Source organism: Miniopterus schreibersii, assembly GCF_964146895.1.
Source record: "Miniopterus schreibersii genome assembly, chromosome: 9".
Classification (NCBI taxonomy): Eukaryota; Metazoa; Chordata; class Mammalia; order Chiroptera; family Miniopteridae; genus Miniopterus; species Miniopterus schreibersii.
In genome coordinates this window covers 72,501,638-72,627,631 of record NC_138118.1, presented here as the reverse complement: position 1 = coordinate 72,627,631, position 125,994 = coordinate 72,501,638, and the positions used below count along the sequence as shown (strand labels likewise).

Sequence of the window (125,994 nt, the reverse complement as noted above, 5' to 3'; positions counted from 1 at the left end):
TAGAGACTCAGGTGGCCAGAGAGTGGATATGATATCAACTGGCCTTTCTTTGTTTTGTTTTTAGCATAGACCAAGACTCACATGCTATCCGCCCAAAACTGCTTCCTCAAACCACCAGAGCAAAGAGGGTAAAACTGCTTTCTGTTACTCCTCACACCCCTTGCAGGCCATGTACAGCTCATTCATGACTGGCAGTCACTTTTCTGGTCTCTTGGGATATTCCCTGAAACCCAATTTTGAGGCAGAGGGACAGCAGGGAGAAGGGAACAGGGTATGGTTTGCTTCAGTTTACTACCCATTAGAAAAAGTCCACCCGTAGACCTATTCATATCAATACTTGGAGGAGAGCAACCTCCTAAAAATCCACGGTTGCTGGTGTTTCATGGCATGGTCATGGGTGAGCAGAACTGGATCCAGGAGCTTCCTGGGTGGAGCTGCTTGTTGTGTGATTCAGCAGACTGCTCTGGGGCTCTTCCTTTCACATTTGAAATAAGCCTTTTTCTGGCAGCCGCTAAGCGAGACAACCAAGTTCTCTAGTGCCTGAATGGGAGGTTTTCAAACGGTGCTCTGGGAAGCCCTGGAGTTTCAATGACAAACGAGTAGGGGATAGGAGAGCAGAAGGGACTTTAGGCACTCCCCTTCCATTCTGTAGGTTCTGCTTCGTCCAGGTTCATTTGTTGAGTCTGGAAGAAATATCATTTGGCAAAAGAACAGGGCTTTGCTGCTAAATACACATACACACACACATACACACATCCTGGCTGGCAAACTTGTCTTGGATATTCTGCTCAAGGGGAAATTAAAGAGGGGTAATGGAGAGAAGGGGCAGGCAGGGAGCAAGCAGCGAGCCTCTTGAACTTGCTATACTATGAGACTTTGTTAGGTGTTCCCAGTGAAGTTAAGAAAACATATGTGTTCATGTTCATATGTGGTTGGTAGAACCTTTCGGATGAGTGGCTCTCAGCCGCGCTTGTGCATTATGATCACCTGGGGAGCTTTAAAAAAATATTTGTGTCTGGGTTTGGCCGCATAGAGTTTCAAGATCCTTGGTGACTAACCCAGCTCTGGTGGCTAGTAATTAAAAACATTTATCTGTATTGTAACATCAGAACAATTACGTATTATATAAATATACATATATAAAATAAATGTATATTATAAATAAAAATTTCATAGGGAAACTTGGCACAGTTATAGAGTTGAATGATTAAGAATGACTATCAATAATGACATTTTGGGATATTTCCCAATTTTCTATTCTCCTCTGCTGATGAAGACACAAGCTATATGGCCATAGGCTTTCTTGGCATTGCGTTAGAACAAAAGAAGCTTTTATCATTTTGTGTTTTTTATATTAACCAGAGAGTTAAGAACATGCATTCATCTTTATGATCTATTACTGCTTCCTGGTTACAATAAAGAACATTTTAGAGAGTTAGTTTCTGAATGGCTAATGTCAAGTACTTGCTCCACAATATGACTATAAGGGGTATTGGTCATGGCCTTGGAAAGCGCAAGGCTATAAATGTTCACTCTGCTTGAATAATGTTGTAAGAAAGCATAAGAGTCAAATAACTTCAGAAGCCATTTATTGTAAATTTACTTTAAAAGTCTGTTATTCTTCAAGATGACAAAATTAAACAACTCACAACCAACTATAACATTAGAATTTAAAGCAAACATGAGAGCTTCTTTTCAAGCATTTGAAAGAGCTGTGGTTCCTAAATCGGTTATTTTTTACTTTTAAAAATGACGTGCTGATAGAGCCATAAAACAATTTGTGCTAAACAATCCTTTAAACCCCATGGAAGTGAGTCATGAAATGTTCACAGCCCACACTCTGATTTCGGAGGGTACAATTCTTCCCTTGTTGATGTAGCGGCTTTAAAGGGAAGATTCTTTTCCTAGGGAGACATGGCCTTTGTTGTCATGAGACAAACAACTTTCCCAAAACTCCTGCCTGTGGGTGCTGTTACCTAACCCTCTGCTGCCGTGGAGCCTGCAAAAGGAAGGAGGGGAATCCTCGCCCCACAGCGACTGTTCTGTTTTGAGATTAACACAGGTTAAGAGGAATACTTCTGAAATTTGGAAATGGCCTTCCAGATTCAAATGCAGACCTGCAAAACCTACTTGAAAAGACTCTGGGAAGAAATAGGAGAGCACGCAAGGGGCAGAGAGGGGGAGGACTGCTGGAAGTCCTGGGGTTGTTCTTGTCCCCGAGGAGCTTCTCTATCTGGGCTCTTATGTCAAGAAAAGTTTTAGCCAAGAAGTCACAGGCAGAATCTTTCCATTCCTTGTGCTACTCAATAAGGTCACTAATGAAGGGAAATATTTGGGGAAATAAATAAATAAATATAAATAAATAAATAAATAAATAAATAAATAAATAAATAAATAAATATTCTACAATGCCTGCCATCCCCCCCCCCACCTCCCCTTATTCAGCAAATGACATTTCCCAACAGGCAATAGGCAGGGAGGAAATGAGCGTTTATTGAATGCCAACTACAGTTCAGGTGCCGTGCTAAGCACTTTTATATGTGTCATCTCCTTTAATCCTTACAAATACCATGCAAAATTGTTATTTTACAGGTTGATGATTTAAGTTGCAGAGAAGCTAAATAATTTTTTCTAAAGTCATAGGCCAGGAGAGTGGTCAAGCCAAGATTCATATTGTAGCCTGAATTCGATGTCCACATTCTTTTCATTATACCAAACTGTCTTTTTTAAAAAGTGTGATGAGCTAAACCACATGAAACCAAATACATTATAGAATCATGAAGAGTTAGTATGATGGGGGGTGAGGGGTGGATGAGAGTGGGCCAGTATAGAGCAGTGGTTTAGCACATGGACTGTAGGGTCGGCTAGACCTGAATACCAGATTCTTCACTCAGCAGCCTGGTAAGTTTTGGGAACTTACATACTTCATAGGGGCTGTTCTAAGTTTTGAGTGATAGTGCATTAACTAAAATCCTTGGCTGTGCCTGGCGCATAGTAAGTGCTCAATAAATGCCAGCTGTAGTTGTTTTTATCTTCAGGAACTTAAAGACTCTCTGTTCCCAACACCCTAACAGAAGTAAAAGCTAAGGTTCAGAGAGTCTAAGTGAATATCTCAAGGAAATTGAGTTAATCGGTGACAGAATTAGAATTGGAACTCAGCTCTTTCGAGTCCTGATATATTCTCAATGTCTTTCCAAGACAGTGCATTCACAAGAGGCCTTCAAGAGAGCTTTTGAGATAGCCCTCTTAATGATGACCATGTTTGTAAATCCCGTGGAATGGAATATTTGAAATCAGTACTGTTCTTGAAAAATCTGGGATGTGGACACTGCTAGTATCTCAAGAGGCATAACTTTCTCTCCCCCTTTCCTAACACAACCCCGATTTGGTCCAGGTATCGGCCCTTTCCCCTCTCCAGGGGTGGATTCTGTTTAGTTTAGGGCAGTGGTCCTCAAACAGCAGGATACATGGAAGACTTGTTAAAATCAGATCGCTGGACCTCACCCTCGGCATTTCTCATTCAGCAGGGCTGGAGCGAGGACTGAGAATTTGCGTTTCTAGCAGATTTCCAGGTTCTCAGAAGCGTAAGCTGCTGGTCTGGGGACTATACTTGGAGAATCACTGGTTTAGAACAATCAATGTCACCCCTCTGTTCGGGGCATGAGGAAAGTGGCCCAGTCTGACTAGAGGCAAAGATTCCTATTCCTTGGTTGGAGGGTTTACTCTTTCCTGATGAAGATGAATAATGAACGGCTATTGGTTGCTGGCAGCATCTTATTGCCACGAGGAGAGAGCCAGCCTCAGTAATAAGCCAATGCTGTAGGTGGCAGAGTACAGAGAGGAACAGAGCCCAGGCCTTTGATGACAGTATTGAGCTGCTGAACCAACAGGGCCAGAGGCTTAATCTTCCTCTGCACCTCCTGGTATGCAAATTGTGCACATTTCCTTGTTTAAGCTACTTTAAATCAGAGCTGCTTTTACTTTGGCCACATGGAACTACTTAATGTCAAATAAATTCCTAAAACTCAATAAAATGAAAATACATGTATTTTTTTTAACTGACAAGAGGATTGGGGGGGGTGGACATCGATTTTTGTTGTTCTTTCCTCCCATCCATTCACTCATTGGTTGATTCCTGACCAGGGATCGAACCCACAACCTTGGTGTTATCCAGATGATGCTCCAACCAACTGAGCCACCCAGCCAGGGCAAAATACATGTATTTAAAATGAGTGACATTTTAATTTAATGCCAGCTTTCCTTTCCCAAATAACTGGCAATGCTATCTTCCATTAATGAGATAATACACATATAGATAACCATCTATTTCTACGCTTTAAATCACAGAAAGTACGCAATAAAAGCACGACCCTATTCTTAATGCTTTCACAGTACACCTTGAGCAGGAAAAACAATTTTCTTTCAAAAGATTCGATGTCATTTGTTAGTGGTTGTCACTGAGAAACATACTCCAGTACTTTTCTAAATTAGGAAACACTTGAAATTCTTAGACAAGATAAATTCCTTCTAAAGAAGCGGATCCACATCATCTTAACAATTGCAGTTTGTTAGAGCCTGTTTCATAAGTCCAGGTAGGAGCATAAGTGAAAAAAAATTGCCTTACCTCCTTCATGTTTCATGTTGTTATTGTAAATAACTGCAACTATGAGGAGGATATTAAAAATAAAAAAGCAAAACTCTCAAACAGTGTATTAGCTCTTCCTTCTTGTATCACAAAACTGCAATATATATATATATACATATGTTTACCCAGTTCATTTCTTCCTTGTAGAAACATGCCATTCATGCTTCATGACTGTAAACAAGCAACGTATTTGTCCATGATTCTGGTACATTTCCATGTAAGACTTCTCTCCGCGAAAGGTCATATTATTGTGGCATGAGCATTAGGTTCTCTTTCAGAAAATGTACGTTACCTGAGGGCAGAACCTACCTAAGTCTTTCAGTTATTTTGAAAGGGGCCAATAACAAGTTTTGAGATTTTTTACCAAAAATCATGATGAGCAGTAATAACAGCATCTGTTAGTCCTCTGTGTCAGGCATTGTGCTAAGGGTTTGACAGGGATCACCTCATTTTATCTAATCATTAACTCATTCAACAACCATTTGTGGAACACACAGTGTTTGCCAGCCTGGTACTCCGGACCATTTTGAGAGAGAATGTTCATCAGGGTGGAGAAGAGCAGCAGTCTGACTTGGGATCCCAGGGCAAGAGCCACATGGAGAAGATAGAAATCACATCATCTCCTTTTTACTCCTGGAGTTTCTGCTCCCAGTATGATGGGCTGTGTTTCTCAAAGTTTATTTCTTGATATTTCTGCAAGAGAGTGATAATCGGTGCTATTTTAAAAGTTTCTCTGACTAAAAATTTTGAAGGGAAGCATGGGGAGTCAACCATTAAACAGAAATCTCTACTACAGGAGTTCTCAGTGCCTTGAATATGCTTTTGGGCTCTCTGAGAAGGTGCCACATCTTGCATTATGTATTTCCCAAACTTATTTGACCATAATCTCCGCGACCCCCACTTCTACCCTCACAGGAGGGTAGAGAAAAAAAAAAGCTATTTTTTTGCTTTTAAAAGCTTTTTTACTCCTCCTTCCATTTCAAAGCTTTCTAGTGCTCTAAGAGCTCCAGTTTTTATTTTCCGCAATTGCAAAGTCCCCACCTCCCTGCCAATCTTCTGCGTCTTCAACACATCTAGTTTTCAGACATCACAGACATTTCCAGTCAAATTTGCGATACCTATAATAGATATTGGGTTCTCAAACCCCTTTGTTCCTAGATGACATAGTAGCCTCAATCCACACTGGCTGGGGGAGGAGAGAAGAGGGCATAGGGAGAAAGGTTATGCTCAGAAAGGAAAAAAATGTAAATTTCAGTAAATAAATGACATTTGGTACAGCTCTCCCGTAAAACTGCCAACTCCTGACTACAACGAAAATGCATAAATATTAAAGTCATGGATTGTGATATCTCGGATGCAAAAATGAAAGGGAAATCTTGGAACCTGCCTGCTTAATCTGGTTATGTTTCAAAGTCAAGACCAATAATTCTTATCGGAGGAAGTGTGGAGAGGGAGGGAATGGTCTTTGGAACTTGGGCCCTGTAATTTGACATTTATGTTAGCCAAATAACTTAACCCTTTCCAAAGCTGGATTTACTCTGTGCTGTGTAGCTGTGTATGGTTATGAGTTGCTGTTCTGATAAAGTCCAGTTAGAAAACAATAGTGTAAGTAATGAAAAGAAAACTCGCCCTCTAATACATCTGTCAGGTCTCAACGTTCTCTGGAAATGAGAAAAAGAGAAATAGCTGGCGTCAAGTGAGGAGAGGGGGAACCTAGGGAGTTCTGTAATTCACAGCTTCCTTTTTGAAGGGGAAGTTTTCGTGTGAGCCAGAATCCTGATAGGAAACGGAATTCTCCACTCAATATCGTCCAACGGAAGAGGTGTTTATTAGTAAAGGGACTATTTACAGAGTTGAGGGCATGGCTAAAAGGGAGCCAGCAAGGATGTCGAGGTACTAGCAACAGTGGGAAGCTATTACCACTGTAGGTTTGGAGAGGCAAGGAGAGCAAGGGCCTTAGCAGCTGGAGAAAGTGTCACTCCCTAGAGGCTGGACTTGTAGATGCAGGACATCGAAGCTGGAAGGAAGCAGGAAAGAAATCTCTCTCTCTCTCTCTCTCTCTGCCCTCAACTCTCCTGCTGGTATCTCCCACTGGCTCAAACCAGACAGAACCAGAGATCAAAGCCCAGGGGATGCAATATGAACAGTGAGAGCCTTCCAGGGACCAGAACAAGCAACCTCTGGGGAGGAGATGGACAATAAATAGGCCTCTTTTGCTACACTTCTAACTTCTGGGTAAAAACTTTGAGCAAAACCCCAATATGTCAACTAAGGGAACATTTTACTTTCAGATCAGAGTCCAGTTCCCTCATTTTACAGATGACAAAACTGAGATCCACATAGCTTGGTCAGAATCACACATCTTACAAGGCCAATGTGAGGTTTCAGCTTACTCCTGACTTCTAGTTCCACAATTGGACCTTTCCACTCTCCCACTCTGCATCTTTTAGACCCTCTGGATCTGCTCATTACCTTATTTCTGCCTCAAAATTCAGTTTCTCAGACCTTCCATGTCTCCTAGAGAGGAAAAAGAGAGATTGAGATTTTTCTCTCCAGGGAGGTAGATGCCACCAGCACTAGGCTGTTTATCTGAACCAGGTGCAAATTGCACAGAAATGGAAATGTGATTAAAGCCCACCTACATTTCTTTGAGCAAACAGGATGACTAAGAAGAAATTGGCTCACCAGGAGAGGTCAACTTGATCCTTCCAAATGCACCACAGGTAATAAGTGACGAAGTGGTCAAAATGCTGAGTCTGTTATTAGGTTCAGTGGTGGCTTTGGCCATCTAGGGAATGCAGGATACTTTAGGTTTCAAAACTTTGATGCTGGCCTTAGGGAAAATTGGAAAATGGTTGACTTTTGCCTTAAATCATTTCATGCCCTCTCCTCCTTCCAAGATTCCTTCCTCTCCTTCATTCCTTGTTAACAGAAAGCTAGTTCTCGGCTTAGCCAGGAGCTGGTCTTCAGCCCCCCCCCCGCCCCCGCCCCTTGAATGTGGCTCCCTTGGACGTGGCTCAGTATTTCAGACTGTCCTTGGCCCTTTGCTCCGTGGAGGTCTACCTGTCTTTTAGGGTTTCCCTTTCAGTGAGATTTCAGCAGGAGATCTGCCAAACAAAAGTGTGTTTAACTGTTTAAGGTTGTTACTTAGCATGCACTGTATTACCCTTCCCAAGTACTCTCCTCATATTCTCATTCCTGGCCACTGTCTCCGCATTTACAGTATTTCAATCTGATAAATAGAGCCTATGATGGGATACTCACATACTCCAGTCAACCTGTGACAGAGGGGAAGGTCATCTAGCACCATTTCTTGGCTGGGATGCAGAAGAAGGTAATTTGAAGGCAGCTCTGGAAAACTCTGTCAGATGGGATTTGAGGCCAAGTTAAAGCTTCTTTGGCCTTTAGAGAACATCACGCTATCAAAGGTTTACCCACATTTTCAGAACCTGTTCTGTCTATGAGTCATTCAAAGAAAGATCTTTGTAGGAGATTTTTATTTCACAACACCATCAAACACCTGTCAATGTTCTCTTTCCCCCTTGTCTAGAAGGACTAGTGTTATCTGTATCAGTATTAATCAACATCCCATTTTATGGCTGATAGGTTAAATTACTTAGTTGTAGAAACTGTCATTAACTATTTTCAAGCTATAAAGTCTGAAAACTCAGCTAGTTTTTACTCTTTATACATAACCCCTTTCCCACTCCTCTGGCCTCACCCCTGTTGGCACATTTTTTCTCAGAAATGTTCTTTCTACAATGTCAGCAACAGTATACTGGAGCTAAACCAGCAGGACTGACCAGAAATCACCTAGACCAGAAAAATCTCTCACCACCAACTTCAGGCCACCATGTACGTGAAGGCAACTAACACATGCAGTCTCAGGCTCACCACAGGGACTTAATGATTGTTGATCTTGCAACTAGTAGAAAAACAGGCCTTGGAGATCTGATGTACAGTACAGTATAGTGATTATAGATAACAATATTATATTATTGTATTTTAATCATTGAACTTGCTAAAACTTTAGGTTTTAATTATTCCAACCACAAAAATGATGATAATTATGTGCCACGATAGAGGTGCTAACTATAGCTATAATGGTAATCATATTACAATATATAAATATATCAAGTCAAAATGCTGTCCCCCTTAAATTTATATGATATTATATGACAAATCTATTTTAATTAAAAATGATTATTGATTCTGAATTAAAATGTGGCTGAGCAGTGATATGCAGTGAAATGGACCCACAGAGATGGTTTAAAATTGCAGAGCATGAAAAGGTCTGCATTAGTCTTTGGGGAAATGCAAATGAAAACCGCAGTCAGATATATTACATACCCACCCGAATAGCTGAAATTTGAAATATTGACAAGGATGTTGAGCAGCTGGATCTCTCATATTCCACTGATGAGTGTGTAAGTGATATAATTATCTTGGGAAATGATTTGACAGAATCGTGTAAATGAGAGCATATGCTGACCCTAGACCCAGTAATTCCACTCCTAGATATGTACCACAAAAGTGCACATACATGTGCGTTTGAGAGTCATGTAATAGCCCTCCACTGAAAACAACCCAAACATCCATCGGCTGTAGAATTGTCAGATACATTGTGACATATTCATATAGCAGAACACCATTCAACAAGAAAAAAGAATAAACTATAATTACAAGAAACATGAATAGATTCCACAAACATAACATGGAGAGAGAAAGTCATACTCAAAAGTATATATTCTATATGATTCCACTTATATAAAATTTAATCACAGGTCTATTAAAGCAGTAGAAGTCAAAACAGGTTATTTTTGGAAGGAAGGAGGGAGTAATGCTTAGGAGCAGGTCCAATCAGACTCCTGGATTGCCGTCAAATTTTTTTTTCTTGGCCTGGGTCAGGGATTGTAGTGTTTATCTGTAACAATCTACTGAGGTAATTAAATTTTTGTTTTCTCTAATTTTTTTTATATGTACACTTCAACTAAAACAAATGAGAATTGCAGAGTGGCAGGAATGATCCAAGTCAACATAGCTTGCCCCTCCTTGACCCCTTTAGCATATATATCCTTCAACAGTCCCCCCGGTTTTTCTCAGCTCCTGTTAGTGTCTTACTTCCCATGGTCTCCAGAGTGAGAGATCTCCCTAGATATTGTCAGGCTCAGACATCTACATTCCTTCCATTTGCCCTCCCTATTTTCTTTCCTAAAGCTTTGCTCTGCCCTTTCTTAGGGACATAATCATTTTATATTTGCTAATTTTTGATGAATGATGTGACTTTTTCTCGGTGTAATTCAAATTTGGAAAAAAGATCCTCAAGAGTGACTTTAGGGATTAGTATCATGGTTCAGCCCATAGGATATTTTGGGGAGATGGCACCTTTTAAATGACACAAGATAGCTGGGCATGTATCCCGTGCTTGTGCTGAGGACCTGCCTCCGCTAAAGCAGAGAAACCTAGGGAAGGTGCTCCTTGGTTCTGCCAGCATACAGGTACTAAGAAAGAGCAGCTTGATGGTGTCCTTACTGAACATTGCTGATGATGTTGAATTAGCTCGCCGAAACTTTATATTGGCATAAATATCAGGGTGGGGTGATGATGACTAAGCATATGAGAACAAAATGTGAAAAATGGAAGTATTATTCATGCACTGGACTCTCCTAATCCAAGAATTACATACTAGAGTGAGAGGGCTGGCAAAACTCTTTGGGTGTGTGGCTCTTCCTGCCATTTCCCTTCACCCCTCTCCTTCCCAGACTCATCTACCCATCAACCATTACTTGTGCTTGCTGAATTATTTGGGGAGACTACTGGGCAAGGAAACCAAAGAAGTATGTGACCCCTTTGCCGCCTCTGCTCTCTGGGTGAGAAGTTAACACATAGGAAACAATTTTGGAAATATTCAAGGTGATGCACAATGAAGGGCTACATGGACTACAATGGAAAGACTTTGCTTCTGATGAATTCAATGAGTGGTCAGAAAGGGGAGAAACCATGTGTACACTTGGCCTATGGACTTGGGGTTGGGTGTGCAAACCTGAAAAAGATTCGTAAACCAAGCCAGGACAGTGAAGGACAACCACCGCCTTTTCATGTTCTTCATTAGCCTGTATTTAGGAAGTTCTTCTATGGGCCAACCTATTACTATGACGAAGCCCAGTTCTACTTTGAGGTGGTGGTGTCTCTGTTTAGTATAGTTACCTATCTGTTTTTTTTCTGTGTCTTCTGTTATCTGGGCCCCATTTGGAAGAGACAATCTACATACAAGTTTGTGCTTCTATACTAAGTACTCACTAGTGAGGTCTTTTGCTTCCCGCAGTAACAAGAGCTTCCCTGTGGGGTTTCTGAGAGTATTTTAAAGAACTATGAGTCATGAATTGGCTGAAAGGAAAAGGAAGAATGTCTGTCTGAGGTTCACTGGGCAGAATTAATAAGTGATGTGCAGTCTGTCATCTCTTTATTTTGAAAAATAATATATACCTCTTTTTTTGGTTATCAAACTAACTCCTGTTTACAGTAGAACATTTGGTAAATTAAAAACATCTGTGAAGAAGAAAAGCAAATTCACCCATGATTTCCTCATGCGTCCGTGTTCCTGATACAGAGTCCTGATGCAAACATTAGCAGAGCTGTGATCATGTCACGTGTGCCGTTTCATATGCATCTTCTTCACCCTTTTCCCAGGTCGTAATTATATTTCGACATGACTCACAAAAAGCTGCATAAGTAGGCTCACCCAGCAACAATTCTTCTAGAAGACATTGGTTAATAAAGTGCTTTAGAAGATATATGTGGATATTTTTCATTTCCAATCACTTGAGGGTAGCAGTTAGTCTTAGGTTTTCCAACCCTATATATATACCCTACATATATACACACACCTCTCTCTATATATATACCTATATAGAGAGGTATATATATATACCTCTCTATATATTTGCCATATATATACACATACATATATATATATATATTTGTTGTAAATATGAACAAGATTGGCTCCACAGGGGTGGGGGGGGGGTGGAGATTGGCTCCACTGTTAAAAGACAAGAGAAAGAAGACTTTTCCCTTAAAATATCTTTTATAAAGATATTAAAGTTAATTTTAATAGATGATTTTTTTGGAAAAATACGGAGAATGTTTTCTTTTTTCTAGATGTTATTCCTAGAAAAACCTGTAAGCAACATTGAAGAGTAAAGTTCTCTTTGCAAAATGCAATTGGTCCAGCTTCTTCCACTCGGTCCACAATTCTGGAAGTCTACTTATTGGCTTATACAAGGTGAAAGGTGTAACAATTCATTTAGCATATCTCAAGCGATACTGATGGGAATCTAATAAACTTATTTGCAAAGAGGTAAATACATTTCAGTCGTTAGTATAGAATTGTGCCTACGGCTATCAGAGGCTAGCAAACATGGGTCGGGAAGTTCTGGAATATGCTGACTTTCACAAAGTAGGTTAAAAGCATTTCCCTTCTAAAACAGAATGTTCCCAGGCATTTTCCTGGCGCTTTGCTGCTCATATATTAATAGTTACGTATAACAGTTAACTGCATACTGTCATTGTTGAAAATTTTTTTTATGTGCACGGATTGCGATGAAAAGGAGAGTGGATTACAAACATAAACTCGTGGTTCGGTTTTACTCTGGAGGAAAGACAATTTCAAGTGCCTTCTACACCATCCTACCACTGCAAAACGGGAAGTGAAGTCAGGCAGTCAACGGCTTCCTGTCTTCTTGCAGAAAGGAAACAGATATGTAAATATACTAGGCAGCCTGCAGCTCGCTCTCTACTCAATCCATCCTATGCACGGTCCCAATTCGGCATTAGTAAATGCTATGCTGTCATTTCTATGTTCTCAATCCTGGGTGTACATTAGAATCACCTGGGAGGCTTTCAAAATAAACCCTATATCCAATCCCTACCCCCCCACCCCAATTTTCTGATTTATTTGGTGTGGGTGTGGTTTGAGCACTTACATTTTTAGAAGGCATCCTAAGTAATTCTAAGAAGCAGGCAGGAAGCCACTAGGTAAAAGGACAGAGCCTGAACATCTGAAGTTGCACTGAAGGCACTCTACTTTCTGTCCCCAACCTAGCTTGCCAGGCTCTGGCCAGCCCACAGGGCCTCCCATGCCCTTTGTCTGTTGCTTGTGCTTTCCTCTTCCAGGCATTCCAAGAGGTTCTTCCTTACATATTTCTTTTTTTTTTTCTAATTCAAATTTCTGTCCATTTTTCAATACCCAGATCACTATTACCTCCTTTGTGAAGCTTTCCCTGACTGCCCTTGACTGCAGGGCTTACTCCCTCTTCTGAACGCACGTAACACTTATTGCCTAAGAAATCCTCTGAATAATTAGTCAGTCATGTACTGCGTTGTGTCATCTCTTTCATTGTTGTGGTGGATGACTAATCTTTGCTTAACTTTTCACCTGTTATCCAGCTACGTATACTGTAAGCTTCTCGAATCCCTTTGCATTCTTGTCAAGCTGAATGCCTTGCTCAGTGCAGAAAGTCAATAGATATTTGCCCCTCCCTTCCATCCCTACTTCCACAGGTGTGGTTCAGGCCTTCATCTCTCCTGCAGTTTTGCCCTGGTCCTAATGGGCCTTCCTGACACTGGACTCTCTGGTCCTTTAAATCAAGCCAACACATGGTGGCTCACATGGATAATGGCCAGCAGAACTGATTGTGTCAGTGCACTCCTCTGTTCACTCTTGCTCTCTCCCTGTCTTATGAGCTAGGGCGCCCTTTGGATTCCTTTTTCTTTATGGACCCTCACTTTCCTACTCCCTGTTCTGCTAGGACTTGATAGCAGAATGCCATTTCTCTGGTTTTGACTACTTGTGTTCTTTAAGATGTCAGGGTATAACATACTCTCTAGATCTTCTTATCCTTTGGGTAAACACTTGCCCTGGCCAGGCTCTGGCCCAGCTGACCTAAATTATCTTGCCAATATTCCACCAATAACCTGGTCTGAGCTGTCAAGATTCCCCTTAAAGAGAACAGATACTCTCTACACTGGCTTTAGGATTCTCAGCCTTTAAAAGAAAACGGATTGTGTTGTTGTTCACATGATCAAAATATTCTGTTGGTCCCTCATTGCCTGTAGAATAAAGTCTAAATCTGAGCTGTCCAATATGGGAGCTATTAAAATAAAAATTTAGTTCTTCAGCTATACATTTCAAGCACTCGATAGTCACATGTGGCTAGTCGCTATCATATTGGACAACACAAATGTAGAACATTTTCATCTTTGCAGAAGGCTCTGTTGGACGGTGCTCATCTAAATACCTTAGTGTAGCTCATGAGGCCTTTTCAATCATCTCAACCTTTTGCTTTAGCTTAATTTTTGGCTGCTACTCACTTTTCAGTCCTACCCATTTTTCCCAATGCTCCCTAACCACTCAGGGCCTTTTCACAACTCCATACCTTTGAACACGCTGTTTTCTCTTCCTGAAACGCCCTTTGACTTTATTCCCCGGTAAACTCCTATCTCTCTTTTAAGATCCCATTCAAACATCATCTTCCTTGTGAAGTTCCCTGACTTTCTTAAACACGATAATTTCTTCCTGTGTGTTCTCCTTGCTCTTTGAACTTAGCTCTGTTGCTCTTATCACTGCATTTTGTTATTATTTGCTAACAATACTGGCTGTGCTCTTGGAAGATAGATCCTGTCTGATGGTCCTATAGATCTGCTCTAACGATTGCTTGAGATTGTTTGCTTGAAGCCCTTTTGATATCAAGTAATATATTTTCTTATTTATGTGTGGCATGTTTGGAAAGGTCTCTTGCTGCTTTAGAAGTCTTTCCCCTTTCTAGTAAAAATCTAGAATGACTTCCTGTCTTCCAGGTTGAAGGTCCACTTTTCTTCTGATTAATTCTGTTTGGATTTGAAAGGATGTGGTAGGAGGAGTTGACAAGGTCAAAAGCAGAGGGACTCTATGTAGGAGCTGGCTCAGATGTGCTCAGGTTCCAGTCCTTACACAAAATAACGTGTGTTTTGGAGAAAAGAGTAGGGAGGCAAGATTGGGGGGCTGGGGAAAGCTATGGAAAGAAAATTGGGAAATTGTATTTGGCTTTTTCCAGGCTAAGGCCAAAAGCAACGATATAATAAATTAGGAAAAGTTTTTAATTACCATTTTGTGAAAACGTACATTTCTCCCCCTCCGCCCCCCCCCCCATTAGAATTTAATAAAATTTTGATAAATTCTTGTGTCTCGAATTACTGGGAAGTAAGTCCTTCTGACCAAGAAACTGACCTATCAATTAGCTTCCCTTCCGTGATTATGGTTAACATCACTCGAAAAGGTTTCTTTTCTGCTGAGAGGGGCACAAGAGGGTCTCAGAGTCGAAGAGACCTTTACTGATCGCTGCTGCAAATCTCGCAGTCAATCATCTCCCTTCGAGCGCTCCGCCACGCCCACTGCCGAGACCACGCCCACCTCCCGGATCCGCCCCAGGCCCAGCCGAGGAAGATTCTCATTGGTGGAGAAGTTGTTCTGGTCCCGCCTCGGGCGACGGTGATAGGCCGAACTAGCGTGGGGCGGTGGTGGTTGGTTGCCGGGGGACGGGTCTCTCGTCTTGCCTGTCAGAGTGGCTGGCGGCAGTGGCGGCTCTCGGAGCTGGGTTGTCAGTCAGTGAGCCGAGGGGGAAGATGGCTCGTCGGGAACCGTTTTGCTAGGAAGAAGGGGGGCAGGTGCCGCTGCTACTCGGGAAAAGGCACAGCAGACGCCTTCGCCGTCGCTGCGAGCCAGACACGTCGAGTTCTGGAGGTGGAGCTCCGGGAGCCGCTCTGGTGAGTCCGGTCGAGCGACCCACGGCGGGGCCCCAAGGCGGCCGCCGGCCGATAACTTTTTTGTCAAGGAGGAGCCGGGGCGCGGCCGCGGGGAGGGCACCGGGACTTTGTCCTCCGGGCGGCGGCTTCGTTGAGAGTAACGGCTCCCGCGCGAGGCGTCGCCGCTAGGCGCGGGACCGCGCTGGGCGCGGGGGGCGTCGCGGGCCGCGGGCTGCGGGGCCGGGTGAGGGGTCGGCGGTTGCTCGTCCCGAAGTTGGGCGCCCCCTCCTGCTGCTGCCTGGGCGGCGGCAGCTTTGTGCGCGCGGACTCGAGTCTGCCCTCCTCCCGGCGAGGAGCGGTCCAGACTCCGGGCGTGACCCGGGTGCCGCCGCCGCGGGGGACACCCGCCGCCCCTCTGCGGAGTCGACCTGGGGTGGGAGTCCCCCTCCTCCCAGCCCGCGGTTTATGCTCCGGCCTGACCTCCCCCATCCCTTCCTCCCAGTCCAGCGGGGGGCTACCGCTCTGGGTCCGGACCAGTGGCCAAAATGGTCACCGTCGACCCCCCCCCCTCGTTCTCTGAAAGCGCTCGCTTGGGTCTTCGGTCCCCCGCAGGTCCGAAAGCAGCTCCGACTCCTTCCTCGGTCATTACACTGGAGCGAGGTCTCCTCTTCAGCCTCCGCCTCCCCGTGTCTGTGAGTTACTCCTCTCCCGAGGCTGATTTTTTTTTTTTTTTTTAACATATTCGAGAGTCGTCTGGGTTTTGTCTGAAAATTGTTGCCTCTGAAACCCCAAGTTTGCACGCTTCGGCTCTGCTGGGTTGAGACGTTCCTGGGAGATTTTAATTCTGCCCTTAGCGGTGTGACTGCAGGGAATGGGCTCCCTGAGGAGCGGGCTCCGGCCGCTCGCCCGCGGCCGCTCCGCCCCTCAGGTGGGGGGTTTGTTCCCCTGGCCCGCCGGGCCGCTCGCCTCCGGGGCCGGGCTGCAGGCTGCGGGCTGCAGGCTGCAGGCTGCAGGGCCAATCAGTCCTTTTGCAAATCATTTGTCCTGTTGAGTTTTTGGAGCAGGTATGCCACCTCTCTGGCTCACGGCACGCTTTACAGTTTGAGGGTTTCAGCTTTTAAAGCCTTATCTGCATAAAGTCCTAAGGGTCGGGGTAACCTTGAGTCAATGTTACAGCCCTGGGAGGCTTGTTTTCCTCACATCCGAACTCTGCCCTCTCAATCCCCTCCCCCCAATTTCTAAGCTTTTTTTTTTTCTTCTTCTTTTTTCTTTAGGTTAATACATTTTAAGGTTTGCAAGATGAATATTAGTCCAAAGCACCATGTCTTTAAAGTTCAGGGAAAGGCAAGAAAGAAAGAAAGAAAAAAAAAAAATGCCTGTGGGATACTGCTTGGCTAATAGTAGCTTCACAGTCAGTTATTAAAATAATCCATTTAAACAAAGCGGCAGGGGGGGAAACACCGTCGCATGTTTAGAAAACACATTCTGGATTTGGCTGCTGCTTTTTTGGTTCACTGTGATTATCACCAGAGAGGGATTGTAAGCCCTCTTAGTTGTCAGCGTTAATGGTACCTGGATGTGGACCTGGCATCCACGTGAGGCACTGGCGAAGTCAGTGTGTTGTTCCTGCTTCCTTTCCCTGTTGTACTTCTCTTTTCTGAAATCTGCTCTTGGTCGCATCTTTTTAGAGTGGTGTCATTTTGACAGAGTTTAAAAATGTCTTATAGTCGAGATATTTGACTATTTAATTCGGGATCCTGTTGCCTGGTATTTATTTTATAATGCATATTAAGAAATCTTTAAAGAATGTTAGTATCAAGATCATTTTTAGGGTATCATTTTGCAAATAATTGAAATTATGCCAAACAAATTTATTTTGTACTGACCCAAGCTGATAGGTACTAGGGATACAGAAATGAGTGTCATAGCTCTGGTCATCAAGGAATTAACTGTCTAATTTACAAGGCAGGGAAGTAAAATAACAATTATACTACCATGTGACGAGTGTGATTAGAGATATGCCTGGTGTAGCAAGGGAGCAGAGCAGGAGCTGGCTAACAGCTTGGTGTAGGTAGAGTCAGGAGCACACAGTAGTTTTGAAGTATGATATAATTTTGCCAAGTGCAGGAGGTAAGTGAATCATTTTCCAAGAGGAGAATATAATAGGTGAGAGGGCAAGGAGGCATGAGAAACCATGACAGTTTAGAGAAGTCATTCTCAATGACAAGTCCAAAGTCAGTAACATTGACATTGACAGGGCTTGGATGCAGGGGTTGGGGAAGTGGAGGGAGTGAGAACCGAGAGGGTGGTAGAGGGCCAGACCAGGGCATTATTTCCTGGCTAAGGGGATTGGATTGAAGGTGATCAATAAGAAACTATTTAATGGATTTGTGTTTTAGGCCCTCACTCTGGCATAGTGAGGTAGAATCTGATTGGTCCTGTCACCTTTGGGAAGAAAGAAGGAGGAATCAGGACCCTGAGGATTTGACTTCCTTCCATTGATTGGAAATGAGGAAAACATAAAGGGAGGGAAGATGATAAATTCTGTTTTTCATTTTTTGAGTTTGAGCAAGCCATGGAGCATTCAGGTGAAGATGTAGGTTTTGGTCTATGGGTGTGGAATTTGTAAAGGAGATCAGGATTAGAGGGAAGATTGAGGGATAAATTGAAGCTGTATTGATTTGTTTATGTTGAAATGAGTCAGGGAAGCCTTTAGCATGATAAAAGCAGCAGCCAGAGAACAGACTCTGATAAAGAGCGGAAATAAGTAGAAGTATAGTGTGAAAGAGATAGAAGAGTACTGTAGTAGTTAGAGAAAGGTGGGAGAGCCATCAGGAGAGATGCTAAGAGTGAAGAGATGTACACATAGAGGGGGGTGGCTCAACGGTTTTGAATGCTGTAAAGAGGTGTCAAGTAAGGAGAGGACTCCACGGACCAGGAAATTTGTCAGCAGTCCATAGGTGACTTTAACAAGTACAGTTTTAGCTGAGTGGTGATTCAGAAACCAGTCTTCAGAAAATTGAGAAAGAATGGGTGGTGATAATGTAGACATGCTTGAATGAGGCATTTCAAGAAAACAAAGAATGGAGAGAGGAGATAACGATAGCTATAGAGCAGTGGTTCTCAATCTTAGCTGCACATTTACTATCATCTGGGCAGCTTTTAAGAATCCCAGTTTCCAGGGGGAACCCCCATGCCAATTTGTGGGGTGGGACCTAGACATCAGTATTTATTTCAACAGCTTGATTGAAGTGTAATTGGCATTTAGTAAACTACACATATTTAAAGTGTGCAGTTTGTTTGACACATGTTTACACTCGCAAAACCATCATCGCAATCAAAATAACGAACATATTCATCACCTCCAAAAGTAATCTTTTCCTTTCATCCCTGGAAACTACTGATCTACTTTCTGTTAGGATAGATTAGTTGCATAGGTATTTTAAAGTTCCCTGGGTAATTCCACTGTGCAGGCATGTTGAAAACCACTACAGAGGGATACAGGCTGAAGGAATGTTATGTTTGTTTCTTTATGTTCTTAAGGAAAGCAAGAATTAAGATATTCAGGAAAGATTAGATAGATATTTATTGGAACTAAGTCCCTGAGACAACAGAAGTGGTTGGAATTTAGAGCTTCGACCGATAAGAAAGGAAGACAATTCTGGAAGCAACATCTTTAACAAAGAATATGATGTTAAAGATGGTATATTTATTTGTTATCAGCATTGAAGTTGTCATTGTGTAGTATCAAGATTGGTTCTCTGGCTGAACCGGGTGTGGCTCAGCAGTTGAGCATTGACCTAGGATCCAGGAGATCGCGGTTCGATTCCCGGTCATTGCACATGCCCGGGTTGCAGGCTCGACCCCCAGTCGGGGGTGTGCAGGGGGCAGCCGATCAATGACGGCTCTCTCATGATTGATGTTTCTCTCTCTCTCTCTCTCTCTCTCCCCCCCTGAAATCAATAAAGATATATTAAAAAAAAAAGAAATAAGATTGGTTCTCTGAAGTACTAAAAAAAAAATTAGAGAGCATGTTAATTTTGTGAAAATGGATGCCTTCAGAAAACCCCTTAAATGGAGCCTGAGACCCCTGGCACCACCATGTTATGTTTTGTCATTTCTTGGAGGGGAGCAGATGGAATTAACAGTTGACTATTGCTTATTGTTGAGAGCCAAGTACTGCCAGAGTCTTTTTGGCCCTCTCCGAGTTAGGCTGCATATTTGCACTGAGGAAAGAGAACATTTAACGTTTGAAAATCTCCTGTTTACAACATCTTTGCTCAGAAGAAATCCTGCTTCCTTGCCCTTTGGATATATGCCTTTTAAATATATTGGGGGAGAAAAATCATTCTTCTGTCTCTCAAATGAGACTGAGAAGAGTTGTGATTAGAAGTGTCAAAGGCCCACACTTTCTATACTGAGAAAGATAATACCTATACCCCCCCCCCCCCATTCACTTTTTAGGAAAAAATTTCTGGCTCACAATTGGAATGTATGTAAAAGCTGAGCCCTACTGGTTCTGAGGTCCAGGGCTTGTTCCTTACTTTTGATTCTTACATTTGGCAGGGGGCTAAAAGCAGAATGGCTAATATCTAAATATTTTTTGATACTGTACTTGATCATAAATAAAGGTGGAGTGAAAACTTTTGTTTGACTGTTTTCTAGAGTTCTGAAAATTTCTTTCACTGTGATTAAAGTATCAAAGTATGACCTGACGTGGAGAGGGTAGGCATCCCTAATTTTGGTGCAGCCTAAACAGAGTGGGAATATCAATGTTGGCATGATTTTGGATACCATTGTTACTGTAGCCACAGTAATATTGTAAACATTCTGTATTTTCTTAATTACTAATGTACTACATAATAATTGTAGGAAAATTGTAAGATTCAGGAAAGCATAAATGATAAGTAACTTTATAATGCCTCCACCCAGAGATAATTATTATTAACACTTTGATGAATATTCTTACAGGTCTTTTTAATGGGTAGTTTCTTTTTTTTAACAAAAAGAAACCATATTTTATGTAGTGTTGTTGTTGTTTTTGTATGTGCTGTTTTGTCACGTATTTTCACTTAATAGAATGAATACTTATCTGAGTTAGTAAAATATTATTTGTTTACAACATATAACATCGTTTTAAATGTGTGGCTGTTATTCTGGCAAATGGGTTTATCATCATTTATTTAACTACCGTTCCAATTGCTGAAAACTTAAGCTTCTTTCAGTAATTGTGAGTGAATAGTGTAGCAGTTAGCATCTTGGCAGATTAATCATTGCCCATACCTTTATTTCCTTAGGATAAATTCTGAAGTCAAAAGTTATGTATATTTAGCCCTACCCAGTTTGGCCAGTGGTTGGAGCATTGTCCTGGGGACTGAAGGGTCCCGATTTGATTCCAGCCAAGGGCACGTACTGTGGTTCCAGGCATGTACCTTGGTTGTAGTCGCGATCCCAGTCGGGGTCGTGCGGGAGGCAACCAATCCTTGTGTGTCTCTCACATTGATGTTTCCCTCTTTCTCTCCCCTCCACTTCCACTCTCTCTGAAAAGCAATGGAAAAAATATCCTCAGGTGAGGATTAAAAAAAAAGATATGTATATTTAAATTATTTTAAATAGATATTGATAGATTGCCTTCCAGAATGGTTTAATTAAATTTGCATTTATTGTTTTGAGAAAGCAAGCAACCTTTCCATATTTGGCACTAGCAGTGAAAAACTGCCATTTTAATATGAAAAATTGTATCTTCTATTTTATTGTATCTTCTATTTTAAATTTTATTTCAATATTAGTGACACTAAATATTTGTATTTCTTTTGTGAATTGTCCATTAGTGTTCTTTTTTATTAAGATGTTGGAGATTTTAAAATTTGAGTTATGAGAGCTCTTTGTATGTAAAACTATTATACCTTTTTCAAATTACATTGCAAATAATTTCTCCAGTTGTCATCTGCATCCTAATTTTGTTTTTGGTATAGGTTTTTCTTTTTAACAGGTTTTTTTTAATCCTCACCTGAGGGTATGTTTTTATGGATTTTAGAGAGAGAGGAATGGATAGGAAGAGAGAGAAACATCAATGTGAGAGAGAAATATCAATCCGTTGCCTCCTGTATGCACCCCAACTGGGGATGGAACCTGCAATCTGGGTATGTGCCCTGACTGGGAATCAAACCCGAGACCTTTTGGTGTACGGGACCACAGTCCAACCAACTCAGCCACACCAGCCAGGGCTTTTTACACAGATATTAAAGCATTTTTAGTGTAGTTAAATCTATCAAATTTTTCTTTTATGGTATCTGTCTGTTAGGAAAGCCTTCTTGAATTCCCAGATTATATAACTATTCACTTCTATTTCCTTATATTACTTTCACAGTTTTAAAAACATTTACATCTTTAATCTATTTTGTATGTACTTTAATGTAAAGTGCTAAGTAAATTATTTTAATACTATTTATTGAACAATATCTTTCCTCAAAGGTTTTATTTTTTTTTATTTTAATTTTTCTTTAGCTTTACATTTGTTGTACTTCTTAAAGTCATTTTTTTTTCCTTTTTATTGAATTTATTGGGGTGACTCTGGTTAACAAAGTTACACAAGTTTCAGGTGCACAATTCTGCAACACATCATCTATACATTGTATTGTGTGTTCACCACTCTAAGTCAAGTCTCTTTCCATCACCATTTGTCCCCCTATACCCTCTTTCACCTCCCCCAACAATCACCACACTATTGTCCATGCCCATGAGTTTTTTGTTTTTCTTTCTGGCTCAATTCTCCCCTCCCGCTGCCAGTCCCCTACCCCTCCCCCCCAACAGCTGTCAGCCTGCTCTCTATCTATGAGTCTGTCACTATTTTGCTTGTTAGTTCATTTTTTTCATTAGATTTCACATATGAGTGAAATCATATGGTCCTTGTCTCTCTCTGACTGGCTTATTTCACTTAGTGTAATGCTCTCCAGGTCCATCCATGCTGTCACAAAGGGGAAGAGTTCTTTTTTATGGCCAAGTAGTATTCCATTGTGCAAATGTACCACAGCTTTTTTTTTGCTAATCCTCACCCAAGGATATTTTTTCCATTAATTTTTTTTAGAGAGATTGGAAGGGAGGAGCAGAGACAGAGAGAGAAACAGCGATTGCTTGCTTCCTACACGAGCCCTGACTGGGCCAGGGCTGGAGCCTGCAACTGAGGTGCATGCCCTTGACCAGAATCGAACCCGAGACTCTTCAGTCTGAGGGTCGATGCTCTAACCATGGAGCCAAACCCACTAGTGCTTGCAGCTTTTTTATCCACTCATCTGCTGATGGACACTTGGGTTGCTTCCAAATCTTGGCTATTGTAAATAACGCTGCAATGAACATAGGGGTGCATATATTCTTTCAAATTAGTGTTTCAGGTTTCTTCAGATAAATTCTCAGAAGTAGAATCGCTGGTTCATAAGGCAGTTTCATTTTTAATTTTTGGAGGAACTTCCATTTGTTTTCATAGTGGCTGCACCAATGTGCCTTCCCACCAACAGTGCACGAGGGTTCCCTTCTCCCTACATCTTTCCTCAGAGGTTTTAAATGTCATCTTTATTATATACCAAATTATGTTTATATATATCTATACGAATTTTTCTATACTTTTTGTTCTGTTTCATTGGGATCTTTATTATTTTGATCCAGTAATTTCAAACATTGTAATGATTATAACTTTTAATATATCTAAAAGAACCCCATTGGAATTTCTAAATTAATGTTTTTAGAGATAATGGTGATATTTTTACAATATATTTATCATTTCTCCAAGTCATCTTTAATCACTCAGTGTTTTATAGTTTTCTCCATGTGATTCTGCCTATATTTAAAGTTAATTTGATATTTTAAAACTTATTGCTGCTCTTGTGAATGTAATCATTTTTCATTGTATTTTAAAGAGGATTTCATCTTCTAGATGGAATATAGAGAAGTTGGTGATTTGTGTATACTGTTTTCTAACTGGTCATCTATGAATTCTTAATTGTAATAGCTTTTATTGTATTTTTGTAATAAGGCAGTTATAGCATTGGAAATGATCACTTTTTCTTCTTGTCAATCTTTAATCCTTATTATTATTTTTTTTAAAAAAATTACAATTATCAGAACAACTAGGATAATGTTAAATTATAGTAGTGAATAGTAAGCATCTTTGGCTTGTTTCCATTTAAATGAGAGTGCTTTTAGGGTTTCACAGTTGTGTGTTATTTTTGACAATTTTTTTTAGCATGTTAAGAAAAGTCTTCCATTTCCTAAAAAAAAATTTTTTTTAATTGAGGTTAAGTAGATCTGGAATGGGAATGGGATAATATTTGTAAAATGCATTTTATATAATTCACATTTTAATTTATTGGGTGTTCAAGAACAATTTGTATTCCTGAATCCTGCTTGTACCTTGTAAAGAATGTTATGTTAAGTGCAACACATATAAGAGATTAAGGGGTTTTGGAAACTGTGTTTTTCCACTGTAGTTTAAATATTTGCCATTGTTGAGGCTTGCATCAGGGTAGCCTTTTAGTAGTAAATGTTAAGTGATATTTGTTTGGTGTGTGTTTCTTGAACAAAGAGTCTTTTGATTAGCTGACGAACATTAGTTGCTTTCTCATATAAATGCATAAAGATTCATTCAGTTATTTGCACTAGACTTAATGAAAACATTGTATTTCAGTTCTTAAGCTGTACTATGAAAGTTATTTGAGGTTATAGAGTGACTTACAGGCTTGGAAATTTAAGAGAATGATGTAAGCCTTAAAAGTGCTAAAATTGGGCCAGCAATTATGAACTCTCTTATTTTTATCTTTTTGAGCTCTTCTATTTTTTTTGCCCCTTTCAATGTAAGTAACATATAATTAATTCAGTTAGGGTATTGGTTCTAATCAGTATACACATACTATACTCCCCTCTTCCGCCTACGTGGGGCATAAAAAGTTGCCAGTTTGGCCTCTTTAAACTTGCTAGGTACACATATGCCCCCCCCCCTTTTTCCCTAAATTTCAAGTTTCCTGCTGATTTGTTAACCCATAGATATTATGGTGGTAGATGGAGTGGCAACATAGCCCCCATAACACTATACACTTTAGTAGTTTAGAAGAAGGAGAGACTTTTCAGGAAATTATAAAACTTCAGGTGGGTCCTGATGAATAGAGAAGAAGGTGAAAGTATTTTAGAAATGGGTTGGGGGGAAAGCATCCACTAAGTAGAGAAGGTAGAACTGTGCCAACCAAATAGGCTGTTAGAGAGGAATAGAAAACCAGAAGGATGGTTACATGGGTGATAGACTCAGAATTCTGAGGTCAGTGACATCTTCTTAGTAGAGTTTCAGAAGGGAAGAACTTGTGGCAAGGTTAAAGAGAAAGAGTGAGTATTGAGAAAGAATGATAGATTTATTTATAAGACCACAGAGAGTATATGATGAGAACCAACATACACTGTAAAGGGGGTTAAGGAATAAACTGGTGGTGCAATAATTGAAGGCAGTGGCAGTAGATTAGGCTACTAAATCAGGAAGTTAATCAGTGAAGAATAGGTAAGGATGGAAGTAATGGGAGGGCATTAGAATCTAATTAAGCCCACCTCTCCGTCTCTCTCCATGCTCTGTTTCAGGAAGTGTAAGATCCTGAAATTCGTTCTCAACTGATAAATATTTTGTTAGTGATAATTAGAGCTATGCTTATGGATGTCTGTGGTGTGCCAGTGCTTTACTTGTGTGATTTTTAATCCGTAGGCATTCCTGTAATGTAGATGTTCTTACTCACTTTTCACAGTCAGAAGCACCCTTGTTAAGTCTGAGGTCACTATAGTAAATACCAGTGATACACTTTTTCATCTCTTTTCCTTCATTCCAGTCATTGAGAAAAATACTGAAACCAAGAATTTCCTGAAAGTTTATGCTAACAAGTGGCAGAGCTGGGTCTAACTGTGAATTAAAGGACTCCAGTGCCCTACCATGTTTTTTCTATGACCCTGTGGTTTTCAACTTGGCTGCCAAACAGAATAACCCATGTAATTTATCTTTGCCTACCAATTTATTTTGGAATGAAAATATTCTAGTTTTCAATTTGGAATGAAAATATCAAGGTGAAAAAAAAGAATAAAAGTAAATTATTCATAAGCAGAGTATTGGATTGTTGATAGTATGAATGGTGATTGAGAGTGGGGACTCTGGAGTTGGGCTGCTTGGGATCTAACCCTCACTCAATCACTTACTAGTATGTGACCTTGGGCAGGTTATTTCTTTAGGCTTCAACAGCAAGCAGCTGCTCCTTCCTTCTTCCCTCCCTCCCTCCCTCCTCCCCCTCCTCCTCCTTCTCTTTGTTCTCCTACAGCTTGTTTTGTGAAGTAGAGATTATATTAATTTACCATTTAGGAAGACTGTGAGGATTAAATGAAAATTCCCATAAAGCAGTTAGCATGGTGCCGGACACATAAGTGCTTGAAGAATGTTCGTCATTATCACAATATTATCCATGGACGTCCATCATTACTATGTATGACACATTTGACTCACACTGAGTGTTTTCCAGAGTTTATTCCCAATGATGCTAATTGTGTCAGAACAGTAAAGGATTCCATGGTCATATGCACTTGGGAAAATGCTATATTCTAAACACCTTTCTTGGAGGTTTATAACACAGATTTAGCATATTAAAGGCCCTGAGAAGTCCTTTGATTAAGCTAAAGAGAAAGAAAACTTTCTTGAGTGGTTAAATTTTCACAGGGAAAGCCTTTTTTTCTTTAGTGCCACTGTTAATATCTCCCTGACTAGTTTTCTTATAATAGCAGTTCAGGAAGCACTTCCTAAACTATTTAATGTACTTGTGTTTACCTCATTTAGTGAATTAATGCAGAGGGTAATCCTTTTCTTTTCCCTGATTCTACCCTTCAATGACAATATGATGTGTAATTGGAAGGATCCAGGAGTTGGGGATTCTGGTAATATTTCTGTAAGTAGGAGAGTGATCTTATATTGAACCTCTATGTGTGTTGATTTCCTAATGTGAGATAGATTGGCTAGATCTCCTAAGCTGTTCTACCTGTGAAATTCTGAATTTACAGATATTTCAAGAATTATATCTTTTTTAAAGTAACTAATGGGTGAATGACTGTAAATAGTTAGTTACATTGAAGAGATATGTCATTGAAACTTGCCTATCAGATTTGACTTTTTTTCCAGCTTTAGTGACAAATGTTATAGAACCAGCCTTGCAGGTACATTCTAGGAATAGGAGCTAAACCCTGATAAAGTCTCTGATATCAAATTAATTATAGAAATAGTTACAAAACTGCAATATGGTTAAGAAAAATTACTTGAGCACTTCAACTATCTTGAAGGTTTGAGAAATCTGGTTAAGAAAAATTGAGTCTAAATTCTCATAAGAAGTTGAGTTTAAAAAATTTTTTTACAAACTTAATTTAGATTACTTTATCACATTCTGATAAGTGTGAAGCCTAACAAATAAAAAAAGATAAAATCTATCCTCAGCTAGAGATTTTATGTTAAAGTATTTCCTCAAATCAGTACTAGTAATGATACCTTACATTCATTTATCATTCCACAGTTTAGAGTGGTTTTGTATTTTATTTTCTCCTTCTAACTATTAAGTGTGGTAGGTAGGACAGTTGTCATTTTTTTTTTGCACTTCAGTGTCACTCAACAGCCAGGTCACCAAAACTTTCTTAGCCTTGATTTCCAAATTTGCCATGTCACGTCGGAATAATTGGTGGAAACAGAACTCTGGCCCCAGTTGCTATTCTAGCTTTTTTCAGCATTCTTAGAATATCTTGTTCTGTTGGAGTCACTGATTTAACTTCCTTGTCCTACATATTTCCTATTAATGCAGCTCTATGTGGCATTAACTTTTTTTGGTGGTTATGTTACATTTTAAAATTCCTCTTAAGTACCTAAATTATTTTTTTTCTGTAAGTAGTCATGTTTCTCCACCCTTTTTTGTCCATTTTTCAGACTCAACTATATGATCTTCATTAATTTCCATTCAGCTTTACCTTTTAAGATTAAGTGCAGAATACCAGCCTGTCACAGAATGTGCTTTGTGTAGGTGTTAGCAGGACTGGAATGTTTGTGTCTGTCCGTGAGTGTGTGAGGGGTGAGGATGGGTTGGCTCAGGTTACTTGTCTGTGGTAGCAAGAAGTTTCTCTTAGTTATGAACTAAACAAGCAATTTTATTAGCTAACCAGGTTAATATATTTCCCTAATTGGATTATTTGTTTTTGAAAAGTTCAGGAGTCTTTTCACATAATAACATTTTATGAAGCTTTGTCATCTTAGCAGTAGTGCCAACATTTCTTCTTATCATGTCCATGGCAGCAAACTTTAAGACCTGTAAGTTTAAAATGTAAAATATGACATGACAATCAAATGGCAAAATTCTTATAGGTTAGATTTAATTGGAGATTAACATACTTAAGTACAATAAAAAAATTAACTGTCAGACGGGGCAGTTATTTATAATTAACATGATTGTCTATCTAGGACATTCAAGGTATTAGACTGAAGGATTGTTAGAAGTCTGAATAACTAATTCAGTAAAACTGATAGAAATAATCAGAATACATAGGGAAACGATGGCTTTTCTAAATACTTGTAATTAGGGATTATAATTACAAAGAACAAAACATAAAGTTTAAAAAGAGAAGAGCTCATTTATAATAGCAGCATAAACTAAGCCCTATTAGATAAAAGGCACTTGTAGCCCATACTGCTGATTTTTCACAAATATTTGTTTTTCACTTCTTTCTTAGGAGTAGAAACCAAATTTTTAGCTATGTGTCACCCTGCTAAAGATTATTTTGCTTAGCTTCTTCCCATAATGCTGTGTGTGGCCATTAATACGGAACTCGGGCCAGTGAACTATAAGTGTAAGTTTATAAAGAGCTCAGGGAGGGAAGTCTCTAGGGGGGAGGCATTCTCTCTCCTCCTCACCCTCTCTTCTGGGGTGTAGGCAGGATGGCTACGTATAGGAGAGAGTCAGAGACCCCACATACAGGAGAGGTTCAGGGGCAGAAAGTTAAAATGAGGTATGTATATAGGGCATTCTGAGCTAACAATGAGGTACCGTGTGTTGGGGCTTCAAAGGGTCATTACAGGACAATAAGAGGAGATATTGAGTAATTAGTAGTTTGCTCTGCCAGATAGGTAGGTTAAGAAAGGTAATTGCTAATGATCTCTTATTATGGGTAATGCCTTTAACTCAAATTCTTCTAGTTAAAGGGGTTGGGGGGACAGAAGTTTCTCTTGAGCCCACAGGGTCTCGGTTGTTTTTAGCTCAGAATAATCTGAATACCACAGAGATACATCTTGGGGTGACTTGTTCCGAACCCCTACAGTTCCTTCCTCTGAAACTTCCTGAGAAGTATCACATTCAAGAAGTTGGGTTGATAGAGATTGTTCCATATCTCATTAAACCAGTCTCAGGCTTGAGTATAGGTCAGATCAGTTAAACAGTTGTTACTCTGAAATGAACAGCTGTTATTCTGAAATGGAAGTAGCAATGCAGGTGGGCTCCCCAAATTAGTCCTATGGTGCAAGCACTCAGGTATTTAATAAGAGGTATCTCTACAGAAACAAAAGAAAAGTGAAGGTTAATGATTGGGGCAGACGATAATCCCAGTGTCTGAGTTCTGAAGGCAGGCAGTAGCAAAAATTTCTAGATGTCATCTATAGCTAGATTTTGAGCAAAGGTGCTTCTTTAGATGTTTGTACTTAAAAAAAACCCAGAACTTTCTTTTTCCCCTCTTTGGTCTTAGAAATTGAGGATGGTAAAGATAGGTGGGCTTTGAACAGCTTCTAGAGCTACATTTCTGGTTTCACAAAGATTTGTAAGATAAGGACAGGGGCGCTCAATTTCTCAAGTGATATCATAGGTTGACCTTCTTCCCCAGCTACTTCATCCCTAATTAGCTTTTTTTCTCCTCTGGGTTCATAGTTTTATTTTAGCGTAGGGGAGGATGTTTTATTTTTAACATTTTTTTTTATTGATTTCAGAGAGAGGAGGGAAAGGGAGAGAGAGAAACATCAATGAGGAGAGAAACATGGATTGGCCGCCTCCTACACTACCCCCACAGGGGACTGAGCCTGTAACCCTGGCATGTGCCCTGACCTGGAATTGAACTTTTGACCTCCTTGTGTGTGGGATGAAGCTCAACCAACTGAGCCACACCCACTAGGCGGGGAGGATGTTTTTAAAAAAAATCCTATCACACTCCTTAAGCTTCCAATTTTGCCAAATTCCTGATCAAAAAGTTACTAAATCTTTTCAAATAGCTTGTCAGGTTTCAGCTGGAACAAATGGTAAATATTGCTGGCAGTATTAAGCAATTGCATGGACTCAAGAGGCTGTGCAGGTCGTTACCTTCCAGATTATTCCCTCTGATAGCCAAAAGAAAGAACTGACAGCCTTCATGTCCCAGGCAGGCAGGGGAGTTTCCTGGTGAGACACAATGTCTGTGTCCACAGTGCAATCAGATAAAAGAGATGCAATTACTTCACATGAAGCCTGTTCAAAACTTTTACCTTAACTCCATCAACTCTGAAATCTTAAAACTCTTAAAACGATAGCCTCCATTAGAACTTTATTAACAGGTTTTGGTTTTACAAGACTGGGTGGAAGAATTGTTCCCTGCCAGGCATGATATCCTTTCCCATAAAACATTAAGATAAAGTCGACATAACTCTTTTTAACATAAAGCCTGTTTAAACATTCCAATTTTCATAATCTTATCAGTCCTTACATTTCTGTATTCTTTTAATCTAATTGTAGCCTGAGTCAGGGCTCTACCAATGGGTTTCGTACCCATAGTTCATGAAATTCTCATATCAAGGAGTCCTAGAAACTTCTCATTGTTTTACCCCTATCAGTATTAAAAGGTAGGTATCTCATTTTGTTTTTTTGATTTGGAAGCCCTTGCTTTTAAGTGCACTTTTAAATGATCTAATCTATTTGGAACATTACTCATAATAGCCATTGTAATTTTAGGTTATAATTTCCTTGAGGGCTGGCAGCAGTTTGGTAGGACTGTAGCGATAAATGGAGTTTAGCCCGCATTTCTGTCTGACCATACTTTGGAGCTTCCAACTTGACAATTACCAAGCTGAGTTCTTAGGACATAGAATGTATAGATTGTCTTTTAATAGGATTTTGCCTTTTGCTTTTTTCTGTTCTTAAGTGCAGGACAGTTATACTTCCAATATCCCTCCCTCCCTCCCTCCCTCCCTCCCATCTGCAAATGTCTGAAGACAAATAGGAAGGTTTCTGATTGTACTTTGATTTTTGTTCTAATTCCTGTCCCTCCATCTTATTAAGGGAATCTTAATGACTAGCCATTATAACAACATGAGAGCTCTCTAAAAAATTTTTTCTTTCTTTTTAATTTAGAATTTTTTCCAATTCAAAGAATTTGCCTATTTTCTGGCCTTGGGATCTTAATAGTGACTCAAACCAATATTCTGGATGTAAGAGACATCCCCAAAGGAGAGTGCAAAAAGATGCAACCCTCACAAGATAAAGTTGACTCCCAGAGTTAGAAACAGCCATTCCAAAATACAGGGAATCATGTTTCCCCCCTTCTGAATGGGGTGTTTAGATTTATCTAAGCTCAAATCCACAGCCCACTTGGCTGCCTGCCAGATGCATATAAATTCTCCAACTAGTGGAAAACAAGAATGAGGGGCCCTGTTTTTACCATCTCTGGGAGGCAGTGGATAGACATAGAAAACTCCCTTGAGAGTTTAGCCTGGCCAGATAGAGAGCAAGGTGCACACAAGCAAGTGCAACCTCTAGATAGTGGAAGCCAGAGAGAAACTTCTTATTGGTCATAAGACCAAGCTCTCAGTGCACATGACAAGACAGAAAGAGAGACACCAGACACAGAGAGAAAAACTGAATTAACAAAACCCATAAGTACTCATACCAAATAACCAAACATGGATAAGCCCAAGAAATTAGTTTTACGAATATTTTCTCCTGCTAATCTAAATTTAGAAAAGGAAAATAGAAAGAACTCTCACCACTCTACTCCCACTGGACTGTGCTGGTAGAAAACTGGGGAGTCTGATCTGGTAAGTGTTCTTACTTTTCTGGGCTTGCTAGCTGTATGAGGATCTTTCTGTTGTAGCAGCTTCAGGGTGAGCAGTGCCCAGCCAGTGAGTTATCCTGTTCGCAGTGCCAACTGTGGGGTAGTGGTGAGGGGAGCAACTTTCCTCTACCCTCCTAGGTTCTTTGGACTGGTTTAATAATTAAATCTACATGAGACAGATTAACAAGAGAAAAGAACCAAATTTTGTTATATGCATGTATGTGAGAACCCCACATACAGGGGAGAGAGAGTCCACATACATGAGAGGTTCAGGGACAGAAAGTTAAAGTGAGGTATGCATATAGGGCATTCTGAGCTGAGGATGAGCTAAGGTGCCTTGGGACTTCAAAGGGTCACTATACGACAGTAAGGAGCAGGTGTTCAGTAATTAGTATATATATCCCCAAAATGTATATACACTTTAATAGCTGATTTCTATTTAATAGCTGATTTTGAAAATGAAGTGTATTTTAATAAGCACTGTCTTTATAATTATTCAAAGTGTGTATACACTTTTTTGGAATACCCTGTATATAATGAAATATTACTTGGTCATAAAAAGAATGAAATCTTGCCATCTGCAACAACATGGATGGACCTAGAGGGTATTATGCTAAGTGGAACAAATCAGACAGAGAAAGATAAATACCATATGGTTTCACTTATATGTGGAATCTAACTGAACAAACAAAATAGAAACAGACTCATAAAGAACAGACTGATGGTTGCCAGAAGGGAAGGATGTTGGAGGGCTGGATGAAAAAGGTAAAGGGATTAAGAAGTATAAATTGGTAGTTACAAAATAGTCATGAGGATGTAAAGTACAGCACAGGGAATATAGTCAATAATATTGTAATAACTATGTATGGCTCCAGGTGGGTACTAGAAATATTGTGAGGATCACTTTGTAAAGTATATGATTGTCTAACCACTATGCTATACACCTGAAACTAATACAAAATCATATTGGATGTAGAAAAAAAATCAAAGCACAAATTGACTATCGTACCAGTTTGAATGTAGTAGCAGTTATAAGGATCCAGCTGTTTTCTATTAAGCTGAGACATTAAAGAAATTTGTAAAAATGCAAAACAAGGCCACTCTTCTCGGTAATTTTTTTTTGTTTAGAAAAATTTATTATACAGACTGTCCTTTTCCTACTGAATTATGCTTTCACTTTTGTCATAAATTGGGTAACCGTGTATGTGTAGGTCTGTTTCTGGCCACTCTGTTTCATTGCGCCCTCCCCCCCGACTCTTATGGTAATACCAAACTGGCATAATTACTATGGTTTTTGGTAAGCTTTATAGTAAGCCTTGATGTTTAGAAGTCCAAGTCCTCCAGCTCTCTTGTTTTAAAGATTGCTTTAACTATTCTTGATCCTTGGCATGCCTCTCTTGATTCCATTTAACCTTTTAAAAATTAATCTTAGCCCAGCCAGAGTGGCTCAGTGGGTTGAGCATTGGTCTGTGCACCAAAAGGTTTCCAGTTTGATTCCCTGTCAGGGCACATAACCTGGGTTGTGGGTTCAATCCCCAGTTGGGGCACATACAGAAGGCAACCAATCAGTTTTCTCTCTTACATCGATGTTTCTCTCTCTGTCCCTTCCTCTAAGCATATCCTTAGGTGAGGATTAAAAAGCAAACAAACAAACAAAAAATTTGTCTTAATTTTAAGTAGAGCATTATTTTGAATATTTGTAAAAATTTTACCTCAATTCTCTGTAACTTGATGTAGCTTGGTTCTATCTGTGATAACTTTCTTTCCTAGTTTACTAGATAAATAATGGATAAATACAAAAGAAAACTCGTGTGCATTTATATTTACTGTGCTTCATTTTGCTTCACAAATGTGTATAACAGGATAAAAAATAAATCCAGGCAAAAAGGAAATAAGTGTAAGAGTATAATATAAAACAATAGGTAAGGTTAATTCAGCCCTGCTTTTTTTTTGGGACAGAGTTAGGACAGAAACTTTGACTCTCATTTTACTGGAGTCAATGCAAAGAGAATCAGTTATGAGATTCATCGTATCCATAATATGAAAGCAAACCAGTTGCTCTAAAGGACAGAACCAGGTTTTCCTGGTTCTGAAAATTGAAGATGTGATTTTCCCCTCCATTGGATTTAAAAGAGGATAATGTAGTCTAGCAGCATTTTCAGTAACATTTTGGACGTAACTCCAAAGTGCAGTGCAGTTTACCTGAACACAGTTCTGTGAAATCAACAATATGGTATAAATCTGTGGTTTTCTGATTGTCTGACTTGATCCAAGGATAAAATTTAGAATTAAATAATGGGCTATTTTTTATTCTAAAAAATAAAACGTGTATCTCTCAAGTAATTCTTCATGAACACAAATTTGTGTATATATGTTTCTCTTAAAAATGTTTTTCCTGAGAATTAAACAGAAACTTTAGGATTTATTCTTTAGCAAGGACCTTGTATCATTCATTAAAGCAGAAACTGTATGAGTTGATATCCTTCAATGATAATATCTCATAGTAACACTTTATTGCCAGGCACTGTAATCAGTTTTTCTCTTTGCAATTTTTTGTTGAATTCTCACAACAACTCCTTGAAAGTAGGAACTATGGTTATCCCTATTTAACAGATGAAAAAAGACAGATAAGAAATAAGTTGCTTGCCCGGCCGGGTGTGGCTCAGCGGTTGAGCGTCGACCTAGGATCCAGGCGATCGGGGTTCGATTCCCAGTCAGGGCACATGCCCGATTGCGGGCTTGATCAATGACCCTTTCATCATTGATGTTTCTATCTCTCTCCCTTTCCTTTCCTCTCTCTGAAATCAATAAAGATATATTTAAAAAAAGAAAAAAAAGAAAGAAATAAGTTGCTAAATGTTATGCTCCAAGCAAGTAATAGAATCAGGATTCAGTTTCCAGCAATTCTGCCTCAGTTTCTACTACTTGGTAATGCTGATGAAAATGAAGAAGCCTAATGCAGGATTTGTACCTGAATTAGGAGGTTAGGAAATTTAGATAGAGCTAAGATTTTCTTCAAGAAACAGTTTCTAAGTCTACTCTTTTAGATGGATGGATGAAGAAAACTATGTTGTACTTTGACAAGTTTTGCTTGAGATAAATTTGTTTTGTATTTCCTTACCTTCCTTTTTCCTTATTTGTACTTAAGTAAGTCCAATCTTCTGAATAACTATTGTTGAATATAGTCATTATCTTGGATATTATCACGTTTGCTTTTGTTTGATGAATATTAAGCTTTCAGGGAACCAAGTGGCTTGTCTGGATAGATTGTTGTTCTTATAAATTACTGAAATATAAGTAAGTTAAGTTGCTTTAATGCCTTCTATAAAGTCAATTTTGGATGTGTGTCTTTTTGAAAATGCAGTTTTAAAATATTTTCTGCAATTTTCTTAAGATGCATGATCTATTTGAAATTATTTACTTGAAACTAGGAAAAAATGTCCAGTATTTTTTTTGCAGCTGGCATTCCTGAAAGCTGAATGAAAATTGCAGAGCCAATTTCATCATATTATGACACTTATACTTTTGTCAAAATTCTTGCATTTTAATGCTTGTTTGTGCACATTGGTTTTGAAATGAACCCAGTAATTTATGTTTGAAATTGCTTTAATTTTACAAATAAGAAGTAACTAAATTCTATAGGTTTATTTCTATCTATAGTAATCTGACTATAAAGAAAATGTACTTAAAATTTTAACAAATTTTTATGTTAATTTTCAGGTTGAAGGTTTAGACAGATGTGGAAAGATGTTCACTTCAGAAAAAGGGGTTGTGGAGGAATGGTTGTCAGAATTTAAGGTAATATTTGTTGTAATATAATAATTATATTCCGAGGAAGTTTTGTCTGAGGTTTAAATTCTAGTGGCTTTTAAAAAATATGACTGTAAAGCTAAATATTTGTGGAAGCAGAAGTATGTTCCAACAAATCTTAATAGGGAATTATTTACACACAGTAATCTTTTCTAGGAGATCAATTCCTTTTTCTTCCAAGTGGTTCAAACAGTTTGTTTTCTCTCTTTCATGGCAACACCACAAAGAATGGTTAAAGTGTCTGAATGTTGATGTCACTCTTTTCAGCCACCATTGAACTCCCAATTTGTGTAATGGGAGTGGACATGATCAACAATGAGGAGAAAAAAGGGAAGATATTTTTCAAACTTTTACCAGTGGGTCTTTCTCTCTAGTTGGCTAACCCAGTGACTATATAAGGGGTATATAACTTCTGGTTAGTTGAAGAAAATAAAACTGTTTTCTTGTTTCATGAACTTGTCTCTATGATAGTTAAAATTGTATTGCTTTAACCAGTTAATTAATTACCTTCTCCTTGTCTTCGGGTCTCATTGTTACACATAATTATGTGAACTTCATGATCATGAACCACAGGAACGAAGGGTTTGGGCTGCAACTGTCACTTTTTTTGTTCAGCCCTATCAGCCCATGACCTTCAAGGGACAAACAGTCTGACAAAGTCAGACTTTTTGGCTTGTTTCAGTGAGGGAGACTACATAACAGATACCACACAGGCATCTTGCCAAACAAAGGAAAAGATAAAATTGTTATAGGATTTAGAGGAAGGGTGGAGTTCAGATGAAATTTAAATGAAGCTGTATTTTGATGGACTTAAAACAAAGCTGGGCTACTGTAAATGGGGTGAATATCTGGCCTCAACTTTGAAGTAGACCCAGGGTCCTGTTGTCTTGGAAACTACAAAGTTAACATTTATGTGGAATGTTGTGTTCAGAAACCCTCCTCTGAATCTGTACCTGGGTTAGAAATCGAGCCTGCTTCTCTGTGTCAAGGTGATTTAGATCCTCCAGGCAAGAGTGGGATGTTTCATTCTGACTGATACATGTTTAAACAGCAAAGTTTTTGATATCTATGATTTTAGATAATAAGGCTTCTCAGTGAGTAACAACATAGTAGTCACTTAAAAAAAGGAGGTTATTATGATACTTTTTGGCTACAGTGTGTCCTTGACAGAAACAGTGTTTCCTATTAAATTTGCAGCTGGCCTTCTCAGTCATTGTTACCGCATCCTGATGAATGAATGGCTGGGCAGATTATTACTTTTTCAGCTTTTATAGTCATGAATTGAGTATCCTTCTATGGAACCCCCAAGTAATCATAAAATGATGCAGAATATTATATAAGTGCACTGTATAAAGTACCTTCTACATATTGTATATAATAGTTTGATTAAATCTTATATGTGCCTTTTTTATGCATATCTTGTCTTTGTGAATTAAGTGTTCAAGGTGTTTTTAAGCTTTTTTCTGCTTTAAAAGTGTTTAATATGGTTTATTATATCATGATTTATTTTTTTTTTTTTGGCAGTTTGATGGCAATTGTCAAGTTTAACGATTGAGTACCACTTCTAGGGCATTCTTATGTTTAATGAAGTCAAATTTGCAAAAGCAAATATACCCAGTTAGCCGTTATTTAATAGGGGAGTTATGTAAAGATGCCATGTTAAAAGATGGGGTAGAGCCCTAGCCAGTTTGCTCAGTGGCTAGAGCATCGGCCCGCGGACTGAAGGGTCCCGGGTTTGATTCTGGCCAAAGGCACCTTGGTTGCAGTCTTGATTCCTGGCCCCAGTAGGGGCTTGTGTGGGAGGCAACCAATCGATGTGTCTCCCTCACATCGATGTTTCTCTCTCTCTCCCTCCTTTCCATTCTCTCTGAAAAGCAATGGAAAAATAACCCCAGGTGAGGATTAAAAAAATAAATAAAATAAAAGATGGGATATAGAGAAGAGGTCGACTATTAAGGTAGATAACTGAAAATCATGACTGGTTCCCTTCCCTTCCCATCTATTTGTTTATTTTGTTCCCCTCCTGGCTCGACGATATAGATACCCTAGGAAGTGTAGCAGTGAGGGGTAAGAGGGCAGTGTAGCAGTAAAGGCAGGGATGTGCCCTAGTGTTTGAGGAAATGGGTTTGGGGGGGGAGGGTTGCAGAGATGGTATGTAGAAGAGTCAGCCAGAGTGGTTACTTTGCACAAATAAGTAATACGGAGGATAATGAGAGTTAGATTTCTCTGTGTGTGAGAAAGGAATTAGAAACATGGAATGGGGAAAGGCAAGAAAGAACCCTAGAACCCTAAGATGTTGGATTGAAATTAGGAGAATCAGTATGAACTCATGGATCTAAATATGTATATGATATATTTACATGTATATACCCATACATATGTGCATACATATATTTCCTAGCTTTTTTCAGTAGAGGGCCAAGAACGGATGGCATCCAGTAGCAATGAGTACACCAAGCACACAGATCTTTATTTATTTATTTATTTATTTATTTATTTATTTATTTATTTATTTATTTAAAATATGTCTTTATTGATTTCAGAGAGAGGAAGGGAGAGGGAGAGAGATAGAAATATCAATGATGAGAGAGTCATTGATTGGCTGCCTCCTGCACGCCCTCCACTGAGGATCAAGCCTGCAACCTGGGCATGTGCCCTGACTGGCAATCAAACCTTGAGCTCCTGGATCCTAGGTTGATGTTCAACTACTGAGCCACGCCACCCAGGCAGATCTTGTTTTCTAAATACCATCTTCTATTTAAAGAAACTAGGATGTGAGAAGAAAAAGTATTATCTAAGTAATATTTTGTCAATAGAACATATGCAGGAAGGGGCAAAAGTAGTTTTCAGTTGATTGTATGGAAAATAATACAATAATAAATAATAATACAAGAATAAACTTTGTTTCACATACTCACAACTGTATAATTTCTTCTTCCCCACCCTGAATTATGTGGATAGTGATATTTTATTAGAATTTTTATAAATTTAATTCAAGGGTAAGGAAGCTTTTCCATTGGAAGGAGAGGAGTGAAACCCTGGACCCCATGAAATAAAAAGTAATTTAACTTAATTTCCCCTAATCCTGCAAGATTAAAATTACCCAATTTTCAACCAATTTGCTATAACAAGTATTTTAAATTATTGTCTAGTCTATATTATAGCCAGTTAAAGAGATGTTAGAGTATCTTGTTTTTTGAAATAATTTGTGATGTTAATTACAATTTTGGTTAAAATTTGGCAAAATTTGAAGACAGATGCTTCATACGAAAGTATCATTTGGCAGACAGTTTTTTAAAAATGTAAGGATGTGATATGGGTTGGGAAGAGAATTAATGAAGATAGACAGATGGGTGGAGAACCAATAAATAAAACAACTGTTCAAAAACATTACACATAAGACTGGATTTTTGAGTCATATATATTTATATAAATATAAGTATATATTTAGAAAAAGCCTTTGCTTGGTTGTTTAATTTAATAACCATGTGCTAACATGGCCATGGTCATCATGATTGGTAAAGTGGTACAAAGTATATTGGTCCGAGAAGTCAGAAACCCTTTGATCTAATTATAATTCTGCTGGGTGGTTTTATGCTATTGGACAAATCGCCTAACTTCTTTGGGTCTCAATAGTCTCATCAGAAAAAATTAAGTGTAGGTAGTCTGTGAAGACGGTTTTGGCTCTTTCTATCCTGTTCCATGGTCGCAGTCTGAACTCCCAACTTCACAACTTCATTCAACATTCTTTCAAATGTACAAAGACAACTCAATTTGCTTTGTGTAAATCTTATTTTTTCCCTTTGGACGAACCATTCAGTGTATACTCTGGCTTTGGGCTCTCGTTTTTAGTGCTCTTTACATACCAACAAAATTAGACTGGGACTTCATTATTTTAAGATTTCATGAATTTCAACCTCTAGCTTTTCAAATATTTATTTGTACCATGTTATCTTTAAGATTGCATTATTTTTTGTAATGCTATGTGTAAATTTATCTAGCAGATTTCCAGACTCCAGACTCCTACTTTTTTCAATTTTCTGGTAGTCACTAAATCTCAATATGTAACTCAAATCCAGTCTTATGTGTAATGTTTTTGAACAGAGCTGTTTTATTTATTGGTTCTCCACCCATCTGTCTATCTTCATTAATTCTCTTTCACCCAACCCATATCACATCCTTACATTTAAAAAAACACCCATCTGCCAAATGATACTTTCGTATGAAGCATCTGTCTTCAAATTTTGCCAAGACTAATTTTCCAACATAATTTCTCATTATTACTTTTTTGTCTCCGGTTCTGTCTTCTGAAAAGTGTGAAAACTTAGCTGGTATTTAAGAAGGCCAATACCTTTGAACTGATACAGTGCAGGAAACTTTAAAGGTTTGCTGTAAAACTGTTTAAATCGTTAGGCTCTTTTAGATCTTGAGTTTTTCAAAGCACTGTTCATAAACACAATTATATCTTCTCCCCTTCTATAAACACAATTAACTTCTACATTCACAAAATAGAATAATAATAGAATTATGATAAAATGTAATAGTTCATAATACTAATTTTTAGGAGACCTGTCATTTAGCAGTAGTAGCCTAGGTCTAGGGTATATTCTAGAGCTTGTCTTTTCCAAAAAGAGATGTTTTTGTTTGTTTGTTTGTTTGTTTTGTCTTTGGCTGTTTCACAGAAAATATTTTACCTCATGAGGGTTAATTGGTACATAAACTAAAAATTATAGTTCACATTTTTAATGAATGCTCTTACTAGCCTAAATAGTATACATAGAATTATAATAATCTTTATTTTCACTATTTTTTTAAGATTTATGTTTCAATTCAGTTTTAAAATTTGTAGTTAGACACACATGTATACATATGTAAAATACTGTATTTTGAATATATAATTCAGGTTCATTTCCATCCAGGGGATTAAAAATCTGCTGTTTATTTGACTTATTCCCTTTATATAAATTCTCCCACTATTAGGTTACTCTTGATCAAATAACGGAAATGAAATGTTGCCTGGCGATCTTTTGTTACATGCTTTTGAAATATTGAAGAATGCCCTAATCTCCTCTTTATGTAAACAGGTGCAGTAAAACTCCCCCCCTCCACCACCACCCTCTAGAAAATGATAGAAGGTTCCCAGATAGTTCACATTTACTTACCAGTCTGCTGAACAAAACTCTTTTATTAAATTAAAAAAGAATCTATTCACTTATATAACCTAAGGTGAGATGTGACCTGTTTTTAAAGAATCTACCAAAGTGTAAACATTGACAGTATTCATTTCTTATTCTATTCACCTATAATTTCTTCAGCAAAAGTTTGAGTATGAGGCTGTGTGCTGAGTGCTGTGGATGGAGAGACGGTATAAGATCTTGTCCTCAAGGAGATCACAGTAAAGTAAAAATGAACCAGATATCCATATTATAAAAATTTATGCTGTTTAATTTTCTATGTGTATTTATGCACACATATACACCTATGTACACTAACCATAACCCACTTTAAATCATGAAATACTAGGATACGGGACATGTAAGAAACAGTATATCTTCGAATGACTGCCAGCAATATCTTGAGACATATCTACTGCCAGATTAACGTTTGTTGATTGATTGCTTGGAGAAAGTTATGTGCATGAGAAAGAATCATGACTTGGGAGACATATGTTGTTAAGGAAGGGGTATATTTTAGGAGGATAGGGTTTTATCCTTTGTTATGAAGTGTTTTGTTTTTGCTTTTCAGATTTTCCTACTACTTTTACCCCAAACCATCTGACTTACTCCTGGAGTTTTCTCTCTTTTCATTCCTCTCTTTTGTCATGATGTCCTTTCTGAATGGATGATGCTGGCAAGCTCTGATTAGTTGTCTGTATTTTAAATGATATTAGGAAAACTAGTTTGTTGGTAGTGTGGCTACCCTGTTCTGCAGTTCTGAGAAGTCTAAAATTTCTCCCCAATTCTATAAAGGAGAACAGCCATACCCAACTTAACAGTCACAATTGTAACTCAGGAGAGTTACTTTGATAATGATCTATAGCTTTCAGGTTTGAAACATTATTTGATCCATATATAACAATGTTCATTAATACAATGTTTATTAAAAAAGCAAGATTGAAAAAAAGCAAGATCAATATGGCTGATGAGATTTTTAGCTTATATAATGCTACAGAAAATGTATCTTTGGCTTACACATGGTCTGTATGCTCATTTCTAACCCTACACTGTGATCAAAGATGAAGTGTTGTTAATTATGTCTCTGTTGATGATAAGAGGATTATCTATCTATCTATCTATCTATCTATCATCTATCTATCTATAGATATATATTGTGTTTTGTTTTTGCAGTTATTTTGTTGAGATATAATTCACATAACTTAAAATTTACTGTCTTAAGGTGAAAATGCAGTGGGTTTTAGTATATTCATAATGCTGTTCAACCAATACCAGCATCTAATTCTGGGACATTTCTATCACCTCAAAAAGAAACTCCATACCTGTTAGTCACTGTCAACTCTCCCATCCCCCAATCTCTGGCAACAGCTAGTCTACTTTCTGTCTATGAATTTGCCTATTTTGGACATTTCATAAAAATAAAATGTTTGGTTTTTTTTTAATTTGTTTAGACACTACCAGAAACATCTTTACCAAATTATGCCACAAATTTGAAAGATAAGAGTTCTTTAGTTTCATCTCTTTATAAAGTTATCCAGGAGCCACAAAGTGAGGTAAGTGCTCTTACAATTTATTGTATTAGTACTATTGATTGTACTAGTACAGTTGGTTGATTTTTAAATTTTCATTGTGAAATATAAATAAAAAGTGTAAGAAATAGTATGTGTTTAACCAACTATAGTGTACATTATGGAGTGTTTAGGTAATTACCTTTGAGAAATGGGGTGGAGGGAATAAGAGAAGAATACTTTGTTTAAAAATGGCAGAGTAAAAAAGAAATTATAATAAAATGAACTCCAGTGTACCCTCTCCCAGGCCAAGAAATAGAATTATACCATATTCCAAAAGCCATCTCTGAACATGTTCCTCCTGATATCTATCTATCTATCTATCTATCTATCTATCTATCTATCTATCTATCAATCATCTATCTATCATCTATCTATCTATCTATCTATCTATCTATCTATCTATCTATCTATCTATCATCTATCTATCTATCATCTATCTATCTTACTTGAGGTAGCCTAGAAAAGTCTGGGTCACTACATTCTTTCACTCCTTCAGCAAATATTTGCCCTCTGTGAGCTGGCTGTAATGCTAGGCAATAGAAAATCAAAGATGAGTAGCACATGGTCTTCATCTCAGAAGAGGAAAGGAGTAGAAAATAAGTAACATACTTTCAAGGCAAATTCCTAACTGATTCTAGATGAATGTGCTTGAATTTGCCAGGTGTGCAAGATAAAAGGACATTCCAAGCTGTAGGGCTAGTATACAGAGTCCTGAAAAAATGTAAGGCATTTACAGAAAGGCAAGCACTGGCTGGTGCTTTTCCCAGTCCTTCCTTTTTCCCTCTTCCATCTTTTCTTTTTTTTAGATAGAAAATTTAGGTTGAAGGTGATAAAATTATCTATACTCCAGATTCTGGTGCTTATAAATCTCACCATTCTTAGTAGAAATAGAAAAGGGTTAGAAATAGGGTAGAAAATAAAAAGGCATGGCATTTGGGAAAAAAGCAAATAGGCTAACACAACAGTTAACAAGAGAGGATAAGACTGGTAGGAACTGAGGTGGAAAGAGATTTTGGTTGTAACCATGGTGGATCTTGAAATCTGTCATAAGCAGTTTAGACTTTTTTTGCACTGAAGGGATGACTTGATTAGATTATTCTTTTAAGAAAGTGGCTACTCGAAAGATAGATTTGGAGAATGGATAGATGAGACTGACGAATGTCAGAGGGATGGAGGAGGGCAGGTGGGTGGAGGGGGAGAGAGTAACCAAAGAATTTATATGCATATATGCACAACCCAAGGACATGGACAGTGGTGGGGAGAGGGACTGGGGAGGGGGAAGGGACAGGGTGGAACAGGTCATTGGGGAGAAAAAGGGACATCTGTAATATTTTAAACAAACAAAAAAAATTGAAAGCAAGAGATTAGGCTGCTATGAAAATAGCCCAGGAGGGAGCTGTTGAAAACCTGACCTGGGGCGATGCCAGCTGGAATGAAAAGAGGTGGAGCAGAGGGGAGGAATGTGAGGTGTGTGATTCTTTTGTACTGATTTTGGAAGAAGACATGATAGGCTCGAACACTGCTAATCTCATTATTCTGGTAAAATAACTTATACTCTGGAGTTCAGTCCTCTATGGACCTATGTGCCTTTGGGATGAAACTATCAGAACTAGAGTCCTTGGTTATTTGAGTAGTTCACCTCTTTTGGAGGAGGTCTGGAATAACCCAGCTTCTGCTGAGTGTGCTGTAAAGTACATCATGAATTTTAGGTGCTGAAGGAAAGATTAGGAACTATAGTGACAAGCCAAAAAATGTTAGTTGGAATAACTGAATAGAATAATCATACTTTGCTTGTCCCTCCCTCTTCCCCAAAGCTACTTAATTTGTATAGTATGTGAAAGTTGTTTCCTTGAAGGGTTTTAGATTTTAGTGTGTTTGGGTAGAAGCTGTTTTCAAGTTTTCCATATTTAGTTGAGAATTATTTCACCAAGTACAAGTTTAGCTATGTGCTTTATTATTATTTTTAAACAAGTTAAATCTTGTTTATCATTTCATGATTAATATTTTTGAAAGACTTAAAAATTATTAAATTATTCTTCTGATGAAGTATGTTTTAACCAGGCTACCTTGGATAGAGTTTGTAAGGTAGTACAAACTAGCCTGATAGGAGACTAGTTTTACTGATAGGCTAGTTTGGTTCACAGCATTTCTTTTATTTAGATTAACAATGAATACAGCTCTAATGGTTCATAGCACTGTTTCTCAAACTGTGGTGAAAGACCAGTTTTTAAAAATTTTCAATCTGTCACAGGATGTGTGTTCCTAATGTTCATGATGAACATGCAACTCACATCCCATGTGAGGCTCCACATGAATTCGATAACCCCTAACTGATCTATACTCTGTTGAATAAGTGCTGATCATCCACTTGGATGTTGTAGCAATATCAAGTTGCTATAAAAGTTTCTAAATTCTTCCTTTCAGTTTCTGTATTTATATTGTTGGGGACTGGTAGCAGTTTGTTTATGGTCTTTAGTCCATGGACCACACTTTCAGATTTAGGAGGTTTTGCATGTAATTTTGTTTTATGGTTTTTGCCTGATCAATGTGGTGAAGACAGTATGTAATCTGTATTCTTAAAAGACAACTCTACTTTAAAAATTATATTTAGAAGTGCTTCTAAAATTTCACAGTGTAATCTACTTTAACATCACAACCTTCCTTTTGCTGTTTAGATTATTTGGAGATATTCCTAATGAGTTAATAACATTGTCTTTTGGCATTTTTGAAATTTGGGACATTGGTTCTGGTGTTCTTTGAAGTCTGGCAAATTTGGTATTTGGATTTTACTGATAGTACATTTTCATTATTCAGTTTAATTCATTTAATAAATATTTGTTGAACCCCAAAATGTTCCAGAAATAACTTAGAAATATAGTAGTGAACAAAATTGACTAAATTCTTGATCTTATGAGTTAGAATTCATACTCTGGTAAGTGGGATACATCAAACAAATATCTAAAGGTATAATACAATGCCAGTTCGTGATAAAACTATGGAGATAAATAAAGTGGAGTAGGGACTGAGGAGGTGATAGTTGAGTCAAGGTCTGAATGCATGAGAGGGAGAAAAAAAACTGGGGGCAAGAGCTTTCCAGGAGAGGAAATAGAAACTGAAAAGGACCTGGGATAGGTGGTATGTGTGGTATGCTCAAGAAACCATAAAGAGGCAGTTTATGGTATAGTGAAGTTTTCTTGACTGGTGCTTTTTAACTGACTTTTTATAACTTAAAGATAGGCACATGATTGAAGGCTAACAATGCTCAGGTCTCTTAAGAAACCAGATGTTTTTTGAAAGCACCACATAAAGTCTCTTTAGTGTTCTAGGTGTAGGGAGCCCAAAGTGAAGAGAGGGTCAGTTCAATGGCTACTGGCACCTGAGTAGTAATTTCCTTCCTACTTTTCTATATCTTTTTCCACCTTAGTAGTTCAATTAAAAAAAATTTATTTTTACAAGACTTTCTTGTAAAATTACCCAAACTTAACTCTTTCCCATCTTCTATTTCTGTTTTAGTCATTTAAAGGCATTTTAAAGTCACATTTCTATTACCATTAGAAATCTCTCTTAGGAGACAGACATTTTATAAATGGATTGTTGTAAAAGTTTATTTGTAACTTAGCTGTTTTAGAATGCAGAATGGAAAGAGGGTACATGATGACTAGGTTCTCGTTAGACCCATAAAAAGTCCATTTAGCATGTGAAAATATATGCGATGTACAGTTCTCTCGTAATATACTATAAAACCTACCCGCCAAGTACAACAGTGTTTCCATGAGAAAAATACATTAAAAAATTCACACCATACACTAGGAACGAACAGCATGTGCTCCATCGCTTGTCTCAAATATATTCAAGTTACACAAGTCAAACACCACCTGTAATTCCCCCAAAAGGAAACACGTTTACGTTTCAGTAATTGCCAACCAGGGAAGAACTTGTATATTTTATCTGTCAGTGTTACTCAAATACAACCCAATCCTAGAACTAACGTTTTGTCCTCTTACAGTTGCTAGAACCTGTCTGTCACCAGCTCTTTGAATTCTATCGCAGTGGAGAGGAGCAGTTACTCCGATTTACACTGCAGTTTCTTCCAGAACTGATTTGGTGCTACCTTGCGGTCTCAGCCAGCAGAAATGTGCATAGCAGTGGATGCATTGAAGCTCTTCTCCTAGGGGTTTACAATTTGGTTTGTATTTAATGTGGTTAGCAAAATGTTTTTTGGCAAAAGCAAATACATAACCTTTTCAGCAAAAGCAAATACCTAATAGCAACTACTTTTCATGTTTGTAAAGCTAATATTTGTTTTTTGTACGTCAAATAACTTAGCTCATTCTTCCAAACATAACTTTATGGCGCTTGAGGGCTTATACGGGCATACATATAATTATGTAAATAAATCTTTTGGAATTGACTGAAGACTGAAAATCAGACCAATTCTTTTATGGAGGTATCTGAAAATGTAATTATTGAAGTTAAAAATTTTTAAACTTAAAATCCATTGCCTATAAATTGTTTTGTAGCCTCCACAAAAAGTTTAGGAGAGAAAATTTGATTTAACATCTACCACTAATAATTCTGTAAAATCTGGACTGTCTCCAGAGTTTATAGCATTGATTTAACATGTAATTGGAATTACTAATAGTATTTGTATATTAATTATTATGACATTCTATATACTTAAGATTTCTACTTTTTAAAATGGAAAAAAAAAATTGAGCCTTTTCTTAACATATTTCATAACTGTGTCAATTGATTTAGAAAATGTAACTTTTTACATTAAGACATTACATCTGTATTTCAGCCATCCTTAAAATTATGTGTTACTTATATTTTAAAAGTGGAAGGTGTTTGTGAATAATTGATAATGGATTATCATAATTTAAGATTTGAGCTGACTTTAAAATTCTTTTTTTTTTAGGTCTTTTTTTTTTTAAGAATAATTTAAATTTAGCTTTAAATTTATGTGCGAAAAATAAATATTTTAATATACTTTCTTTTACTTTTGTAGGAAATAGTTGACAAACAGGGACATAGCAAAATATTGAGTTTTACGATTCCATCTTTATCCAAACCGTCTGTGTATCATGAAGTAAGTGACATTTTATCAAAGAATGCTTATTGTTGCTATCTGAAGTTGCCATAAATTAGGGTGTGGTTATTGAGGCAAATTTTTTTGATCAATTTATTAGTACCTCAAGTATAAAACAATAAAGTATTTGCTATTTCCAAATTTGAAATGAGAAATAAAAATCATTAAAGTTTAAAATCTGATTGTAAGAGATGTATTCAAAGTATTCATTTTGAAATATTTTTCTCCCCTTCCAATGGATAAGACTAGTCTATTTTTTTTTGTAGCAATTATGTATTTTCATGGTAGAATTTTTGAAGCTAACCTATTATTTCTATTTGTAGTTTGGTTGTTAATTATTTATTAAATCTTTGAGCAGAAAATTTAATAGACAATCTGAATATTTTTAAGATATATGATCATGGCAATTATTCTTAGTGGTGTATGTATTCTAAGTATCACATATTTAACAGAAGATTTTTTATTTCTTCTTTATTCAAATGTCTTATCTTTAGCCTTCCAGCATTGGTTCCATGGCTCTGACTGAAAGTGCACTATCCCAGCATGGTTTGTCAAAAGTGGTGTACAGTGGACCTCACCCCCAAAGGGAGATGCTGACAGCACAGAATAGGTATACTGTCAAGATATAACCTACACTACTACCGCACTGATAAAAAAAAAATTTCCAGCAGATTTATAAATAATGTTTAATGAGTTGTATATAACAATTTTTAAAAATATTGAGTCATTGTACAAAAGAAAAAACACATCTTCCTGATTTGTCACTTAACACTTTGCTTTAGATGTCATTGGAAACATCAAATTTTTAAGGAAATTTTCACATGACTGTTACTTGGGAAGTCATCTTTTTCCTTTTAGTTTAGTTTAGTTTTGTTTTTTTAATATATCTTTACTGATTTCAGAGAGAGGAAGGGAGAGGGAGAGAGAGAGATAGAAACATCAATGATGAGAGAGTCATTGATCGGCTGCCTTCTGCACGCTCCCTACCAGGGATTGAGCCGCAGCCCAGGCATGTGCCCTGACCGGGAATCAAACCGGGATCTCCTGGATCCTAGGTTGATGCTCAAACACCGAGCCACGAGAGCTGGGTTCCTTTTAGTTTTGTATTGTTGTTGTGATTATTTTGTACAGGCCTGTTCTATAACATAACACCTCTTCCCAGTGCCTGCTTAATTACGGATGACTTAGAAATCTAAGGATTTGTAACTATTCTTTTGTTTATCTTTAGGTTTGAAGTGTTGACATTCCTTTTGTTGTGTTACAATGCTGCCTTAACCTATATGCCCAGTGTTTCTCTTCAATCATTGTGTCAGATTTGTTCAAGGTAAATTAAAATTTTAATATTGAAGTATATGAATCTAGAGTTGCTAGTTTGTTATATATCTAAGTTATTTTTGTTTTATCATTTGTTTAAACATTAAATAAGTTAATATGAAGTTCAGCCTAGCCAACACATAGGAAGTTTCTTATAAATTATAGTAACAAAAAACACAAGAGGGTAAAGTTGAATAGTATTCAATGGGATATTTCATTAGAAAAGGCTCATACTATATAATTAAAAGGATGAAGGTGTTATGTATTTCAGTATTTGGCATGTGGTTGGTTTCTCTTTTGTTTGCTTACTTATTTTACAAAAATTATTATGTATTTCTGTTGTACTTTAACTTGGTACCAAGAAATAAGTAAGATATACTGGTTTTTAAACTTTCCTTGTTTAAAAAAATTGAGCCAATGGATTGGTTAAATAAATTATGATAGTGCTTAGGTATACTATGCAAACATTTAAAAATTCCAATTTAAAAAGATGCTTGCTGGTAGATTATATATGCTCTGACTCTAGCATTGACTCTGCATGACAGTAGTTACTTCTGATCGGTAGGATTAGGGTTTGTTTTACTTTTTCCTGTGTGGTTTTCTGTCCTTTTCTCAATTTGCTGTAACGGACATGTTACCTTTTTAAAAAAAATAACAAATTGAAACAAAAAGACACAGAAAATGTCTTTGGTAATTCAAGCAAATGGGGAAAATAGAGAATTAGGGAGCCTGTAAAATAATTTAGATTTGGGGGACTTATATAGAAAATGTAACTTTGAAATGTTAGTAAGAGGGAGGCTGCAGAGTGCAATACTCAGAAATCAAAACAAAACAGAAAAGCAGAAATCGATCCTGAGTAGGATAGAAAACTGTACAGGACCAGGGAGAAAAGGTTGATGTAAGGAGAGGTGCTTGCCAGAGAAGGTGGAGATGTGCAAAGCTAGACAATTCCTGAATTAGCCTAATTACATTTCCTAGACCTTGGAAGATGATACCCATGTGCCATCTCTCCCACTTACTGAGTTTCTCTAATGTGTTTCTTGTTTTAAATCCTTTAAAGTCACAGGTGCCCAGACTTTTGAATTTTACAAGATCCATAAAATTTCAAAAAAAGCTGGAGTGGGTGGAGTATCTACACAGTGTTGCCAATGTTTTATCTTGCCAACTGGTATTATAAATATCTACCATCAACATTATTTAACAAAACAGAGAGTATTTTAATATGAAAAAGCAGGGAGAGGAAAAGGGAAGAAGAATAATTTATAAATTAAAAATGGGATGTTTTGTCTTTGTTTCTCATTTCACTGTGATCTAGTAAACTGTTATGGACTAAAATGAGGATAAGGGCCAACACTTCAGAAAAACTCTCTTAAGGAGTGACTTGATGCCGCCGTTTTCACCTTTAGAACTTAAGGCAGATGACAAAGTCCAGCTTCTACTCTGAAGCAGTGTCTTATGTGGTAGGACCCAGGAATGATGATACAGATATAGATATATAGAGACATCTATACCATGTATCTGAAACTTAGCATCTCCTAAAACAGTGTGTCTTATTTGTCCAAGTTCATTTAATGACACTGCCATCCAGACGACTATCCACACTAGTGTAGGAATAAGTATACTCCTATTATTCCTTTATCCCCACTCTTGATTTTACTTTCTAGATGTGACTCCAACCCCACCCTTAACTCCTCCCCACGATACTTCTTTAATTCGGCTCACTTCATCTCACTTGTGGGGTATTTGACACTCTCCTCTCCCGTTTCAGTGACCTCTTCCAGGATAACCTGAGTGATATAATCAAAAGACCAATCTGATCATGTCACTCCCTTGCTTAAAACAACAAAACAAAAACCTTTAGTTGCTTCTCACTGCCTACATAATAAAGCCTCGCTGATTATAAGATAGCTGTGATCTGACCCCTTGCTAGCTGCTCCATTATTTTCTAGTGTCCTAGCATTCTGTCCCACTAGAATTGCCTATCTCCCTGAGGGCGTGCTGTTTCATCCTTTTATCTTCAAGGCTCTGTCCAAAGGAATATCTTTCTGGGAAGACTTCTCTGACCTTCTGCTTCTTCCACTAGAGTTTTCCACTCTCTGCTTTTGTTACCTCTGTAACTTGTTCATTGCAGATATTTGTTTACTATTCAATCTCCATGGTTAAATTGTGAATCCCTGTGGGTGCTACAGCTTTCACCTATATCCCTAGTGTCTGACACAATATAAATCTTCAATAAGTATTTACTGAATGAATAAATAAATTGAAAAATTCTATCTTTCATATATTGGTTCTCTGTTATTTACTACCACCCCTATCATAAAGGTGCAAGGTGTAAGAAAGTAAGATGGCTCTAAGTTTGATTTTTTAGATAAGAGTAAGAGGAGTCTATTCTAGTTTAGATTTAAGTTTTTGTAATAGCAAGAAACATTTGAATTGGTTTTATTTCACATCCAGCTAATTTTTCTCAGTTTCTGTCTTAGTCACCTCAAGCTGCTATAACAAAATACCATAGACTGAGTGGCTTAAACAGTAGACATTTATTTCTCACAGTTGGGGAGTCTGGCAGATCAAAAGTGTAAGTGCCAGCAGATTTGGTTCCTGGTGAACGCCATCTTCCTGGCTTGCAGGCTACTGCCTTGTCATTGTGCCTCCACATGGCAGACACCTCTGGTCTCTCTTCTTCTAAGGGCACTAACCTCATGGTGGGTGCCTCACTTTCATAACTTCATCTAAACCTAGTTACTCCCAAGGGTCCCATCTCCAAATATTACCATATTGGGGAATTAGGTCTTCAACATGAATTTGAGGGGGACACAAATATTCAGTCCATAAGTATCCCTGCTCCCCTTTACCCTTGGTTCTAAAGAGTTTTAAGATCCTTTCAATATAAAATGAATTGATATTTACTCTTTAAAGTTGCTTTGAATTAATGATATCCTCAGGGGGATATTTTTGAAATGGTCTGTGGTATACTTGGGCATGTTTAAGGAAAGGCTTAGGTTCCTTGAGTAGAGGAAATATTAAGTTCCAGGTAGTAATTGCATGGGGGGAAGGAGTAAATAATTACTATCTATTGACTAGTACTGTATTAAGTAATGGTTATATTATATCAACCACAGCACATTATGAAAAAACAGCTATTTTCCCATTTTATTAAAAATAGAAACTTATAAAAGGGACATCTGTAATATTAAAAAAAAAAATAGAATCTTACTCTTTATTTTAAAAGCAGTGCATGTTGATTATAGAAAATTTAGAAAATACATAAAAATATAAAGAAGAAAGTACATCACCTGGCTGGATGGCTCAGTTAGTTGGAGAATTGTCCTGCACACCAAAAAGTTTTGGTTTCAATCCCTGATTTGAGGTGCTTATGGGAGGAAGATAATCCATGGTTCTCTCACATCAATGTTTCTCTTTCTCTCTGTCTCCCTTCGTCTCTCTTAAAAAAAAAATCAATTAAAAAAAAACCTAACATATCCTCAGGTGAGGATTAAAAAAAGGGAAGAAAATACTGCTATAATCCCACAGCTCAGAGATAACTCTCTGACTTTGTATATGATCTTTTTATAGTGACACATGCCATTCACATATTTGTTTATTGTAAAACCAGATTAGGCTGCATGTGTTGTTTTGTATAATTTTTTTCCCTGTCATTTAAGTAGACTTTCAAAACATCATGTTTAATTGTTTCATAGTATTATCTGAGTGATTTAGAATTGGTTCCCTGTGTTGGACTTTGGGTGGCTTCCTATTCATTATAATAAGTACTCCTTAACTTTAATACTCATTAAATATTCTTCACTATAATAAATACTTCTTTACGTTTCAATTTTTTTTTTTAAAAATATATCTTTATTGATTTCAGAGAGAGGAAAGGAGAGGGAGAGAGAGGGAGAGAAACATCAATGATGAGAGAGTCATTGATCGGCTGCAGCCCACAACCCGGGCATGTGCCCTGACCAGGAATCGAACCCTGATCGCCTGGATCCTAGGTCGACGCTCAACCACTGAGCCACGCCCGGCTGGGCTACACTTCAATTTTTTATGATAGTTTCTTTAAAAATTTTTGGTAAAAATCGATTGATCTTTCTTTAGGATTCTACCTTTGTTATCATGTTTAGGCATTCAAAGAATATGTATTTGCTTCTGTTTTATTTCTCATGGTTTTTAACATTGAAAATTGCAACCTATCTTTAGTTTATTAACCTTTAAAAGATGGCATTTAAATTCCGTCAGCATTTAAATTCGGCCAGCGGGACCCACTCCTTGCCGGGAACTAAAGTTCCCTTTCATCAGATAAAGGTTAAGATATGTACTGTGTGATGTTTGAGTCTAATTTTAGAGGGGTTTTTTTTTTTGTTTCATTTTGTTTTTTTGTTTGTATGTTTTTTAAGCCTACAGTTTGTGACAAGAATTTTGTCAGAGATGGAGAATCACACCACAGATCTATTGATGATAAATAGTGCTGAGTTCCATGTAATAAGTTTTACAGTGACCAAAAATTACTAATAATTGAATTGATCAAAATTAGTGAATCAACTTAGAGAATCTGGTTCACTTACTACATACTAACATCCCTCTAGCTCTATACATTTTTCCCCCAGGCTGATTTGCTCGGGAAAATGTTACAGACAGATGTCCTGTTTGGGAAGATTCTTTGTTTCATAGCTGTTAGGTTTGTTTAGAGAAGAGAGCATACCTAGTATATTGATGGCTTATAAATGTTCAAAAGTAAATTACCTAAATTTTTAACAATTTTACAAATATATTTATTTTTGGTCTTTCTAGAATCTGTGTTTGTGGATATCCCAGACAACATGTCAGAAAATACAAAGGTGTAAGTAGCAGGATACCAGTTTCTTCAGGATTCATGGTGCAGATGTTAACAGGGATTTATTTTGCTTTGTAAGTTTATTTCATATACAAAGTAAACATTTGATCTTTTTGGAAAATTGTAGTTTGTTATTTTATTGTTACTATATACTTATCTCAATAGATAAACAATTGGCATATTTTTGTGAAAGAATATCAATCAAGATCTTGATAATAGAGCTTATTATTTCAAATATATCTTTTAATGTTCTGAAGAATTTGTATTCAATTGAAACATTTCATCATTTTTTAAAAATTTAAGAACAGAATGAAAATTAGTAACACCTAAATATACTCACAGTTCCTTTTTTCATTACTCTTTTTTGCTGTAATTTCCAAATAGCTCCCTGCCAATGAATATCTTTTTCCATTCTAGAAATTTTAACTCTTGAAAAAACAATTTAGAGCCTCTTTGATCACAAATAATTTATTAATTTCTAATATTGATGCTCAGCCTTAATGCCTTAGCTACTAGTATTTTTCTCTGAACCCTATCTTTTATAATTCTTTTTTTCCCCTTTTTTATTGGATTTATTGAGGTGACATTGGTCAATAAAGTTATTTAGGTTTTAGGTATAAATTCTATAATGCATTATCTGTATATTGTATTGTGTTTTCAGTACCCCAAGTCAAGTCTCCTTCCATCACCATTTATTCCCCCTTTTACCCTCCTCTATCTCCCCTACCCCCCTTTCCCTTTGGTAATCACCATATTATTGTCTGTGTCTATGAGGTGGTGTTGTTTTTTCTTAATCGCTTCACCTTTTTACTTAGTAATTCTTTTGATCACAATTTATTATTAATTTGCTATTTATTCTATTAATTTCTAACTAGTATTTAATTGCTTAGATATTAGTATTTTTCTTTAAACCCTATCATTTACTTGGTGATTCTCTTACTACACATATCTTACTATACTTTGTATTATATTCACTTGATACTTTAATTTCCCTAGTAGATTATAATCCTTTTGACAGAAGGCAGAATTTATTATCTTTGGGTCAAATCTGGCTTGCTGCCAATTAAAAATTTTTTGTTGTTGAAACACAGCCACATCCATTTGTTTTCATATTGTCTATGGCTGCTTCTGTGCTGTAGTGACAGAACTGAGTAATTATAATAGAGACTGTATGGCCCCCAAGCCAAAAATATTCATTATCTATTCCTTTAAGAAAAAGTTTGTTGACCCATGTGTTAAACCTTTAATATTGTCCCATTCTACGCAACACACACTTTTCCCCCAATATATTGCTCATATTTGCAATGTACATCATGTACACTTCTAAATGACTATCAAAATGCAAAGAAGTAACTCCTTAGGGTACTGCAAGCCACAGTAGTTGTGGATTCCCATTAAAAGCTGTGGGAGTTACTGAATAATTTGAGCATAAAGTGTTGGAACATTATTCTAAGGTATATAATTTATTATGTTCTGACTTGCTTTGAAAGTGTAAAATGCTTTGAAATTCCCTGGCTTTTTTGATATCTGTTCCTTAAATAGAAATGTTTTTAGAGAAGAAATGTATATCTACCAAATGTTATTTTCTACTTATTGGCTTTCAGATACAATTGAAAGGAATTCAAAGATTTAAATATATGTTTTTAAGGAGTGTGGAATGCTGAGCAATGTGCTAATCTGACCGATTATTTTCCTCAGTAAAGATAGTTTCTCATTGTATTTTATTCAATTATATAGAATTAATTTAAACTAATTATATTTTATTTATTTAATTTTATAGTTATAATGGAGAGTGGGATCTAGCTCAAAAAGCATTGGATGATATTATATACAGAGCCCAGTTAGAATTATATCCAGAGCCATTGCTGGTAAGTGCCTCACTTACTTACGCAATTTTTTAATTTAAAAATTCCCAAATTAGAACTATAAATTGAGGAATTCATAGTACATTAATATGTCATTAATACTCAGTGATTCATGCTCCTGTTATACTAGGAAAATTTTATACTTGAAAAGGTATATATATAAAATAAAATTTGAAAATTTCATTTAACTAACTTCTTGGATACCTGGTAAATAGTGTTTTTAACTTATAAGAATGTTCTCCTTAACATGCTAGAGCTACATTTATTAGTTAGCATTAGGCGTTTGGAAATATAATTCGATCTTTGGAAATTTCATCTCTTACATGTTGTATTTAACCGTACGTTTTCCCCTGAGCTCGTACTCCTTATTCCGGAGGGTTTGTGTATCATCTTATGGAATACCTTAGAGAAAGTGTTCTTTTTAAAACCTGTTAAAATTGAACACTTTGTCTTATCTAAGGGTATAATAATACATTTTTAAATACCAATCTTAAACTGTTATGTTTCCTTCTTAGGTTGCTAATGCAATAAAGGCTTCATTGCCTCACGGTGCCATGAAATCTAGTAAGGAGGGTACAAGGTGTATTCAAGTTGAAATCACACCAACTTCCTCTAGAATATCAAGAAATGCAGTAACCAGCATGTCAATAAGAGGTCATAGGTGGAAAAGACATGGTAAGAAATAAAAACCTCTACACATTAGAGGACTGTTGAGTCTATCACATTTTTCTCTGTCCTTACGGTGCTATAATTCCTGGCTTTAGTAAACGGTATCATAGTGGCATGGAAAAGAGTTGTTGGGTCACTTTTAACTTCTAATTTACTGTCAATGAGTGACAGGCTACAAGGAAAATACAGCCCCTTATGTTACATATACAAATGAAAGTTTATTTAAATGTTGGCTTTTAAATTATATTTCAATAGGGAGAAAAGTATGAAAATGCATGTAAAAGTTATCCATACATTTTGAGTTTCTTTTCACAATTACTTGCAAATATTTCTTAATGTTTCTGATTTCTCAACTAGCCTTCTAGTAGGTTCACTTGCATATTGAAGTAGAGCGGCAAATAGGGACTTCAGCATTTCTTCTGGGTTTCCTGTAAAGGATATCATAGTACTGATGCAACTCTGGGCATTTCTGTTTTCTGGAAGTTAATTTTCTTCCACAATTGTTTGTTTTAATATTCCTTCTTTAGTGCTTCATTTTATTATTTGAAAATTCTATTGGACGTTAATTTATTCACCATGGTCTTCTCAGTGCTCTCTTATTTCTCTTCCTTCTAATTAATTATTTCTTATTTAATTTCTTGTTCTTTTTATAACTTCCCTCCTACCTGGAAGTTATTGTAGTGGCAGATATCAGTGTATAAGAAGATTGCTGTCACCTTTCTCAGGAGGTAATAATAGAGTGGGAGGCACAAAGTCCCTTCTCTGCCTAAGCAAACATTGATTAGGAGTAAAGCAAAACCAATTCTCTACTTTCCTCTTCCCTTAAACTGATGAAAATGGCAGCTCCTTTTGGAATATTTAATTATATTTGTCCCTATGGTCTCTGTAGAGAAATGCAAAAGTGAGAAGAATGAGATTATTTATGGTGAAACAAAGCTGATGATGAGGAAAGTTGCCATTGTTTCTTCTCCCGGGAAACCAGGAGATAGGATGTCAGATAAAGAGTGGTGGTGAAATTTCCCAGCTTCATCAATGATCATTTCGAACCTTCTTCTTTTTAGAGTGTGACAGTTCTTGAAGGCATAAGAAAGATGGTAATGTTTGCCATTAGCAAGGCAAATCATGTTACTATTTAAAACAAACAGTCAGACACTTCAGTCTCTTCAGTGAAAATTATGTTACTGAATGGAACTAGATTATAGGTAGAAAGCCATCTAATTAGACATGGTGGTACCCTCGAAATCAGTGGTTTGTTTTGACATAAATAGGTGAACATAGGCACAGAGGCAACAAACCAGATCATGTGGGTCATTGTGGCCATAATGGCTCCCAAATTACCACTCTAGGAAATGTAAGAATGAATTTTAATTCCCTTTCCACTTTCCTTTCTTGCTATTTAAGTGAACATATTGGGAATTAGGAAAAAATATATAGATCCTTCAGTTAAAAATGTAAAATATTGAAGCTCAATTGTATTTGTGCATGTGTGAGAGAAAAAGCTGTGTGGCTGTCCATGCATGCATTTAACAGAGTAAGATAGGCACCCTGCAGTCAAATGGATGGCATTTTCCAGAAGTAACTTTAAAGAAATCACCAAAACAAGAGAAAAGACTGCTTGAGGTATCTGGTATCCGTTAGATACTTACATGCTTTCCAGATTACATTTTGGCCCCCACTTGGGCATTTGGCACCTAGTGCTACAGCCTCATTACAGTAACCTTATTATCTATTCCCCTACGCTTATTCAAACTCACAACTCTAACACTTGGGCAACTCCTGTTTTATGGTAACAAAAGTCACAGATAAAGATTTAGAAGAGAATGAACTGTAGAAAGAAGTCAGGTGCATGGAGCAGATACAAAATATAGCTTAGTCCTGTTTACCACCCTACTGTAGTACGAGTTCTAGGTTGCATTCCCTCTTTTTTAATGTAGACTTGGCTTTCCTTTTTATAGCAGTATTTTCTGTTGTTACCCTGTTCGCCTGCATTAAAGACTTCTAGTTTTCCATCTTTGTTGTCTTGAGTCCTACTTGAACACTTTATTGTCGCTCTGGGCTCTTTAGCTGACACTGGCTTCTTACGGGGAAGATAAGGTATCATTGCTATAGTTCTGAAATATAGAAATAATACATTAATTTTTGCAGAAACAATGCTAAAGGGCTTATAGATTCCGGAGTGACCCACAAAAGCCTTTTCATCCCATAATGTTTCTGAAGCAGATGGCTATTGACTGTAGGTTAGTTTATGACTGTGTGAAAACACATTTAGAGTTTATTTGATGGAACGCTAATGTGTTTCTTATTCCACTTATATCTCTACTACTCCCTTACCACACCAAACCTCCCAGGAGGAGGGATTTCTTCCCAGACTCCAACTATATCACACAGTAGGAACATGGAATATACAACTTGAAGCCCATGATAATTACGATTGGGGAAGGAGGAGGGAGAAGCTGCATGAACTTTAAGGAATATTCTTTTTCTTTTTCTCCTTGCCTCTTTCTTTGTTACTGCCAGTGCTGGGAAAGAAGAAAGCCATTGGGCCTCCTTTCCCCCTTTTTCTCTTTTATTTATGTTTTTTTAAAATTGAGATATAATTGGCATGTAAAATTATGTTAATTCAAAGTGTACAATGTGATGATTCAATATATGTATATATTGCAAAATGATCACCACAGCACATCTAGTTAACATCCATTGCCACACATACTCACAAATGTTTTTTTCTTGTGATGAGAATTTTCAGATCTATTCTCTTAGCAACTTGCAAGTATAAAATACTGTTTTATTAACTTACAGTCACCATGCCACCTGCATTACATCCCCAGGACTTACTTTTTTTTTTTTTTTTTTAATAACTGGAGGTTTTTACTTTATTGACCAGTAGACCACTTTCACCCATATTCCCCCCCACCCCCCCCAGTGCTCCCCAATCACCAGTCTGTTCTCTGTATCTATGAGTTTGGTTTTTTTATTTGTTTAGATTTCACATATAAGTGAGATCATATGGTATTTATCTTTCTCTGTCTGACTTATTTTACTTAGCATAATTCCCTCAAGGTCTATCCATGTCATCACAAATGATAGGATTTCCTTTCCTTATTTTTTTATGGCTGAATAATATTCCATTGTGTATGTACCACATTTATGTTTTTTAAATATATTTTTATTGATTTTTTTCCTTACCACTTCAAGATTCTCTTATATAATCTATATCTGTTTCCTTAAGCTTTTCCATTTCCTCTCCTCTTCCAGAGCAAATTTAATTGCTACTTTTTTGTCCACTTTACCATGGCCATGACTCACTCTTCTAATTTTAAAAAAATTATCTATACGTGGAATAATGTAACCAATTTTCCTCCTTTTTTTATTTTAATTTTTTTATCCTCACCCAAGGATATGTTTATTGATTTTAGAGAGAGGGGAAGTGGGAGAGAGAGAACATGAGAACATTGTGCCCCAACCAGGGATCAAACCGACAATGTGGGTACATGCCCTGACCAGGATAGAACCCGGAGCCTTTGGTGCATGGGACGATGCTCCGACCAACTGGGCCACCCGGCCAGGGCCAGCATTCCTCCTTTTAAAATAGTTTTTGAAATACCACCTCTTCATTCTATAAAAGTCCCTAATTAAGTTATGATTGCAAATAATGAGTGCTTTAGCTTTTGCCAACTAGTTAATAAAAAGGCTTATCTGGTGAAACCCCAGTTCTGTGTTACTGCTCACCATTCTTTCCACCTGTGCATTTGTGAGCTAATGAGACAAGGAAGTGAAAAGCACTTAGCACGCTTTAAAGCACTACAACCGTTTGCAACCGGTAGGTATCAGTAATAAAAGCAATATTTGTAAACTAGATCCTTTCAATTTTGTCCTACATTGGGGCCTGGCACATTATTTTGATAACATTGCATTTCATTATTTTGATTTAGGGGATCCAAGAGTACAAAGTTTTAAGTAGTGAAAAAGGAATTGAAAATAAAACTATATATATTTTTAAGTTCTCTAACAGTAATACAAAATAAGTACCGTGGGAATTTTAGAGTAGTTAATTACATGGAATATTTTAGTGAAAAATCAAACAAAATACAATTTACATAAGTGAATTTTACAATTTACATAAGTGAGGTTTCGTGTTGTTACAGCAGTTTTATTGCATTTTCAGTATGAAGTTTCTATTTAAATGATGCCAAGGTGTTTAAATAAAAATAAATGAGTGTAACAAAATTCAGAGTCCTGTGATTATGTCTTTTAAAAATGACAAAAAATGTGATTTATTTCAGTTTGTTCAGTGGTTTAGTACTAACTTATTAGATGAGAAAAAAAAAGGAACAATAAAAAGTAGCAGTTCATTTTGGAAAATAATTTTTAAAAAACTGCTTGTCAATTTAGAAGATGTTAAATTTCTGTTGTATAATAACATTGATGAAACAGGACATTACTAACTTTCTAACTGTTGAACACATCTGAATAATTATAAGAAGTGTATTTCAGTTAAGTATTTTAAATATTATTACTTATAAATGTTTCAAAACATTTAAAGTAGTCTTCTTTCTAGATACTGCAATATCTTTCTAGATATCCATAAGCCTTGAGATAGAACATTTATTTTGTGAATCTGACTTTCTATCACTTTATGAGAAAAGCATTTAGTGGAAACAAAGTTGCTAATGGTTATAAAAAGCATTTTGAAAAATGCAGAAGTGATCAAAGTAGCAAATGTTAAAAAATTGGCTATTGGAATTTTACTTCTGCAATTAGAAATGTATAATGTTTATGTTTTTAACTTAAAAGTTGTCTATACTTATTAAGGAAATTTAGGGGGGGAAACTAGCAGTTTTATAAAAAGGTATAAGTGTTTTTAGTGTAATTTGAGAAGCCCCATTATTTTCAGACTCTAAAATGCTATTTGAGGAACAAATTTTCCTTTCCCAATATAGAGGATAAAACATTTAGACCAAAAATAAGCATTTCCTTCTGGCCAAAGTTAGCATTGCATGAACTTTAATGGGCATTCTTGATATGGAACTTTATACTCACGAAGGATAAAATAAAATATTAGGAAATAGGAGATGACTAAAAGAAAGGGAAATATTAACTAAAGAGCTAAAATATCATGCGGCTACAATCTACACATGAACATTAGGTTTAAAGATTGAGGAAAGAATCCCGGCTCAGCCAACTTTAGAAGAGTACAAAAAAATCTTAGTTTATTTCTGGGTAAAAGTAAAATAATCTTCTATACAGAGAAGTAAGGTATTTTAGAATTATTGCTCTTAGGCAAACACACTTGTTTGTAAATTATTGGTCTACATTTACTGTTACTTATTATTGAGCACCACACCACCCTTCCAACCCCCTTTTTAGGAACAGGTGTTGCACACTGCACGCAGAGGAAGAAATAAGCTTTTATAGATAGTTTTGTAATAGCTATTGCTTACCTGTTTTTGGTCTGTCTGGTCATGAGGATCTTTAATCATCATGAAGGATTCACCTGATCCAGCAGCATCCACGTTGCAATTCTCGAAGGGATTTTTTTTTTTTTAACTTGAGACTTAATAAAGATGACAAAAGAAGTTATTGAAAGTGACCGAGTCCACCTCAGTAAGGAGAATTGTATCATTTAGTATATACGCAACAAAAGCTAAGGACTTGACTCTTGCCCTGGCTCAGTTGGTTGGAGCGTCATCCTGTACACCAAAAGGTCGCAGATGTGATTCCCGGGTCCGAGCATGTGCAGGAGTCCACTGATGAATGTTTTTCTCTCACTTCGATGTTTCTCTCTCTCTCTCCTTCTCTCTCTCCCTCTCTCTCTCCCCCCCCTTCCTTCCTCTAAGATAAATAAAAAATAAAAAAAAATAAGACTTGACTCTTCTTTATTAAGGAAACTGGTAATAGCTCTAATAGCTCCTAACCAGTGTGTCTATAAACTAGTCATTCTGGTCCAGGCTGCATTTCCTATGTGTTGCCCCTTTCGTATTTGGAAAGTCTACTTCTGGCTTCAGGAGCCAGAGTGTGGTCCTTTAACTGCCAGGACCTTATTCTATGTTTCTATGGCAGGTTCACTTTCCTTTAATATGCCTTGCAAATTACTAGCCTAGGCTGTGAATTGTTAGTGTTTTTCTTTCTAACCTAGGACACATTTCATGCTCATTATTTTGTCTTACACAAATATGACTTCTGCTGATTAAAAAATGCTAATAAAGTATGCAAATAGTTTATCTGTGTACCTGTCAGTGGCTGCCCATTGTAATCAGAACGATATCTAAGCTCTGTACTATGGCATAGGTGGCCCCAGTGATATGATGTCTTACCTACCACTGCTTTTACCTAATTTGAAGACCACTCTCACTCTTCCTTCTAACCCTTCAACATACTAAGCCATTTCTGCCTTTGGGGCTTTGTACTAGCCATTTGGGGTATTTGAGCTGAAATTTAAATGAAGGCCTCGGGGGAGGGGTGGAAGGGGGTCAATGGGGGGAAAAAGGGGATATCTGTAATGCTTGCAACAATAAAGATGAATTTTTTTTTTAAAGGTGCCAGATTGAACTCTTCCTCCATATTTTGTGTACCATCATTCAGATACCAGCTCAAATATCCTTCCCTCAAAGAGAGCTTCCCAGACCACCCATCTAAAGTAGACTTTCTCCCCTAGCGCCCTGCTTACTCTCCCATTATTCTCATTTTCTTCATTGCTGCGCTGTTTCCACTACCTAAAATAGTCTTATTTACTTAATCCCTATTCTACAGAGTAAACTCCGTGAGGGCAGGGTCTTTATCTGGTTGACCATTGTGTCCTCAGAGCCTAAAACAATGTCCGGCACATAGTAGGTGCTCAATAAATAGTAGTTGAGTGCATGACGGGTGGATGAATGATACATTTATAATATAGACTGAGCAGTGTGTTCCTCCTTTTCTCGTGTTGAAAACAGTATAACAACATGATAGCAAACTGGGCTGAAGGGTATTCACTTATAATCCCAGTATTTAAAGAGTTATGATTTTACAATTTTTTCATATGTGTATGTGTTTTTCATAATTGTGGTCTTTTTAAATTTAAAAAAATTATTATTTTTAACATTTTGCTTTGTTCAGTTAACATCTTCAAACATTTTCCCGAGTCCTAGTAACTCCAATTATTTTAATGGCTACATAATACCACATTGAGTTGATACTCCATCATTTACTTAACTATTCTTTTAATATGTTAAATAATTTTTTTCTAATTTTTTGCTATTATAGATAAGACTGCAATGAATAACTAAATGAATATAGATAGCATTTTTATTCCATTGAACAGAATAAATTATAAACATAAACTGACTGGATTTAAGGTTATGAAGTTGTTTAGATATTTTATGGCATTTTAAATATATCCTATAAATAAATGTATATGAATTTATTTGGAGTTTACTCTAAAATACTTTTAATAATTAATGTCAAAACTGTACGATGTAGACATTTAAGGTGTGGATTTTTTCAAGCTTCAGCTTATTTTATTGTTTTTGCAAATAAATTTTAAAAGTGCTTTGGGTCATAACCAGATTACGTAAGGCTCATAAAGTAGTCTGAGTGCAGAGCTGTGTGAATTGTATGAATAAATTGGTTCTTAATTTAAATTACTTTTAGTAAGCAAGGCAGCCTTTAAAATATAAAAGCTAAAGCTGGGATAAAGAGTTTCATTAGTTATAAAATGGAGTGGATGTTTGGGATTATAAAATTACACATGGGAGAAATCACAGCTTTTCATGATCAGTTTTAATAATATTTGCAATTTGTTTCACCTTTCCCCCCCTCAAAGCCAGAAGAAATTTTGTAGGGAGAAATTATTTGAGTGCCTTTGAGAACCAATTTGGAAATGTCTATTAAAAGTATTCTTTAACTCTCCTCCTTTCTGTATGTGGAGAGAAAGCTACCTATATATATTTTATTTATACAAATAAAATATTCTCTGAGAAGTTTCTCTGTGGATCTGTTTTGAACTTTCCGAGTTATTTGAAGTCAAATGTAAGTATATTGCGCTTATAGGGATAGAACAATCATGACACCTTTTGCATAGATTTTTAAGCTCTGGGATTTTAAACAGATTCTGTTTTCTTATGCATTTATATTCCCTTAAGACATTTCTATAATATTCTTAAAGAAAGGATTAACTGCTCTTTTTAGCTATGTATGTGATCCTATGGATGAGATAATAAAAGAACCATAGATTTTTAAAAATCTTTTTGATGTTACTAAGCATTTTACTAAACCAATATTTAGAGGTGGCTACTTCACTTTTCTAAAGCAAAGAGCCGTTGCCTTTCTCTGTCAGCTAAAAAATTCTTATTAGCATAAGCTGTATATTATTTTTCCTTTTCTAAATTTAAGTAACACATTCCTAGCCTGCCTTTCTCATGTCTTCTACATGTTTTATTTAATAATAATTTCACCTCATAACAGGAAATTCATTCAATTCATCAAACAAATATTTATTGGGCGCCTACTATATGCAAAGTACTTTCCCAGGTACTGGGTATACAGCAGTGACCAGGCAACAATCCCTGCCCTCATGGAATTTACATACAGTGGATAAGATAGATAAATAATTGTAGGTTAGAGAGTGATTAAGTGCTAAGAAGTGGGGAGGAGGGCACATGAAATATGGGGCATATGATCAGGGAGAGCTTCACTGAGAAGGAAACTTTTGAGAAAAACACCGAAGGAGAAGTAAGGAGATGAGCCATGTAGTTCTATGGGAGGAGCATTCCAGGCGTAGGGAACAGTAAGACCAGTAAGAAGGTGGGTGTAGTGGGGATTGGGTCACAGAGCTATTTAGGGGAAGATGTTGGAGAAATAATGGAGGGCAAGATAAGATAATGTAACATGCTTATTGGAATTGCATAATTATCTTTCTTTACTCTGTAATTTTCCTGAGAATTAAATTTCTGTTCTTTCTAGCTCTGTACAGAATTTCCTGCTTTTCTTTTTATGAATTTACTTTAATAAGCAGTTAAAATTTTTGCCATTTTTAACTGATAACATGCATGTATTAATTAGTTAAAGATTTTGCTTGTGGAAAAAACACATCTTATTTTTTCTACTTGCCATCTAATTTCATGTTTTAAAATTTTAATATCATGGCTTCTTGGGCTGCAGATCTTTACCTCTATCACAGTAAATGTGATTAGTAATCCAGTTGCTAATCCTAGTGCTGTTTTATATTATTATTATTGTCATTTTATAGTTTTGCTTGCAGAATTCTAAATTTTCACCATTTTAAATTAATAATTTTATTAGCACCTTTAAAAAATAAATGCAACTTAAGAAAAACTAACCTTGAGAGTTATGACTGACTCAGGTTTTCTTAGAGATGTTTATTTGCTCTTCCTTCTGTTTAGCCAAAGTAAATTACCTGCTTTCTATGAAGTGACTAGGAGTCCAGCAAATAAGTTAAACCTAATTGAAAGATGTCAGAGGACATTTAACTCGAACTGATTTTAATGAATGGAAGAGTTAGAATTTATAGTATTTGAAGTCAAAAGATTTTTCTGTTTAGCTCCCCATTGAATAGTCGTGTGGCTCTTTCTGAACTTCAGCTTCCTTGTCTGTAAATGTTAGTCAAATTGCCTACCTGAGAGGCTCACTGTAACACATTGTTTTGAGAATATAATTGAATAATATGTGAACACACTCAAAAAACTATTCGATGCTGTTCAATGTAAGTAGTATTTTCTGTTCTGTTAGGCCACCTATGCATATATATATATATTTTAATATATCTTTATTGATTTCAGAGAGAGGAAAGGAGGGGAGGGAGAGAGATAGAAACATCAATGATGAGTCATTGATCAAGCCCGCAACCCGGGCATGTGCCCTGACTGGGAATCGAACCCCTATTGCCTGGATCCTAGGTCAATGCTCAACCGCTGAGCCACACCCGGCTGGGCTTTTTTTTTTTAATATCGTTATTGATTTCAGAGAGAGGAAGGGAGAGGGAGAGAGACAGAAACATCAATGATGAGAGGGTCATTGATCGGCTGCCTCCTGCAGGCCCCCAACGGGATTGAGCCCGCAACCCGGGCGTGTGCCCTGACCAGGAATCAAACTGTGAGCTCCTGGATCCTAGGTTGATGCTCAACCACTGAGCGGTGCCCGGCCAGGCTGCATAACTTTTAAAATTTTGTATTAATATTCATTGGCTTTGTTATGTCTGGATAATTTCCACCGTTTATAATTTTTTGGCTTTATGGTCCCTTTAATAGATAGGATTTTACTTGCCCTCACTTTGAAGACAACTGTTAGCAATGGGATAGGCTTGGAACTTTCTGGTCTCATTAAGCCTGTGTTATAGGGGCACCTAGAAGCTGCAGAGTGATGCTACCTTACCAACATGCTTTCGTCTGTCTAGGAAATAAAAATTTCATTTAGGGAAACTTCAGTCAAATTTTTCTGAAGCACTAAGCAAATGGCTAATTATACCAGCACACTGGCCAAAAAGCCCAGGGCAAAATGAAGGTTTGAGGACCTCCAGAAATACATATTGTGTTGGGTATGGGGTACCCAGGGCATCCATAACAACTTTTGTTTTAAGTTTTCAAAATTTGAAAGAATCATATAGAACCATGGTTCCCAAACTTTGCTGCACATTAGGTACCTGGGAGCTTTTAAAAATCCCAGTGCCCAGGTCATATGTCATACTAATTAAATCAGAATGCCTAGGGTGAGAGCCAGGCATCAGTAGTTCTTCAGGATCCCCAGCTGATACCAATGTGCCGCAAAGGTTGGGATCCAAAGTTTGGGAGTTTGTGGGTCTGGCCTCCATTCTTTTACTACATGTTACTGTTTCAAATGCTTTAGCACCATTAGTGAGAGCATTATGATCTAATCATGAAAAGCATTTGAAAGTAATATGTAATGTCCCTCAAGCAGATTTGTGGTCTATGCTTTTTAAGAGTATAAAATGTTTTACATAGTCTTACATTATTTTGAACTTTTAACTTTCATTACTGGCCCATGGCAAATATAGTCATGTTATTTTTTTCCCATTTCTTACAGATATTTCCTTAACAACTCTAAATAAAATCATGCCTTTCCAGTGTAAGACAAAAAGAATAAAATGTCTACAAGTATTAACTAGTTAGGAGGCCCATTCCTTTGTTTTTATTACAATGACCATTTTCAGAATAAAGGACCAACACACAACTTGTTTTTCCAAATCCATTTTTATTTTTCTCCAGCTTAGTAATGAACTGTTGTTACAAGATGGACTAGATTTATGGAATTAGTATGAGTCTGAAGGAGTGGGCTGTTTAGTTATATCACAGCTGCATTAATATTTACTAATATACAAAATGATTGGTATGTGAGACAAAAACTATACCTGTAGCATTATTAACCATGATATCATAAGTGAATGAGCATTTCCTCAATATTGTGATTTATTAAGTCAGCCTCAATGTAATAAGAAACAGAATTTTAAGTGTAAAAAGGGGAATTCCTAAGTAGCTTGTTTCCTTTTGTTGACAAAAGCTAGAGTTTTAGCTGTATATCCTTGAACATTTGCCTAAGGCTTTATAAATAAGTTCAAATGGTCACACTATTATCTTAAAACAATGGAAATCCTACTTTGATTTATAAAAAAATTTCTGTTTCATCGTCCATGTCAAATATGTGTGTGAAAAAATGCAGAACATGAGTTGATGCTCTCTGAGTTTTTCTTTGTCATTTAAAATGAAAGAATATGACCCTGTCGTCTCCAGTGTCATCAGTATTATAAATTATGGAAATTTCTGCAGTGCAAATATTTGACTTAATTTATAATGTTCAGTCGTCCGGTTTTTGTTTTGGATCTTTTGTTTTTCTTGTTTTGCATTTCTGTTTTGTTTTGTTTCCAGCCATCATTTTGTCTTATCATCTTCAATTCTAGAGCAACCTGACAACAATAGTGATGCTACTGAATTGGGCATCCTTGTCATTCCTGAGATTAGTGTCACAAATGTGGCCGGAGAGAGAACCGGGAATGGGGAAAAAGGCAGAGCACTAGGAGAGATTGACGCTCAGCATATACAGGGTGTGCAGGAAGCAGCCACAGATCCTAGAACTGAAAGCAAAGGCTTGCCAGAGATCAGGAGGCAAAAATCTGTGAGGAAAGTGCTGGAGGACGGGATAAACTCCCCTGGCAGAGGGCAGTGCTAGCCCGGCGCTGGGCAGCCGCTCGCCAAGGTACCTCCCGCAGAGGGCCCGCCGCATGTCTTACGCAGCAGTTGCACAGTCACAGAGATTTTGCATGTCATCTAATCAAAATGCATGCAGTATGCACCGTAATTTCTCAATGACACTTAATGCTCTTTGGAATGGCTATACCTATGTTGTCTCTGAGTAAATTGTTATGAAAACTGAGGCAGAAAATTGCTTCCAAAATGATTTTCTGCTTATGTTTTGAGATCAAAAAGTTAATTATTTCATCTTTGTATTTTTGCCATCTTTGATCTGAAGGATAATGTATATAGAATTTTAACAAGTTTGTACTTGTGATACTTACAGTCTACTTTTTATCTTTGTAAAATCTAGAATATAGTATACAACCTTTAAAATTTTTTGTATTTTTATTTTATTTATTTATTTATTTTTAATATATCTTTATTGATTTCAGAGAGAGGAAGGGAGAGGGAGAGAGAGAGATAGAAACATCAATGATGAGTCATTGATCGGCTGTAGCCCGCAACCCGGGCATGTGCCCTGACCGGGAATCTAACCCCTATCGGCTGGATCCTAGGTCGACGCTCAACCGCTGAGCCATGCCCGGCCGGGCCCTTTAAAATTTTTGAAAATATTTTAATACCCTTTTAAAATGTTCCTTGGTAAGGGCTGTGATTTTTTACGGCTTCGTTACTCAAGAAGAGCTTGCCCTAGTTGTACTGTGTGGTATTTTTCCTGATTGTTTCTGACCTTTTGCATGGATAGTAAGAAGACTCTTTCTAAAAACACAGTGGGCTGTGGTTTATGGCATGCTTTTTGTTTCATACACTCTAAATTACTGTTATTTAATTACAATGAACTCTTTTTGGCATTTTATAGGCCGTTTTGATTTATTCTTTGATTTTGGTCTATAACCAGTTGCTTTACCTAATTATGCTGAAGTTTAATTTATCTAAAATGTAATTGATTTGGTATTAATCGTGAAAAAAATGAAAATACTTAATCTTAATCTTTCTTATTTCTTTGTTTAGGAAATACAGAATTAACTGGTCAAGAAGAACTGATGGACATATCTGAAGCTGACGAGGGATTTTATTCCAGGGCTGCATCTAGTACCAGCCAGTCAGGATTATCAAACAATAATAGTCACAATTCTAGTAAGCCAAGTGTAGGAAAGACTCAGAGACGGTCAGGAGGAAGCAAAACTGGAGGAAAAGAAAAAGAAACTACAGGGGAGTCTTGCAAAGATCACTTTGCTCGAAAACAAACTCAGAGAGCCCAAAGTGAGAACCTTGAGCTTCTCTCTTTGAAGAGACTGACGTTAACAACCAGCCAGTCCCTGCCCAAACCTAACAGCCATGGTTTGGCTAAGACTGCTGCGACTGTGTTTAGTAAATCCTTTGAACAAGTTAGTGGTGTCACAGTCCCACCTAACCCATCCTCTGTTGTTGGCTGTGGGAGTGGGACAGATGCCAATAGGTTTTCTGCTTGTAGTCTCCAAGAAGAGAAGCTTATTTACGTTTCTGAAAGGACTGAACTTCCAACGAAGCACCAGTCAGGTCAGCAGAGACCTCCTAGTATTAGCATTACTTTGTCCACAGACTAATCTGTAAGAGTTTTCTCATGTGACCAGTGAATCTAGAAACGTGGCTTTGCTTCTTTATGAAAGTGTGCAGGGTCTTTCATCCCTGTTCCTGACGGAGCCCCAATGTCTTAAGTTCTGAAGGCTTTATCAAGGGAATGATGTCTAGGTTGAGTAAGTTGAAATATGGTTTTGTTATTTTTTTGGTTGTGTTTTTTTCTTTGTTTCTGTTGCCCTGAGGTTGTCAGTGTGATGATACATTTTGGCAGGTTGGTTACATCTCCTGAGGTTGTGAGTTTTCCGCCCCCTCCCCAGCAACTCCTGTTTTGGCAGATGTAAGTTAGGCCTTCGGAATAAAAGGAAATCTCCATGGATGGGAACTGTTTTTCAAAGGATGAAGCAGAGGTGCAACTCCAGGAATTGTACAGCTGGCTATGCAGCAGCCAGTTTTGAAAAACGGGCACATGAAAAAACAAAAATGATGTGAAAAGTGCCTGATGTGAATGATTGTAACTAGACCATCTTTCAGATTAGTAGAACAATTTATATAAAGCACTGAAAGTGCTTGGTGGCTTAGAACCTAGACTATTATATGATTCCAAGGGATGGGCAGAGGAATTTCTGTTGCAATCTTTGGAACATTTTTATGTCAAAAGTCAATTTGCTAGTAGATGTGTTGTTTTGAAGTGTTTGATCTGGATTGAGCAGATGAATCCCTTCCGATTTCATGTAATAGACCATATAGCTGACTTACCCTGCTGCTTGATTTCAGAAATCCTAGTTAGTTTAGATTCCTATAATTCAAAGCACACATCATTGAAGACTTCCTGGAAATCGTAAATCTTACAGCACAGCTCTCAAGATGCCAGTGTCAATCATATTGTTTGTCTGCAAATGAAGGAAGTTAGTTTAGGTAAATTGTTTATCTAAAAAATGTCATAAAAAAATAAAGAGTGAAATGGATAAAGGATATTTACATATGAACTAATTTAGGGTTTATGTTTGTGTTCTTAAATTTAAAATTATAAAATATGAAAAAAATGTGTTCTCTATTTTGTGAACAGGCCTGTTTTTTTAATGTTTTTGTTATGATGGAAAGAATAATCGATGTAGTTACCCCCAACGAAAAAATAAAAAAGGCAACACAGTAGAAGCTGAGCAAACTCATATGTAGCTTTAGAGAACTATGTGACCTCTAAATGGATGTGAAAGCTTGGTGTTTGCTAGTGATGGTCATTCAGCTATGGTTGAGTTTGCCTGTAAGTCAAGAATATTTAAGTAATAATTCAGAGTAAGAGAGAGAGCAAGACTGAGGATGAGAGTAAGCTGACAGGGAAAGAAGGCCTTGGGAGCTGTCCACTGTTCTCTTTGACTGTTGGTGCACAGTGGCTTCCTTACCTAGCTGGGGTCACACAGACAAAATGCTCGTTTTCTTCTTATACCTGCTTGTGCAGAGCTTAAATATGTGAAAAATGTGTGTTGAGTGCTAACACATTTACAATATAAATGCAGTCCTGACCATAACTGCTTTGGCTACTATTTTAAATCTAATTATTCAAAAGGCATGAACTCATTTTCATTCATTAACCTTGAATAGAAAATGGTTTTTCACATAAGTAAATTTGATTGTTGTAGTCCAGTAACAGAAATGGAATAAGGTCTCTTGACATAAATTGAAGTTAAAGAAAAGAAAAGAAGGCAACCAGACAGTGAAAGCTGATATAGTATTAATTTAATAGGAATCCTGTGTACAATTTAAAATGTTTGTAAAAATGTCACTGTGAATTTCCTGTTGTCTTTTTGTAATTCTTTAGCAAAGAATTTCCCTTAGGCATAACTACTAGCAGTATTAATAGTCTTAAGAACTAATTTAAAAGATCAGCATTTTAAGCAAGTTAAGATGCTTGGGAAATACTGTAGAGTAAGTTTGTGGAGACATTAGCTGGCACAAATGAGAAGTGAGATCTTAATGTGTGACTGCTATAATGGAAACTGATTTTGGTATTATTCTAGATCATTGCCACTCATGTGGTCTGAGGACTGGTATGTAGCATTGATATCACCTGGCATCTTGTTAAAAATGCAGAATTTTAGTCATTCTAGATCTACTGAATCATAATCTACGTTTTAGCAAGATCCTCGAGTGATTTTTACGTATGATAAAGTTTGAGAAGAGAATATCAAAGTGCAGGCAAATCACTTATCTAATATTTAGAGTTTTCAGTGGTCTCACAACCCTAGATCAAATATGTTAGATACTAGCTCATTATAATCTTCATTGTTTTAATGGCAAGTTAATTTTTTAATAGTGTCAATAACACTTGACTTTTTAAGTCCTCTAGTTCTAAATCTTTTAATGATTTTTATTTTACAATAAAAATGTAACATGTTATATTTTTCTTGTTAACCATAGATGGAATCAGAGCTGTAGATGTCTATAATTTTAAGTGCCAGGAGGAGTACCACACTTTTATAAAATGCACAACAAATCTGCACGTGTATATTCTTTTAAAAACTCTGAAGGCTCACTAAGTGGAGTGGTTCTGAATTTTTGCAATGACTAACTTCTGTCAGTTAATTTTCTGGAGTATGGAGTTATATATTAACAGTAAAATTCTTTTATAGTACCTTTGATACTATTTCAAATAAGAATTATACATTTGAAATTTTCATAGCTATTATAATATTGGATAATGCTAACTATGATAGCAATTGTAATTGTCCCTACTATTCTCTCCCCACTCACCTGTCCAAATTTGAAAGTTGGGGTGGCTTTTGTAGGTCATTTTCTCATGAAGATGCTATTGTGACCATTTGGCCACACACCTGCATATCCAGAATAACACTTTTTATCATGAGAAGGACTCTGCACAAGGTTGGGGCCTTGTACCCTATTGCTCAGAGGATGTGAGCAGAAATTGTAGCTCCACTCCACATTTTAAACCTCTTACTCTTAAAATACCCAAATATCTGTGGTATTCTAGTGAAACTGGGTCCCAGCATTTGCCTTTTAGAATCCAAGTGGGGAGTGAAACAAAAGATTTTCAAGGGAAGCAAAGTAGACTTTTCCCAGGGGACCCAGGGCAAGTAAGCACCCTGGAATCCTTTGTACACCATCAATGAACTTTTTAAGGACCTCTGTAGACCTGTAGAGTAGAATTCTGTCTTTAAGTGATGACAAAGTTCATTTTGAAAAAGCAATATTTTATTGTCCTTTTCAATTATGATGTAACGGCTTAGCAAACATTACTTATTTCAAAATAAAAATTTGAATTAAAGGGAAATATATTTTTTAAACCAAAATAGGTAAAGAATCTCAGTTGTAAGGGATTTTGCCTATTTTGGAAGAATAAAATTGAAGTGTTAAAATCTTTAAGTTACAGGAAACAATGTACTCAGACAATTTTAAACAAATATTTAAAGTAGGCTATTAAAACTTGAGTCTCTAGGCACAATACATTTACACTCTATTAAAGGGAAGCACTCAAGGAAATATATATGTTAAATAATGTAACTGAAAAAATATTTTTTAAAAAGAAGGAATAATTTGATGGGCACTTAAACTAAGCACTGTAGATAGAAATTAATGTATAATAGTGTTTTCCCAGCCTTTGGATGAAAAATAAAAAACTCTCCAGCTCTTTAATTAGCATGAACTTACGCTTTTAGATTTGCTCCTTAGTAAAATTATACTCAATACTTTGACTTACATTTGTGTTCAGTATTGTTAGATCCTTCATCAGAGAACATAAATATGCTGTCTTCTATACTTTGTAACTTGTGCACATCTAAAGACACTAGCAGTGAACATTTGGAAGATATTTTTGTGGTTTTTTAAGAGTTCTAGAGTACCTACCTGTGTCTTGCTGTGAAGTTTCTAGTAGTAAACTCCACATTCTATTTCACACACTGTTGCTTCCTCTGAAGTGGAGTTTATTGTGTACCTCTTCTCTTTACTTCTGATCATGTAGCGATACTAATTTTTTCATAGTAACTGTTCCTGTTTCTAATTGTATTCCAGAGTTTACATTCCTAAAGAATAAACTATGACTTTGGATATTTTTATGTGTTCTTGACCTTTTTAACACTATGGAAATTAACTGGAGTTTAGTTTTTTGAAGTTTTGTATATTTGTGTAAATGGTTTCAATATACAATACTTTATACAGCAGTGTTGACTCTCATTAAAATAAAAACTGAAAATACATTTTTTCCAGATCATTTTATTCATTAAAAAGATCATCCTAAAATTTTGCAAAAATCATGATGTGGGAGAAGAAAATAAAGGAGGAAGACAGACGAGCTGAGCTGCTGAGAGAGAGCTTTGGGGAGTAAGTCACAGGGCAGTGGCATCTCATTCCTTGCTTTACGTGTTCCTGGCTGAGGAACGAGAAATGTGACAGGTCCACTAGTGTCCACCCAAAAGAAGGTGAGCTCCAGGGGCCATGTACCACTGGCTGATTATTTGTCATACCCAAAGCACAGGCACATTTAGATAATGTTTTTCCCTTTTATTTTTAATATGAGTGTTTATCTCTTGAGTGCAGATTATATGCCCAAAGTACTTAGCATAAGACTTTGTGCATGGTAGGTACTGAGACATTTAATGAATGAATGAGTTAGACTGGTGTTAGTTTTGGGAAAGAATGAAAGATAAGGTCTCCAGTGTGTTATATCACAGTAAAATTTTAGAATTTTCATTTATTGGCTCTAGGAGATCTCCCTGGCTTTACTTGAATTGTATTACTGTATGCTTAGAAACAGGACTCTCTTAGAAACTTGAAATAAAAATGGTGTTTAGTTGATTACATATTTAGATAATTCCATTTTATCTGAGTAATTTAGGAAATATTTGGAGTATTCATAGAGAACCAGAACAACCAGAGCAGTGATTTTGTAAGCAGTGTGATAACCTTATGAAAAATACACTCTTCTAGTGACTTTACTAATCCCAATTAATTGTTGACTTACCTAATAGACTCTGACCTCGGTAATATCAACATAATTATTTTATAATTATTAAGGGAGACTTTTACAAACAATTCTAGTCATTTGGTAATTTTCCTTGCATTGTTATTGTGGTGGTAATAATACTTGCAATTAAAATTATAATCTCATTTAACCTTCAGTACAATCCTGTAAAACGAGTATAACCCCCATTTTACAAAAGAGGAAACTGAAGCTCTCAACAAAGCAAGTGAATTGCCCAAGGTTACCTAGCTGCTGGGTGGCAAAGCTGGGGCTTGAGCACAAGATGTCACTCACTTTTATATCACTTGGTAAAACTAAGTAAATACTACATAATGAACATATAATTGAAATTCACCCGATTTGTTTCATAAATGATAAAGTTTTAAGTTATAAATAAAAGTTTTCCAAAAATAAGTTGTTATGTTTTAGAGAATTTTAGATAATTTGTTTCAGTGATACAGTGAATGCTGCTTATTCTGATATTAAAAACATGGTTAAATGCAAATTAAGATTTTTATATCTTGTCGGATAGATGAAGATTTAAAGGATTGATACTAGCATTGGTGTAGGTGTGGGGAAATCAATGGTCTCTCGGGGGAGACCATTGGCAGGACTGTAAATCCATACAACTAAATTGGTGAGCAATTCAGCAGGATCTGTTCACATACCCAATTCCACACCTACCAATTCTACTCTCCTGTGCTTATTCCATTCTATATTTTACAGGAATTCTAGCACAAATGTGTCAAGGTATTCATTGCAGCATTGCTTGTAGTAGCAAAAAAAAAAAATCTAAATGACCATTAATAGGGGACTAGATAAAATATGGTACATGCATATAGTGGGATATAATGTAGCCATTAAAAACAACACAGGTCTGTATGTGATTATTCAAAAAGATTTTAGCCTGGCCTGGTGTGGCTCAGCGGTTGAGCAATGACCTAGGATCCAGGATTCCCGGTCAGGGCACATGCCTGGGTTGCGGGCTCGATCCTCAGTGGGGGATGTGCAGGAGGCAACTGATCAATGACTTTCATCATTGATGTTTCTATCTCTCCCTCTTCCTCCCTCTCTCTGAAATCAATAAAGATATATTAATAAAAAAGATTGTATAATATTCCCTGAAAAAAAGTCTACCATAGAACAATAGGTAGCGTGTGATCCCATCTTCCTAAGGAATATGTGGAACGTCTAATATGGGTAAATATATATATATTTCTCTTAAGTGTGACCTAATAACAGCCTGAATTAGGGACAAACTGGTGCTTTTAAAAATAGATTCCTGGGCCTTGTGCTAATGCCCCTGAATCAGAATCACTTGGAGTAAAGCAACAAAACCTGTATTTCTAACGAGCTCCTCAGCTGATTCTTACACAAACTTAGCACTTTGCTTTTAGTAGGTGACAGCAACGAATCTTCGTGTCTCTGGTGCTGGTTTGTAGTTACAAAGGATTATCCCTCTTTTTTAAATGATGGAGGTGTAATTGACATATAATGCTGTATTAGTTTCAGGTGTACAACATAATGCTTCGATATTTGTATATATGTGAAATGATCACCACAATAAGTCTAGTTAACATTCCTGAAGAGACCTTGTCTTCTAAATGGGGCCTCCCTAAGATAAAGCCAATTAACATTGATTAACAGCCACATAGACCTGTTAATGAAAGGAGACTTGGCCCAACATAGAAAAATGATCTACTGTATAATACACACCAATTAAATGAGCAATCCTGTTTAAAAAAACACACACCCTTGTTATTGTTGAACCCTCCCAAATATCATCAGACAACCTGTTAATAAAGTAAAACTAAGTACTAAAACTGCAGTGGGAGGGTGCACCTCTGATACACTCAGCTGTGTCTCAGAACCAGAAAATTGGATATTGGTAGAGCTTTGGGATCTGTGCTCAAACGCTTTAAGGCACATCTGTGACCACAGGGAACTGATTGGATTTGGCAAAGTTAATGAAATGGTTTCGGACTGTCGCAAGCAGCAAGCGAGGGTCCGGAGGAGTTTGATGAGCTGGCAGTTTGCCCAGGTAAGAAGGGGAGTGAATGTAGGGTAAATGGTGCCCGCCGAATTCCTTAATCTAATACATTTAGTTTGCCAAAATTTTAACCTCAGTGAGTTTTAACACAATTATTTTTTTATTAATTATTTTACTAAGTAAAGAAAACCATCTCTTTCAAAGAATTACACAAAGTCTAGCTTTTAGTGTGAGTTGTTCCTATGCCTGTGTTGTCGTTTATTTGGGCTCTTTAGAGTAAAATTTGAAAGTTTGTACAAAACTGGCCTGTGGTAGATCATTATGACCTGTTAGCAAGTGGATGAATAGTGAGTGAATGCATCCAAGTGGCTACTTTCTGACTACAAAAATGAAATTTGATAAGAGATCAGTTTAATTTTATCCTAGCAGATCAGAATTTCTCCCGAAGAGACCATTTTGCCATAAAGGAGATGAACATAACTGAAACCAAAACAAAAACAAAGCAAAACAGGAAAAGCTTAATCCGTGCCATTGGGTTGTTTCCTTTCCTATTTTAGAAAGAAGATGGGCGTCATAAACAATTTTACTTGTGATTTTGTTTTAAAAAGCCTAAGTAGCATTTTGAGTATCTTTTATTAAATATGTTTCAGTACAATATGAATATGCTTGGGAAATATGCTTAATTAGGGGAGAAAAGAATTGGCATTTGCAAAGTTTAATCAAATAGAAAATGCTTGGCTTGTGGAAGCCAGGCCTGTGATTTTTGAAAGCACATTTCCTACTTTCTTCTCTAATGGGAGCTCGCGGCTCTTTGCTAATGGTGAGTGAATTATAGATTCTCTAGGGCAGAGACTGTTTTCTGTCTTATTAGCGACTTGTGTGTACAAAGAGACAGGTTGTTCAGCCTCATGACGATTTATATTTTAATAAATGCACACTCGGGCATTATCTTACGGAATTTTCTTAGCCTCCTGAGGAGGTAGTCAAGAAAAATTCTCCCATGTTTATGGATTAGGAAGCTGAATGAATGAAATATCTGAAGTCACATGTCTTGTGAGAGTTGAGGCTGAGGCCTGGTCCTCAACCCAGTGCTCTTTCCTCTGCACCAGTGTCCCGGGTCCCCTGCCCCACTGCGTAGCTTCCCTGGAGTTGGGCCGTGTACGCCTTGCATGGAGGGAGCCTCTCCTGCCATCTAAGGATTTCCCAGAGGGACAACGTGGTCACTTACTGTTCGGGGTTGTCCCATTTAGTATCCCTGGACCTCACTAAGTGCCAGCATGGGCCCCTGTGTGGTGACATCCAGAAAAGGCCCCTCACGTGACCAGCTGCGCCCGGGAAGCGCTGCTGTGCCAGTGCTCTCCACCACCTGCGTCTGCTGTCATCAGGGGCAGGACTTGCCGCCACAAGGGGTGAAAACAGTCCTGGGAAAGCCTTTGGAACATCTTTGACCGAAGACGTACTGTATGTAAGGCTGCTTTAGGACACAGGAGATGTTTAGAGGGGATGAAGGAGTATTTGGAATCCCTCGAGCAGGGGCAGTGCCAAAGCTTAAGAAAGGAGCTACCGTTGGAGTAGAAGAATTGCCCCCAAATAATCATGAAAAGAACAATAGTAATGCTACCAGCGAGTTATCGCCATGTAACAGGCGCTTTGTTAAGCCACTTATATCATCTCATTTAATTCTCACTGCAGCCCAAGCAGCTGTTGCTGGCATCATTCTCCCGTCACAGACTAGCGAACCACCATCATCCCTTGCCGCAGTCATTGCTGTAACCCCCTTTCCGGTCTTTCTGCTTCCACGGTTACCCCGATAGTCCATTCTCCACAAAATCAACCCGAGCCAATTTTATAACATGAAATCAGATCGTATCACTTCTCTGCTAAAATTCTCCCACTACTTCCTGTCGCTGAGTGAAATCTGAAGTCCCACGGTGGCCCACAGAGCATTGGCCTCACATGCCTCGCCGACCTTGCCGCCTCTGCTCGGCCTCACACTGGCCTCATTCCGGCCACGCTGGCTCCTGGCCATTCTGGGAACAGGCCAAGCGTGTTCCCATCGGCAGTCACTGTCCTCTCCCCCAGATATGGCTCAGTCCCTTACTTCCTTTAGTCTCTGACTTGACCTCACACCCAGAGAGTCCTTTCCTGAGGGCTCTATCTAAAACAGCCTGCCTTCACTCTTCCCTTCACCCCGCCTCGCCTCCCCTCGCAGCGCTTAGCGTTCCCTGACAGCATACTCAGTGCCTCTTCACCCATCTCATCTGTTCAGTGCTGCTCATTTCATAAGACTGGGAGCTTAGTGAGTGTGGGCTCTGTCTTGTTCGCCCCCTAGAAGACTGGTTGGCATATAGTAACTCAGTATCTGTTGAATACACATGGCTTAGAGAAGGTAAGTCGCTCGCCCAATGTTCAGAGCTAATCAGGGGTGGATTTGCACTCTGGACTCCCAGATGTCAGAGAAGACTCCTCTTTGGGAAAAAATTAGGTGGCAGAGAAGCTCAGAATGGGAGATGGAAACAGAACATGGCCTTTCTTCTCTGCAAGGGAATGCCCAGTGGAACTTTTGCTTTTAAGGTCCATGCAAAAACAGAAATCCATGAAATAACCAAAGAGAATCGTACATAACTAAGGTATAGACACTTTTAGAGACTTCATCAAGCCAGGAGTCTGCAGCTAAACTGGATCCAAAGCCCACTTCTCCTCCTGGGCCCTGCATTTGCCAGACAGCAGTAGCTTTAGCCTTGCTGCTTAATTGTCATATGAAAGGGATTCATGCAACTGTGAACTGCATGCCCTTAAAACCAGCTCCGTAGGGGTCAAATTGAACAAATTAATTCAGGATTAGTTCAGAAATAACTAAACCAGAGTTTCGGTCTGCCCAATAATGTTTGCTTTGTTCCATTGCTTTAGAGTCGTGTCCAATTTATGAATTTTCCTCTTGCAGTTCTTGGCATTGTGTCCTTTGGTCCCCTGCTCTCTCTGTACCATAACCCACAGGGAGCCTAGCTGGCTGTATGTCGAATACTTAAAAAAATTATTTTTAAAAAGTAATTATACAAAAATTTTAAATGGCTTATGTTTTTGGCTAGAGGGAAGCAAGGGAAATCTACAGACTAGATCCTCAAGTGATATGGACTCAGTCTCTTGCTGGAATTTGCAAAGCCAGTTTAAATCCAATCTTAGATTAACCAGAGAATTTATATGCATATATGCTCAACCCATGGACACAGACAATAGTGTGATGAAGGCCTGGGGTGGGGTGGTAGGTGTGGGGTAGAAGGGTTCAATGCGGGGGGAAAAAGGGACACTTGTAATACTTCCAACAATAAAGATAAATTAAAAATAAATAAAAATACTTCACAGGAAAATTAAATAAAAATAAATCTGATCTTAGGTTTTAGAAGATTGGTTTTAAAATATAGAAATTCAAGAAGGCAGCTTTTGAGAATGCAAATTCTGAAGAACTTGGGATCCTTCAGATATAATATTAATCACAGAGCTCATCGAGCTGAATATCACAGTGTGTACAATATAAGGAAACCACAATAATAAAAACAGCTTCTCTGCCTCCTGAGGTTCGGTGCTGCTTTCGCCCTGCACAATTTCCTGCATGCTACTGTGTAGAGAAATAGCACTGCGCACGAGGGATCTGGTAGGTGGAAAATTAAGTTATGACAACTAGCTGAGAAGCAATGAACGGACTTCAGCAGATGAAATGTGATGACATGCAATGTGGAAGCGATACTTTAAAAATGTTCAGGGTGGTTTGCATCACTGTCGGGGCAGAATAAGGTTTATTATGCAAGAGGGAAAACTGAGAAGAATCCAGACATCTCGTAGGAATTAGGAGGAAAATGCAGCCCACAAGGAGGAAAGGGAGGGAGGAAGGCTGGCCCTCTGAGGCGGCCCACGTGCCTGTGGGACTCCGGGATCCGGGCTCCCAGGGGGGTGACCCACCCAGTGGGGTTTGGTGCTTGTCAGGTCTCCCCCTCTGACCACTTACATAGCCTGTGCGTTTCTGTCGTTTCTGCCAGTTCCTCTGCCGATGTTTTTTGCAAGATAGCATTTGCACATAAACGCCTCCACCAGAACTAAACTTTAACAGAGCCTGGCACTATAGAAAGGGTTACAAACGAAGGAAAGGGAAGAAAGAATGGGCGTCCTTTCATTCAATGTCACATGCTTATCTTTCCACCATGCCCAGAACGCTCCTGGACACCGGGGAAATGAATTATAATTCTACAGAAATTACTGTATTAAACACACACACACGGGGAGTCCAGACGCTGTCCAATGGAAAACGCAGAGGACCCGCTTATGTGAGCCCGGAGGAATAGCGCCCGTTACAGGGACAAGGTCTGAAGGATGCAGCGCGCCCGGCAACAGTCCACGCCCCGGGGAGGGCTCCAGAACGGGCAAGAGAGGCCGAAGGAAAGTCCTTCCTATCTTTACTGTGTTAATTCTTTATGAGGAGAGCCTATTTATGCATTAATTATTTAAGAATGAATTTAAAGGAGTAAAACTACTTGTATTCTGTGTCACTCCGATGGTTTTGTACATTTCTGTGGATCTTGTTCAGCGGGACTCAGGTTGTCACTTACCCCCGGTGGAATGTCTACATTCGTCCCAAAGCTTTAGGGCGAGAGTCTGGCGTGGAGGGAAAGGAGAGAGAGTGTTTCTGCGCTTAATTTGATCTTTCCCACGCTTTTCTCATTGCCTTTTCCCGCACGATAGTGGCCATCTCACACTTTTACCTCAAGGTCAGGCCAAACCCCCTGAATATAATATTGATGATGGTAATAATATGAATGAAATATGCAAATGCTGCTAATAATAAATGAGAATAGCTATGCCCTTTTTGGCATTAACTCCACCCCAGACACTCTTCTGAGCACCTCCATGTATTATCATGGTTTAAGCTTCATAGCCACTCTGTGTGGTCAGTACTATAATTATCCCCAGTTTCGAGGTTGAGAAACCGAGGCTGGAGGAAACCAATGAACCTGACTGCAGCCACATGGCTGGTGAGCGGAGGAGCGTGGATCTGAGCCCAGGCAGTCTGAGTCTGTGCTTGGGCACAGGGAGGTGTCAGCATTTCTGGTGCTTGGAGAGACACTGCCGACCAGTGTCCGTGGGAGGAGAGCATCCAGTGGTGGAAAACACAACCGTCTAACCTAGACGTGCAGGCCTTTGGAGAGACCTCCTGTCCCATCTGGCTCCCCGTCGCTTCCTCTTATGCTGCTTTGAGCCTGTTCAGGTTTCAGTTGCCACTGGGCCACTCCATCAAGTGCCTAATTCTCTCAGGCACCGTGTAGTGAGGGGAAGAACCCGTCGACCATGTACAAGCCTCGCAACGGTCTCCCAGTTATCAGTTCCTCCTACTTAGAACAGCAACAGTAAGAAGCGTCTTTTAGAAGAGAGAAGGGCTGGCTTCCTGGGGGCCAGTGAAGAATAATTCCGTTTCTTTGAATATTGACTTTGGATATGTCAGTTTTGTTCCTCACGGGCGTGGAAAGCATAAAGTGGTAAATTTTGAAGTGGTTTTTATAGTTTATGGAGAAAGGTACTTTATATGCCAAATAAGAAAGTTTTCTCCCAGCCCCCCACTTCTGTCCAAACTTTGGGAATTATTTCATAATTTTTCTGTTCATGACCAAAGCATCTCTGATACATCACAGAAGGTGCGTTTAAATATATGTACATATACTTATGTATATGTGTATGCATATGCTATGTATACAAATTTTTAAAAATATGTTTTTATTTAATTTTTAGAGAGAGGAAGGGAGAGGGAGGAGAGAGAGAAACATCGATGGGAGAGAAACATTGATTGGCTGCCTCCTGCATGCCCCCTACTGGGGATCAAGCCCGCAACCCGGGCATGTGCCCTGACCAGGAATCAAAACCGTGACCTCTTGGTGCATGGGACAACGCTCAACCAACTGAGCCACACCGGCCGGGCTATGTATATATATTTATGTGTATAGGTGTATCTCTAATACAATATGATGTGTGTGTGAGTGTGTACCATCGGATGGAGAACTGTAAAATGGCTCTCCCATTCCCAACTACCATCAAGTTTCTGCCTTGAATGCTAAATTGGCTTTTTTGACAGTTGGCTTTTTTGACTTCTGCCAAATCCTGCTTAGGGAAACCACCTGCAGTTTCAAAGTTGTGTTACTATTTCCATATATCGTGCGAATATTTTCCTTTTGAAAAAACAACAGCACCTGCTCCTTTTTTTCTCCATGTGGTGTAACACGTGTGCGTATCAGAGATGAAGTGGGGACGTGCCCTTGTCACTCTTTGAGCCCCAAGCTCAGGGCCCAGCGCTATTGCTATAGTTTTACAGCCAATGGGCTCATGCTTTGAGTGCCTGCTCTGTGCCCAGCCCTGTGTCTGGGGCCTGGGATAAGGCGGTGAATACGGCAGATGTGAGCCCTGCCTTCCTGCGGCGGATGTCGCACCTGCCAGCCTGCGGGACTCCGCTGCGCTTCCAGTTTCCAGGACTCCAGCACCTCCAGGTGGGTGAGGGGCTTTGACAAATGTGTGGCACCACACGCATTTCTGCAAACAAAGCCACTTGTTTTAGGCCTAAGCATTTGCAGCAAAATTTAAACAATGTATCTGGAATGTGTCAAGGGGAGTGCTTTCAGGAGAGCTTTCTGGCTTTCTTTGGTAGAACATTTATAAAGTAAAAGCCTTGTTATCTTTGCTGTCTCACCTAACTCTGCCATGAACTGCAAACAAGAAGCACGGACTCAGCATGGAGGCCGTCTCAAGAATCTACGCCTGTTTGTAAGAAATATTTTAGGTCATTACTGAAGCAGATCAGGGCCTCAAGGATTTTTTAACTCAATGCTCTAAGGTTCTGTGTCAGAAAAAAAAAATAATAAAGATTTTGCTGGGCCACAGCTGCCGCTTAAATGTTATCTATTGTGTTATGACCCAAAGAACTGGAAATGCTCCCCAACCCCCCCCTTCTCCACCCAAGAGAAAATGCTGATTCCTGAAATTTCCATCAAAACTGGAATCCTTTTGGTTAGGTTGCCTCGCTCCTGGAAAGAAGGCCAATCAACCTGGGAGGACCAGCCCAGAATGTTTGCTTGACATTAACCTTCAGTAGGGAGTCATCTGCTCAGGGCCTGGGCAGCACAGTTCCCGGAGGAATGAGCCACCCACGAGGAGCATCAGGGCGTCAAAGCCTGGAGGGTGGCAGAGAAAGACGCTGGGCAGCCTTGTCCGGGAACGGCCTAAGGGGACACTCCAAGCATGAGGACATCCGGGGACGTGTTGCCTCTTAACTCTGCAGAGGGCCGGCTCGTTTGCCTCTGAGTGATTTCTGATAGATTTCAAAGCACAAAATAGCACTTTTTTCTTTAAGAACATTAACAAGTCTCCCTGCATGTGGCCCAGGTTTTTTTGAGGCAGGGATGTTTTGGACATCGCTTGCTCTTGACCAAGCTGTGACAAGGGAGGTGATCGTCTGCTCCCCCCAGGAGGGCCCCCGCCGGTGCCTGTTGTGCTGGGAGGTCAGGGGTGGCAGGAAGCGCCGGCCTCTCTCTCTGCAGCCCACAGGGAACCTTGCACCTCGGGCATTTTCGCACAAAGCGGTCCGAGGTCGCGACGCCCGCGCGTGGGTTCGGCAGCCTTTCCCTGCACTGCTCCGTGCTCGGCCGTCTCCACGGCCCCGGGAGTCCAGGGAAAGACCCGGGCTTCCCGCTGTCTGTGTTCGGGGGGCACAGCGGTCAGGTTTGAGACAGGCCTTGTTTGAACTCTACTGAGAAGTGAAATCGTCACGAGCAGAGCAAGCATTCGCTTCTCGGGGGTATGTGTTGGGGAAAAAGTGACAAAGCTTTTATTTACGCCTGGCATTCGTTATACCAAGCATAATACGTCGGGCCTTCTGAAAAATTAAAGTGGAAACAATAACACCGGAAAGAAGACAAATTACTTACACCGTTGTTCCTGGGTTGAATGGCAACCTGGATAATGTAGTCAAAACATATCTTTAACCATTTTTGTGTGTGTGTGTGAAAAACCTGTGTCTCTGATTAGGAGTTGGCTGAAGGTTTCCCCCCAAAATAACAGGCCTCTGTCTGCCAACAGCAATTGCTCCGACTTCAGTCAAATGCAATAAAGCCCTGATAACAGGCGACGCAATTACCTTGCTGCTGTTGAAATAAATAAAATATTAATGGTTTCAGAGGAATCCAATTGGAAGTTACGACGCTGAGTTCTTCTGGTTTATGGCCATAGTACAGTAGTTTAAATGCATTTTTTTTTATTACTTGAAATCTTTCCTAGCGTGTAGCAATGGTGGGAAAATTAAATGGCGCTGCAATTTTTGGAAATGAGAAACACAGAGCGAAACCGCAAGCACCAGGCGAATGGAGAGAGAGAAGGGTCGTCGGGGTGAGTCCCTGGTTAGACATTAAGCAGCTCTGCTCCCGAAGGGGACACCCTGCGGCTACTGCATCGTCATCAACCTGAAATCGCACAGTTCCTCTGAGCTTCGTGGTTTTAATGAAGTAAAACAGGAGGTTTTAAAAAAGCAAAGACAACCAAGCAACATTTGTCCTTTTACATAACAAGGTTCTACAAAAATTTCAATGGATTTCACTATTTTAAATGTCACAAAACCGTGAGCTCTGTTTTCCTGCCCCTGTCTTCCAGAGAGTAGGTGCATCTTAACTTTCCCTAGTGATGTTGATAGAGTGGTGACGATTTTAAACACAGTTAGTGTTATAATGACCACAACGGTGGGTAAAAAATGACATCTTCTCTTCATTAATTTTTTTCAGCCCCTTACATGTGTAGAGGCTTTGGGGGAGGAAGGATACGGTCAGGCCCCCCGACTAGAGGAGCTGGCTCCACACAAATGTTCTCCGTCTTTTGCCCGGCTGTCTAACCCAGAGGAGCATTGGTGCAGCAGGAGCTCAGCCCCAAGAAGTTTCCAGTGGGAATTCTTACAACACGTTTTAAAAGCTATGTGGCTGAGGCCCTCGGTGATTTGGTACGATCCTAACTCCACAGCTTTACTCGGACCTTCGGAGGGGCTCTCCTGGGCCCCGAAGCCATAATGGGCTGGGGAATGAAGCTTTGTTCTTTTAGGAAGAGGGAAGGGTGAATTTTAAAAAAAAAAATCTTTTTTAATTAAACGAAGAAGAAAAGGTAAAACAAAATCCCAAGTCCCATTTGCATCATTTCAATGGAAATTTTCTCCAACCACAACAGGACGTTTGGGAGATAACGGGGGAAACTGAACAGGGACCAGCTCTCAGATGATATCAGAGAATGGGTGCTATTTTTAGGAGGGACGGTGTTATTGTGGTCCTGAGGGAAAACGTGCTTATTTTTAGGAGATAACATGCTGAAGGGGAGGAGTATTATGATGTCTACCACTTATTCTCAAGATATATTGGAAATATACATACAGAGCCCAGGTGGTAAATATTAGCAACAGGCAGATTCAGACGGGGGTATGTGGGCAGCTGTGGAATTCAAGGCCTGCCAGCAGTTGGAAGTGTTTCTGGCTGCAAGTAAAAGACAAGAGCTTTTGACACCTGCACACTGGTTACTCCCTAAGCAAGAAGCCTAGAAGCTGTCGAGTCAGGGTGGGCTCAGCAGCTCAGTGACGCCATCAGGGGCCTGGCTCCTTCTGCCCATCGGCCTTGTCGCCCTGTGCTCACTGGCCTCCTAAGCTGTTGGGCAGGGCGGTGGGTGGGCAACAGCCGAGGCGAGCTCTCCTCTCGCACTTGCCTCTTTTCTCAGAAAGCAAATCTTTCCCAGAAGCCCTTGGGAAACTTTTGCTTACGCCTCAGTGGTTAGAACAGTCAGAGGCCAGCCCTAGCCACAGGGGGTCTGGGAAACGGCGTCAGAGTAAGTGACTTATATCCACTGTGACTCATCCCCTAGGGCTCTGGGTGCCCTGTCTCTGAACAAAGTCCACGTTCCGAGCACAAGAGAAAGGGGAAAATGGCAGCTACTTTCCACATGGCTAAACAGATGCCCCTTTTCTCTGGAGGGGAAATTGTTCTGGGGTTTTTTTTTAGTGTTTGTTTTTTTTTTTTTAAACTAGTTAACAAATTATTTTAAATGAAAATAAAACTAAAACTCATCTATATCATGAGGATGTTTAACGGGAAGATACATGGTGCCCAAGAGGGACTAGGTTTCTTGCCTTCCTGAACCTGTTCACTTTGGCCCAGTGAAATAGAAACTTTTTAACCATCCATGAAAACTGTCTTTCTGTTTCACTTTCGAGTTTGGTAATGCGTGTTAATACACAGTTTACTTTGAAGATGGTTCTCATTGGGATAGACAGTGTGCAGCAGGACAGAATATAAACCACCATGTATCGTAGTGTTGGCCACAGTTGGTGGAGTGTCCTCTCCCTACAAGGCGGTGACACGGTCTCTCACTTTGCAAGGAGACTGTGCCTGGCTGTTATGGGAATCCCCGGTTCAGTCCGAGGCATCAGACTTAATAAAGAATGAGAAAACCACGGGTTTTCAGCAACTGTTTTAATTTCTACATTCTCCCCAACCTGTGTGAGGCCATATAATCGGATACTCTCAATATCTGGGCTCTTTAAATGAATGCCAGTGATTGATCTTAACAAGTAATAGCCATAACTAGACTTCCCTCTGGTTAGGCCCCCTTCCTTATCTCTTGGTCCCAGAGCAGGATTTCTTTTAGAAAGATGCTGCACACGCACTGTAGGAGTATTGGACTGGATTCCCCAACCAACAACAGCCCCTGAGAATCCCTGGGAGCCCTTCGAACCCTCCTTTCCCCAATAAGGATGGGGAATTTCCCAAGTTTTCCTTACTCTTTTAATTACTAGTCAACGTGATTGTTTTCTGTCCACCTAAGAGGCCTGGAGAGGCATTCTCTGAAGCCATACCCTCCGAAAGGCTGACTTATTTAGACTGGAGTATTGGTTCTTAGGCCATACTCTAACTACTTGTTTGGTTTATTTAGTATCCTCTCAAAGTGTATTTTCATTTACTTGCAAAGTCCAGCTTTTTTTTTTTTTTTTTTTTGGTTACTTTACAGAAACTGTGGTTGGCACAGCAACTTGGCCAAACATTACTCTGCATGAAACAATGAGGTAGCTGCAATTTTTTATCTGTGAGAGTAGAGGACGGAGAGAGGAGAAACATTGATGCGAGAGAGACACATCAACTGGTTGCTCTTGCAGGGGGCCTCAGGGGGGTCAGGATCGAGCCTGCAACCCAGCTACGTGCCTGCCCTTAGCGGGAATCCAACCAGGGATCCTTCAGCCTGCGGGCCGACACTCCAACCACTGAGCCAATGCAACGTGTCTCTTAAAACCAACAGGGAGTAGTGTTTCCATCCACAGTCGCTCACCCCTCGCTCTTCCCCCAGACTGCCTCGGTCATCGCCTGCCGTGGCGTTCTGGTGCTCGTGTCCTGCTCCAGGAGGGAGATGGAGCAGATGGGCACGGCTGGCTCACTGTGAGTGCCCCTCACATCCCCCTTGCTCCCGGTAGTGAATGTCAGAGAAACGACCTGAATGCCCTTCAGCGAGCCGTCTCTGTGCGGCCCTCCCTGCTCCCTGGTTTGGGGTCTGGCTGATCTTTGCACTGTCCTCACCCCTAATTTGTGACTCAGAGCCCAGATTCCACAGACGTGAAGTCAGTAGAACAGCAGAGTCTCTGCAGAGTACAAATTAGCACCGGATCTGGCGCTGATGGGGCGGGAAGAAGGAAGGGCTTCGAGTTGACACAGTGGCGTTTGGCTCCGAGCCGACGATGAACCTCTTTCTCGCAAAGGTTTTTGTGTTTGTTTAGCTGTTCCTCGAGCTGTCAGATAAATAACTGTATGTCCCACGATGGGCCGAGAGAGTCTATTCTTGGGTTCCAAGCTCCCTTTACCTCCCTTATGCAGGGGGCCTGCTCTGAGGCTGTGGTTACCCCGGAGGCTTTGGCCAACCTGGCCAGCACAGCACTGACCATCGCCATTCAGAGGGACGGGATTGTGAGCCTCACCGGTGACGACAGAGGCCAGCTGGCTGGTGAGCTGCACCGCCCTGGGCATTGGGGGCCCTCTAAACAGCTGAGAAGTAGGCCTGGCTCAGTGTTCACGGGCGATGAGCCAGACAATCAGGGCTCTGAGAGGGGCAGGGACGTAGCCTGTGAGAGAAAGATCCTTGGAATCAAACAGACCTAGATTCGAATGCAGTTCAAATCAGCTCTTACCAGCAGCGAGTCACTTAATTTGTCTCGACATTACTTTGCTCATCGATAGAATGGGAGCAATAATGACACTCCCTTCCCCCTCCTGCCCGCTCAGTGTGGGGAAGGATTCTGTGACCTACAGGATTCGTAAGGCCCTTGGCACTGTATTTGCACATAGGAAGCACTTAAGAAATGGGTGCTAGTGTTATTATCAAAGGGATATATAAACAGTACTTTTGTGAGAGAAGCCCCTCAAAATACATTATAGAAGTTCCTTGGCAATTTTAGACCTAGAAAATAAGTGCATTAAAAGGTTTTTTAAAATTCTTGCCAATGATAAGCGTCCACTTTTCCCCCCAAAATCCATCCCCAAATGTGACTGTTGATCTTCACTTATCTGACAGTGAGTGAGAGGCAGATTTTTTTTTTCTTTCAGTAATGAAGCTAAATGGAAGAATCTGGCATCTTCTTGTTTTTTTTCTTCCGTTTATAAAACTTGGATCGTTCGCATTGCGATATATTCAAATTGCCAACTTAAAGCTGGAGCTCTTGTCCCACCCTCTGCTTGTGCGATTGGTCCTCTCGGCTAGAAAATGCTCATGAGTGTTGATAGCCAAGATAAAGGAAGCTATTATGGGGAAGTCTATTAAAAATACTTCTTAAAAAGGGCAGAAGCCCCTTATAATCATGCTTTCTTTTAAACTACACTTATTCGGATGTCGTGTGGCTTAAATAACAGCATCCAAAACAAAACAGCTCTGTGGATAAGAGCCGGGCACCGTGGCGCCGAAAGTGTCCTCGGTCTCTGGGGAAAGGAAAATCTTTCTAGTCTCTGCTAATTAATTTTAAAGAAGCCTAAAATAAAGCACAGATTCTGGTTTGAGGTTCATTATAATTTTAAAAATGATCTTGTAAATATAGTCTTCAGTTATGGTAAAAGAGTTAAGAGAATAAGCTTTGGAGTCAGACGGCCCGGAGTTAAGTCCCAGCTCCTCCACTTACCTTCTCTGTGACCCTCGGCAAATAATGTCACCTCTTTGTGCCTCAGTGTCCTAACCTGTAAAAGGGAGCTACTGTCAACTTCTTAGAGTTGTGAAGATTGAGATCAACGTATGTGGGAGGCTTAGAACTAGGTGCCCGGCACAGAATAAGTATTCAACCAATTCTGTCCTTTATCTGCATTTGTTACCTCTCTCCCTTGTCAACACGCTGGTCATGATAATGTCCATTGATACTATTGTTGTTAAGACTGGGTGTGATAGCAAAGAGGGCCGAGATAGGAGTTGAAATAATTAGCTCAAAAAAACCCCACCTAGTGTCTCTAGTCCTCAGTTGACTCATCTGTTAATAGTTCAGATTTCAACAAGTGATCCTGCAGGCCTTTTCCAGGTTGAAAATCCTACGATTAATGTACAGTCAGACTGAAAGGAATGTTTCCTGTTTTCACGGCCGCTCACCCCAGCGCGTGGGTAGCAAATCGAGCAAAGGGGTGACGCCATTCACCAGGAGGAAGGGCGGACGCAGTGCCTCGCAGTGTCCCCTCCTCTCGCTTACGGGATGCATGCAGCGGGCGGGCGGGCCCGACCCTCAGGATACTCGCCCCCCTGCCTGCGGGCCAGGTGATGGCTCGGGCACCCCATTGATCGGTTGTGGTTTCATTCTTGGATGGAACTTCATTTCACTTCTTGCAGAGTTTCTGTCTCTGTCCAGGGTTTACCAACATATTCTCCAACCGGCTGTAAAATCCCAGCAGCAAGCAGGGGGGCGCTTCCTAGAAAGCCAGCAGGAGGCCGTGAACCTTCGGGGCAATGCAAACTCAGAGGCAGCTTTCGGTTGTTTTCCTCTCCTTTGTGTCAGTCCCATTTCTTCTTTCCACAGCTTGTGTCTGAGCGTAATCTCGACACTGTCTGCAAACTGCCTAGAAACAGTGAGAAATGAGAAGGCCCGAGCTGTGCCGCTGGTCGTGCAGTTCAGGGGACTGATCTCGTTGGTGGGGGTGGGGTGGGGCCGCCGAGTACCGTCAGGCAGGGTGCGCACCGCACACCCCCAGGGGCTCCATTCAGAGGGGCCCGGCCTGAGGGGCACCCCCACCGGCCTGTGCAGAATGCAACCTGCACAGCCTACCCCACGGTCCCAGGGGCAGATTGGTCTCTCCTCTCTCACTCAGGAGCACCCTCCCTCAAGATGCTAAGCTGGAGACAGCTGTGTGAGGGAGCGTGGGCTGCTCTTTAGTCAGGACAATATGAAGGGTCGGCTGTCACTGCTGTCAGACATGCCTTTTGTGTGTGTTTTTATTATTTTTATTTTTAATTTTTTAGAAAATATATCTTTATTGATTTCAGAGAGAGGAAAGGAGAGGGAAGGAGAGATAGAAACATCAAGGATGAGAGTCATTGGGGATCGAGCCCGCAACCCGGGCATGTGCCTTGACCGGGAATCGAACCCCAGTCGCTTGGATCTTAAGTCGACGCTCAACCCCTGAGCCACGCCCGGCCGGGCTTGTGTGTGTTTTTAAAAAATATTTTTATTGAATTTTTAGAGAAAGGGGAAAGGAGAGGACTAGAGAGATAGAAACATTGATAAGAGAGAAACATTGATCGGCTGCCTCCTGCACGCCCCCTACTGGGGATTGATCCCCAAACCCAGGCATGTGCCCTGACCGGGAATTGAACCAGTGACCTCTCGGTTCCTGGGTCGATGCTTAACCACTGAGCCACATGGAGAGGGCTCAGTCATGTTTTTTAAAATCAGAAATCCCCTAGCATCAGGGTGAGAATGGGAAGAAGGGGGACCTGCCAATAAATATGACTTCATCTTCCCAAGATGAGAACCATCCCGGCCTGTTGACGGTGTTGGCCATCTGCCTGGTACAGCACGGCCCATGCATTGCTTCTGACCCGAGTTCCTCTTCCTGAACTTCTCATAAGTAATTCTCCTTTCTCTAGAGTTGTTCTGCAAATACTTCCCACTAGATCTCATTGCATGAATAAAGTATGTGTACCTATAGAGATAGATAAATAGGTGGATGCTCCTATTTAGATGATGGATGGATGGACAGACGGATGGAGCTTTATTCTTCACTTATTAGCTGTGTGACCACAGATGGTTTACTTATTCAGACTCTCTGTGTCTCTACCTGAAAAGTATGAATAACACTTCAGGGAGGTTGTGACAGTTACATAGGATAATCTGTGTAATGCCCTATTCCACTCCCTGGCAGATAGTAGAACTTAAGCCAATGTTAGCTGGGTTTAAAAAAAATCTCTTTTTAAAAAAACTGCTCTGGCAGTAAATTATTTTCTACAACCACGAGCTTCACCTTTCCCACAGTTCTCGGTCTGGAAGGGGTTTGCCCACCTGACCCTCTCTCCTGCCCTCACGGCCATCTGGCTCCTCTAGACCTTTTCAGAGCTCGTCTTAATCTGTGATAAATACTTCTCACAAATGGTTATATATTTTAAAAATTCATTTACAATCATTTCTATTCTATCCTGGAAGACTGAAAGGCATTCATCATTTTCTTTTCACGAGTATCTGTTTCTTCAGAAAAATACCCAAAGGAAATATCCATCACCATTCCCAAGAGTTTATTACGACGTCTCAAGCACGTTAAAGGCCCCCTGTATCCCTCCCCTGTCCACACCCGCCCTCCCCACCTCACTGTGTGTCTTAGCTTGGCCTCTCTTAAGACAAGGATTTGGGTGAAAACTAATCTTCTGGGAAGGTGATTCCAGGATGCAGGTGAAGGGAGGGGAATGGAGACAGGGAAGGGAAAAGCCACTGAACGGCGCGTGAGTGTATGCGTTACCACCGAGGGTGGGCTCAGCCCACGGGGGCCTCAGGGACTGGGTAGGGTGTATCTCCGAATTGTCCCACCAAGGGCCAAGGAAACTGCGGGGGTCACATCCAGCTGGCTCCACGTAGGTTGCCTGATGGTCTGCGTGTTTTCTGTCTTTGCTCCTGCAAGTCCTTTCGACCTGGCTGTTTTCTCACTTCTGTCAAGCCACAACTCTTCTTCAAACCATGGCATGCTAAAGGAGGGCCAGGTACACGCTTATTCCTTTGAAAGAAACATGAACCAACCTATCCTTCCCGACCGCTCCTCCATCCACTCGACCAATAGCACGGTTCTGTTTGAAGGGGAGCAGGCCCCGAGTATCCTGAATCTTATATCTATATCACCTTGCTCTTCTGGGGCACGATCCTGGCAAGAATCGGTGAGCAGTGGGCCGTGTGTACCTTGGGATTCTGCAGATTGTGCTGTTGCTACGTAATCGTAGAAGCATTCGATGGTCTTCCCACTGTGCCATGGTGAGTCTTCATTGTTCATTCACCAAGAATCTGTTATGTGACAAGAATTCGTTATGTGACACTGGGGATATGAGAGAGGTTGAATCAGACAAGGAAGGTCTTAGCTCCGTGGAGTGGGAGGCCACCAAGTAGTCACCAACAGCACCCAAAGTGACAGGAGCTGTTAGCGAAGGACAGAGGAATTGGGAGCATGGGGGAGGGACAGCCAATCTTATCTTGGGGATTGGGGAAGCCTTCCTAGAAGGAGGCACAATTAAGAGATCCCTGAAAGGCAAGTTAGGCAGGTGATGTGTAGGGGGGAGAGTGCTCCAGGCCAGGCAGACAGCTGTGCAAAGGCTGAAGTGGGAAAGCGTGGAGATTCGAGGCAGTGAAAATAGTTATCTCCTGGGTAAATCCTATAGGTGGTATCTACATGAAAGAAGTGTTTTGACCTGGATCCTTTCTCTGTGGAGCTGGGCTGGGGACAGGGGGACAAGGGCTGAGGCTTTCCTTGGCTGCCTGGGGGAGGAAAGTGCAATCCCTTCTCAGGGACACGGTGCCTAACTCGGAGGGTCTACAAGCTTGTCTGCCCCAAGAACTTGGTTTCTGAACTCTGCCACCAACCATATGCCATTATGCCTGGCAGTGAGGACGTATCTGATTTAAGTCACCATCTTCAAAGGCCCTCCCTGAGACCATAGCTCGGAGCAGCAGATTCCCAACTTCCACGTCAGGAATGGGTGGAGCGGAAAATGGGTGGTGGTGGTGGAAGGAGTGGGTCAAAAACCAAGAGTGAGTGGATCCCCACTCACTCAGCAAGCATCCTGCATGCCTCCTGGTGTGCCTCCGGGTGCCAGGCTTCAGCAAACGCCCTCCTCTCAGGGCTCAGAGCTTCCCCTTCCCACCGCTGCGGTCACGGTCGGGTGGGAGCACGGGGCTGGAGTGATGTTTCTGATTTCTCCACGGAGCCCTGGAACCCCTGGGTCCACAGGAGCTTTGGAATATTGGGACAGGGGAAGTGAAAGTTTTATAGGTCTAATGTAAGAGGTTATAGAACCATGGGCTGGCCTGGGGACCTTATTTCTCTGATATAATACACATGCACGAGAAACTGTTCTTCATTCAAAATCGCTGATTTAGAAACCTGGGCTTTCATCTGGAGATTGCCTAACCTCTAAAATATTTTAAGTGTAGCACCTGATGGGTGGATTATCTTTTACTAGGGTGTTTGGCTTGCGCTTCCACCTTTAATTGCACAAACAACTGAGAGCAGATTAGCCATTTAAGATTTATGCAATTCACATTATATTACGCTAATCAAATATTTAGTTCAAAAGGAAGAATTAAAAGTCTACCAGTGACTCCTGTCCCCAGGCGACGGGACTCTTTCTGACACAAAGGAAATGATCACATTTGGAAAATGTGAGATTTTGTCGTCAATGCCCGCAATCCGGAAAAGCATCCCGTAGGAGAGAAACGCCAGGCTTTTCTCTATTGCAACAGCAGCCCTTTTTGCTGACCCTTGGGGAGGATCCAGACACGCAGAGCAGTGGACACTCTGGACATGGGGCCAGGAGCCTGCTGGTGCCCGCGAGTTGCCTAAGCTCTCCATGCCCCCCTGCTTCTTTCTCTGCAAGATGAGATCATGATCGTGTGACCCGTCAGGGAGGTCCTGGTGATGCGCTGAAGTAATTCCCGCAGGCAACGTGGTTCGCACAGAACTGTCACAAATCCCAGGAGCTGCTCATTAAACATGAGCATTAACTCTCATCTCTAGTCATCACCGCCGTTCTTACGTTTTGGCTGCAATTTCGGCGTTTTCCCGAGCATTGTTGTGTAAGGGTGGAGAGTGGGGCACGCAGGGAGACAGAGAGAGCCACAGTGCTTCGTGAAACGCCCGGTGCCAGCAAGTGCCATTTACAATTAGAATTACACATGACCTTGGGGGCGGTGGGGTGCTGTTGAAATTGCGCATGTGGAAAGCACCAGTGCCTAGGATACATTGTGTCTTGGTCTGTGCGGCCAGCTCGGCCAGGCCCGGTGGCCGCGATGACTGGTCCTCTCGCCAGGACTGGTAGCCTGGGGCCTGCCTTGGCATCCAGCAGGTATCCCCGAGCACAGGGCTCATTCTAGGCCTTGGCTCAATAAATACTTGTTTCCATTCTGATGGAAACTAAGTTACAGAACTGGCTACAAGACAGTTTGGCACATTGCCCACAAGTCGCTTCGCTTTCCAAAATCTAAGAACTGTAACTCTTTGTGCCCTCGATTTAGATTTAGAAGTAATTCTGTCAGTGCATAATTAGCCCCGGCTCCTTGGAGGCTTCACGTTGTATCACTGTAGGGCCTTACGAACACTCCCTAACCCTGGAAACTGGATGCTAAGGGCCGGGCCTTACGAACACTCCCTAACCCTGGAAACTGGGTGCTAAGGGCCGGGCGCGGGGGTTTATGGGTGAGCTCCAGGTCAGAGTCCAGTGCGGGGCGAGGCCCAGCCCCTGGAGACTTAGAGGCCATGTCAGGGTGTCAGGACAGCCCAGGAGGACGGGGGCCTGGCCAGGCACAGGGTGACAAGGGCAGCCCTAATATTAGCACAGCAAGCCTGGCCAGTGCCCTGCAAAGGCAGACACTGGAGAACACGGCATGGACACTCCAAATAATTCTTGAGTTCAGAACTAAATCCAGGGATCAGGACAAGGGTGCAGGAAGCTTCCGAAGGACCAGAGCTAGATCGTAGGGAATCCAGAAGGCTGGCCGGCTGGCCAGGCAGCCGCTGGGAGCGGGTGCAGGTGGGAAAAGGTGCCAGCACCCCCGGGGGGCAGATGCTGTCACTCCAGGAAAGCATTGTCATCACCACTGCGACTTCTGCCCTATTAGACGCCTGTAGACAGGTCCTGAGGCTGCCTCTGGAGTAGAGTCGAATTTAGCCTCTTTGTGTGTTGAGGCGGGAGGTACAGGGGAGAGAGGAGACTAATTCCTTACCCACTAAACCAGGAGTGAAGAGAAAATCTCTGGAACTGGAACTGGATTTGAAGCTCAAGACTTCACTCTGTTTCCTAAACATTTTTGGAATGATCTGGAAGGCATAAATAAATACATCCAGAAGGAAGTGTTCGTTCCCTCGTGACAATGGTGGCGATGGTGATTCGCAAAGATAATTATAAGGTCCCAAATGAGGACGTGCAGATGGCTGGGCACGACGCTCCACGCTCCACAGCCTTCCACCATGTAGCCCTCCAGTGACACAGTGCTCTTAAATATGCCCATTTCACAGATGAGGAAACTGAGCGGCAGAAAGGTTCATTTAGGCAACACAGCAGCGTCGGTCGGTCTCTGCCACCCGTTTCCATGTATTCTCCCCGCTCGGCTCTGCCCTGCAGGCCTCTGGCCCCTTGACCTCACTGTGACTCAGCTTCTTTAGGAGAACACTCCAGAGACCGAGCGCGGGGCTGTGAACGGCCTGCGGTGCTCCCTGAACTACCTCCTGGACCTCAGCCGCTTCGTCCTCGTGGTGGTGGCCCCTCGGCCAGAGCAGTCCGGCACGCTGGCCTTCGTCTCCATAGTCGGCAACCACAGGGCACACGCTGCGTTTTTCTTACGCAAGGAAGCACGAGAGTAAAATTGCCCGTGTTCAGAGGGCAGAGAAGAAAGACTTTTTTTTGTTGTTGTTGTTTTTTTTTAAACATATCTTTATTGATTTCAGAGAGAGGAAAGGAGGGGGAGAGAGACAGAAACATCAATGATGAGAGAGTCATTGATCGGCTGCAGCCCGAAACCTGGGCATGTGCCCTGACCGGGAATCGAACCCCGATCGCCTGGATCCTAGGTCGATGCTCAGCCACTGAGCCACGCCCGGCCGGGCGGGAGGGTTTAACCTGAGAGGTAGGCGGCGTGGACTGCTCAGAGCCCTAGGAACACCGGCTGGGTCTCAAGAGCGTTTCCAGTGAATTGCCGCATTGCCCCTGGGGATTCCTTGTGCTGGGGCTACACTGAGAGCAACTGTGCCGCCGGGCACCTTCGCACCCGCGCATTCATGCATGTTTGTGGTGTCGGGTCCCAGCCAGGGCCTGAATGGGGTGTGACTCACGGCGTGTCCATGAACTGAACGCAGATTCCACTGCACACAACCTGAAGGGTTTGTTTTAATTTTGCCAACGTTGCCAGGCTTTTATTGTTCTTCAGGTTCTAAAATGAGGATCTTCTGGAGGGTGTTAAAATCAGGGCGGCGGAGCTTGGGCGGTGGTTTGGTCTCAGTTCCTTGGGTGTGGGGTTATGATCTACAGCGGGCTTGTGAATGTGCCTCTGGGGTGGCCAGGGCCCCCCATGAGCACAGAAGCATTTGTGGGAGAGGTAGGTGGTGCTAACAGCCTTTGCGTGGTGTCGGGGCTCGGGCCAGGCCAGGGGTCTGAGGGTGGCTCAGGGGACCTGGGCAAGCTTCGCCTCAGCAATCAAACTAAGACCTGCAGTTAGGCTGGTTCTGATGAAGAAAAACACCAGTTTGTGATGAGCTAATTTTGAGTTTCTGGCCATTTATAAACAATCGACATGGAAACTAGCCTTTGAAGAGCCTGGGAGGAAATCCCTACAGCTCTTCACCTAAAGTAATGAGTTGCTATTTTATTTTATAAATGCCGTGATAGAGGAGCTCTCCCGAAGTGAGGACAGTGGGCTGATAATTAAGCCCCTGGGGCCCCACAGTGCAGAGAGCGCTCCCGTCTGTGGGAAAGTCACGTTTGGGGACCGCCTGTGGCCTGTTCAGAAGCACCCTAGCAGGTTGGCGCTGGGAATGACGTTTCCTAAGAGGGTTTCTCAGCCTCTGCCCTTTTTGGTCCTTGGTGTGGGGCTGCCCTGTGCCTGGTGGAGTATTTTGCAGCATCTCCGGCCTCCGCCTTCTGGATGCCAGCAGCACCCCTCACCCACCCAGTTGTGGGAATCCGTCTCCCCACCCTCCACCCCCTGAAGAACCACAGCTTGAGAAAAATGTGAAACCCAAGGGAAAAGTCAACTTACGGTTAAAAGGCACCATGACAAAAGGTTGCTATTACTAGTAAAGAAACTACGAGAGGGGATTTTACACTGACCTGCTTTTTAGAGTCAAGAGAAAATGAGGGGAGGAGAGAATTTTGTGGAACATTTTGCTTAACATAAGGTAGTTTCTAAAAACTGTACTTTAAGTTCTGGTAATACTTATGGTGCCACCTCTCCCAGTCTTTCCCCTTCCACTAAAAAACCCTGAAAGACTATATTACTATAGACACAAATACAAACACACACACCAAAACTAGGTCAGGGAGCCAGAACTGTCCATCATATATGGATTTTTTTGTGAGGAAGTTGTATTTACCAAGTCCTCTGGCCTTTGGTTATTCTAATGAACACACAAGGACTTGCACAGAGTAGTTTTAGAGCAAAAGACTGTTTAATAAATACATTCTGAAATCTTTTATTTAAAATCCCCAGAAGTGCCAGCAGCTTAAGTGTAGAATTTATATCAGGTCTTCTAAGTAGCACTGGCTACCCCTGCACCTTCTGCCCTTGAAAAAGTAGCTGCCACTTATAAATTCTGCACTTGAAGTGCTAATTTTACTTTTGCTTTCCTCCAGGTCCTATAGAGTAGAAAAGCAACGTCCTTCTGTCTATTGGATTGTGGAACCACTGTCTGCATGTTTCCATGAATATTTCATGTTTTAGAGCAGCACTGCCCAACAGAAATATAATGCAAGTCATATTTATATAGTTTTAATAGATTTCATTTAACCCGATATATCCAAAATATTATCTCAATATAACATTGAGATATTTTACATTCTTTTTTAGCATTCATTCTTCCAAAGCTGATTTTTTTTAACACCTCAGCACATGTCAGATCAGATGTGGCTAGTGGGTACTGCGTTGGAGGGCAGTTTGACTCTGTGATGATTCCCAAAGTTCCACATGTTTCTCTGCTACAGGTCTATACATGATGCAACGGGCTCTCCACTGCCTTAGAGAGTTGGGGTAACATGCCAGGGCATTTGTCCAACTGGAAAATCAATGATATTGGGCAACGTTCCACCAACTACACCATTCTGCTGTTCCCAAGAGCAATCCATGGTGACATACATCACACTAATTTGACTGGATTTTACCTTTATCTCTGAAACAGATGGAGGTGGAGCTGTCCTAGAAACGCAATTGGCAAGGGTGGAGGGTACCGAGAGCCAAAGGGCCCCTTGCAACCCAGATGAACTCCACCAGGGGGCCTCCTAGTCATGGTTGCATTGCCCCAGATTGTGATGAATCCCTTGGTAACAAAATATTGGAATCAGAACTCTTCAGTTTATGATACAAAGTAAATTTTGGAAAGGCAACCTTATGAGTACAAAATAAAAATAAGCCTTTCAGACACAGCCCTAGCTGTTTATCTGTTCACACAATCTCAATGTGGCTTTTCTCTCTCAAAAGGTGTTATTTATCCGACTTTGGCTTGACAGTCAGCGGAGTAGGTCCAGCCTCCCAGGGCTCACCGACCAACTGCCCTACTTTAGGGTCAAACGCGTGTCTCCACTACCTGGACAACCTTCTCCGGCCTGCTTCTTCCTTCAAGGTACTTGAATCATGGGGGGGGGGGCATCTTCTCACTTGGGTTCTAAGGAGCCTGGACTGCAGATGCCCCTGCCCCTTCCTCCTCCATTTAAAACTTCAAGTGGCAACTGGTGAATTTGCCAACTGGCTCTTTGCTCTGGTTCCCAGGAGGCTCGGAGCTAAATTGGCAGAAGCCGAAAGCACGAGGTCAAATGGCTTGTTTTACAATCCTGCTCTCTCCTTGCTGAGCTCTTATTTCCTCTAATAACTGTATTGTTTGCTATTTGTTTGTAAGCTGCCTCACGCCATTCGGGAAATATATTGGTGTTGTATAAACAGATATAACGGTCTCTTCACAGTTTGTCCTAACAACTGAATCTTTCAGCTGTTGACTCAGATACTAAGTGAAAGGATTCCCGTAGCCAGTTGACGTGGGCTATTCTAACCGTCTTCATCTTGCACAGTGATGTGGGCAGGTCACATCATGGAAACTCTGTGGAGTCAGGAATCATCTGTCACGGAATTTAACACACAGAGGAAACACAGTAAATATTTGCCAAATTACACACATATTTAAGGTTTTTAGAAACCTCAAAAAATATGTACCTTAGTTTGGAATAGCCACTTGAACTACAAAGATTTGCTTGCTTTTAAGAAACAAGAACTACCTGTTCTCAAGGGCTTAGGAACACGGTCAAGGACTTGTCAAAAATGAGGTACGGCCGTCCTTGAACTCAGATGAACTCGGTACCTGAACTGACACAGCAACAGTGCATCTGTGATGCCAGGCCAGGTCACATCTGGGGAGGCTAGTGACTGGGATTGTTAAATAAGATTTGACATTTTCAAGGAAATCATAACCACTAGCATAAAACTGTATTTCAGTCACATTCTTTCATAGTCACAGTTAAAGATTCTCGTCATGCCCAAGCCTCTCCCTTGGAATTAAATAAGTCGTCTTTGAAAACGTTTCATTCATGTCAACTTGCTTCCCTTCTCCTCGGGGCCCTTGAGCACAAAAGAGCTGCCCGGCCGCTCAACGGTCACGCTGGCATCTTTCCACTCTTGCTTTCGCTCTGCTCCACGGGCAGGCACGTGCTGTGCCAAGCAGGGCAGGCTGACCGCAGAACCCTGCGTGGGCTGCCCCGCTCCTCACCCCAGTTTCTTTGGTGACTCGCACCCCTAGCCATGGGGGCAGGGCTCAACAGGCTCTGCAGGTTAGACCTACTACCTGCAGGAGCTATGGCTCACAACCAGTGCGTGGCCATCACCCCTTTCAAAAGCCATCTTTGAATATCCCAAGAGAAAAAGGGAGTTCAGACTGATTCTTCCAGAAGTAAACCATGTGGCATAAGCATTAAGCTTTGAGATGGACCCAAGTCCAATTTCTTAGCACTTCACTTCGTTTCCCCAGTTCCTTGGCTAGCCAGTATTGGCCAAGGTCCTTCAAAGTTTTCTTGGAAAGCAAAATTGCCAACGTGGAAAGCAAGGCTACAAGGAACCCAAAGTAGTGCCAATAAAGTTACGGGCACATACAGGTAAAATAATTTTTATACTCCATTTTCTGCCACCATGTGGCCACTAGAACCGGATTGTCAAGAGATTGAGAAATGCCACATCACAGTTGAGATTTAAAACGCAGATGTTAAAATGAGGACATGTTGCTGCCTGAAACATCCATAAAGAGAAATTGTCTGTCTTTGATATCTGAGCCAACATATACCTCTTGGTCCTGTTTCTCGGGTATTTATTGTGTACACTAGTCACGTATGCAACTTATACTCCAAAGTGATTTTGATGTTTTTGCCGCGTTTCACAACTCAGGAAATCATTCAAGTGCTGACCCAGGACTGTCCTCCCAGAGACGTTGTTGGAAATGTCCTCAAGATGCCAGAAAAGTTAAGTTTTCAGAGTCATGTTTATTGATGCAGAATTTACATTCAGGAAAACTCACCCCAGATTTGACAACCACACAATAACCACCATAATCAAGGTGTCAAACAGTTCCTCCACACTCCCGTGCCCCTCTGCCACACCCCTCCCCATGCCTAGGGATCCATCGATCTGTTTTCTGTCAAAAGGGTCAAATTTAATCATTCAAGTGCTCTACAGTGGTATGGAAAAATCTGTAAGCACATAATACCAAGATTTTAATAGGATACTTTGCAACAAATAATCTTTGCAACAGTCAAAAGAATGGGATTTAAAAATAACCTTGTAAACGAAAGCGCAGTTGACAAAAATTGTCTCAAGACAGGTATAGAAGAGCTAGTCTGGTTACTGTGCCAAGCTGCAGGCTGGGGCTGGTTGATAGAAATTGAAATCTATAGAAATCCTCTGTGGGGCAGATATCTGGTTACCTCCAGACTCACCGGGGCTTTGACTGTGAAAAAAGACAAAGAAAGCAAAAGCCTCTCTTTTGCATATTATCAACCATCCCCTGTTCAAATGCACCTAATTTACTTGAAAAGCTCCTTTCCGGCACAATTCTCTTTCCGGCATGAGCCCTGTAAAAGAAGTACCACAGTGGGTAATTAGATGAGCAGTTGCTAAATAAGACCCGCTATTACGAAAACGGCTTATAAAACTGTGCAGATAATAGAATCCCCCACCGTTGCACGCTGTCAGCTCAGACACGGTAATGTCCTGACGTACAAACCAATTTTTAAAACTCCCAGTCCTATCTTACTAATGCTAACAATTCATCGCAGCCTTCTTTCAATCTCAAAATGGTCACCACTGGAAAAACATTTTGAAGGATTAAACTTAAAGCTGGGGAGGGATGTGACCGCATTTAATAAACTCCTATCTGGTTGGCCTCAGGTAAATCCTTTAACCCATCAGCGCAGGAGCGTATCCAGTCAGATGAGACGTCTCATCCTTGGCCAAGAATTCTATTCGACTTTTTAATAATAACTTAATCCAAATTCTCTCCATTTACCTGAAGTGTGTCAGCATCTTGAGCCGGACTGAGCCTGGTAGGAAAGTGAGGACAATGTTAATATCACGTGGTCACTTTACATTCCCCAAATCTCCCAACACTGGGGAATCTCCTGCACTTTCCAGCCAGGAGTCACATAAACAGTGACAAATTCCTATACTCTGGGAACCCTTTAACAGAATGTCAACAGCTGCCCTTTCCCCAACTTTATCTGTTACATTCGCATGGAATAATATCAATTAAAAAAAAAATTACTGGCAACAGTTAACTGCCTAGAAAAACAAACAAAGCTTTAACTGATTTAAAAACCAGAGGAAGCCAGAAACTTGTTTGCCCAGAGAGTGGAGAACAGGCGGCCTCCTTGGCTCAGCTTCGGCAGCCCTTAAATAGGCCCTGGCCCGAGCCACCGCCTGCCTGAAAGGCTGCCTGGCTCCCAGCACATGCGTCTTTCTCAGATGGGGTAGTTTAAACTGTTTTGGCTCAGCACCCAAGGGAGCTGTGAAACAAACCCTGGCAGTCACATTTCCCCGAGACTGAGGCTCTGGGCCGGCACACAGTCCATGCGCTTTGGGGCCACCCACATGCACATGTATGTCAGAACACAGCCTGCAGCACCCTTCCCCCCCCTTCAAAAGCGTGATAAAAACGCACGTCCCATTCGGTTGCCTGGTCGGTAAGAGGATCTTTCGCAACGGAGGCCACCGTGTAAACCCACAGGCCTCACATTTCAAAAGAAGATTCCTAAGCGCCACCCGGGAAGGCTACAATGACTCCGTTCACTCACTGAGCTCTACAGTCGCATCTTCAGGGCAGAGACCCACCCTTTCTACAGCGACGGGCACCGGCGCCGGATCCGGCCCCTGGCTGCAGAGCGCCCCGCCTCCCCAAATTCAGCGCTCCCTTGGGACCAGCCTTGCATGCCCATCTCGGGGCCCCACCGGTTCCGATTTCCTCCCAAGACTGGCCTCATGTCCTGAAAATGTCACCCGCCCCCGCAACACTCACCCCCAGACCTTTTTTTTTTTTTTTTAAAAAAAGCCCAAGCTCCGCGCGCGCAGTGCCAACCGGAGCCCCGGGGCGGGGAGAGGCTGTGCGGGCGAAGCGGCTGCTTCTTGCTAACACCGTTATTACGTTGCTCCGCACGGAAACTTCAGTTTCAGATCCATGATCTCACCCGCTCCCCAAAGTGGCTGCGTCCCGCGCATCAGAGCCCGCGGCAGGCGGGGCGCCCAGTGCGCCTCCGCCCGGGTCAGTCTGATCCCCGAAATGTCATCCTGTCCCCGGAAAGGCGCTGGAAGCTCCCTGTGGTCCGAGCCCTTGAGCGTCGGGGGCCACAGGCACCAGGCCCCCCGGCCACTGGGGAAGGGGGACGTTGAAGCACCATGAGGGTGCTTCCCGGGGAGGAGGGGGCCCCCAGCTCCGCGAGGGTGTCCCCGCCCGAAGGGGGCTATCAGAGGGGCGCCCCCCGCGGCTCCTTCCCCCGGGCTGGGAGGGCCTCTCCCGAGGGGTCGCCGAGCGGAGGCTAAACCCCGGTCCTGGAGGCTCAGACGGGGCAGGCTCGGGGTCAACAAGGGGCGCGCCTCGCGCCACCGATTGACCCCCAGCCACGTGGCCGCTCCGGCGTCGAGCCCGGCGGGAGCCACTTACCGAGCCGCGCGCCACGGGCGAAAGGGGAGGGCGCCGGGGAGGCCAAGTTTAAGAGGGGCCTGGGCTGCCAGCACCCGGAGGCAGCCAACCAAAAAGTTTCCCAAGCCCCGCGCCCGCCCCGCCCCGCCCCGCCCCGTCCCGCGCCCGCCCTCAGAGCCCCGAGGCCCTCGCGTGCCCCCTGCCGGCGGCCCGGGGAAGGCGGGGCGGGCCATGGCCCTGGTCCCCCAGCCCCGTCTCAGAAAATCCACCCCAGACACCTCCCTGGGCGTGGTGTCCGTTTGCCTCCTGCAGGTTCGATGGAACTCCTGACACTCAAATAATGTTAGGGATCTGCCGCGCCCCGAATATGCCCCGCCTTCCCCTCGGGTGGTCTGCGAGCCGCAGAAGCCCTGAGGGGCAGAGCGAGCCCTCTCCAGCCTGGTCTAGCATTTAGTCTTATCTTCAACCTGTCCTTGGAGTTTTGAGATTTGGGGCTTCCTAGAAACTGGAGCACTTGAGATCATTTTGGTTGGAGGGACTGTTTAGTGCAACAGGTATTTATCGAGTGCTGACTCTGTGCCAGGCATGGTGCTGGGTGCTGGGCTGTGAAGTTGAAGGAGAAACTGCCCCTGCCCTCAAGGACCTAAAGTGAGGTTCATTCCCTGGCAGAAGCCCACATAGTGTGCCCACAAAGTGGGCAAGCCCAGCTAAGGAGTCAATGCAGGCTTCCTGGAGGAGGGGGTACCTACGCTGAGTCTAGCGTTACCAGCAGGAAGCTGACAGCACAGGCGCTGGGCCGCTGGGGAAAGGGGAATATAGAAGATGGAAAACCCAAAAAGGCCAAGAGAGTTAAAGAGGCCTCATAGAGGAGAAAGGACTTTATAGCTCTTCCAGGATTTTCTCTGGTGGAGGAGAGCCAGCCTTGGGCTGTTCTCCAGCGGCAGAGCTGTCATGATGATGGACTGTGAGCTCCATGAGGTCTCTTCTCCACGGAATCCCCAGAATTCAGCCCAGTGCCTGGATAAGTGGGAAAAGACGCCAAGGAAAGCGATTTGCCATTGATCCCCCAAAGCAGTTGAGTAACACGCTACAAAACTCTTCTAGGCTCACAAGGTAGTAGTGGTGGGGTCGGACCCAGGCTGCAGCTTTCTTGGGTCACCTGGAGTGTGAATTTATTCCTGCATTCCCAGAACTTGGCCTAGGGCTTGGGGCAGCCAGTGCTCGATAAACCTGCTGGGTTCCTTCTCTTGGTGTGTATTTGGCCTGCCTTTCTAGAGCCGGCATCCCAGGCATCGAGAGGAGTTGGGCACCTCTCTGCTGCTAGAGGGGAGCCTCCCAGGCCTCCCCGCCCACCCGCCTGGCCTTGTTTCTCTGTGGAGGAGCTTCTGTTGGACCACACCACCAGCCTCTGCCCACACTTCCCTCATTCCCTTCCAGAACGGGAGGGAATTCCAATAAAATCCTGTGCTAACATGAATTTTGAGAGCATGCAAACTGGGGCAGGTTTGTTGGCTTCCATCCCCTGCCTGTCTCACCTGTTCCCAATGAAACGGGTCAAGATTCTTACCTTCTCTGATGGGAGGGGAGACGGAAGTTGAGAAGTGACCGCCTGGAAGCCATTGAGGGTTTTTTTGGTTCAGTGTGCAGTCAGTTGGAAAATTATGTGTCACTCTCTTTATCTTTGTGCTTTTTTGATAGTCTAAACCAAGCACAAGAGTATTTCTTATTAACCCTGCAGTAACATGATCCTGCATTTTATTCACTCTAAATTTTTGGCCCTGACCTGTTGTGGCAGGTGACATCCAATGACTCATCTTTTTCAAAGAACAGCAAATCCGTTAGAAGGATGCCAGCTGTGAGGATTCACGTGCTTTTCCTTCCCTCGGTGCCCAGGATCAGTATAAGGAAATGGTGACTCAAGGTCTGGACTGAGAAGGGGCATAGGGCGGACTCAGCTCTAAAGACTCAGTCTTATCAGTAGGAAGGCTAACAGTTTAATTTCCACTCTGTGTCTTATGCCCGAGTTGGTCCTGAGCATGGAAGGGGAAGAAAGCACATTACTCACGGCCCTCCCCAAACCCTGCAGCTGCCTGATCCTTATTTCCAGGAGGACTCCCTTGTCCTCTATAGACTAGCATCAGACAGATCTAGGACATTTGCTTTTGCAAATTAATGGGCCCATTCATTTACTCTTGTCTCTGTGTTTAGTGCACATTTTATTGTGTTCTTGTAGTCTAGAGTCGGAAGATAAAGCAACCACTGACATTATTTGTGATTTAAACCATCACTCTAGTCTGGTAACATTTTAACTGGCGTCACCGAGCTGTTTGCCACATGCAGATCTGGGCCCAGCAGCCTGCCTTTTCCAAGCAGCTATAGGCTTGTTTTCAAGCCAAGAGAGAATGCCTGCCTGCCCTTGCTGAGCCTGATGGTTTCATCTAAATAAACGGTGTGGCTGATCGGCAATTAGAAGATGTACAAGTAAGTCACCTGGAAGCCCTGGAATACAGATGCTCTTGTTTCCACCCCCACATGGGTACAAGCAGACTATTTTTTAAAATCCCCTCTAGGGTTTGTTTTGTACAAACTGGAGGACTGTTAGTCACAAGACTTCTAAGAAATATATGAATAAAGCTGTAAAATAGAATTCTATTTAGTTACACATTCAATATATTAAATGTCACTTTTATTGATAAGACTGATCTGGTTTGTTGTAAAATAATTAAAATAGAAACATACTTTGACTCCACATCTTTCTGCAACTAATCTCTCATTTCCTTGTTTCTCTTTGTAGCAAAACTCCTCAAAAGCATTGCCTGTGTTTGTCTCCAATTCCCCTCCTCCTTTCTTTCCTGGATTGAATTATACTGGGCAGCCTCTGAGGTGGTTCCCAACGGCCCTGTCTCCTGCTATGCATGCCCTTGGGTGCTTCCCTGCCCCTTGGGTGCCCATTGGGCCTAGTGAATTTCTTTTAATGAACAGAATCAGCAAAAGGGATGGGATGGCCTATGGACAGATGCTCCACATCAATGTCCTTAGGGAACTGCAAATTAAAACGACAGTGAGATACTGTTACCCTAAATTCCAAAACACCAACAACATGAAAGGCTGGTGAGGAGGTAGCACAATAGGAACTTTTATTTGTTGCTGATGGGAATGCAGAATGGCACAGACACCTTGGAAGACAGTTGGCAGTTCTTTAGAAAATTAAATGTACTCTTGTCATACAATCAGCAATCACGCTCCTTGATATTCACCCAAAGAAGTTGAAAACTTATATCCACGCAAAAACCTGCAAACGGCTATTTATCGTAGCTTTATTTATAATTGTCAAAGCGTGCAAGCAACCAAGACGCCCCTCAATAGGTGAATGGGTAAATAAACTGTGGAACATCCGGATTATGGAACATTATTCTGTGCTAAAAAGAAATGCTCTGTGAAGCCATGAAAAGACATGGAGGGAACTTAAATGCACATTACTAAGTGACAGAAGCCAATGTGAAAAGTTTACCTACTGTGTGATTCCAACTATATGACATTTTGGAAAAAGCAAAACCATGGAAGCAATCAAAAGATCAATGATAGCCAGAGTTTTGTGAGAGGGACGATGAATAGGTGGAGCACTGGGGGCTTTTAGGGCAGCGAAACTACTCTGTATGATACTATGAGGGTGGACACATGTATTATACGTGTGTCAAAACCCATAGAATGTACACCACAGAGTGAACCCTGTGCAAACGGCAGACTTTGGCTGATAATGATGTGTGGGGAACTCTGGTACCTGGGGAGTCTGTGTGTGTATTAGGGAGAATGTGGGAACTCTCCCTACTTTCTGTTAATTTTTCTGTGAACCTAAAAGTGCTCTAAAAAATAGTCTTTTTAAAAAAATGATCGGATGTCAGTTCAGAGATTGTATTACAAAGGACTATAGCTACCATCTCGGGCTGCTCTCTCGTAGATTCCTTGCCCTAGGGGAACCATCCTGAGCAAAAGTGGAGTCTTTTGCAGAAAAGAAGTGGTAGAGTAATGGAAATTGTCTAGGTAGCCAATAGGGTGAGCCTCTTCCTTTTGCACACACAAAAAAGTGACTTCCCTACTTTTTGATTCCTAAAAGAATGTAACCCCAGCACCACTTTCCATGATTCTACTTCCATCTGGATGAAGCTTCAGGTATGAGAACAGCGTGGACAGGATTCCTGAGTGGTGGTGAGAAAGAGCCTCTCCGCGGCTGGCTCAGAGTGGGCGTGTGGGAGAGAGAATAATGGCCGATGGCCTTTATTCAGTTAAATATTTATGTGATTGTTCAAATCAACATTGCCAGGTTTACATTTTAAGAGGGGAGGAATTGTGACTGCTTAATTTCTGTTTGTAAAACCCAGGCTGCCTGAACCTCATGCAGGCATTTGCTAATAAGTGTCTTTCACAGAAAAGATGATAAATATGCGAAGCTGCTTGACTGCATTGTCCTTTCTGATTAATGCATATTTATGACCCACACTTGAATGCCAGGAAACAGCTGCCAGGCCCATCCGAATTTGTGCTGGGTATTTGAATGCAGCATTGCCACAAATGACTTCTCCTAAATCATGCTTTAAGCTTTAGAAAAATTATAATAGAACAATAACTAATCCACTTGTTCTCTCCAGAGATGTACATAACATGTGTGTTTCAGTCCTAACTGTTGACGTGACTGAATGTCTGTGTAATCATCACTATTCCATGCTGAAGTAAAGCAACAGGGCCTGCGGCTTCTCTTGCTACCATCCGGTGTCCTTTCTCCTCTCCTTGCCAGATGGAGCTTTCAGGTTGGGGCGGTGGCATCACACATGCTGTATCGAGAGCAGAATTATTCCATTTTTTCCATTGCTCACCCACACTCCTTTTAGAGCCTACGTTCTGCTAGACAGGGTGCAAGGTGCCTGGGAGGCTTGTCATATTAGTCAAGTAAACTTATTCAGACTCAACCATTTAAACTGGCTTTCGAGGTAAACATTCAGTCTATTTTTGTGAAAGGCCCAGTCTTTCAAGTTTCTGCTCCCTTCCCACTCCTCTCCATGGTATCTGCGAAAGGTATGTGGGGAGGTGCTTATGGCACAGGAGGGGAGACAGGCTGACACTAATTTGCCTTCCCACTGGCCTTTGCTGCAGTAAGGGCTGCCCTTGGACAGTGACCCTGATTATGACTCTTGCCAGCCCTGGGTCTTCTCTGGGGTTGGCTGCTGAAACCTGGAACCTGGTCACTGGTGATCACACTTACTCTTGGTTTAGGCAGGCCTGGTAACCACAGTGAATTAACTAGCTTTCCTGATATATTTATCAACTGGTTCTTGAGGTTCTCGTTTTGACTAAATGGAAGAGTTGGTTTCAAATCTTGGCAGGTCTGATCTCAGATCCATGTGACTTCTAAGCCTGCATACATAGCATTGTATTAAGATTTAATAGAACAAAGTGTGAAATGTATTCCTCGAGGAGCTTACAGACATATTGCATTAGTCTGTCCCTTACCCACTTTATGGTTATGTATGTAGTAGGTGCAGCCATTTCCTGGGAGGGCTTAGAATTAGAAAAAAATACCTTGAAAAAAGTTGATCTTTAAAACTCAAGCCAGTAAGAATGAAGAAATAAACAACAAACTATCAACAATAGTAATAGCGCCCAGCTGGGCGTGGCTCAGCGGTTGAGCATTGGCCTAGGATCCAGGAGATCGGGGTTCGATTCCGGGTCAGGGCACATGCCCGGGTTGCGGGCTGCAGCCGATCAATGACTCTCTCATCATTGATATTTCTATCTCTCTCTCTCTCTCCCTCTCCATTCCTCTCTCTGAAATCAATAAAGATATATTTAAAAAACCCCAAAAAACAATAGTAATGGCTTATCTTTGCTTAAGTCTTTACTTAGCTGGGCACTATATTTCAGGCTTATCTTTATCTTTGCAAGAACTGATTGAGATGGGCACTATTGTTTATCTTCTTCTGCAGATGAGAAAAGAGACTTGGAGATGTTAAACTACTTGACCATGATCATACGGCTCAGTGGTAGAGCCAGAATTCAAATGCAGAGCTTCTGCCCCTGGGTGCTGTGCCTAATCTTGACTTCATATTATTGTTTTCCCAAAGGTTAGTCACATGGACAAGTAACTTATGATATACTTGTCTTACTCTCTCTAACTAGGTCATAAAACCTTTAAGTGAGGGACTGCACCTCATTTTTTTGTTTTCCCACACAAGATCCATAGCATAGGGACATTGTCCGTACTCAATATTTCAGAATGAATAAATGCATAAAAGGCTTTTATGGCTTATCAATGTGTGTTAACAAGATTGATATTCAGATTCAAAAGTCAACAAACCAACTCTGTACCAGGCAGTGTGAGGTGGTGGTGCAAGCAGCATGAATTTTGGAAGATTATAAAGGATGTCTGGGAAGTGCCTGGCACAGAGGTGCACATACCCGACACTTTTCTTCATAGATTTACATGGTCTGATTTAATTTTTCTCACACACAACCTTGCTAGGTAGGATTAGTCAGCTCAGGCTGCTATAACAGAACACCACAGACTGGGTGACTTATAGAACAGAAATTTATTTCCTCACCGTTCTGGAGGCTCCAAGTCCCAGACCAAGGTGCAGGCAGAGGAGAGCCCGCTTTGTGGTCTATGGAAGGCCCCTTCTCACTGCATCCTCATGGCCTTTCCTCTGTGGGTGCAGTGGGGAGCGAGCTCTGCTGACTCTTTCTCTTTTCATAAGGACACCAGCCCTATCAGAGTAGGGTTCCCCCCCCCCCCTTATGGGACCTAAATTACCTTATTTAGCTTTAATTACCTCTGTGAAGGCTGATCTCCAAACCCCTCCAGTGGAGGCTGAGGCTTCAACATACTAAATTTTGGGGGGTGGGGAACACGATTCAGCCCCTAACAAATAGTTACTCCCTTCCCATTTTACAGATGTGGAAATAGATATTCTTGGAGGAGATGACTTTAAAAGGGGGCTGTGGAAAGGCATTTCTGGCGGAGGTAACAGCAAGAGATACGAGAGAATATGGTGCCTTTAAGGAATATTAGGTCGTGCATTGGATCTTGAATCTTTTATCCTAAAACCCAGTCCTTCTGAATTTAAATGTTTCTTCTATGTCAGGCAAGGAGCACCTGGAGATGCACTTTAAAAAGTGCGTAAGTCTGTGAAAAGGGAGAGGACGTCCCAAACGGAAAGAACTGTGCCTCCAGGACCCTGCAGCAGGCGCAACCAGGCGATTCCTAAGCTTTCAGGTGAACTTGAACCTCCGAGCGCGGAGAACCGGGCACGCATGCGCCTTCAATAGACCGTGCCGCGGGGGCGGGGCTGGCGAGGCCGGTGAAGGGCGACGAATTACGACCTCTGCTGGCGACGCTCACGACTCTTGCCGTAAAATCGCGTGCGGCGCCTGCGCACCTCCTTTCCTTTTTCGGATTCTCGGCTCGGTGCCTGCTGCGGGTCGTCGCCGTGCCGCCTGCGCCGTCACCATGGTGAAGCTGAGCAAAGAGGCCAAGCAGAGGCTGCAGCAGCTCTTCAAGGGCGGCCAGTTTGCCATCCGCTGGGGCTTTATCCCGCTCGTGATTTACCTGGGTCAGTGGGAGAAGAGCCTTGAGGAGACGGGAGGGAAGCGGGCGCGGAGGCTGCGACTCCATTTTTGGCTTCCAGGGCGGGAGAGAGAAACGTGACCCCGCGCGGCGGGTCCTGTGAGGCCGCCGGGGCCAAGCGGGGCCGGGCCACCTTGAGTTCAAGTTCCTGTTCCTACCTTTTAGTATTTTTATGGCCTGTAACCACTCATGTAATCCCTCCCATTCAGTTTTTAGGTCAGTAAAATGGAGGTGACATACTTTGCAGGATGGTTGGGAGAGTTAGAGTACCTGATGCCTGTGAAGGCGACACATTTCACTCTTTGGCGCCAAGGTGGGCTTTCGGGGCGGTGCCCTCGCCTCCCCGGGTGGGCCTGGCTGCAAGGAGGCCTGTCGACGGGGATACGGCACAGCCTTGAAGCAGGATTACAACAGTAGTTGTTGGCTGCCTGTGCTTTCTGACCTGTATGACGATGGGCGGGGGTGGTTTTTAGGACAGAACCCATTCTACAGGTGAGGAAGCCGAGGCAGAGAAGTTTTGTTCCTTTGCCTTTTGGCCACACAGCTGTTCAGCGAGCGAGCTATGAACTCAAGCAATGGGACAGCAAGACCCATACTCTTAACCTTTATGCTGTACTGCAGAGATTTGCTAAGCCCTCAGGCAATTATTTTCACCTAGGGCTGCACACTGGGACTTGATCCTGTTTCTAGCCTTGGGTAGTTTTTTCTCTTTGATCATATTGCGGGACTCAGGCAATGTAGTGGGAAGGAAAGAGCCCCAAGCGCTGTCCGTTTGAGCATTAAGTTTGACATTTTCTAAAACTCGGTTTCACACTTTAAAATTCTATGATTTTAACGAGGTGCTGCTTCCTTTTTGTTTTAGATGTCGTGCATTGCCTAAGAGAAAGTACACGCTTAGCCTTTGATTGTGCTGGACATTTTTTAGGCAGCTGTGGCTCCCATTTCCCCATTAACTGCAAGCCAGTGCATAATCTGGAAACTTAAGTATTCAGGACTTAAAGATATTTTTCCTCCCTTATTTTGAATACATTTTTTTTTTTTTTAATTTAAAAAAAGCCTTACTTTCCCAGATTTTAGTGACTTTGTATAAGTATCAAGGATTAGAGTAAATAGTTGACAGCCTGCTGTTAAAAAAAATCTTTTTGCTCTTTGTAGTCCTTCCTTCAGTGTGATTTGGTAGTTGTGATATCGTTTTTCTGGGAAATGACTAATGAAAAATAGGACATGCTAAGGGCTGCTGTGCTCAGTTATGCATATAGGAGGAAGAACGTAGTTTGTCTTCCTTACTGATTGGTCCTGGACATAATCTCATCTCTAATGAAGACTGGACCTTCTATAGCAGAGGCAAATTGAGATGAAGCTGGTAGATGGGGATATCATCCCAGCTACCCTAGGTTATTGAAAAAGAAGGTCTTGATTGCAAATTTTTTGTCTGCTGGGGTTTTAATTAGTATTTATTCTCTTTTTCTCTTCTCCCTCCTCCTGTCTCCCAGGATTTAAGAGGGGTGCCGATCCTGGAATGCCTGAACCAACTGTTTTGAGGTACTGTTCTTACAAATAAACATTTCAGGGCAAATGTTCATATATTAGTACTGGGTCGCTGGGAAGCAAAAGAGTAGCAGTGGTAGGCGTTGTAGTGGAGCTTTGCTAGTCACTATAGTTTGGGGCTGTTGGAAAACTGCAGCAGTTTTCAGACCAATTTAGCTTATGTTAGCAGGTAAGTACTCTCTCTCCCCTTCCTAGTTTTTATTTACTGTATCATGTCATAACCGTGGTGAAGCATTTTTTTTTAAAAAAGAACTAATTTATCATCCTACCACTTTAAAAGGTAAACTTTTTAATTTTCCATATTTCCGTCGTAATCTTATTCAGATAAATATTTTTTATATCATTCTAATAAGAGTACATAGGATTTTGTCCTAGCAGGGTTGGCTCAGTGGTTGGAGCGTCGGCCTGTGGACTGAGTGTCTCAGGTTTGATTCCGGTCAAGAGCACGTACCTTGGTTGCAGGCTTGATCCCCAGCCTCGGTCAGGGTGTGTCCCGCGGAGACAACCAGTTGATGCATCTTTCTCACAGTGATGTTTTTCTTTCTCTCTCTCTTCCACTGTCTCTGAAAAGCAATGGAAAAAATATCCTCCGGTGAGAATTAAAAAAAAAAGTACATAGGGCTTTATTTTCTTCACCTAAAATTTGAGTTGATATCCCATATATTTTCCAGTTGTTGATGACTTAGATTTTTCTGTTCTTCAATATTTTACATAACAATGTAATGAACATTTTTATGCACATAGATTTTATAGGTTTTGATTTATTTCCTTATGATAAATTCTCATGGGATTAATAAGTCAAAGGTATGAACACTTATGGCTCTGAAAATGCATTGTCACATTTCTCTCTCAGAAACAATCTTGCCAGTGTTTGATAAGCACTTGTGAAAACTACACACAGAGTATACATATTTATATACTGACACATACGTATATGTGTATACTTACGAAAACTATTCCTATGCATGTGTGCACATATGTATATATAAAGGCAGAATCGAGATCAGGCGGGTTTGCTCTGCAGAAGGGACTGATACTCTTGGCACTCTGATGGCCAGGGCCCCTGCACAGCTGCAGTGGGATTTCAGCTTGACCCCCTATTTTACAGACATTTCTTGTGGATTGCCCTAAAGACTTCTCACCAGCTATTCTAGGTCTTCAGTTTATTCAAACTGAAGCCATTTTTTCTAGAATGGGCAGAAAATAATAATAGCAATATTACTACTGTCACTTAACAATGTTTCATGTACTTTATATACAATATTTCTAATTGTCACTTCAGTCCTTTGGTCACAGCAGGTCACAGTCGGTAGGTGGTGGAGTATGTCTGTCTCCAAAGCCTGCTCTCTTTCTGCTGGGTCACATGGCCACCCCCAGATAATCTTACCTCTTACTGTACTTAGCACAATGCCATCTGATAGGAATTTCCTTCACCCCCTCTGCCTTGCCAGCCTCTTTTCTTTCTTTCTTTCTTTTTAAAATTTTTTTTTATTTTTTAAATATATCTTTATTGATTTCAGAGAGAGGAAAGGAGAGGGAGAGAGAGAGCTAGAAACATCAATGATGAGAGAGTCACTGATCGGCTGCAGCCCGCAACCCGGGCATGTGCCCTGACCGGGAATCGAACCCTGATCGCCTGGATCCTAGGTCGACGCTTAACCGCTGAGCCACGCCTGGCCGGGCGCCAGCCTCTTTTCTAAGAGGAAAGGGTTTTTTCCCTGAGGTTATCACCATATGTACCTCCAACTTGCCCATTTCTGCAGTTATTCTTTTCGCTAATAAAGTGCTTTAATAAATGGTCTTCACTCAGTGCTTTTTTTCCCGTCATTTCCCTCTCTCCCTCTAACTTGTATGGTTAACCTTCCTGTGATTGGCTTGTTAAAACCACTTTCAGAGATCACCACTACGTTCCTTTTTCCTTAGCCTTTACTCTTTGAAGTGCTGATTTCCTTTTTTGTTAAATGGGGACTTGAGGTAATGTATCTGCTATTTACTAGCTGATTGACCTTAGACCGGTTGTTTCCTTAGGGAAACATTATCAGATGTGGGTGACCTGGTCAAACTATGAACGTTTTCCAGGCACTGGCAGTTGACATCAGATATCCTTCTCCAAGAGACTATTAACCTTTCCAAGCCAAAGTTTCTTCTTTATAAGTCGGGTGTAATACCACTTCATATGATTGTCATGAAGATTGATTAAGAATGCTGTATGTAAAGTATTAACAGTACTTGGCAAGTAACATGTGAGCAGTAAACTGTTAATAGTAATTTTTCATCTTTGTTATGTGATCGCCTTTACTTCATTTCTTTCTCCTGTGGAAACTATGCTCTAGCTGCGAGATGCTCTTTGCCAGTCCCAGAATGAGCTGTGTGTTTTCATGTCTTCATCCATATGCCTGTGTTCCCTCAGCCTGGAATGCTCCTTCCCCTCAGTTTCCATGTAATGAAAGCCTACTTCTCGAAAAGCCCAATCTCAGATGTCACCTCTTCTCTGCGTCATTTCCCCCTTTTCCCAGCTGAAACCGCTCTGTTTTTGTGTTCCCATAGTATTCTTTTCTGTCATTCTCTGCCTTATGCTTGTTGTGTGCTTACATTATATTTTGTTTTGTAAGCACCTAAAGTAGCTGCCAACAAGTGTTGAATTAATCAGCCAGATGACCCTGACTTCTTGGTGGGCTTTTGGACAGGAATCTCTAATATTACATCTTGTGGTACGATTTTTAGACTGGACCTGCATGCTGGGAAATGGCTTTTTTTGTGGCCCAGGTGATCCAGGATGCAGGGGTGGGGATAGAATGTGCCCTTCTGTTTACTTTTTGGCTTCATTTATCCCACCAGGAGTTGACCCTAGTTGCAGACCAGGTGGAGCAACCACCCCCTGCTTTTTCATTTCCTCACCTTAGTGTCTTCTCATTGCTCCTTTCTGGTGCTGACTCCCTTTTCTGTCATTAAAGGCATCTGCTGGTTTCCTTCCAGGCGTATTTGTGTTTAGGAAAGAGCTGGCTGAGTGCCTAAAAAGGGTTACACAGTTAAAGCATTTCATGTACTGTGCTGTTTGTGCTGGGGAAACTGACTACAGAGGTCTTCCTGAGTTGCTTAGTTTGTACCCTGAAAGAAACGATGATATCTGCTGGGGTTTTTATTAGTGTAAAATTTATTGTTCATTAATATAAAGTTTGTTTTTTATGTATGAATTTATATAATACTTATGTAATAATTAGTTCATGATTTACTGGTTTTTCCTTTGCTACGTAGTTGGGTTCCTTGGGATTAGGACCCCATTCATTTTCTTTTTTTAAAAAAATATATTTTTATTGATTTCAGAGAGAGGAAGGGAGAGGGAGATATAGTAACATCAATGATGAGAGATTGTCTGCCTCCTGTACGCCCCATGCTGGGAATCGAGCCATGACCTCCTGGTTCATGGGTCCATGCTTAACTACTAAGCCACACCTGACCAGGCAGGACCACATTATTTTCGTGTCCTCTCACCCAGGATGGTGCATTGTACGTGGTCAGCAAATGTTGGGTGATACTGCCTTATTTAAAATGCCATGTGAATGAGTAAGGGCAATATCTTAGTAAAACATCATTTAGGCAAAATCATCTATCAACACTAAAGTTAACCAAGAGAATCGCTGTTCCCATTACTTGCATAAGGCCAAAGAAGATTTTCTTTCTCTTGATTTTGGATGCTCATTTCTGTTGAGGAGGAGATCTTAATGGATGAATAATTTATTTTCGTATCTTAACTGTATTCAGAAATACTTGGGGTCTCATGGGAGATTTTAATACACTTTTGAAAATTGGAAATAGATGCATATTGGTTTTTTTCTCAGGCAAAGGGAAAATACTCTGTAAAAATAAACTACAGAATTCTCGAATTGTCATTTTGTAATGCAATTTTATTGCCATATTACTAGAAATCACATTTTTAATCAACAGGATTTAAAAATAAAATATCTCTTGTCTCCTTCCTGGGTCCTGTTTGCTTAGTTAGCAGATGATTCAGGAGTTTGGGCAAGTTAGTGGCTGGAGTGTTTGGGGTAAGAATTTGTTGAGGCAGAAATGAAGGCTGATTGCTCTTGGGATGTGTATGGACTAAGGGTTAAGAGCACCTGGGTCACATCCCACTCTGACACTTACAATATGTAACCATTTCAAAGCCTTGGTCTCAACATCTTTAAAATAGGGATCATAATTAGGAGTTGTGAACTTTGTGTACAGCATCTGACCTGTAGAAAGCACCCAGTAAATGTTATTCTTAATTTTACTGATGTTGCATCTAGTAATATAGCTTTTTTTTCTGGGTTCATCAGTCCTTCATGTTAATGAAAATCATTATCATTTATCTTTTATTGACCTCGACTTACATATTCCTTTTTGTTTATGTAACAGGTAACCACACTCAAAACTAATAAAATTGTATCTCTTTAAATACAGGTTTCTATATTTGATTTTTTCCCCTCAGTGAGATTGATCCTTATCTTCTAGTAACTCTGAATTTGGTAAATGAGTAAAAACAGATGTGAATGTATAAAATCTTCTAGTTCTTGAACTATGTAAGAAGTTTTACTTTGGGGTTTAATTTATTTCTCCTCTTCACAAACATTTTAGCTTACTTTGGGGATAAAGGACTGTTTGGTCATCGGGATTTGGAAGCAGTCAATGGACAGTAGCAACATGGAAGGTGTGCGCTCGGCTGGGATAACAGATGGGACATCGTTCCAACGTTCACCAAATGAATGGCACAGGTCTCGTCTCAGATGCAACTATCGCAGAGTGGAACCTCTACTGATTTATTTATGGTAGACTATCAAAATAAATGTTTTTAACAATGTTTTGTGTTGAGTCCTTTTTGAATTGAACACAGTAGGACTGTTAGGTAAAAATTTAGCCTTTTAGTACTTTTTCAAAACAGGGAATCTATATTTGTGCCTCAATGCTACCTTAAAAAGTTGGAGAATTTCTTAACACATGGATTCCAGTTTCCCTGTGCATTGAATTAATAACTTCCTTGGGATGTTCTGAGGTAGTGAAAATAGAAACAGCTCTCAGTTTGTGACCAACTGGACCTTTACTTCCTGCACTGAATTGGAGTACAGTTCTGAGTGAAAGAAAGGGGTTCTATGGCTCTGTTGGAAGTTGATGGGAATGACTTCAGGGAGTGTATATCTGATTTATTTGTGAGTTAATGTGAGTCTAAAGTTTCCCTCGGTGGTAGTTGGAAAGTAGAGCTGGCTGGGCAAGGCCCATTGAGAGCTACACAGAATAGTAGCACTTTCTGTTTTCTAATAGAAGAAAAGGTGGTTAATAAATAATGGGAACTAGTTTTCAGTTCTAGATCCTGGTTTCCTGGGAGCTTTACCTGTATTTGAACCCTATTTATATTTAGCTTTTTCCGTAAGTCTAACAAAATAGATTTACTTAGTGTTGGGAATTGTAATTAATGTAGGAAAGTAGGCCTGGAATAAGATATGACATTGTTTGAATGTTTTTAAACGTCCAGTGTTTAAGTAGAGAGTGATCATGAATGTCATTTCAGGTGACTGGGGTTGTCATTACCAGAAAGTTCTTCCTTATTTCTAATGTAAAACCTTAGCTATTTAAACCTATTTCCCAAGCTTTGTTACCTTTTCCATGGAGACGTAGGAGACTATTATGGAAGCCTATTGCATAAGGGGATTTTAAAGTGGAACTTTTGAGAGCTAGCTGCAGGAAACCAATTTTGGTAAGCACTTAATATAATTGCTTCAACATCATGAATCTCAGCACATAGGATTTTGCTAAAAAAAAAACTTAGTTTAAAAAAACAACTCTTAGTTTTAAATCTCAGAATTGCTTAAGATTGTGGCCCTTTCTTCCCCCTGACCTTCCTTTCTGTTAAATTTTAGTATCAGTGAATTTTTGTTTAGTTAGGATTTTGGTATATATTTATTTCCTTCCCTTTCTCATTCAGGATTTCTAGAAATTGAGGAAGTGAAGCCATGGGCAGGTGTCCATTTTGATAAAATATTAACATGGATAGCAAACATAACTGTTTTTATATTTTACAGGTTAACTTGTAGCTGTCTCTAAAACTAAGTTGATTTTAAATAAAGGAATCCAGAATTAAGTTATAAGGAACCAGTTTCCTGATCTCACATCTCAGGAAGTTAAGGAACAGAGTTTAAGTTCTTATTTAAGACACAGGATAGGGCTGAGACTAGTACACGCTTTAATGTGTGTATATATCTTAAATTTGTGAACTGATTATAGCTAAGCTCCTACATTTCATTGAATTTTAGTTTTTAGGACAGTGCAATCCAGTTCCAGAAGTGTTGGTCTCTGTTCTGTGCTGGACACTAGAGAGTCCTTAAGATTATCCCTGACCTGGATTTTCTTAGGCAAAAACATTGAGCTGAGAGGAACTGAGTCCTGGCCCTGCCACTTAGTTCCTACCCTTGGTGAAGTCACTTAATCTCTAGGCTTCAGTTTCTTCCACAGAATAGGAATAATACTTGCCCCAAGGTGTTATCTTGTAAACCAGTGGTTCTCAGCTGATCCCAGGCTAGCATCCCCTAGGGTCTTATTATAAATGCACATTTCCAGATATGAAAACAGTGAAGCCCAGCAATATCTGTATTTTAGTTATTTCAACCATTATTTTAAACTCATTTTGTGACAATTAGGAAGTGGTATGCAGCGTAAGAAATGATAAAGATCAAGACAGCTTTATTTTTTAGTTGATAACAGTCGTTAATGAGAAATATAATTGGTGTAACTTGGCTTAATCTTATTTTTCTTGATTATTTTTTGGTTATAGTTCCTTTTAAGTAAAAAGAGGCCCTAATAAATAGTGTTGACGTGGGTGGGTAGCTAGATTATTAGAACATTCAAATGCTTTGAAGAGAACTCCCACAAGTTATTTTATACTGAAAAGGTCTCCACAGAACTATTAGTTTTATTTCTTTTTATTAAGAGAGCAAGACTTCTCTCTGAAAGTCTGTAGCTGCAGGAAATTCAGCATACGTCAATCCTTTTTGAAAAACTCAGTTGGAAGGAAGTCTGTTACTGTGGTGTTGCTTCTGATTAGGTCAGAGAATGCCTAGCATATGCACAGATGTAGAAATGATGGCAAACAAAATTGGTCCAATCTAAAATAGCACTTTGAAAACAACAAATTAGGACACATGGGGGTGAATCTAAAAGTATTTTTAATGTTATGCACTCTGAGATTACTTGAGTTTTGACTGTTTAAGAATGTTAATTCTAGCTTTTGACATCTTTGCTGGTGACTATAAATCACACAGCTTAAAATTTCCTGAATACAGATTTATTTAAGATTGCTTAATGGCTGTCAGGCTACTATTGCAAATTGGAGAGTGCTAAATATGTGCTTTTCTGCAAAAGCAGAGAATCCTCTTTTAGTTGCAGAAAAGGGCCTTGGCAATAAAATAGCCCAGCATCCTTTGTGGCAGCTTCTAAAATGACTTCCAGTGAGCCCGCCTGGCGCCCTGGTGTTCACACCTGTGTTAGGTTGCTAGGGCTGCTATAACAAAATAACTCACAGGCTGGTGACTTGAACACAGAAATGTATTTTCTCTCAGTGAGACAGCCATCTACAAGGCAAGAAGAAAGGCTGGAGGAGAAACCAAACCCATTGACACCTTGATCTTAGACTTCAGCCTCTAAAACTGCTCTGATAGTTTATTCCAACAGTGTGATTTATGGTGAGCATCTGTTTATGTTCACCTGGGACCTTGGGCCACACTGTATCAGCTTGACCTCTGGTGAGGACTGGAGACTGAGTAGCTAAGGTCAGTCATGTGCTTGCTCCACAAAAAACATTGTTATCAATCCTCAGGTGAGCTTCCTAGTAGGCAGTGCTTCACGCATGTCGCATATCACTTCTGAGGGAATTAAGCACCATCTGGGTGACTCCACTGGGAGAGGACAACTGGGAACTTGCACCTGGTTTCTCCTGGACTCTGCCCTATGTGCCTTTTTCCTTTTCTGATTTTAATCTGTACACTTTCACTGTAATTTGCAGTAATCCATCACCATGAGTATAATAGCTTTTCTGAGGGCTGTGAGTTCCTCTAGTGAGTCCTGGAACATGATGATGGTCTTGGGGACCCCCAAACACTCCTATTACATGGCTTTCAGCAGTTTAAGTATTTCACTTCACTCTTGCATGGATTCTGAGGAGTTTGATGCCATTTTTTTTTAATCCTCACCAGAGGATATTTTTTTCCCATTGTTTTTTCAGTGAGTGGAAAGGAGGGAGGGAGAGGGAGGGGGTGGGGGAGAGGGAGGGGGAGAACCATCGATGTGAAAGAGACACATTGAACCCGGGACCCTTCAGCCTGCAGGCTGGTGCTCTGACCGCTGAGCCAAACTGGCCAAGGTTTGATGTTATTTTTGTTTTTCTCTATTGGCAAGGAGTTCTTTTCCTCTGGCTTTTTTCAAGTTTTTCTCTGTCATTGATTTTCTGCAGTCTGAGTATGATATGCCTAGATGTAGGTGTGTGTGTGTGTTTTTAAATATATCTTTACTGATTTCAGAGAAATGAAGGGAGAGGGAGAGAGAGAGAAACATCAATGATGAGAGAGTCATTGATTGGCTGCCTTCTGCACGCCCCCCACTGGAGATCGGGCCACAACCCGGGCATGTGCCCTGACCAGGAATTGAACTGGGATCTCCTGGATCCTAGGTTGATGCTCAGCCGCTGAGCCACGCCTGGCCGGGCGGTAGGTGTTCTTTTTGTTTGTTTGTTTTTAAAATATTTATCCTGTTGTTATCTGGACTTTGGTGTCTGTCATTAATTTTGAATATCTCAGTATTATTAATTCAAATATTTTCCTCCCTCCGGGTTGGTTAGGTGTTTGTGAAACCCAAGTTTGTTAGGCTCAGGCAAAATAGTTTCCCTTGAGGGCAGGCTTCTGTTACGGAGAACAGAATACTCTCTGCGTATTTCAAAATGATTGTATTTCCCCTCCTCCTGCTGGAAGCACTGGGGAATTTCCCCCCAGTCTTTACTCTGAGAACCTAGTGGGGTTCCTGGAGGTAAAATAATGTAAGTAGGAGACTCTCCTAAGACTGGGCCCTTCAGAGTTTTTAACTCTCAAGCCTGTCTACACCGAGCCTCCTTACTGGTACTGGTTCCAGCAGTGGGCTTCTGCTCCTGGTTAGCTGTGATTCTGTTTGCCTTTCTGTCCAGTTTTGGGGCTGTGATTTGCCCTGTGACCTCAGCTCTCTGATAGATGTAGGAAGGGTTCTTGATTATCCGCTTGTTCTGAGGACAGGAGTGATGACTTCTAAGCTTTTAAATGTTGAACTAGAAACTAGAAATCTTCATTACACCTCTAAATTAACACACATTAGCTTCTTAGGTTGTCTTCTTAAAGCAATATGGATTCTAAGTGGATGCTTCTAGTTTCCCACAATGGGAAAATATTTGTTATAATGACAAGGAAAATAAAACAGCAGGGTACAGATTCATATGAAATCTGACCTTAACACACTTTTCAGAAAAGCACAGAAGAAAGACTGGAAGGCATTACACCCAGATATTAATGATGAATGCATATTGACCATGGTATATTGGATGATATGTTATTTCTTCTTTACTTCCACCTTAAGCATATATGGCTTTAAAGAAAAACTTGCAAAAACTTGAAAGGTCTATTTTCCTGTGAAGTGGTTATGAAATAAGTAACCAGGTACCCTAATTTGGGGCATATGCTTAGTGAGATAGCTTATTTAATATATGTTGATTATCACAAACACGTTAGACAGTGTGTTGAAGAAATGAGTCTCATCCTTGCTGTTGCTATAAGTTGACCATTCCATATTGTGTTTGTCTTTGTTTCCTTAATTCAGTCAGTGGGGTGGGTAATGTCTGATGAACTGAGAGGGCTTGATTTGCGTTGGCTGTTTTTCAGTCTACCTGGAAAAAGCAGCAGGGCGAACTCCTCATTGTGTGGGATGGTTGTGGAGAGCCGTGGGCACACATGCTGCCGCTCTCAGGCCAGCCTGATAAGAATAATGTAATCTGTAACTTAATTGACATTGTTGAACTTCTAATCAAAAGCAAATAGCATAGTATATGTTGCCTGAATGAGTATTGCTGAGATGTATTTCCGAAACTCACCTACTGAGATGCTAAGTAATTCCCCCACACTCCTGCTGATGCCCTATTAATCCTAGAAGTCTGTAACTTCCAGGAGCACTTTATAACTTCATCTCCTTGCTTTTGTCTTCTTGTAGGTTGTTCAAGAACAGGACTGATTTGAGCTCATGACATCTTTCTGATATTTTCCCTTTGGTATGTGTAAAACTGAGTGATAATATGTGGCTCTCTTTCTTTAATTCTGACTGCAGTGCCTTCCTTTTACTTTGGTCCCCTCCTTTGAATCTTTTCCTTCCTTTGCCCTTGCTGCCATTTGGGCCCTCATCTCTCCTTGGCAGTCACAACCTTTCCTGTGTTTGCCTTCATTCTGTCCATCTCATGCCTTCAAATTGTCCTCAGTAAACTTCCTCAGACATGCTGTTCACAAACTTGAGATGGCTCATGATTGCCTGGCTATAAAGTTCAATCCAACAGAGCACCGTAGTGTCCCCACCTGTCCTAGCCTTGTTCCCCAAAGTGGTACCTCACCCCATGGTGCAGCCAAACTGGAGTTCTTGGCATCTCTAGAACCCTCCGCTCCTCTGTGTCTTTACTCTTCCTCCTAACTGAGCCCAGGAGGCCCTCTCCTCATTTCTGCTGCCCAAATCTGGTCTCTAGAAGCTGGTCCGGTGTGAACACACGAAGCCATCTGTGATTCTTGTCCTATCTCCATCTTGGACATGCACCAGTGTTTCCTCTACGACCCCATTGTGCTTTTCCGTAAAACGAAGTCTCTGCGTTAAGGCCTAGTTATTCTTATGCAGGCTTATTTCACCCACAAGTTTATAAAATTCTGCAGTGATCGAAACTAGCATGGTCATATTTGTCTCTTCAAAGTGCTAGGCAGGCGTTGTCACTTCTGAACTAATTAGCATAGCACCTCGTGGTTTACAAAGTTTTTGACACACATCTGTTCTATCCTTTGGCCGGACCAACTCTCACAGGTAGGCTGAGCAGGTATTGTCATCATTTCATAGATGAAGTTACTAGGGTGCCAAGCAAGAGACAAAAAAAAATTGGATGCCTGCTACAGACCAGACACTGCTGTGAGCATTATCTCACGTAATCTGCACAGCAACCATGTGGGGTGGGTGTTATCGTCTGCTCATTATTGATGGGGAAACTGAAGTTATTCCCAGAGAAGCTGAGAATATCAAGTAACTGAAAGTAACAGACTGGAGACTCAGGTGCTTGTTTTCTAACAAATGGTTCATGCCTTTTTCTTTTTCAATCCTCATCTGAGGATATTTTTCCCACTGCTTTTCAGAGAGTGGAAGGGAGAGAGAGAGAGAGAGAGACATCCATGTGAGAGAGACACACATTGATTGGTTGCCTCCTGAATGGGCCCCACGGGATCGAGTCTGCAACTGAGGTACATGCCTTTGGCTGTAATGGAGCCCGGAACCCTTCAGTCCTAGGGCTGATGCTCTAACCACTGAGCAAAAATGGCTAGGGCTCTTTTTTAAGTTTCTTTATCTTTATTGTTGAAAACATTACAGATGTCCCCTTTTTTATCCCCATTGATCCCCTCTACCCTGCATCCATCCCACCCCCAGGCTTTCCCCATACCAATGTCTGTGTCCATGGGTTATGCTTATAAACATATAAGTTCTTTGATTAATCTTTCCCTAGCCACTCCCCCCTCCCAACCTTCCCTCTGAGTCTGTTCCATGCTTCTATGTCTCTGGGTCCATTTTGTTCATCAGTTTATTTTGTTCATTCTATTCCACATATAAGTGAGATCATATGACACTTGTCTTTCTCTGACTGGATTTTTTCACTTAGCATAATACTTTCTAGTTCCCTCCATGCTGTGCCAAAGGATAAAAGATCCTTCCTCTTTACAGCTGCGTAGTATTCCATGGTGTGAATGCCCCACAGCTTTTTTATCCACTCATCTACTGATGGGCACTTGGGCTGTTTCCAGATCTTAGCTATTGTAAATTGCGCTGCTATGAACATAGGGGTGCATAAGTTCTTTGTGATTAGTGTTTCAGGATTCTTAGGATATATTCCTAGAAGTGGGATCACTAGGTCAAATGGCAGCTCCATTTTTAATCTTTTGAGGAAATGCCATACTGCTTTCCATAGTGGCTGCACCAGCCCCACCAGCAGCGTACTAGGGTGCTCCTTTCTCCACACCCTCGCCAGCACTTGTAGTTCGTTGATTCGTTGATGGCAGCCATTCTGACAGGTGTGAAGTGACACCTCATTGTGGTTTAATTTGCATCTCTCTGATGATTAGCGATGTTGAGCATTTTTTCATATATCTCTTAGCCATTTGTATGTCCTCTTTGGAGAAGTGTCTATTCAGGTTCTTTGCCCATTTTTTTAATTGGATTGTTTGTCTTCCTTTTGTTAAGTTGTATGAGTTCCTTATATATTTTGGATATTAACCCTTTATCAGATGTGTCTGGCAAATATGTTCTCCCATACAGTGGGCTCCCTTTTTGTTTTGTTGATGGTTTTCTTT

The 125,994-nt window shown here is 40.5% G+C and overlaps 2 protein-coding genes and 1 long non-coding RNA gene across 5 annotated transcripts; 2 read left to right on the top strand and 1 right to left on the bottom strand.

Moving 5' to 3' along the window:
• Positions 1 to 15,222: 15,222 nt before the first annotated feature.
• On the top strand, positions 15,223 to 73,678 carry HYCC1 (hyccin PI4KA lipid kinase complex subunit 1). Of its 2 annotated transcripts, XM_081146705.1 has the most exons (12): positions 15,237 to 15,448; positions 35,252 to 35,329; positions 41,967 to 42,068; positions 46,093 to 46,272; positions 47,095 to 47,175; positions 47,670 to 47,785; positions 48,404 to 48,499; positions 53,281 to 53,397; positions 55,104 to 55,191; positions 55,704 to 55,863; positions 67,766 to 68,061; positions 69,069 to 73,234. In XM_081146705.1, exons 2-11 carry the CDS (start codon positions 35,279 to 35,281, stop codon positions 68,032 to 68,034), a joined length of 1,260 nt encoding a protein of 419 aa, XP_081002831.1. In that variant the 5' UTR covers positions 15,237 to 15,448; positions 35,252 to 35,278; the 3' UTR covers positions 68,035 to 68,061; positions 69,069 to 73,234. The 2 variants fall into 2 exon arrangements, with proteins under 2 accessions (XP_081002830.1, XP_081002831.1); XM_081146704.1 differs by lacking the exon at positions 67,766 to 68,061 and having other exon boundaries at positions 15,223 to 15,448; positions 69,069 to 73,678.
• Positions 73,679 to 98,478: 24,800 nt separating this feature from the next.
• On the bottom strand, positions 98,479 to 104,351 carry LOC308561659. Of its 2 annotated transcripts, XR_013999536.1 has the most exons (4): positions 104,227 to 104,273; positions 102,580 to 102,613; positions 102,011 to 102,145; positions 98,479 to 100,150 (listed from the first exon to the last, which is right to left on the bottom strand). It is a non-coding gene; the product is annotated as an uncharacterized lncRNA (long non-coding RNA). The 2 variants fall into 2 exon arrangements; XR_013999535.1 differs by lacking the exon at positions 98,479 to 100,150 and having other exon boundaries at positions 101,540 to 102,145; positions 104,227 to 104,351.
• Positions 104,352 to 111,632: 7,281 nt separating this feature from the next.
• Positions 111,633 to 118,208, top strand: TOMM7 (translocase of outer mitochondrial membrane 7). The gene is made up of 3 exons (XM_081147683.1): positions 111,633 to 111,806; positions 113,314 to 113,362; positions 117,986 to 118,208. Exons 1-3 carry the CDS (start codon positions 111,704 to 111,706, stop codon positions 117,999 to 118,001), a joined length of 168 nt encoding a protein of 55 aa, XP_081003809.1. The 5' UTR covers positions 111,633 to 111,703; the 3' UTR covers positions 118,002 to 118,208.
• Positions 118,209 to 125,994: the final 7,786 nt, after the last annotated feature.

Bases quoted from the DNA above. Each gene is read 5' to 3' on its own strand.
- HYCC1 (XM_081146704.1), top strand. From the start codon at position 35,279: ATGTTCACTTCAGAAAAAGGGGTTGTGGAGGAATGGTTGTCAGAATTT. The intron at 53,398-55,103 runs GTAAGTTTATTT...TTAATTTTATAG, and splicing joins ACAGGGATTTATTTTGCTTT to TTATAATGGAGAGTGGGATC. The intron at 55,864-69,068 runs GTAAGAAATAAA...TTCTTTGTTTAG, and splicing joins TCATAGGTGGAAAAGACATG to GAAATACAGAATTAACTGGT.
- TOMM7 (XM_081147683.1), top strand. From the start codon at position 111,704: ATGGTGAAGCTGAGCAAAGAGGCCAAGCAGAGGCTGCAGCAGCTCTTC. The intron at 111,807-113,313 runs GTCAGTGGGAGA...CCTGTCTCCCAG, and splicing joins CCCGCTCGTGATTTACCTGG to GATTTAAGAGGGGTGCCGAT.